Genomic DNA, 144,179 nt, shown 5'->3' with positions numbered 1-144,179 from the left:
TTCATTTTTTGACGTTCCAGTAAATAATCGTTGTTCTATTGATTATATATAATTCTGTAAAAAAAAAAAAAAAAAAAAAAAAAAAAAAAAAAAAATCAAAATTAAAGAACCTATATATATTACATCATATATACATATAATATATATATATTTATATATTTTATTTTTGTTTTCATATTGTTTAGCCGCTCAGATATATTAATAATAAGATGAAAATATGTAATATTTTATGTTTACAAAAAAATAAAAAAAAAAAGGATTAAGTTCATATTTCATTTTGTGTATGCTTTATAAGGTGGAAAATAATAAAGTTGAACTAATGTATTGCCATAAGGATTTCATTATTTTTTTTTATTAAATAAAACAAAAAAAATAAGATTTTGTCTGAATTATTAATATTATATAATGATAAAAATAATAATTTGGTATATTATAGTTTATATTTATTAAGAAAAGGGCACATTTTGTTTATTTATTTATATATTTATTATCAAAAAGGTTATTACATCAATAAAGAGTTTATACAATATATATATATATATATATATATATATATTTTGAATGTATATTATTTAAATAAGGTAAATAAAATATGTTTAAATATACTTATTTATTTTATATGTAATATATATATTTTTTTTAGTATCAATTGAAAAATAAAAAAGAAAAAAAATAGAAGAAATAAACTTTTGTTAGAATCATGAATATTGTAATATTATTGTTAGTACTAACATTTAGCATAAAACATAGCAATACATATAAATTAAAAAATACGTATATACCCACAAATTATATGTATCATAATAATAATAAAAATATATTAAGAAGCCAAAAGAGTAAATTATTTTTGAATTTCCTAAGTAATAACCAGCTAGGTAATTCTAATAAACAAATATGTTTTTTTAAGAACAAAATAAAAAGTAATATATCTAATATCAATAATTATGATTATTTAAGGAAACGTAATTTCAATACTTCTAATAAAAATAAATTATTTTATAATATAACATTAAGAACAAATGATGGAGAAAAACAAATCGAATGTAATGAAGATGAATATATATTAGATGCTAGTGAAAGACAAAATGTTGAATTACCATATAGTTGTAGGGGAGGTAGTTGTTCTACATGTGCAGCAAAACTAGTAGAAGGAGAAGTAGATAATGATGATCAAAGTTATTTAGATGAAGAACAAATAAAAAAAAAATATATTCTTTTATGTACATGCTATCCTAAATCGGATTGTGTAATTGAAACACACAAGGAAGACGAACTACACGATATGTAATTTGTCTTCAATTAAAAATATGTATAAATATATATATATATATATATATATATATATTTATTTATTTATTTATTTATTATTTTTTTTTGGTATGTGTATGATTGAAATGGGGAATGAGAAATCTTCCTAATACTTTTCTCAATTTAAAATTTTTTTATTTTTTTTTATATTATGTATATATTTAAATAGTTCAAAAAAAAAAAAAAAAAAAAAAAAAAAAATTCTTTAAAAATATTAATACATGTCTCTAGACATCTTATATATAAAAAAAAAAATATATATTATGTATTTTAATAATATACATATATATGTATTAAAACTTCGCTACCGTTTTTATATATCATTATTATATAAATTTAAAAAATATTTAGACCAACCCATTTATCTCATTTTTTTTTTTACTATACATTTATAAAGGTACTCCAGAATATTTTTGAAGATAATGCACTACAAGCGCACATTAATAATAAAAAAGTAAAAAATAATTTTTATTAAATATTATGTAGACTAATAAAATACACCCAACAAAAAGAAACAAGAAAAAAAAAAAAAAAAAAATATATATATATATATATATATTTGAGTTAATACTTTTTATATTTTTTAACTTATAAAATATTATATATATATATATATAATTTATTTTTTTGTTTGTTTTATTTTTTTGGATGGTGAATGATTCATTTGTTCAGGCAAAAATTTATTACGTTACTGAAATATTAAAGGAAATATAATAATAAAATAAGATAAAAGCAAATATAATATATACATAAATATATATATATATATATATATATATATATATATATATACACCTTGTCTTTGTTTATACACTCCTTTTTATTTGACCTGTTTTTCAAGAGAACAAAAAATTATCGTAGGTCAATAATAAACAGAATTCGTACTTTTAGAAATGAATAAAACAAATCAACATAAGGACAAAAAAAACGAGAAAGTTTTATAGGCAGGTAGGCTAATATTATAAAATATATATGTATATGTATATATTTTTTTGGGTTGCACATGTATATATAATTACATTTTCTTTCAATATAAAAAAAAAAATAATAATACACACATATATAGTAACTGTACATATATTATAAAGATGTTAATAGAATTATGCACTCCTACTAACTACATAAATATATGCATATATTTATATTTATTCTTATGTTGCTTTTTTTATTTATTGCATTAATGTACTAACAAATTTAAAACCTAGCCTATATATATTATTCGCATTTGGAAGGTTGAAATATATATATATATATATATATATATATTTATTTATTTATAATTCCATTTCAATATATATAATAACGTATTTTATAACATATTATTTGTTTTTTTGATATATATGTGTATATCTAAAAATAGAAGACTCATTATATTACATATAATGAAGTGTACTATTTTATACGAATAATTCTTGTTCTGTTATAGACAATTGAATATTTGACTTTTTTTCTCCTTTTAAATATATACATATAAATATATATATATATATATATATATATATAATGTTTCAATTTATTTTTCATTTTTTTTTTTTTTTTTTTTTTTTTTTTTATTATTCTTTTAAAGGAATTATAAAGAGTATCATATTAATGTATTCTGCTTAATAAATAGATAATATTATGGCTTATTAGAAGCCATTAAATACATATATATTTTTTTTTCATGATGTATAAAATATATATGTAATTATACTTTATATATACTTCAATTTAAATAATAACATAATTTATGTTTCTCTTTTTTAATATATATATATATATATATATGTATATATGTATTTACAAATTTATTTTTCATATTTTTGTTTTATTTGATTTATAAATATTTTAGAAAATGACATCTATAAAATGTTTATCAACAAGAGTGGCAGCATTCATACTGTACTTGATTCCTATAATATATTCAGTTCTTGTATTAGTATTTGGGTTTATAGAATATAAACAGAAGACTACATGTAATCTATTAATAATATGTTCATTATATGCAGTAATAATTTTATTGATATGTTTAGTAGGTTGTCTTGGAGTTATAAAAGAAAACGCTACGTTCATACGATCAACAATAGTATTATTAATTGTTAATAATATAATTATGACAATGTTAATAACATTTTTATTAATAGATATATTACATTCTCCTCATGTTGTAACTATACATAGAGCATCAAAATTTTTACAGTTTATGGTGCAAGATAAAAAAGTTGGGCTTTTATTTTGTTCATCAATATATTCTTTAATATTTTTTTCTTTTTCTTTTATGTGGACTATTGGAGATTATTTAGCTCAGCTAGACGCACGTTTATGCTTGGAAGATTTAAGACAATCACATGATTCACTGCAAAACAAAAAAAAAAAAAGTAGGCACTTAAATCTTGGAACAAGCGAAGAAAAAGAGTATCTAATTAAAGTATAATTAAAAGTATATACATATATATATATAATACATACATGACAAGAATGAGAATATATTCCATCTTCTTAACGGAGAAAGAAAAGCTGCATATAGAAACAACATATATATATATATATATATATATTTATGTATTGTCTATATTTTTATGGTCACATTTAATTAAGAAGAAAAAAAAAATTCCCTTTTTATTTATTTTTTTTTTTTTTATATACTACAAATTTATTATATTATATATTTTATATATGATTGCTATAAAATGCTAATCATATGATTTTATTTTATTATATACAATTTTTAAAAAAGTTGTTATTTATTTCGGTATTATTATTGAACATTTTTAAAATTTATTTTTTATTTTTTTATTGTTTTTATTTTTTTTTTTTTTTATATTTTCTAATTTGTTTTATTTTTTAAACTTTGTTTTTTTTTTCTTTTTTTTTTTTTTAATAACGCATTTTTAATAATATTTAAAAAAAAATATTTATATAAATATTTTTGAACAATTAAATGTTTTACAATTTTTTTTAGTATTCCATATTATTATTTTCTATATCATTTAATGATAACACTCTTTTCTTTTTGTTCCTTAAAATTATATATGAATAAAAAAAAAAAAAATGTATACATATATATATATAATATATATATTAGGCATATTTTATATATGTTTTATTTTTTAATATTAATATATTATATACATATATAATATATTACATATATATATAATATAACAGTTTGACGTTGTTTTTTTTTTCTCTTTTTAGTCAATATTTTTTTAAAAAAATAAAATAATATACATAAATATTATATATTATTTATGTTGTTATGATTTTATAATATTTTTATGAATATATAAAATATTTAATGAGGGCAAATCAAAAAAATAAAACAAAATAAAATAATAACAATAAATTAGCCCCTCTTTTTATTTTGTTTTATTTTATTTTTTATTATTGTTATATTTTCTTTATTTATGTTTCAATTTAAAATATGGAAACAAAAAAGAAACACTCTTCAGTTGTTTCCTCATCAACATCATCATCTGCGACAAACGAGATATGCTTGTTATTTAAGTTAATACAAGAATCTCATAATAGGAAATATATTATAAGTAATTTGACGAAGCTTTTTTTATTAATATATAAAGAAAGGTTGAAGAGAATGTTATTATATTCTTCAAACGCTGAAGAAGAAAATAATGATAATAATAATATTAATGGTCGTCACATAAATAATTTAGATGAAAAATTAAAATATTTTTTTAGAAAGGATTCAATAATATTTGATATTCCAAGAAATAAAAAAGGATATAACAAATATGATGAATGGTTAGATGATTGTTTTGAGAAATTTTTAAATTTATTATTTCAGTTATTAAAAAATGATGACGAAATATTTGTTAAGAAAAGTCTTTCCATTTTATTTGGATCCTTACAGTTTGAATTAAAGATATATGAAAAGTTAATGAAAAAAAATGAGGACGATAATAATAATAATAATAATAATAATAATAGTAATAGTAATAGTAATAGTAACTATTCTAATAATTTATATATGAGTGATAATATAAATGAATATGATAATAATTCAAATAAGGTAGTTGAGCATGAGGATAAAAAAAAATACTTTCCTATAAAATTATATAGACGAATTATTATTGAACTTTTAAATATAGAACACATAAGTATCCATACTATAAAACATATATGTAAAAGCTATATATGTTTTTACTATGACCTGGATTATTTTTTCTTATGTATATATAATGGCTTATGTATTGAAAATAAATATGTAGATTCGAATAAAAAAAAAAAGGATGGCATCCATAATAATGATGATGATATGCACAAGAAAAATAACAACAATAATAATAACAATAATAATAATAATAATAATAAAAATAATAATAATGATAATATTAATAATGTAGTAGACGTACAAAAAGATTATAATTTAAAATTTCGAAAGGATAACCATAATATCAATCTGTTTATTTTTATAATCCTAATAAATTCAATTAAACCATATAAAAAAGTACAACGTCTTAATACAAATGAAAAAAAAAAAAAAAAAAAAAAATATATGAAAAGATTTAAAAAACACGATTTGTTCTTAGATGATCAAGAGGATGTATCAAGAAAAAGAAAAAAAACACATAATCATAATAATAATAATAATAATAATAATAATTCACGTGTAAATATCAATAATAGGTATTATTTTTGTGAATTAAATAATTCCTATGGTATTAAAAAAAATGAAGTAGAAAAAAAAAAAAATATATTTGAAAATTATAATAGTGATGATAGTGGTAGTATTAAACATTTATCTTCAAGTTCAGATGATGAAAATAAATCAGATGAAGAAGATTTTTTAAAAGATGTAAATTTAATAAATAATATTAATAGTGATATGGATTTTTCTGATGATATGTTATTAAAAAATACGAAAGAAAAAATTACGAATAAAATAAAAGAAAGAAAAAATAATTTATTTATAAATATACATATAGATGATAAATTATATTGTAATATATATTCAAGTTGTTGGTTTTATTTTATAACAACACATATACATAAATATATCATGATATTACAATTATTACATTATATACCAGTATATGTATTTCCATATACAAATAATCCATATTATTTAATTGACTTTTTTAATATTTCATTTTATAAGTCATCAAATTTATATATTTCGCTAGCTGCATTACCAGGTATATTCCACATCCTAACAGAATTAAATGTAGGAAATGTTATAAATGAAAATAATTATACTAATATATATATAACAAAATTAGAAAATCGAAAATCTGATAGTTTAATAAATGATGTCATGATAAAAGAGGAACCCATATCTGATGAAGAGCAAAAGGAGAAATTAAATGTATCATCAAATAATATTAATAATGAAAATTTAAAAGAAGAAGATAATAATATGGATGATGATGATGATAATAAAAGTGAAAAAAGTAATAATAATACTATAAGTGATGATAATACCACTAATGATAGTAATATTTTTAATGATAAAAACAAATTAAATAATAATATGTATACAGATTATTATAAAAGATTATATGAATTAATAACTCCTGCTAGTTTTTATTATGATGATACACACTTTTTAAAAATTATTCATTTATCTATAAAAAATAAAATGATACCTATATATTATATTCTTTCCTTTTTGAAAAAATTATTACGTATTGGATGTCTAACTTCATATAATATATCTATTAATATTTTAAGTGTTGTATATGATATATTAAATTATTTTAAAAATGAATTATATGAAGCCATGTTTATTTCGTCTTCTCTATTTATGATTATGGATTTTAAAAAAGATTTCTTTTGTTATGATAATTTGTTAGATAATTTTGATAAAGAAAAAATTATGGATATGCTAAAAATGAATTCTATATTTTTAAACGATACATATGAACAAGACGAAGAATATTCGATTATTAAAAAAACAAAAAAAAGAAGTCTACATGAATTTGATAATAATATTATTATTAATCCTATTGAAGATAATAAAAAAGGCGATATAATTATAAAGGATGATGATGTTGAAAAAAAAAAAAAAACTTTATTTAATATAAAGGAGTGTATCCCTAATAAGTATAAAATAAATATGAATAAATTAAACAAGAAACAACTCTATATGATAAATCATATATTTTATGAAATAATTTTAATAAATAATCATATATGTGATAATTTAAAATTTTATTCAAATATTTATTATTATAATTTTGATAAAAATAATTCTTATAAATCACATGACTTTTATAATGACCCAAGTAAAATGAATTGGTTGAAGGAAACGTCTCTTTTTTCATCTTTAAAAAATTTTTTGAGTTTTAAAAAAAAACGTGAAACGGAAACAACACCCACAATGAGGAAGAACAAAATTTGCACCTTATTCGTGTAATGTAATAAATAAAAATATATATATATATATATATTTATTTATTTATTTATTTATAAATATTTTTTTTTTTTTTTTTTAATTGTTTATTATAATTCAAAGCATTGAATTCATTTATATATAAAATGTTTTTTTTATAAACTTATAGTTATTTTTGAAAACGTTATGAAAAAATATTAAAAAAAAAAAAAAAAAAAAAAAAAAATAATAAATAAATAAAAATGTAAATATAAAAATATATATATATATATATCTTTGAAACATTCCTTGTTATATAATTCCAACTTTATATATTACTATTAAATATGTTGATCATATATATATATATATATATATATATATATATGTGTGTGGGTGTTAATATATATATATTTTTATTTTTATTTAATTTTTTTCTTTATTTCAATGGAATGAAACGAGATGAATGTGTAGCTCCAATACCTGGTTTTCCATGTCTTGTGTGTTTATATGTAATTGAAAATTCTCCAAGATAATAACCAATCATTTCTGGTTTTATTTCAACATTTGTGTATTGTTTACCATTATGTACAGCAACAATAGATCCTACCATTTCTGGTATGATTGTCATATTTCTTAAATGTGTAGGAACAGGATTTGGTTTTTCTCCTGGTTCACAATTTTTTTTTGATTTTCTAATTTTTTTTAAAAGTGATTTTGCTTTCTTACTTATTCCTCTTTGAAACTTTCTTCTTTGTCTTGCTTTAAATAATTTTATAAGTTCATCTTGACTTAAATCTAATAACTTATCTAAATCAACACCTCTATATTGAAAGGTACGAAAGGTTCTCTTCTTGGGCTTATTAGCATCCTCCTGAAAAAAAATAAAAAAAAAAAAAAATAAAATAAAATAAAATAAAATAAAATAAATGAGTAAATAAAAAAGCACATTATAATATATTATACATATAAACATATGTATATATATATATTTTTAAAATATATGACGTAACAATAATATAATAAAATATAATATAGGTATTATTATATATATATATATATAATATAATACTATTTGTATATATACGTAACACAATTTTAATACTCAATATATATTATAGTTATACAAATATATATTTTCCAATCACATATAATATATATATATTTTAATATAACAATTTATTTTAATCCTATATTTTTTTGTTTATAAATATTAACATAAACATATATATAATATATATATATATATTTTTTCTCTTAATAATAAAATAAACATATACATATTTTCATATATTTTTATAGATTTATTTAGTTTTTATTATTATTTGTTAAATTACCATTTTTTTCTTTTTAGAGATTTAAAAATGTTTAAAATACAAAAAGTTTCCTTTTATATATTTTTAATATAAAAATAAGAAAAGAAACAAGGGTTTCTAAAATATTAATATATTATAATTTTATAAAAAATTATTTTCGTTTAATTTTTTTTATTTTATTTTATCTTATTTATAATTTTTTTTTTTTTTTTTAATAAAAAAATTACTTAATATATTTTATATATAATAATATATTATATATATAAACTTAAATTTTACATATATATATTTTATATAAAAAAAATTAGTATAATATTGTTATATAATTTTTATATACATATTTATTTATTGTTACAATATTTTTATTATTATTATTATTATATATTATGTATATATATATATAATTATTTTTATAGTACAATATTTTAATGTTTTTATTTTTTTGGGATATTAAATATAAATAAAATATATAAGCTTATTTTTTTTTATGCTAAATTATAATATATACATAAATAATATATATTTATTATATTATAATAATATATATATATATGTGGAATATAAAATTAAATATTATATATTATAATATATTGTTATAATATATATCTGTTTTTTATAATATTTAAATATATTTATATTATTGTATATATATATATATATTCCTTTTTAATATATATAAATAAATATTTACTTGTATTATTTTATATATACAAATATATAATATATAAATTAAATTCATATATATATATCATTTTATTTTTTCTTATAGTAGTAGTTCTTTTTTTATAAACTCTTATCTCTATACAAATTTAATACACTTTAAGCCCTTTTCATAAATAAATATTATATATATATATATATATATTATTAAAGAGCTATTATATATTATATTATATTATAAAAATAAATTGATACCCCAATAAATATATTTAAATAAGTGTACAATATATTATTATTATATATAATTATAATATACATATATTTATATACATATTATATAATTTTATTCTATATATTTACAATTATATTGAAGAAAAATATAAAGTATAATAATAATATATTGTATATATATATAATATATTAAATATACCACCCATTTTTTTATAAAAAAAAAAAAAAAATTGTATATTCATAAAATATGTTATCATAAAATTGATGTATTTTTTTTTATATATTTAATATAATATAGTATAATTTTTAGAACAATTTTCTTTTTTCTTTTTTCTTTTTTCTTTTTTTTTTTTTTTTTTTTTTTTCATTTGGATTTCTATATATAAAAATATATATATATATATTATATATATATATATTTTATTAATATAAAAAAAAGAGAAAATAATTAAGACTTAATATTCGTACCATTTTATTTTTGTGAGTATACTTTATATTAAAAAATTATTAAAGATAAAAAAATTAATATATATATATATTAAATATTGTGTGATATATTTTTATATTTTTTTTCATAAAATGAAGGAGAACGTATTAAATAATGAAAATGTAAATGCATATGAAGAGAAAGGAAATTTGAACAATGATACAAGAGACGAACATATGATATCATTAAGAGGATTAAATATTTATTACAAAGATAAATTAGAAAATTTAAATACTATAAAAAATATTGATAATAATAAGAAATTTATAAAATTGGTTTTAGAAGATGTAGATTTAAAACCTGAAGAAATTATGAAACATGTTCTACATCTTTTAAAAGAAAAAACAAGTTTACATACTATATTAGAAATTAATAAACAAAAATATAAAATAAAATATAAAGAAATAATACCAGATGATCATATTTTATTTACACAGAATATTCAAAATATTACTAATTGTAAGTATGCATTCTTAGGTATTTTAAAAGTTTCGAAATACACAAAAAAAAATACATTCAATGAAAAATTACTTCAGTCATGGCAAGACGAGCCAATGGATTTTTAAAATAAAAAAATATAAAATAAATTAAAAATGAGTAATATGACTAATATGGATTATATATATATATTTTTTTTTTTAATATCATTTTTTTTAATCCTTACTTTTTTTTGTCAGTAATATTTGAATTAATTAAAAAATATATATATTATATATTTAATATACATATATATTATTTTATTATTATTATTTTTTTTGTTAATCGTTATGTGTATATGTTATTTGTTTATAAATATATCATTTTATTATTATTATTATTATTATTTTTTTTTTGTTATAAAATTAATTAAAACATTATATATTTCATAATTAAACATTATTAGGAATTAAAAAAAAAAAAAAAAAAAATTCAAGAATTAATATAATATTTATATTTAATTTTCAATCAATAACATAAGAATCTGGTAAAAATAGAATATATGAATCATCACTAAGATTTGATTCGTCAACAGTACAAGGAATATCCTACAAAAAAATAAAAAATAAATAAATAAATATAAAATGAAAAATATAATAAATAATAAATAATTTAAATATGTATATCATTACGTCAGTTAAGGGGAATTTTACATCAATTTGATAACCATCTTCTAATCCAAGTTCGTTATTATCTATATAATAAATATATAAATAAATAAATAAATATATATATATATATATATATATATATATATATATTATAAATATTTGTTATAAATTAAAACTTACCAAAAGACATATTTTTATCACATAAATCTCCGTCAAAAAACATTTTTATATTTTCAATTTTATCATCAGACAATTTAAACGTATGTCCTAATTTAAGTGCCAAATCACCAAATGTTTTATTCTATAAAAATATAAACATGAATATTCACATATATATATATATATATATATATATATATATATATATATTTATTTATGTATAATAATATATAACCTTATTTATAACAACATTATCGAGACTTCTGTTTTTTATTATTTTTCCATCGGTTCCTATAATTTTTACTTTCAGCCTATAAAATTATAAATAAAAAAATTTGCCAGTAAAATGTATATATGTATATAGATACACAATATGTTAATTCAAAGTATGTATGATTATTTATTATTTTATATTATATATAATATATAATATATGTTGTATATTTTTATTTTTATTTTTGTCCTACTTTATTTTGTCTGTTTCACACAACTTTTTAAAAGCAAAATTGCTAAAAGAAAAATAAAAAATAAAAATAACATATATATATATATATATATATATATATATATATATATATATATATATATATATATATTTATATATATACATATTATAAAATATCCACATATTTTATATTTCTGAAATATAATTAAATTTTTACTTTTCCTTTTTAAGATACTCCTTATTTTTCTTAATAAAATTCATAAAATGCTCGTTGTAATTTGTTTTTTTTTTGTCTGATTTTTCAGTGTTATGTATTTGTTCTATTTGATGAACAATTTTATCTATAGAACTGGAAATTATTGAGAAGAAAAATAAAAAAGGAGAAATATGTTACATGTACATAAATAAATATAAAATGAAATTACACAATCATATATATATGTATATATATATATATATATATATATTTATTTATTTATATATTATTTTATTTTATTTTATTTTTACTAGTTCATTTCGTCTACGTCAAAACGGTACTTCTTGAGGCTATCTATATTTTGAGTATTCTTTGAAGATAATTTTTTTTTTTTTTTTTTAGAATTGTCATCCACTGAAGAAAGATATTTATGAGATTTATAACTAAATAGTTGTGTATCTAATTCATACTTGTTATTTGATTCACTTGTATCTACATGTTGATATTTGTTTAGACTTTTTAGGTTCCATATTTTTTTTTTTCCATTTTTATTATTAATAAATACAGGATAGAAGTTATTTTTATCCTTATTTATATATTTAAAATATATATATTTAAAAAATGGAGATGCATTATGATTTTGTTGTTTATTCTTGAATAATTCCAAGTTACAATCGCCATCATTATGATAATTATGGTTATCACTAATATGTTTCTTATTATTATCATTGGTATGATTTTTCTTTTTATTTGTATTTATTTTATTTTTTAAGTTTTTATCCTCTTTCAATAAATTAGAATAATAAAAAAGGTCATCATATTCTTGGTTATGCCAACTTAAAGAGGATGAGGAGCAATCACTACAATAATTTAACTTATGAGAAATAAATGAATTATCATCATATTTATGTTTTACATATGCTTCTTTATTTTTATAAATTCTCTCATTCTTTTCTTTTTTAATAAAACTATTTAATGATATTACACTAGAGGTAGAACATGACATATCACTTAAATAATTATTATCCACATTTGCATTTAATTTGTCTTGGTTTAATTTATCTTCATTTATATTTTTGCTTATATTAAACATATTTGTTGTATTACTTTTATTAAATGAATTATTTATTATATCTGAATTTTTAAATAGTTTAAGAAAATTATCATTGTTTATAACAATAGAATTCCCTTCTGTTGTATGACCAACTATAACTTTTTTATTTAATTTATATTTATTAAATGTAATTTTTTCATTTTCTTTATAATCTTCAAAAAAATCACGTATCTTATATTGTTCTACATCTTCATTAGATATATTATTATTATTATTATCATCAAAGAGATTATTATATTTCCTATTATCATTATTAATATTATCATCAGTTTTATTATTTAACTGATTTTTATCTAGTAATTTCTCATAATGATCAATTTGTTTTATAACACAATCTAAGATGGATTCATAATCAATCTTTTTGTCATCTTTTTTAAAATTATTTGATTTGTTAAAAATATCATCATAAGTTTGGTTTTCTTCCTTTTCATTATTTTGTTCTCTCTTATTTGTTAATTCATTTTTTATGTATTCTTTAGATTTTTCAAGTTCCTCAAGGGTATGTTTAATCAACTGGTACGTCAGTTCGGCATCCATTACAAATTGAGGAAATGTTATATTTTATATAATAAACATGTAATATATTATGAAGCATTAAAAAAAAAAAAATTAAAATAAATTATATATATATATAAATATATGCATATATATATTAAATGAATAACTGTCTTGAATACACAAAAAAAAAAAATATATATATATATATTTTTGTAATATATAATATGTGATCTTTCGAATATATAATATATATTTACTTTAAGATATTTCTTTTTTTTTTTTTTTTTTTTTTTTTTTTTTGTTGGAGGTGGCGGAATACAAACTGTTTCAAGTATAAATTACACCTCTTAAAAAAAATGAAATAATAATATAAATATGATAATATATATATTATATATATATATTATTTTTAATTTTTTGCCTTTGCAATATTTTCGAATAGGTAGTACACATTAATATATATATATATATATATATATATATATATATACATATTCATTTGTAAGAAAAAGAAATAATTTAAAATATGAAATTATATTTTTCCTTTTATTATTTTATTTTATTTTATATATATATATATTTTTATATTTATAATTTAATTTGTTTTTGTTTTATTTTTAAAAAAATGGGTTTCTTTTATAGCGGTTTTCATAAACCCAATAAGAAAAATATGAATGATAAAAGAGCTAAAATAATTTATGTACTTGGTTTATTTTTATTACCATCTTTAGTATCATACGTAGGAAGTAATTATTATATATTGAATTTTTTTATTGACACATTTAAGCCTATAGAAGTACCAAGAGAATCCAACTTTCAAATTATAAAAAATATTTACCATAATAAAAAACCCCCTTCCAAAAGTTCAGACTATGATGATAATACAAATATATGAAAAACAGGACGAACACAAAAAGGAATTGCATATATTAAAACAAATGAAAATAACTACAAAAATATACATACATATATATATATATATATATATATATATATATTTATTTATTTATTCATATTGTATTTGTTACTATTAATTATTTTCATCAATTTTATTTTATTAAATCATATGATGGAATAATATATTTAATATTATGACAACCCCAACATGTTATTTATAATATGTAAATGTATTTATTGAAATAAAATTAATGCATTGACAATTAAAAAAATAAAATAAAATAAATTAAAAAACATATTCAAGAACAACCATTATTAAATTCATAAGGTTTTATGAACACCTTCATTTTTTCATTTGTATAATAAAAAAGAGAGTTATATTTTTAACAAATACACAAAAAGGTCATTATATATATATATTATAATATATACATAACAAATAAATAAAAGGATCAAATAATTCGTGTACTAAATTTATAATATATTATTTAAAAAAAAAAAAAAAAAAAAAAAAACAGAAAAAGCGTCTTTAATTTGGTATACACAAGTATACACATATATATATATATATTTATATTTATTATTTTCATGTGCATATAATTAAAAAAAAAAAAAAAAAATTGACATATATTTCATTTTCATTTCATGTTATTTTTTTTTTTTAAATCATGTTTTGTAATTAATTTTTTTTTTTGTACACTTTCGGGTTGGTTGTACCCTTTTTGATATACCTTTATCATTTTTATCATATTTTTTTTTTTTTTTAGATTTAAGACTAACATTTTTATTAGATGAATCTAAACTATGCTTACTTTCCTTTTGTTCTTTATCAGAAAAATTATTTTTTTTTGAATTGATATGTAAATTATTATCATCATTAGTCATGGTAGTTGTTTCAGTTTCATTACTATTTGAAACATTATTTAAAAAAATACTTCTAGATTTATTATTTGTATTATTAGTTGCTTTAATTGAAGGAATAAAACCACCTCCTCCTATAATATCAATTCTAGAAGTATTTTCCTTATCTTCATTTATTTTATTTTCAGCAACTGTCTCATCTTCATTTTTTTTATTTGAATCTATATTTATTAACAACCCATCATTATTTGTATTTCCATTAATATTCACGTCACCATTTTTTTCATCATTAATTATGCTTCTTTTCTGCATGCAACAAACACATTCTAATGCATCGTCTGAATTTTCGACTAAGCATCCATCACATCTCCAAGTATTAGCCATATTAAAATAAAACAAAAAAAAAAAAAAAAAAAATATATATATATATATAATAAATATATATTGGGAAGTTATAATGTCGAACTATTACAAAAGTTCCAATTTTTAAAATGGAAATTCGTATTATAAAAGGAGAATAAAGAACTATAAATAAATATAAATATATATATATGTATACATATATTTATGTATATATTACTATGAATTTTAATATATACTATAAAATATTTTATTTTATAAAATTATTTTTATATGTATTAAATTTATCCATTAATAAAATAAAATATATGCGTAGGAAATATATTTATTATATAGTAAATTTATTTATACCATTTAAAAAAAAAATCAAATTTTATAAAATAATGCCATAATATTATATATATATATTATATATTTATTTATTTATTAGTTTAACGATTTATTCATTTCATGATATATATATTAAAAAACTTCCACATATATATATATAATATATATATGTAAATATATTTATATATATATTCATTTATTTTTTTAATCGTGAATAATATGGATAAAAGCCTACTTAGAAAATAGGTATCATTATTATATTGTAAACATTTGGAGAAATGTACATATAAAATATTATTATAGATCATATTATATATTTTTATATACGTACATTATTATTACCTTTTATGTATTAATAAAAGAGAAACAAAAATATTTTTTTATTTAGAAAAAAAAAAAAAAAAAAAAAATTAAAAATAATAATTCAAAAATAAAAAAAATATATAATATATATATTATTATATATATATATATTATTTCATTTTCTTTTTTTTTTTTTTTTTTTTAAAAAACATTGCAATTTTTATGTTTTCATACAAATTCCACATAATATATTCTTATTTGTAATCATAAGATATGTATTTATATTAGATTATAATTTTAAATAAATTGTAAATGAGTTCATAAGGATATTTCTAATTCCCTTTCCAAATGAATTATTCAGAGGTATATTTAGAAAATAATTAAATGATAATCAAATAAATGAACATATATATTATATATATATATATATATATATATTATGCAATATTGATCTTTTGTTTATAATATTGTCCATTCGTTTATATATATATATATATATATATATTTTTCTTTTTTTTTTTTTTTTTAAAGATCGATGAAGATGATGAAGATTTATATGAGGGTTTAGAAGGAGATAATTTGGTAACCTAATTTGTCCATATAATATAGCATATAAAAGAAATATTTATATAATGAAAATATATGGGTATAACAGTTTGTATACATTTATATATTATATATTTATTAATTTTTTGTAGGACACTTTTGAGAAAAAAATTGAAGAAAAAAAGAAGGAAGTCGAAAAGCCTATAAAGCCAAAAGAAGTAAAAAAAAAAAAAAAAATTTTAAATGACATAAATCCATTGTCTATAATATTTTACATGATATAATAATTATATTATGTGTATTTCGTTTTTATTTTATTAGCAATCGTTTGATAAATCTCGAAGAAATTTATACAAAAAATTATGTGGAGGAAAAGCTACTTATACAAAAAAGGGTAATTCATTTTATTATTATTATTTTTTTTTCCTTATTCATAAATTGAATATTTTAAGAACACATAAAAATATATATATATATATAAAACAATGTTTTAATCCATATCTGATAATATATATATATATATACATATATATTTATGTATGTATGTATGTATGTATTTTTTTTTTTTTTTTATTTTTGTAGAACCCTGTTTATTGTTTGGAGCCCCTCAAGCAACTGAAGAAGCAACAGATATATGTTCGGATGATGAAAAGGTAGAGTTTCTTTTACTTTTAAATTTAGTATATTATATAAATGATATAGTAATAAGAAAACATTGTGAGAAATTTGGAAAAGTTAAAAGGGTTTTAATATTAGAAGATAATGTATATTGTAAATCTTTAGGAATTTGTTTAGTTGAATTTTCTTATTTAGATAATACACAGAATTATTCTTTATATTTAAAAGAGAATTTAAAAGTTACTGTTAAAAAATTAGATGGATTTCTTGAAGAACAAATAAAAAATGATGAGTTATATAATTATGGTGGTTATTTAGATTATAATATTATTGAGAAAATAAAAAATGAACATATGGATATATTAAAAAATAAAGATAATGTTTATGATACATTATTTAATAAGTCATTAAATTTAAATAAACATCCTTTATTTCCATGGTTTAATACTAACTTAAAGGATGTTCTGAATACATATATTAAATCAGAATTAAAAAAAAAAAAAAAAAATCAATCAAATAACAATAATAACGAATATTTAGATAAACAATATGAAAGTAATTCTTCAGATTCAGATAGTGATATTTCTACACATGTTCTTAATTATATTCAAAAAAAAAATAAATACATTAATTATAATAATAAAACATGACAAAATATAAATCATTAATATGAAAAAAAAAAAAAATTTTAGGATATATCAATATTATTACATAAGTAAAAAATGTTATAATAATAAACGCACTGACAGATAGAAGACAAGACACCATACTCATGTGAATATCTACACTTGATAAAATTAATTGGAAACACAAAATGATTAATAGTGAAACTATATGATACATATTTATAATATGTATTTTATTATATATTTTTATGTATATATTTTTATGTATATATTGTTATTTATATATTTTTATGTATATATTTTTATGTATATATTTTTATGTATATATTGTTATTTATATATTTTTATGTATATATTTTTATGTTTATGTGTGAATTAATTTGTAACCTTCTAAAAATTCATATTTTTAAACACGTATTTTTTAAAAGCTGAATTATTTTATATTACACAAGTTGTTTATTAGTATAATATATTGTATATAAATATTTTAAAAAAATGATAATAATAAAAGATGATTTTTTAAAAATTTAGAAAAATTAAAGGTTAAAGTTTTTTTTATAAGCAAAGGAAAAAAAAAAAAAAAAAAATTATAAATAATAAAATACCAAAAATAATTGGAAAAATTTCTATAAACTTTTAAAAGATTAAAATAATAATATAAATATAGATATAAAATATTGCTAAAAAAAAATTTTATTTTTAATTAATTTTTTTTTTTTTTATTTATTTATTATCTTATATTTTGCATACAATATGATACTTTTATCAAAAAAGTAAAAAAAAAATTTGATGAAAGCATTTTTTATAACGTATATTTATAAACATACACTATACAAAAAAATAGGCAAAAATATATTTTCACATAATATATTCCTCTTTGTAATAACTTGTTTTATTTTATTTTATTTTTTTATGTTTACATATAGATAGGTTTGTATATATTATTATTTACATTATTTGTATTATAATTTTGTCTTAAATTATTTCTCTGTTGATTTTCTTCTTTATTATTATAACAATCATTATATGAACTATAATTATCCATATTTCTCATTTTATCAACTACTCCATTATTTTGTATAAGGTTCATATGTAATATCTCGTTATTATAATCACTGTGATGGTTATGTGTGAAAGAATTTGAATATATATTATTAAAATTGTTTTTATAATTATTTGTAAAATTATTATTACATTCATTTGAATAATTATTAGAATATGTATTAACACAATTATTTATATATTCGTTTGAATAAATATTGTTTAATTCGTTATTGTTTGATGATGTTAATTCGGTTTGTATGTTTTCCATATTTATAAGGTTTATATTTTCATCACTTATGTTATTCATATGATTGACATGATTGACATGATTGATATGATTCATTTGATTCATATTATTCATATTATCTGTATCATTCATATTATCCATATTATTCATATTATACATATTATCTATATCATTCATATCATCATTTTTTATATATTCACACATTACATTATTATTAACCATATCATTATAAGATAAATTGTTTGTCATAGGAGAAGAAATATATTCCTCATTATTAGATAATATATCCATAGAATTGTTGTTTCTGATATCAATTATGTTATTATTTATATTATCTATATTATCCATATTATCTATATTATCTATATTTTCCATATTTGTTTGTAAAACAAAATTACTACTATTCCTTGCTCTTTCGTTATTCATAATAGTTATATCTTTCCTTATATTATTAAGTACACAACTATTATTTGAATTATTCATATTATGGTTGCCAATAATAATATTTTTATCGCAGTTCTTATTATGCATTATATTCTTATGGTTATCATAGGTCATTTTATCCATATGAAATGTGGAATTATAATTATTATCATTTGTAGAATATATATATGAGGATGTAGTTTTTTCACTATTATTTGATATATTTGATATATTTGGATCATGTGGTTTATATTCAATACTATTATTATAATTTATATTTTCTTCTTCGTTAATTGGGTTCATATTATGATTAAGTATATTGCAATTATTATTATTATTATTATTATTATCATTAACATTATTGTTATATTCATTTATAAAGTTTTGTTCATAATCCTTGTTTATTATATTTTTTATAAAAGGGTTGACAAAATTATTTCTTTTCCCTTCAAATAAATTCATCTCATTTTGATTAGTAAGTGTAAACTGTAAGTTACCACTGTTATTATTATTATTATTATTATTGTTATTATTATAAAATATTGTACTATTAATTTGTTCCACATTTGTTTCATCAACATTTGTAAAATAATTTTGATCTGTATCTATCATTTCATTTTGTTGAACAGATACTACTTTATATTCATCTTCAATTAGATTCTTATGATTTTTCTCATTTTCATTAGAACCTATTTTCTTACTAAATATTGTTTTCATTTTATTTTTATTAGCATTTTTATTTTTTATCAAATCATTTTTATGGAACCTATCTAAACCACACAATTTTATATTATTTTCTCCGTTTAATATATCTACATTATTTTTTTTATTATGTTCACTAGAATTATATTTCATAAAATTATTTCCTGTCTCATTTTCGTCTTCATTATTTATATTAAAAATGGATGATTTCTTATTAAGATATCCATCAATCATATTATTTTGAATAAATTTTTCGATTTTATTGCTATTCACCAAATAACTTTTCATGCAGGTTTTTTTCTCTCCAGTAAGATTTCCCTTCAAATTTGTATTATTACAACTACTACTACTACTATTATTATTATTATTATTATTTATGTTGCTACTTCCTTTTAATTCATCATTTTCTTTTTTCTTATTATTTCCTTGTTTTAAAAAGGAAGAACCTTTTTTTGAGACCCCATTTGTATCTTCCATATTTAATAAATTGGAATTATTAAGGATTGAATTATTCGCCCCTGAATCTACTATCCTCTTGATATCATTTAATAATAACATACTATTTTTAATATTATTTATACTATTCTTATTATATAAAAAGGATAATTTATTTTTAGCCCCTTTAAAAGGGTATGACTTTTTATCCTTATCAGAAAAATTCATATTTAATGATAAATCATTATCTATCATATTGTTATTTGATACATCTGATGGACATAAATTATTATTTGTATCATCATCATTATCATCATTTATAACTCTACTTTTAATAGGATTTAATGCATTTTTTAAAACTTTTTTTTTTTTATTTACTTTACTATTATTAATATGATAATTTTGTACATGTCTCATGATATCTAAATTATTTTGTCTTTTCTTCATATTATCTAGTTTTTTCATATATTCAAATCTTCTACGATTTTTTTGCATAGCATTATTTGAATTATAACTACCTTTATCACCATCATTATTTTTATTATTATTATTATTATTATTACTATTATTTGTAATATTCTTTTTTCGATCGTCTTTTTTATTATTTTCTAAATTATTTACATTTAAAGAATCCTCAGTACCATACGAATTGGTTATTTCAATATTTTGTGTTATAGAAACTTCTTCTACATTATTCTCAGTACTTTTTTCAATAGAATAATGTTCCTTTACTAAGAATTCATTATTTTCTTTATCTTCTATTTCTTCCTTTTTTTTTAGGTTATCTTTTGTAAATAATTTGTTCCCTTCCTTTTTATCATCCTCATTGATATCCAATTCAATAGAATGAAATAATTCATTATGTATCATAGTTTCATTTAATTCATCTTTATTTACATTATCACAAATAGTTTGTTTTTTAGAATTTTTTATTTCTTCATCTATTATTATATCTTTTGCATCATGTTCTGTAATTTTTTCATTCACATTTCTATTATTATAATCATCTTGGCAATCATAAAAATCTATAATATCATCTTCCTTAATGCTTTTTGTATCTTCATCATTAATTTGAGACATGGTAAATTCATTATATTCTTGTTCTATTAAAAATGTATGATTATTATAATAATCCTTTAATTTATCAAGTAATAAATTTTTTTTATGAACGTCTAGTTTTTTTATTGTATCAATATCATTCTTATAATTAATTTCATCCTTTTCATCAAAATGCAATCTTATTTTATTTTCTTCACTTAATAAAATTAATTTTATTTCTTTATTTTTTCTTTTTCTACATGCATTTTGTACTCGTAATATTTCATCTAATAAAACATTATCTATATTGTCCACATTATATATATTATTATTATTTAAAGATAAATCTTTTAGGTTTTCATTCTGTTTAGTACTTTCTAAATTTATAAATATTATTTCACATTTGTTTGTATCATGTTCAAGAACTTTGCTTTCATGCTTATCACCATTTTGATCGTTTTCTTCTTCACATTTATATTTTAAAGAATTTATTTGAGACATCTCCTTTTCTTCATCAGATGATTTATTTAATTGTTGATTATAATCAACTGACGTTCTTTTAAAACTGTTATCATAAGGGTTGTTATCATTATTGTGCATTCTTTTGTTTTTTCGTTCCCTTAAAAATTCATTGCTCTGATTCTTTTTTTGATCGATGTTATTTATTGTAACATTTTTTTCATCGTCTGTAATATTTTTCAAATGATTACTAGACACTACATGACATGCATTATCATTTACAATATGGTTACTATGAGTTACATTATTTGTGTTTATTATATTTGTAGCCTCATTTGATATATCTTGGTGTTTTGTTTGTGTATTATTATTTGTTATACTTTTCATATATTCATCTTTTATATCTGTGCATATCTTCTTCTTTATATTTTGAGTCTCATTATTTAAAATTTCTACATATTCATTATCACAACGCTGTTGATTGATGTTTTTATAATTATCATTATTAATATCATTATTAGTAATATCGTAATGTTCATCATCATTATTATCAATATGAACATAATTTCCCTCATCTTCACAATTTTCATAATCGTTATAAGTATCTTCAATATTGTCATCTGCATCGTCATCTACATCGTTATCTACATCGTCATCTACATCATCATCTTCACCACCTTCATCTTCTTCACCATTCTGACTAATATAATTATTTTCATTATTATTAGACTCATTATTATCAAGTTCATTTTTTTCTTTTCCTTCCATATTTAATAATCCTTTTCTTTTTTCATTTAATCTTTTGGGCATCCTAGGTTTATGTGGTTTCCTTTGTAAGCAATTAACAGCTTGTATTCTTGCATAAATAGCTAAATATTTGGCTTGTGCCTGACCAAATTTCTTAACAGGGAAATATTGTCTCTTTTGATTTCCGTTTTGGCTCCAGCTAGCTACCCATCTTCTTCCAGATTTATCAAAACGAACTCCTTTAATTTTTGGTAGGATGAGCATATTCAAGCTGTTCATAGCAGTATCCATATTATTATCATTACTATTGTTATTATTATTGTTATTATTATTATTATTGTTGTTGTCTTCCGACATGAAATTTATAGCAGACGGTTTATTATTATTATTATTATTATTATTATTATGATCTCTTATATTATCATTTTTATTAAAATTAAAACGTTGATTTAATAAAAAATTATTAATATAATAATTATGATTAGCATTAATAGGTAACTCGTCATTTTCGTCTTCATTATCTGAGGAGGCACCAAAATTTTTTAATTTTCTTATCCAATCATTATTAAAATTGTTATTTATTTTGTTATTCTTGTTATGATGATTCATATTATTATTATTACCACAATCATCATTATTATTATCATTACTATTAATATTATGGTCTCTTTTATGTTCATCATTATTATTATTATTATTATTACCTATGATATTATCTTCTTTATTAAAAGATAGATGTTCATCATTTTTATTCATATATTTATTCATATTTCCTAAATAACTCATATTATTCATATGTTGAGATGGTGTTTTTATATTTGCCAAGACATTTCCTAGGGATGACGTTACAGTATTAGTAACACCATTTGTTACAACACTCATTGTTTTATGCATATTTTGAAGATTAACATTTCCTTCTCTATCAATTTTTCTAATATCATTATTAACATAATTATTATTTACTAATTGATGATCCACTTGATTATTATTTAATAAATTTCTCATAACAGACGAATCATCAGTTATATTATTTCTAGTAATATTTTTTATGTTAGGTATAACATTATCTGATTCAAAATTATTACTATTATTATTATTATTTAATATGTTATTAAATATATGTGGTGGATTTGGTTGTGTATCAATCATAGGAAAATTTATATGCTCATGATTATTATCTATATTTAAAGATTTCATATTATTATTTAAATGAATATTCATATTTTGTGTTTCAATGTGTTTATTCATATAAGTATTATTTATATATTCCTTATTATTATTATTATTATTTAATACCTCGTTAAAATAATTTTCTAATTTTATATTCACATTAATATCTTTTATATTTATATTATGTATATTATAATTATTATTATTATTATTATTAGTAGTAGTAGTATTAGTATGATTAAAATCATTATTAGGATTATTATTATTGCATGTGCTTACATTATATGATTCGTTATTCACATTACTATTATAGTTATTTGTTAAAAGATCATAATTATTATTATTGGATAAATCACAATTAAAATGATTTTGGTCAGGAAAATTATAACTGGGATTATTAAAATTGCATACTTGTTTGTTATTATTATTATTATTATTATCATTGGGATTATTATAATTTTCTTTTTTATTTTTGTGTGGATATATAGTAGTATGATTTTCATTATCGAAAGAGGATATATTTTCTACCACTGAATTATTATGATTCATATTATTACTACTACCACAATTATTATTATTATTATTATTATATGGATTAGATACCATTTCGTGTGTATGATTAAATAGGGATACGTCATTTTTTACAACATTAATATCATTTGAATCATTTAATAAATTTTCAGAATATTTCATATTTGTTACAGTTTTAAAATTTGCATTTTTCATATTTTGATAATTCTCATTATTATTATTATTATTATTATCATCATTATTAACCATATTTACATAATTATTATATTTAAAGTTATTTGTATTGTTTACATTATTTATTGAATTTATTCTCTCACCATATATATTATTATGTTCATTTATATTGAATATATTTTCCATATTAGATATTTTACCATTTCCTATTTTCCCTTGTTTTTGGTCTTCTTGTACTTTTACATTATTATAATAATTATTACTATAATCATTATTATTATTATTATTATAATAGTTACAATTATTATTATTATTATGATCATTACTATTGTTGCTCATACAAGAATGATCAAGTGTAATGTTGTCAACCATGTTATTATTAACATTATTAGACATGTTACTACATATACTATCACACATACTTGTATTAACATAACAATTGTTTAAATTGTTATTAGCGTCCTTTAAATACATATTTTGTGTTTGAATAAAAGGTTCTTGATTACTGGTTGAATAATTTGTTAACTCTGAAAAATTACTCGTGTTCATAATATTATTGTTCATCATATTATTGTTCATCATATTACTGTTCATCATATCATTATTTATCATATCATTATTCATCATATCATTATTCATCATATCATTATTCATCATATCATTATTCATCATATCATTGTTCATCATATCATTATTCATCATTTCATTATTCATCATATCATTATTCATCATATTATTATTCATCATATTATTCACAGGACCATTATTTAAAACATTATTATTATAAATAATCTGATCATAATTAGGAAAATTATTACACCTATTATTATTATTATTATTATGGTTATTATTCAATATCGTATTTTCATACTTATTCATATTATTCATCATGTTATTATAGTCTACTTCTACTAAACAATCGTTATTCCTAGAAGTAAATATTATCTCTCTCTCTTCTTTTTCTTCTTCCAAATTTTTGTTATTATCATTTGACCCATATAAATTATTCATATTATTATTTAAACAAAAATTATCATTTTCAATTAGGCTGTTCTTACTTCCTTTCAATTTTGAAAACTTCTTCCTCTCTTTCATTTTATATCAAAAGAATATATGTATATATATATATATATATATGTATATATCTGAGTGTGTGTGTGTATAATACATATATATATATATCTATGTATTTATCTCTCTATATATGTGATAAATACTATTACCATAACGGCATTTGAAAATATATATTATTGACTAATATATATTTAAAGCAAAAAAAAAAAAAAAAAAAAATAATAAAAGAAACTTATATAAATACTTCTGAAACTTCCTAGGTACCACCATAAATTGATATTATAATATTATTATAAGATATTTATATATATATTTTTGCTCTAATAAATAAATAAATATACATATATATATATATATATATATGTGTACTATCTGGAAATACTGTTAAGGTTCTTCTTTTTTTCTCTTTATTATATTTTTTTTCTTTTTTAAATATAGTGTATTATATAAATATATAAAAAAAATTATACTTCTGAATTTAGTTTACACCCAAAAATAGATATGCTCTTGAAGAAGCATATATGGTAATCTATGATTACTTGATTAAATAATATATATATATATAAATATATAAAAGAATTTTTATTTTATATATTATCTATAATATGATATATAAAACAATTTTATAGGTTAATATAAATACATACATACATAAGGTTAAAACGGATAATATATATTTTTTATATATTATTATGCCTTGTGTATCATTCTACATATGCATATATGTGATTTTTTTTTTTTTTTTTCTTCTCATATATAATACATGTACACAGATTTTTCAAATGCCTATAAATTAATTATGAATTAATAAAATATATAGTTTATATGTACATACATTTATGTATATATATTCGTAGAAAGAAAAAATTCTATATATCAATAAACATGCAGATATACATGTAACACATAAATATATATTTTAGATTTATTCTAAATATAATCTGTATTTTAATTTCTTTAATATAAAAAATAATTATAATATATATAAGAAAAAATTAATGAACTTTTTAATAGATAATTATAGTTTCTTCTTATATATATATATATTCAATTTACCTTAGGATAAAAAAAATCTTCCATATGGACAGAAATATGTGTACATATTAAATATATATTTTTCTTTTTCTTAATCTATTTTATATTTTTTTTTTTTTAATTTTGATTTATATTATTCTGTATCATATATATATATTCAGTGTATTAATGTTTTAATGAATAAGCTTATCAATTATTATATATATATATATATATATATATATATATATTTGTTATATTATTTTTATTGTGTAAGTGCATTATATTATGATGCAACAAACATTCCTTATATTCTGTATATTTTAATTTTCTTTTTTTGAGGATACATAAATAAATATAAAATAAAATAAAAAAAAAAAATTATTATGAATTTATATGTAATATTACTACATAAAAAAAAAAAAAAAAATGTATAAGCTTATAATAAAAAAAACACTAAAAAAAAAGAGAAAAACTATAAATGTAAAGAAACATTAATGTATCTTATTGTATAATATATATATATATATATATATATGTATATGTGTATAGGTAAAAATAAAAGTTTTTTTATTCATATAATAATAATACTTAAAACTATGAAATTATTATTACTATGTATGAATATATGTATAGATAATAGGAAATAATAAATTAGACAAATATAAATATGTGTATGTAATAATAAAAAAATAATAAAAATAATTTATATAATATATTGCATTAAAATATTTGTTCATATTAAAATGACAAAAAAATATATATATATGTATCATATAATTTATATATATTTATAGAAAATATTATATTTTCTTCAACGTTCTACATTGGATACTAATTATAAAAAATATAAATGAAAAAATACATATTCTTAAACATATATTATGATATTATAAAAGAATATATAATTATAAGAAATATAGGTGTAGGTATATTCATAAGAATAAATCTAATATTCAAAAAAAAGAAAAAAGAAAGTATGTATAATATGTGAAATGTATCCAATTCACATTATTGTTGTATTATAAATTACATATAATAAATAAAATATATGTCTAATATATATTTATATATATGTATAAATTAATACGAATATTAATAAAAATTCATATATTACTAAATATATAGAAATCTACTTGTTGTATTTTCAAATATATATATATATATATGATTTATATTCCTTTATTTATTATGTATATATAAAAAAAAAAATTATTATATAGTTTTTCTTACTGCCACTATCATAATATAGATACATAAAATTAAAATATAACTACTTTTATTTTAATTTTATTTTCTATAGACTCATATAAATAAGTATATAACATATAATTATTAAGTATATTATATAAAATAATAAAAATTTTTTATTATGAAGTAAAAAAAAAATTAAAGTATATGAAAGGAATGCAAATTTTTTATTATATTTTTATCAGTATATATTCTTATAAACATAAACATATATATATATATATATATATATATATATATAATTATATGTATACATACACATATATCTACATAACTCATAATGTTTAAATGCATTAATATATATAACAGATATGCTTATTTTATTTTTATATTTTTTTTGTGTAATAGAATGAATAAAAACTATATAAAAAAAAAAAAAAATTATACTTATGTATATGTATATCCATATGTTGTTGGTGTTCTCATATAATCAATTAATCTTTAAAACATAAAAAAAAAAATACAATTATATGAAAATGTTCATACACACATGAAAAAAAAAATATATATATTAATTATGATCAAAATGAAAAAATATAAAAAAAAAAAAAAAACCAAGGTAACTTCATAAAAAATAAAAAATATTATTAAAATAACAAACTCTTATATACATATAAAATTTTAATATATAAATGTATATATAATTACACTTAATGTTATATATATATTTATATATATTATGGATATTTATTTATTTTTTTTTTATATTCCTATATTGATCATATATGTGTGTATACATATTTACACATGATACAACAAAAAAAAAAAAAAAAAAAAGAAAATACAAAAAAAAAAAAAAAAAAGGAGTGAATATATATATATATTACACATATGGTAGAGAGATAACTCAACAAACAGAAAAAAAAAATTAGAGATAACAAAAAAATAAAAAAATTAGGGTTATAAAAATAAAATAATTTAAAGCATAAAAATAAAAAAAAATTAAGGACAAATAAAAAAAAAAAACTTATATCTAAAATATTTTATAAAATATAATAAAGTTCAACATAATTATTTATGATATTGTTAATTTTCTTTTTCTACATAATATGTATACACACACAAATACATATATAAAATGGTTAAGAAAAAGGTATATTAAAAATACATAAATAAATGTAGACTTATATTTTTGATCTAGTATATTTTAATATGAATAATTATAAAAAAAAAAAAAAAATAACAATAATAACATAATATATATATATGAATACACATATACATATATTTATATAACTTCAAATTAAAAAAAAAAAAAAAAAAAAAAAAAAACTCAAATCACAAAACTTAATATAATAATATTCACAATTTGCTCAATTTGAAAAGGGGATATATATTACATATAAAAAAAAAAAAAAAAAAAAAAAAAAAACATACATTACAAAATATATAGATAATAATACCTTATTTTAATTATTCATGAAAATATTAAAATGTCAAAATTATATTAAAATAAAATATATATATATATATATATATATATATACACATATGAACTTACTATTCATGAGACTATTTAATATAAAAAAAATATTACATATTCTCTTACAAAAGATAAAATAAATATCCCCTTATATATTACAAATAAAAAAATAAAAGGAATTAAAAATTAAAACTAACAATTCAGCACACACACAAATACATACATATTACTCATGTATTCTTCATCTCATAAGCTCACCAAAATTTAAAAATCGATATAAAGAAAAAATAAAATTAAAAATCTTCATGTAGCATGCAATAATAAAAATATACACATATATATATAATAAATAGAAAAAGAATTAATCAGAAAACAATATATTTTATAAAAAAATTAAAATTTTATTGTTGTTCTTTTAATAATGTTTCTATTTAATAAATAAAACAAAAATAAGAGAGCGAAAGAAAAAAAAAAATTGGTATATATATATATATATATATTATTTATGATTTGTAATATAAATTTTTTTTTTTTTTTTTCTATTTTTTTTAAACACCAATATATATATACATTACATAATAAAGTATATAAAGCTATTAGTGTAACATATTATTATAGTAGTGTATTTTTTTTTTTTTTTTAATGTGTGTACAAATATATATATATGTATGTATGACATTACTATATATATCTTTATATATAAAAACTTATATTTATTTATGTATAAGTTTATGTATAATGTATATATATATGTAAAATATTATACTATATTCTATATATATATATATATATATATATATATATATATATATATCCAAATATATTATTCCTATATTATATTCAAATATATTATTCCTATATTATATTCACATATATTATTTATATATTATATTCATATATATTATTATATATATATATATATATATTTAATAATATGAATACATATATTTTTACAAAAAATTAAAGGTAGGGTGTAGAAAAATTAGCACTAATAAAAAGATTATATCGAAAACATTTCGTTGATAAATAGAATTTTAAGTATAACGAAATTTCGATAATAAAAAAAAAACAAAAAAGAAAAAACAATATACTGTGTAACTTATAAATATATATTTTTTAATATATATAACAAATAGTTTCTATTTTTTTTTTCCCTTTTTCTATAATTATATAAAAGAAAAAAAAAAAAAAAAGGTTGTTAATATAAATATTATTTATACATATATTTACATATACATATATATATATATATTATTATATACATATATTTTTCATTACATATAATATTAATATGTAAAGTTCGTTTTTTTTTGTTTTTTTTTTTTAATTGTGATTTTATTATATATATATATATATGTATATAATGATATAACTTGTATATGTATTATATATTAATGTTGTTAGTATATATTATTTGTAAAATGAGGAAAATAAGGGGGTAATTTTTTTATCTATACCTTTTCCATTTTTTATTTGTTTTCCTCTATTCTTTTCTTATTTTTTTATATATACTATAATATGTTAACTGTTTCTTATATCATTTTACAAAAAAAAATATATATATATATATACATTTTTTTTTTATTATGTTTCATGTAATAATAATTATATAACTATATTATATTATTATTATAATATATATATTTTATGTTTTTATATTATTAATTTCTTGTTTTCCTTTTTTTTTTTTTTTTTTTATACTTGAATTTTTATTGTAAACTTATATAAAAGTGTAAAGAAATGGATAAACACGGGGGTATTTAGAATATACATTTGCCTTACAAAAAAATTACTAGAAACATATATTTTCCATACATTAGTACAAATTTTTTTTTTTAATTAATAAATAGGGATTAATATTAATATATTTTTTAATAAAATATAAAATAATAATATTAATAAGAAAAAGCTACTCCATGTTTATAAAATAAAAAAGAAAATAATTTTTTTTTCCCCTATAAATTTATATATTTTCCTATATAATGTTAAGTTAATTTACTTTTTTTCTTTCTATAAACAAATATGGGAAATACTATGAGTTAAGGAATTTGTTTTTAATAAATTATATACACAAAAAAATAAAAAATAAAAATATGACAACAAAAAAATAATTATATTATATATATATATATATATATATAATAATTATTAAATAGTAAAAGTATAGAACTATAATTTATATTATTTATGAAGGGAGTACCTGGAAATTTTGAAAATTATAAGAAAAAAAAAAAAAAAAAATATAATATAATATATTATAAAATTTATTATGACAACATATATATATATATATATATATATTTATCTATATATTCAATTATTAAATTTTCTATGTCTTTGGAAAAAAAAAAAAAAAAATCTCTTTTGTGCTTTGTTAATGTAATATGAGGTATATATTTATTTTTATTATCTAATTTTCAGCGTTAAATATTAAAATAAATATTACAATTTTGTATAATCTCATATATTTATATAATATAATAAATATTATTATGTTAATTTTTATTTTACACCTAATATATATATATATATATATATATATATATAATCTTTTAAAAGTAATTTTATATATACAGAGAGAACTTTATTTTAATACATATTTTGGATGTGTTTTTTTTTTTTTTTTTTTATTTTAGTAATACAATAAATGAAAATGTAAAAGAAAAAATATTCACTCTATTATATATATATATATATATATATATATATATGTGCATATATTTTAAAAATAAAAGTAATTACGTAATAATACAATGTACGTTTGAAAAAAAAAGATATACATATATAGCATTTTTAAAAAAATTATCATGATATATATTGAAATAATTTGTATATATGTATTCGTTGTAATTATGTATATAATACAAAAATATTAAGAAAATAATTAAAAAAAAAAAAAGAAGAATAAAATAACACACGCTTAAATATATATTTATTTATCCATTTCTTATGTTTATTACTTCGTGTTCAGTTTTTTTTTTTTTTTTTTTTTTTTTACTTTTTCTTATATAATCCTGAACACAATCGTGTGATTTCTTGTGATTTTTCAAGATCGTAAAAAGCTTCTTCAAATGATTTTCTATCCATAGATGTTGTATGTTCTGGATCGTTCATTATAGTTTCATTACAATGTGTTAATAATTCATCTTTTGTCATGTTTTTTAAAACTAAAGCATTCATAATAATATCTTTTATAAGATCTGATTTTTTCTTATGTTGAGAAGTTTGTCCTAAGTTTACTTGATCAAAATCTATTCTACCACTTAATGGATCAATTAAACTTTGGAAGGTAGCTATATTCATTAATCGTACAGCTTCATTTGCTTCATCTGGTGATACTACACGTTTTAATTTCATTTTTGCTAAGCTTTGACTTAATCTTACTAATCCTTCTAGTTGTCTTGGACTAGCTGTTGGAGATTTGGTACCTTCTTTACATCTCATTTTTATATATTCATCAATAATAATTTTTTTACTTTCAAGTGAGATGATAGGATTACATGTTATACGACAATAAGCTATGTATAACGCTAATGTATTTGAATCAATTAAATAATTCTTAGCTGTTTTTTTATTAGAACTATTATTATATTCATCATATGATATATTTACATTAGCCCAACTGCCTCTTTTATTTTCTACATCATTACTTTCATTAAGGTAATTACTTATATCTTCATCATTATCATCATCATTATAATTATTTTGATCTTCATTTTTTCTACTTGGTCCTTTTGATTTTCTATTCCTTTGTTGTGTAAAATAGTCAGGTTCATCTTCCTCTTGGTCTTCCTGATCATCGTCCTCTGGATTGTAAGAAAAATTTTTACAAAGTACTGTAGCTAGCTTTCTGTCCTCCTCTTCGTTGGCTTGATCTATAACTAAATAAATTAAATCAAAACGCGAAAATAAGGAAGGTGGTAAATTAATATTTTCAACAACTGCTTTATTTTTATCATATCTACTATTAATAGGATTTGCAGATGCCAAAATAGATGTACGTGCATTAAGTGTAGCAACAATACCGGCTTTGGCAATAGTTACTGTTTGTTGTTCCATAACTTCATGTAGAATAGCTCTAGCTGAGTCATCCATTTTATCAAATTCATCAATACAGCAAATACCTTTATCTGATAATACGACTGCTCCTGATTCTAAAATATATTCTTTTGTTTCTGAATCTTTTGAAATGAATGCTGTAAGACCAACACTACTACTACCTTTTCCACTTGTATATATACCTCTTGGTGATAATTTATGAACATAGTGTAAAAGTTGTGATTTAGCTGTAGATGGATCACCACATAATAAGATATGTATTTCAGATCTATATTTATTATTATATTTATCTGTTATTTTACTACCACCAAATAATTGACATAAGAGACCTTTCTTAATATCATCTCTTCCATAAATTGATGGAGCAATTGAATCTACTAATCTTTTATATATATTTGGATCTTTACTTAATTGTTCCATTTTTTGAATAACTTCAGTTGTAAATAATAAATTTCCTTGTTCATTTAATTTTTCAAAATTTTCCTCTACTGTACCATCTTCATTTCTTTTTAATATAATATTAGCAGTATCATTTTGTTCAGTTAATTTCATTTTTTGTTTATTTTCTTTTTTTATATGAATAACATTTATGTATGTTCTATGTACACTATTATAACATCTAGATCTTGGATTTAATCTTACAGGTGAAGCTTTTAATATACCTGTTAGTTCAACTGTATCTCCAGGTTTAGTATAATCTATTAAATCATCATATGCATAAATAGAAATTGATTGTGGTGTTTCTCCTTGTTTTAGATGTTCTGTAACTTCACTTAATTTAATTAATTGTTTTGATGAAAAGCAACAATTATTATGCCATAGTTCAAAAGTGTTCTTATTATTACAATTAGAGCAAGTGACGGGTTCTTGTACTTCTCCTTGTATGACATGTTCATAAACTTCTTCATTACACTTTTCATAATTATTAACACCGATTCTTTTTTTAGATGTACATTTGAAAGCTGCCATGGTCATTTCTGGAATAATATTAGAACATCTAATAATAACACCTTTAACACAAACTAAGGTTTCAATTTGGTTGGGTCCTAATTTTCTAGGGGTATCTTTATGTTTCTTATTAAAAAATCGAACTCTACAATAATCTTGCTTAGTACTACTTAATGGATATTTATCAGATGAACTTGATCTTGTATCTCCTTCTAAAACTAAAGCTAAAAGAGAATTATATTTTGTACTAATAATTTTATCAATTTCACTTATACAATCAGATGGATATTCAATAATTAACTTATATAATTTTTTATTAAAAAAAAATATATGTGTCAAATCAATTTCAAATGATTTAATATGTTCTAAGTTTCGTATGCCTTCAGAATTCTCATTATTTTCATCATCATCTTCATAATTAGTATTATTTAATCTACATTCATTTTGCCTTCCTGTTTCAATAAATTTTATCATCTTCCATCCATAATAAGCTAAATATACTTTTAAATTATCACGATGTAATAAAATATATTCACTTATACTACGATCTTCATCCGTAAAATCTAAAACATCACTATAATTTGTTATATTAAATTCATCAAAAAATTGATTAAATAATTCTTTTATTTGTTCTAAATTACTATCAATAAAATGAGGTAAACGACCCGATTCAACATCCTCCATAAAAGCTTCTCTACCAACATCTCCAATATCAGCTCTTGCACATTTTATTCTTCTAATAGCTAAAGGAGTATGTCCATATTTTATAAATTGAGAACCAGCATTACTCTGATTTAAATATCTTGATTCATTCAACATACTATTTAAAAAACTTTTACTGTTCTTTGTTCTCCTACTCGACATAGGAGTATGCATGAAATTGCTTCCAAATATCTCATTGTTCGAACCAAATATATTAGAAGAACTTAATGCAAAGGGACTATTATTATTATTGTTGTTATTTTGTTGTCCTAATCTTCTTCTTGGTGTACCCATTTTGTATATATTTTATAAATACATAAATTATTAATGACCTTTAAAAATATATATATATGAACAAGTTATCACAATATAAAAGAGGTACTACACGAAGGAAGGAAAATAAAAATAAAAATATATATATATATAAATTATGTGTATAAATATTTTATATATATATATAGTTTATATGTACATATTTATATTACATTAAATCATTTAATAATCCTAATATAATTTTATGTCACTAAATTCAATAAACTATATCTTATTAATACTAGTAAGGATGTCAAAAAGAAAAAAAAAAAAAAATTAAGAATATATATTATGTATATATATATATATATATATATAAAATTAATTATATATATATATATATAATATTTCATTCATATTACACACATATAAACCCTTTTAAAAATTTCATCTTTTGTCGAACAATATGTGTATCAATTACAATATTAATATATACTTTGTTCAAAGATAGAAACATTCATAATATGATAATATATATATGTGTTTATATGAAAAAAGTTATTATATGTTCCCAAATTTTAAAATATAAATATAAAAATATATATTTATATGTACATATAAATAATGAAAAAAAAAAAAAATAAAATAATAAAAAATAATATCAAATATACTATACATATAATATATATATATATATATAATATTATATATAATATTTTTTATTTATATGTAATTCTTGTATTTTATTTTGCACATATATATAATATAATATATAAAATATATAATATTGATTATAAAATATTCCTTTCTTTTTTATTATACACTAAATATAGTATGGAGAAAAAAATATATCGCAAGTTCATTTTTGTCTTTAAAAACAAAATTATAAATATATATGAGTCCTAAAAAAAAAAAAAATTAATTATAATTATAAATATATATAATATTTTAAAAAATTTCAGTGAGTTTTGAATTTTATTAAATAAAATAATAGTAAGATATAAAGAATTACACTCATGGTATATATATATATAATACATATGTAATATAATATAATAATATATAATATTACATATTTTTTAATAATGACCTTACAAAAAAAAAATATACATATATTATATATATATATATTTTTTTTTTTATGGTAATTTTTTTGCATATAATATATTCTTTTTTGTGATGATTATATTAATCTTTAATTTGTTTTAAAATAGTAATATATAATATATATTATATTTTAATATGTAATTTTTTTTCTAGTTACCAATGAGACAAAAAAAGAAAAAAAAAAAAAAATGTTCAAAATTATTAAAAATATAAAAAATATAAAACATTATTAAAAAAATTATAAAATAAAATAAAATAAAATAAAAAATGTGTCGTGTGTGTAACAAAAAAATAATAATAATAATAAAATAAAAATAAAACAATGTGAATATATAAACCATAATTAATACACAAAATAAGTTACATATTAAGATTTATATATATATATATATATATATATATATATTTATATTTATATTTTATATGTCCCCATTTAGTTTAACATCCTGTCGCTGATATAACTGAATACACGATTCAGGCAATAAAACTAATTGAGGCAAAATAGATATAACATGTAAGTCTTCAATTTCATACCATTCATTAGTTGGTTGATTTAATACATGAATTTTATAAGAACCTTGGTTTACTGTACCTGTATGAAAAATATTTGCAATTAAATTATATTTAGTTACAGGATTTAGACTTAGGAAATCTTCATGTACATAATCTTTCATATCAAGGTTTTTAATAACAAAATTTACTATTGTTCCATTTTTTTCTATAAAAAAATTATTTTTTGAAAAACGTTCAATAGTAAAAATAAGATATTTGGGTAATTTAGATATTATTAATGTACTAGGTATTTTTGAATTTTCTTGTAAAAAAGTTTCTGTTTCTCCATCAAATTTTGATAATAGTTCAAAAATAGATACTTGTGGTATTATATTACTTTCTGTTGTACTTTTAAATACTGGAGCACTTGGTAGTTTTAATGAGAGTGTACGGAAAGGAATTTTTTTAATTATATAATTTTTATTTTCTTTTATAAGATTTAAAAATGTATTATTATATATATGTTTATAATCATTTTTTTGTTTATTTTTTTCTTCTACTTCTTCTTCGTTTATATTTTTTAAATAATCTTTTGAATCATTATCTGATTCGTTAAATTTTAATCCCATGTTTTCTTGTTCTTGTGATTCGTCATTTCCTTCTTCTTTTATTGTTTTGATAATTAATTCCCCATCAAAACAATAATCGACTATATTAATATTACTATATGTCCATTTATTTTGTTCATTTTTTTTAGTACTTGTATTATCTAATTTGTTCATTTCATTATATATTTCCTTATCATGTATATATATTTTTTTTTCTTTTGAAACATCTTCATTGTCTTCTAGTTTTCTTTTCAAATATCCTGTTTTTTTTTTAAGAGTCGATAATTTTCTTTTTTTTAATATTTTCTGTGAATGTTTATAAATTTTATTAAGTAACCATAAAAAAAAGTCAAGAGGATATTTTTTCGTACCAATTTTAAAATTTTTATTTGATTCAATACCTACTGCTTGTAAAAATTCATGAGGAGACACAACCCCTTTAAAATTTCTGGGGTTATATATTTTTTTTATTAATTCAGAGAGTACAACTATTATATTTTTTGCTATATTTTCTTTATATTCATATAATAATAAAGTATTACGTATTGGTATAATAGAACATATTAATTGTATAATAACATTACAATAATCTGTATTTTTTAAATTATTTAAACCTACTAATCCTGGTAAGAAATCACCACCATCTAACGATTTCCCTAGTACAGAATTAAAACATAAATGTTCTACTTGTTCCTTGTTATATGTAGGTTTTAAAAAATATTTTATGTCATTTAATGAAGCATCCACAATTTCATAACCTTCAGGAATGCAACAAGTTTTACATGTTTCTAAATTTATAAATACATAATGATTTTTTTCCAATGAATGAGTATAAGCATGAGTCCCTTTACCTATCCCTTGAAAATATAAACCACACACTAAACATGCATATACATGTAAATTTGATAAACTGATGCTACACAATTTTTCAAAGTCAAAATCCAAAAGATTTCTATTAATCGTACGTAGGTATGGGCACACTCTATCTCTCTTTTTATACAATAGATTATTCACTTGTTTATCATAATAGGTATTATTATTATTATTATTTACTTCATTTACATTACTTTTTGTTGTATTACTTTCACGTAATAAAGAACCTTCTTCTACCTCATTTATTGTTTTTTCATCTTCTTCTGTGTCACTCATGTCATCATTCTTTTTCTTTTTCTTTTTTGAAGCAGATTCTGCTTTTTCACTTTTTGAATTCTTCTTAGATTTCCTTTCCATAATTTTTTTTTTTTTTTTATTTATTTTTTTTTTTTACTTGTTTATATATTTTAACTTATTTAATTAGCGCATATATTTATTGTAATATAATTAATATATCAATATTTTTACATATATTTTTCCCAATAATATGTATATAATACAGTGTAAAAATTAATAAATATTAAATATATATATTATATATATTTAATATATATTTTTTTTTTATTATGGTGATACAATTCCATAGGGTAAACATTATAATATACATATATATATATATATATATCATATATTTAATATATATTAATTTATAGATTTTATTTTTTTATTTTTTCAGTAGGCATTATTTTATATATATAATATAATATTTCAATATTATGCACTTATATATATATATATTAATATATATGTATTATTACTAAGCTTATAATTTTATTGCCCCGATAATACAATTTTGTTAAGAAAAAAAAGGTAACATATTTTATATGAATGTATACATATATAACTTAAATATATTTATATATATGCAAAGAGGACGCGTTCTTATTATTTTTATTTTATCATTAGAATTAGAAAATATAATTAAACAAATTAAAATGCAAATTATAAAAAAAAAAAAAAAAAAAAAAAAAAAAAGAAATATATATTTATTTATATGTTTATATATTATAAAGTTAGAAATAAATATATACATATTTTAATAACCATAACATCGTTTCAAGTATTTATAATTAAAACATATTTTATTTTATATAAATTGTTTAATGAAAAGAAGAAAAAATATATTTAATATGTAGATGGATTTAAATATATAAAAATAAATAAAAAAGAATGAAAAAAATATATATATTGTATATCAATATTGATGTGCAAAAATATAAAATATATATAAATATATATATATATATATATAAATTAAATAAATATACATAATACATAATATTTTATTTAGTTCTATTATTTAAAAATTATATCACGAACAAATATCTTTTTTATTAATTTTTCTTTTTATTTATTCTATATTATGAAGTTGTAAAAATATATATTTATGTATTCTATAAATTTGTAATTATTATTATATATAAATATAAATAATATATATATATATATATTTCATTTTTATGTTCAAGATTTATATTAGCTGAAGTCTTTTTATTATACATATAAATAACTTTTTAATATTAATGTGATTTTATATTTTAATATTTGGAAAACATGTATAATTTTTGTCATATTTTATAAACCATATACAGGTATCATAAAAAGAAAAAATAAAATAAAATAAATAAAACTATAATATACAGAAATACTTATTGAAAAAAAAAATGTGATATCTTAAAAAATGTTACTATCAAAAAAAAAAAAAAAAAAAAAAAAGGGGGGTGGGGAAGATGTAATAAATTAACATTATAATAAATTGAAATGATAAATAAATAAATATATATATATAATATATTAATTGACACATCCAAAAACTTGAAGACCTTTTTTTTTTTTTTTTTATACTTATTTAGGAAAATATAATTTATAATAATGATATAAGGATTTTACTTATATTTAATCAGAATATATATATATCTTGTAGTATATTTTGTGTAAGGAATAAATAAATAAATATATATATATATATTCTTAAATTCAGTATTTTAATAAAGGAAAATATTTTTTAAAAAAGAAATAATTTTGTATTTAAAATATATATATAAATTTATAACAAAATGAGGACAATATCAGAATTATGTGTTTCCTTTTAAGAAATATTTAGGGAAAGGAAATTAAACGAGGAACCATTTTATTAAACATAATATAAATATATATATATATAATTATACAAAAGTAAAAATATTATATATCTTAAAGCTTACTACTCAAAATAATTAAAAAGTTTAAAACTCCCCTTTTATAAGTTGTTTTTTTATTTTTCTTTTTTTGGTACTTTTTTTTGATAAAAGTACATTATGCAATATTATAAAGAAAAATAAATAAATAATAAATAAATAAATAATAAAATAATATAAAAATAAAATACTGGAGAATTTAATTATAACAATAAAAACATCCTTATAATTATTAATATTATATATATTTTTTTTTTTTGAGCACGTTAAAATGAATAAAAAAAATATAATTATTAAGGTAAAAATAAAAAAAAAGGAAAAATGTCAATATATATTTTTCATATTAAAATATGTTTAAAAAATATATTTTATATATTTATGGTTTGTTTTATATATTTACTGATTTAAAGAAATTAAAAATACTAGTTTGCCTGTTTACTATATCATAAATATATAATTTTATTAAATATATATATATATTTATTTTGTGGACCTTTAAAATGCAAAAAAAAAAAAAAAAAAAATTCATATTATATATATATATATTATATAATTGAAAAAATACATATTAATTTATTATATTAAATATGTTTTAAATATAATATAAATATATATATATAATATATATATCTTCATTATATAATTCATATAATATATTATATATATATATATAATGCTTTTATAATATTATTTGAAATAAATATATAGGAAAAAAAATAAAAAAAATTAAAGATCTTATTATATTAAAACCCATATTTTTTACGTATATATTTATTATATATATATTTATTTAAACTATATACTATACGATATATATATATATATATATATATATATATATATATATTATATAATACTTATTGATATAAATATATAATATAAAAATTATATGGTATTTATATCTTAATAATTTATAATAAAATATATATTTATAATAATTTAATAAAATATGAATTTGTATATAATAATAAATATATATATTAAGAAATTTTGTAAAAATAGTATTATTAGAAATTTTAATTTGAACAAAATTTATATATGTTAATATATATATTTTTTTAATAAGAATATAATATTATATACTATATATATAATAAATATTATTAGATATATATACATATAATATATATATATATATAAAGTTAAATAAAATTAAATATATATATTAAATTAAGAAAGCCACAGTATATTATTAATAATATAATTACTATATTATATATATAAATATATATCTAATTTAATAATATAAAGATTCCGATACATTATATATATATATATATTTATATAGTAGTATAATACTTTTCATATTTTTATTTCATTTTTTTTCTTTTTCTATGATTTCTAATGAGATTATGGAAATGCATATTTTTTATTGATATATACATACATACATATATATATATATATATTACTTTATGTTAATAAAAATATAGGGAGACAAAGAAGTAAAGTTGTTAACCCTATAGGATTATCTAACATTATAAAGAAAATAATAGACCAATATATAAATATATATATATATATTGTAATATACATTCTCTATATATAACACATATATGTCTATATTTTTCAATAAAAGTATATATATCATAAATTTTTTTTTATTTTTATCTCAGTGATAAAGATAATTAATTTATATATATATACTTACGTTTATCTATATATATTATTATATATTACAAGTTAAAATGTTATATGTTATATGAAAGAAATTATTATATATTTATAATTGATAATATACATATATAGTAAATTTATTATACTTATGTTTCATTATATATATATATATAAAATATAAACATATATAAATATGTATATTACCATCTCATATATGGAAGTACTAAAAAAGGATATAAATAAATAAACATATATATATATATATATATATATATATATATATATATATTTTTCATTAATTTGTTTATATATTTATATAAGAAAACATTCGAAAAAGTGAATATTATTTTTATTTTTTTTTCTTATATACAAGTGCAACATAATGAGAGAAGTGGAAGTTTTGTTTTTGTAGTTTGTGTATATTTTTATTTAAAAAAAAACATAATAATAAAATAAATAAATAAATATAAATATATATATATATATATATATATATATATATATATATATATATATATATATTTATACATATTTATAGACAAGTGTAACATATTTTTATGCGTTAAAATTTTTTTTTTTGTAATGATATAATTTTTATTCTATCCATTTTGAAATGACAAAAGGAGGAAGTAATCATAAGAATAACAAAGTCAAACCAATAGATATTAACAAAAAATTACTTATAATAAAATGTAATGATGATTTAAGAAAATTAATAAATAAAGAAAATCCATCAGTGGATGAAATTAATGATATAAAAAGTTTATTAGAAAATAATGAAGTACAGGTTGAAAAGAAAAAAAGGAATATTGTTATTCCACGATTTAAAATATGTGAAGATAGTGAAGAAGAAAAAAAAATAAAAAATAAAAATAATATAAATGTTAATGAAAAAAGAAATGATAATATAAATGATGATGCAGCAAAAAATAAAACTTTATCTGATAATAATGATAATTATGATTATGATGATGAAAAAAAATATAGTGTTACAAAATTTGAGAAACCATCACATTATATAAGATATGAATTATATAAAGATCAAGTGACAGGAATTAAATTAAGCGATGGTAGTATTATACATTATGATTTATTAAAAGAAGATGAAATATTTTTAGAAGGATTAAACTCCTATTTAAATATACAAGTGAATGATGAAAGCTTCTGTAAATTAATAGATAAATTTGAGAAATTAACAGGAAATTCAGATAATAAGGAAGAAATTAATTTTAAAGAAGCATTAAAGGCAGCGAGTGATTTAAAAATAAATTATAAAAGTAATGTTATAAAAGATATTTATACATATTGGAAAAATAAAAGAAAAAAATTAGGAAGACCATTATTACGTATGTTTTGGAATAATTCACAAAACAGTTTACCACATTATTCTGTGTTTAGACCTAGAGTTAAAGAAAAAATGACTTTAAGAAAGCATAAGAAAAAAAATAGTGAAATCATTATAAAAATGCAAGAATTAATTCAAGATTTTAGAAGATTAGATCGAATCTTAAGAAAAATCAAACAAAGAGATGAAAAGAAACTGTTATTATTACAATTAAATGCTATTCTATTTGATCAAAGAATTAATGAAATTCAAGATAAAACATATGTATGTCCTATGTGGAATTATTTTAAAGATTATAAAATTGAAAAAATTTATAAAAAATTTAAAAAAGATAAATATTATAAAAATTCATATCACCATCAATATAATAATAATAATAATAATAATATTAATAAATATTATTATGATGAAAATGAATATGAAAATTACAATATTGATGCTAATGAAGATGGTTATGTGAATCATAATAATATTGACGAATATATGAATGATAATATGGATGAATATATGAATAATAATATCGATGGACAATCACATTATAATTATAAAGATTCAATTTGTAATAGAAAAATAAATAAAAAATTGAAACATTATATTATGCATCCAGAACAAAAGAATTTACTAAAAATTAATCCTAATGAATATAAAAACGTTGTCTTAATTAAAAGAAGAGGAAGAAGTAATCGTATGTGGGTAGATAGAAAGTATGTAGACGAAAATAATATAAATAATCATGAAATCAATTATTGTGATCTTTCATATGCATTTAATGATTTTGTTGAAGCATCCTTAACATTGAAAAAAAATTACGAAGAGGATGTTTCAAATTATTTAGCAGGAAAAACACGTATACCTATAAAACTGGACATAAGAAAAAGAGATTTAAAAAATGTTGATGATTTTAATACATCCTTATTTTGTAATAACCAAATTAATGATGATTCTCTTTTTAATGGAATGTATGATGAATTGAATGGGGAGAGGAAAAGAAAGAGAAGGAAAAAAAAAGAGCAAGAAAATGTAAATGTCGATGAAAATTATATAAATTCACATATATTACTAGAAAATATGGGAGATCAATTTGCTCTTCAAGCGAATAATAATATAACTTGTGATAAAACAAAAATGATATTAAATGACTGCAGTAACAATAACATCAACAATAATAATAACAATATTATTTGTAATAATAATTTAGATATAATACAAAAAAATAGTACAACGAATGCAAATAATGAGATATCTAATTTGAATAGTACTAATATTGTGACATGTGATAATACGTCTATTGCCATTAATAATGATGCAAATAATAGTGATATTAAACTCAATTGTTTTATAAATAAAGGGAATAAAATAAATATGAATGGACTAGATTATAATAGTAGCTTATTATTTCATAAAAATAACACTGACGAAAAAATGTTAAATCAATATATATATAATAAAAGCAATTTATATAATATGAACAATATAAATGGCAACATAAAAAATAATGAAGACAATACAAAAATGGTACCACATAATATACTATCCTTAGAACAACAAAATTTAAAATATCAAGATTTATATGAAAAATATGTTAACCCAAATATAACTAACAACAATAATAATAATAATATTAGTAATAATAATAATAATAATAATATGCCTTTTCCTATGGTTAGTAGGAATGGTAAATATGCTCCTTGCATATTCCCAAAAGAACAAAATAATAAAACAATATTTCATTTTGAAGATATGATTGACCCTTTAATGAATAAAGACAATTATTTATTTTGCCTGAGTAAATATGTGTACGTACAAAAGAAAATATTATTTTATTTGGAACACTTATTAAATTTCGATAATTATAATTTTAAAAGTAAAAAAAAAGAGCTACCCAACAATAAGGATATGAATATAAAAATGAACACTAATGATAATATAAATAATGATAATTTAAATAAGAACAATATAAATTATGATGCTATTAATAATAAAAAGAATGATGATTTTATTAATAATACATTACCTGAGCTTAACGGAACATGTCTTAAAAGTAAGACCTCAAATAAGAGCATAAAACATAAAACACCAAAGGAAAACAATATCAAGTGATACATAAAAAATTTACATATATATATAATATATATATATATTGAAGCTACAAATTTTTTTTTTATTTGGATAATACTTTTAAAAAAAGTACGTAAAATAAATTCAAAGAAGAAAACTAAGAAAAATGTGTATACTTTATAAAAAGGAATATACGCATGTGAACATAACATACCATTTAATGGACACAACACATTATTATATATTTGTTTATCATTTTGTTAGTATTATTTAATTATTATATACATATATTTTTTTTTTCTTTTATATTTCTATTTATATTCACACAATAATTATATTCCTCTTTATTTATTTACAATATATATTATATAAAATGTATTTATTTTATAATTATTCATAGGTAAATATATTATTATATATTTACCTTTATTTTTTTATTTTTTTATTTTTTTTATTTTTTTAATTTTTTTTATTCATTTCTTTTTTTTATTTTTTTTTAGTTTAATGAAAATAAAATATAAAACTTTTACAATAATCCAATTTTAAATAAGATTGACAATGTAAATTGTTTATATAAGAAAAAATAAATATTATGAAATATATTTATTGTAAATTTTTTTTCTTTTCTTATTCTTGTTTCTAAGTAATATATAAACATTTTTAAAGTTTCATTCTAATTTATTATACATTCTTTAATTTTTATTTACCGGAATATTATCATATATATATATATATATATTCACATTGTTATAAGAAAAAAAGAATTATTAATATAATATTTTTAAAATAAATCATTTTTATATTTTAAAATATAAGTAAATTAATTTATATATATATTATATATTTTAAAGATATATATGTTTTAAATATATAAAAAAGTAATATACATACAATAATACATTTAGGGAACGTATTTTATTTTTTGATCTAAATAAAGTTAATCAATATTTATTTTTTTCAAAAAAGAATATATATGTATAATTAAATATATATAGGTATATAATATATTTTTTATATTATTTTAATTTTAAAAATATGAAAAAGTAAAAAGTAATTTTATTTTTGTAAGGATATATACATATATTTTTTTTTTCTTTTTGTATACCATGAATATAAAAAATATTACTTTATAAAAAAAAAGAAAAAAATGAATCATAACTTTAAAACAAGTTTAGATATTAATAATAAAAATGTAGATGGTAATATAAATAAAATAAATTCTATAATAAACCAAATGAGATTGGTGGATGAAAATTTGAAAAACTTATTTTCATTTGAAGAAACACTGAATGACCATGATGCCCTTTTATTAGTAATAATATTTAATGAAATAATAATATATATATTTTATGAATCCGATTATATTAATTCTATTATATGTATATTAATTTTAGAGAATATTCAATTTTTGATGTTACATTTTATATTAATATATTAACCTGTTAAAATATATATTATTATAAAATGTAATGATATATATATATATATATATTTATTTATTTATTTATGAACCTTTAAATATTATATCGAACTCATTATAATTAAAATTTTTAGTTTCGAGGAAGAGTATCAAAACGAATTGTAGATTATTCAAATTTAATTACTGAATGTGATAATAACTTGACATGTTCAGAATATATTTCTCCAAATTTGAAAGAGCAATATGAATATCACTTAAAAAATGTAGACAAGTAATATAGCATTCATAAAATAAGTATATATATATATATGTATATATATTATATATATTTTTTTTTATTATGTGTAGTTATAAAAGAGAATTGAGTGTATGGTGGAATGAAAGAGCAAATGATTATCATCGTTTATGTATGGAAAATTTTTTAAATAGAAAAATTAGGTAATGAAAAAAATAAAGTAAAATGAAATGTTATAAATAATATATATATATATATATATATATATATATATATATACTGATATGTTTATATATTTTATAGTGATATTAATGTTACTAGTAATGATGATGATAACAATAAAATTACGGATATAAATTTGAAAGACACTAAGAAATTAATGATAGATGAAATTAATAGAATGAAAAATGTAAAATCCGAGTTAATAGAATCATCCCAGAAATTGAAGAAACAGGATGAAATATTTAACAGTAAGAAAATATAAATATAAATATATATTTATATTTATGATTATATATATATATATATATATATATATATATATATTTATGTATTTTTTTCTTTTGCTAGTTTTTGAAATGAAGATAAGGTCTAGTGCTAAGCTTATATATTCCTTAAAAAAAAAGTACTTTGTTTTTCATAATGCATAAAATTATAGACAAAATAATTTATTTTATTGTAATTATGTTAATGGTTAAAATTAACAATTGTTTTCATATTGGATATAAATATATATATATATATTTTTTTTTATTTTAGAGCTGAAAGTGATACAAGATATGTATGGTATTCATTCTTTTTTTTTGTAAGTATTTGTGTGTATATTACAATGAGAAGGTTGGGTCTCCTGAGAGCACTATTTACGGTATAAATAATATATATATGTATATATATTTGAAAGATACATATATAATAATATTATTATTATAATATATATATATATATATATATATATATATACATTATTTTACAGCTAATTAAATTCATTGTGTCCATATTATTTTATGTGAGCAAATTATGTTTTAAAATATTTCAGCTGTTCAAAAAAACAAACGAGACAAAATATACGCCAACCGTAGACAATTCGAAAAGTTTGGTTCTTGTTCCAAATAACAACGAATTATAAAATGATAATAAAATAATAATAAAATAAATAAATGAATATTTTAACAAATACGTTGAAAAATAAAATGAATTTATAAATAACACATTGATATTAAAAAGTGATATAATTTGTCCATTTGTATATATATTTTTAAAGGATAGGACCTACAGGTAGGAAGAAAATCTGAAATTATTAAATGTATATATTTCCATCACAAATATGAATATATATATATATATATATATATATATTTATTTATATTTATTCCATTTTAATTTTTTTTGTGTGCTTCAATTTGGAATGTATCAAACGCTGCGTACCCAGATTGAACATATAAACCATAAAAACTTGATTTATAATAATTTTCATTACTAATTGAAAATATTTTTATGTTATTTAAAAAGATTGATATATGACCATTTTCTCCGTGATCATTAATTAATAAATGATGTCTTTGATATGTATTAATATTTTGAATATATTTACTTTTTACGATAGTGGGTATATCATTTATAATTTTTTTCAAAAGAATTTCTTTATTATTTGTAGAAATTATTAAGATATACATATTATTAATATTTTCATATCTAAATATCAATCCAGCTTCACTATTATATTCTAATTTGATATAGGAAGAAATTGTAACTGAATTACATGTACTATGTTTATAAACTAAAGATGCATTAAAAATATTTTTTTTATAGTCATTTTTAAAATGAATACGTTGTATTCCAAATTCATTGGTAATTTTCCAATTAAGTGCAGAACTATTATTTATTATAAATTCAGTTAAATAAAAAATATTATTACTACTATTATAATTAGTACATGAACTAGGTATATTGTTAATATTCTTATTTGACATATAATTATTTTCGAATTCATTATTATTTATGTTCTTATTTTTTACCCATCCTGTTATATTTTCATCATCATAATAAGAATCCGAATCAGGTACTGCATATACATTATCAATAATATTATCTTCAAAATTATCATAATCCTTCATATTATAATTATATGGTATTTCATATACACCTAAATTATCTATATTCATTTTATTTAGAAAACGATACGAATTTACCATATTTACCTTTGATATATTCTCTTCATTAGATTCAACAAGTTTACGACTTAGCAACTTCTCTATGTCTATATTTCCGCTTAATATATTTTTAAATTCAGCTTTTCCAATCTTGCTAAATAATCCTACATTAATATCTATCATCTGATTTGTTATTTTTATTTCAATAATCATTTTATAATTTAAAAAAACATTTATTTTGTTGAAGAGAAATTCTGCAGTTATGGTTGTGAATGTGTTTGGGTCGGCCTCAACCTGTTTCGAAACAATCCTATAAAATAACATATATATTTATGTATGTATGTATTTATGTATGTATTTATGTATGTATTTATGTATGTATGTTCATATAAAAAATTTCTTTATTTTCTTACTTGGTTCCAAGTCCGTTTACAACCTGATAAACACTGATAATGCCATCACTATTTATAAAAGCTAATTCTATATATCTATAATTTGAATAGTCTACAAAATCGAAAATTATACCTGAGGATGATTGTTTGAAATCTTTTATATCGTCAAATAAGGGTTTTATGTCCACATTTATATATCCATTTATTAACTTATGATGTCTTAGCAACAAAATAGTAGCAGGAATATTTATATTGGATAAATTATTTGCTTGAATTATTGAAAAGTCATTTTTATTATTCTCATATTTCCAATAGGATCTTAAATTATTAAAATCTATTTTTAACCAATATTTTGAAATAGGATATATAAATTTTTCAATAAATGGATCATATATTTTTTTTTCCATTATATTATATTCTAACTGATCAATTCTATTTTCATATTCACTTAACATTTTAAAAAGTGATAATTTGCTTTGTTCTAAAAAATGTGAAAAATTAAATAATTCTTTCATCTGACTTTCTTGGCTCTCACTTACGATATTTACTAAATCCCATAATTCCTTTAATTCAAAATCCATCTCATTTGGTAATTCATAATATTTTTTGAAGTTCTTTATCTGTGCAAAATGATGGGGACATATAAATAAATATATATATATATATTTTTTGACTATATAGGAATAAAAAGATATAGATAATGTTAATAATTTATATAATAATTATATAATATTGTATTATATGTGAATGTAAAAACATAGAGTTTTTGATTAAAATAAATGTATACTTATATTTTATTCACATAAATTATATGGATGACAACACACATTAACCCTGAAATATATATAAATATAGATATATTTTTATATACTTGCGAATCAATTTCTTCTTTGTAACTTATCAAGCTATTAACTATAGAGGATTTTTCAGACACCGGCTCTGATTTCACTTTAACATTTCTTAAGGCGTATAATTTATTACTACAACCAAATAACAAACAGATCAAGGAAATAAACAAAACTAAATCCATATTCATCCCTTTATTATAACAACAACAAAAAAAAAAAAAATCAAATCTTGACAATACTGTAAAAAATAGGTAAACAAATTTAAAAGTATTAAAAATCAAAAATGTGGTTTTATTCGTAATATTTTATAGAATGAACAGAATATAACAATAAATATAACAAGGAGGGAATTTACGCATATATACACATATTTATGTGTTAAATACATTTATGTATGTTCATATATATCTACTTTACCATCTATAGTAAATTTTTTTTTTTTTTTCTACATTAAATAAAAATGTATGATTATTTCTATACAAAACGCATATTTTAAAGGTACATATTGTACATACACCCCTATTTAAACATCCTCAAATATATATATTATATATATATATATATATTTTTTATATTTTTTATATATTTCTTAATAAAAATTATTTTGTTCAACTAATGGATTCAAACAAAATAACAAAAATAATTTGTCTTTTTTAAAAAGTACTTTTTTATTATGTTCAATATAAGACAATTTCAGAAATTTATAATAAGTTATATTAGGTTTATATAAAAACACAAAAACAAAAAAAAAAAAATAAAATAAAATGAAATGAATTTCATGATAGACAAATATATAATATTCTACATTTGAAATATATATATATCAATGTATGCTGCACAATGTTTTATTAATTATTGTGAATATTATAGTAATATGTCCATATATTTACACATAAAGGATCCAAATAAATATTTTGGATAATTAAGAAAGTATATTTTAAAAATTATGCACATTTTGATAAATTATTAATAATTTACAAGGCATGTATTAAAATAAAAATTAATAAATCATAATAAAACACATAGATAAATAAATTATAATATATATATATATATATTATATCATATATAATTATATTATATAAAACATTTTGTAAATTTTAAATAGCTTTTCTTCATTTTCTTTACTTTTTTTTTATAATTTGCTCAATATCAAAAAGGTGAAAACAATATATATAGAATACACATATATATATAATAATATATGAGTACAAATTTAATAATTATCTAATTCATCCTTTTTTCATAATATACACACAAAAAAAAAAAAAAAAATAAAAAAAATGAGAAATAAAAAATTCAAAATACAAAATACAAAAATTTACATAAAAATTTATAAAACCTTAGATAAAAAAAAAAAAAAAAAAAAGATTTACCTTTAAAAAAGAAGAATATTTAATTATTTACATAAACATAAAAACCAAACATAAAAAAGAAGTAATAAAAGAAAAAATCGAAATGAAATGAAGGGGATAAGATAAAGAAGAAAAAAGGCTTCATAAAAATTTATAAATTGAGAAATTTAGATAGATATAATTAAAACAAAAAATTTTTTTATATAAATTAATATATTAAAAACTATGACAAGATAAAACAATATTCTATACATATTATATGTATATGATATGTTTATAATTTATATGTATTTTTTTTTTTATATTTTCCTTCTTATTATATTATATTTTATTTTATCATATCAATATAAATAAAAGACAAAATACATTTTAACTACTCGTTTCATCATCAAGATTACTACTTGCATAATAATCATTTTCTATTTCATAATCTATGATATTTTGAATAGATGTCAAATAAGATGTTGCTTCAAGTTTTCTTGTAAAATCAGTTATCAATTTATTTGATGCATTTTTCCATATTTTAAAAAGTTCTTTAAATTTGACTTGAAGATTTTCAATTCCTTGATCAAAATCAGTACCTAATGGTTTGTCTGTTAAAGTAACCTTAGTTAATTCATCTGTAACTTTTTCTCCCCATCGTATTAAATTTTTTTTCATTTTTATTGACTGAGCTTTGGTTACACCAATATTTAATTCATTAGGATGTATACCACGTTGTAAGGATCTTTCAATATAATCTTCATAATTTTTTAATATCCTTACAATTAAATCTGTGGTTGATACACCATCTGTTCTTTGTGTTGCTTTAAATTTCCCTGCTCTTTTTAACCAAGCATATATATCTTCATTTTCTTCATCAATACTAAATGATTTCCCTTTAGACTTTTTTTTTTTTTTCTTTTTTTGATTACTTGCATATGGTATATCATCATGTGCTACATAATCTATTTTATATTTTTCCAAAAACTCTGGAGTTACAACCCATGGGCATGGAGAAACTATTTCATCTACCCAACGAATATGTTTCAAGGTTTCTGTTCTTTCTTCTAGAGTTTGAACGATTTGACCCTTAAATAATTTAGTTTCATTATCGCTAGTTACACCTACTATTAAAGTAGTATTTTCAAAAAGTTTTTTGGCTTGCTCCAATTGTTTCATATGCCCTAAATGAAGCATATCATATACTCCATCAGCATATATAACAACTCTTTTTGAATTTTTTGTTGATCCCTTATTTTTTTCATTATCCATTTGACTACTTTCATATTCACTTTCATCAATACTATTATCATCATTATCATCATCATCATCTACATCTTGATTCTCAGAATTTTCTTTTTTGATGTATTCCTTTTGCCTTCCATTTATATCATTATTACTCGATTCAATAGATTCATTGTGTTCACTTAACATGGTTTTACAGTCATGAAAATAACTTGAACTATCCATATTAGAATATTGTCCTTTATCAATTGATGATTTTTTTTCAATTGAAGATTCTTTATCCAAACTATTATCATACGTACTATCACTTTTTTTCTTTGTAATTATTATATGATTATATTTATTATCAAATTGATGATCGTCACGATTTTTATCTTCATCTGTCTTAAGAATACTTTTTTTTTTCTTTTCATCTTTATTAATACTTTTTTCTTTATTTAATAAATTCTTATCTTCATCAATTATATCATGATAAGATGTTTTGATATAAGATGATTCCTTATCATAACTTTTTTTTTTTATTCCGTTTAAATTAAAAGTTACGTTATTTAATTTATCATATGTACTATTATAATAATAATTAGGATCATTTTTTGTATTCATTGGATTAGTAACATGTAATAAATCATCAGGTGATAATTTCATATTTTTATCTTTATATATTAAATTTTTTTTTTTATCTTTTAAAGAATGTTCTAATTCAAAACAGGTTTCATAATTTTCTTTTTCACTATAATAAGCATGATTAGCAATTTTATTTATAACTCTGTAAAAACTATTATCTCTCGTATCTTCTTCATCAGCTGAATAATAATATTCATCTATATTATTAAATGTACTACTTAAACTTTTCTTTTTTTTTAATTCATCTTTCATAGAACCAGAAAAATAATTTGAATCAGATAAGTACATAGCTGATAAATTATCTTTCCTATATCTTTTTCTAATTATAATAAACATTGGATCAAATGATTTTGCAAAATCTTTTAAAAGTTTTTTTGAATGATATCTCCATAATTTAAATAAATCATGTACCTTATCTCTTATTATATCAATACCCTGATCAAAATCAGTACCTAATGGTTTGTCTGTTAAAGTAACCTTAGTTAATTCATCTGTAACTTTTTCTCCCCATCGTATTAAATTTTTTTTCATTTTTATTGACTGAGCTTTGGTTACACCAATATTTAATTCATTAGGATGTATACCACGTTGTAAGGATCTTTCAATATAATCTTCATAATTTTTTAATATCCTTACAATTAAATCAGTGGTTGATACACCTTCTGTTCTTTGTGTTGCTTTAAATTTCCCTGCTCTTTTTAACCAAGCATATATATCTTCATTTTCTTCATCAATACTAAATGATTTCCCTTTAGACTTTTTTTTTTTTTTCTTTTTTTGATTACTTGAATATGGTATATCATCATGTGCTACATAATCTATCTTATGTTCCTCCATAAATTCAGGAGTAATTACCCATGGGCATGGAGAAATTATTTCATCTACCCAACGAATATGTTTCAAGGTTTCTGTTCTTTCTTCTAGAGTTTGAACAATTTGACCTTTAAACTTTCTAGTCTCATTATCTCCTGTAACACCCACAATTAGGGTAACATTCTTATCTACATGTTTGGCTTGCTCAAGCTGTTTCATATGACCCAAATGTAGTAGGTCATAAACACCTAAATAGAAGGAAAATTGAACAAAAAAATAAGAAAACATATATAATATATATATATATATATATAATATCTTTTTTCATATATGTGTCATGTTTCAAATATTCTTTATTTTTTTTAACCATCTGCATATATCCTTATGCTTTTCTCCTCATTATTCATATCATTTTGACTATTATCAACTTTGTCCCCATCTTGGCTCTAAAATTAAATTGTTCAAAGTAAAATAAATAAATAAATACATACATACATACATACATACATACATATATATATATATATATATATGTTTAATTAATTAGATAGCTATATTCATATTAGGGATCTTTGGATATTTTTTATTCATTATAATATTATACCCCTTTTTTTTTTTAATTAATTTATTTATAATATTTCTACTTTATTTTATGTATGCGCACAATATAATCCTACTTAATATTATATATATTATATATATATATATATGTATAATTTCCAGTATTAATATTTATCTTAATATTTTTAATTTTTACCTCCCGTGTTTGAACCGAATTAACCTTAATTATCATTTTATATTATCTCATGATTTTAATAATTAAAAAAAAGGGAAACGCTTTATTATACATTTATAATATGAAGTTAATATAAAAAATATATATTAAAATAATTAGTTAATAATTAGATATATACATAATATATATATTTATAATATTATATATAATGAATATGGTATTATATATATATATATATATATAATATATTAATCTATTTTATGACTAATGTGTTATAAAACACAAAATGTACAAAAAATTATAATTAATATTTATTACAATTAATAATAATATTCAAAAAAAATTTTAGTGCATATTTTAGTCAAAACAAAATAAAAAAAAAAAAAAAAAAAAAAATTCAAAATAATAATATTATACACATAGTTATTTATATATAAAATTACATTTCTATTATATATTATTATATAAATTATTCATATAATTGTATATATTAATATATTATTTATATTATATATATTATATATGTATACTATTTATATATTTCTACCATTATGTATATTATATATATATAATATTTATAATATATATACTATTCATTAATTTTATTTTATGTTTATATTTTAATGAAAAAAAAATTCTATGTATATATTTAAAAAAAAAAAAAAAAAAAAAAAAAAATTATAAAAATTTAATGAAAAAATTTTGGTCAAAATTAAACGTGTAATTTTATTTAAATTATCTATAGAACAAATATTATGCAGTAAAATATTATAATTAGTTTCATAATAACATTTATATATTTATTCAATACTATGTATGATATATAAAAGAAGAAAAGGATATTTTCCTTTTTTAACATAATATTGTTTATATTTAATAATATCGAATTTTTTCAAATATTTAAAAAAAAAAAAAGAAAAAAAAAAATTATTAAAAATATATTATATTATATATATATATTAATATTTATACTATTATTATCAAAATTTCGGACAAATATATTAATTATATTAAGAATAGATTAAAAATAATTTTTAGGAAAAATATTATTATATTATATACAAAATCAAAATAGTTTAAAAAGAAAAAAAAAAAAAAAAAAAAAGTAAAAATAAAAATAAAAATAAAAATTTCTAAAGGTTTTTTGGTGTATATAATTTTTTTTTTTTTTTCAACAAAATTTTCAAGGGAAATTATACAAAGAGAAATATTTATAAAATATGAAACTATCAAAAATTCATGTTATATATTATATATATATATATATATATAATATAATATATTTTACATATGATAAAAAAAAAATTTAAATAACAACATAAAAAAAATCATGTGCATATATATATATATATATATTATATGTGTAGTAACATATTTTTTTAATTCTATATGAAAAAAAAAAATAAGTAAAATAATAAATATATATATATATATATATATATATAATAAGATAACCCTTTTTTAATTATAAAATAAAATAATGTTTTATGTATGTAAATTATAAAACGTAAATGTGTAAGGTATAGAAATAAAAATCTACATACATATATATATATATATATATGTATTAATGTTTATATTATATTCTTACAAAAACATTATTAATAATTTCCAAAAAAAAAAAAAAAAAAAACAAACAAGCATATATACATATATATTACAAATGTTTAATTTTTAAAGATAAAAAATAATATGTATATATTTATATACGTATTAATTATTTATTTTAATTATATGAATATATGTCCAAATGTAATATTCTATTACATATTACAATTTATAATTAAAAAAAAAAAATTAACAGTAAATTTTCATATTAATGTTAATGATAATACATTTTATATGTATATATTTATATTCTATATAATATGCATATATACAATTTATAAGATTCGTCTCTATATAAGAATAACGAATTATATGATTTAAAAGTCTTGTTTTTGTTTTAATTTTTTTTTTTTTTTTTAATAACCTGTCAATACTAGAAATAAATGATAACTAAAAAAAAAAAGAAAAAAAAGAAATAGATATATATAATATATATATATACAAATGTATAAATTCAATATTAATAATTATCAAATTAAAAAGGTATAAAAAAAAAAATAAATCATACAGAATTGATAATTTTTTTTTTTCTTTGGCTATTTATTTTGTATAAATGATTATATAATAAAAAAAAGACAATATAAATATATATATATTGTATATATATTTATATTTATAATTTTTCCTCTTTTTTTTTTTTTTTTTTTACATTTAAAAATATCAAAATTAAAAATGAATATATTTTCCTGTTGAACTAAATATACATTTTTTTTTTTTCTTTTTATTTTTTTTGGAATTTATATATGGCTAGCTTGAAGCATTTTCAATAGTACGCAACGATTCAATAGTTTGGGCACTTGAATCAGAATCGTCATCTCTTAAATACTTATTGTTTCTAGAAGTTGTTTTATCTTCTTCATCATAATATTCGTGTTCTTTTGAATTTGAGATATCTTTTTTTCTTGAATTTTTATTATACATTTTATTAGAATATGATGAATCAGAGGAATTCTCTAAATCTTGAGAATTTATAAATGTTTTCCACATATTATAAGCAGCTAACTTTTGTTCTTCTTTGGGACATAAGGTACAAACTACGGACCATTTACTTGTGTTTTTCATAATACTAATTACTTTGTTATATGACATGGTTGGTTTAAGATCTGTAAATTTAGAAAAATATTTGGCTACCTTGTTAATATGTTTGATTTCTTTATTTTTTTTTTGTTTTAATTTTTTTTGCAAAGATAAATATATAAAATTCATATTAGCATCAGGAATATTATATTTGTTTTGTACATTAGAAAATGTTTTTAAAAAATCTTCAAGAGTGATATTTTCATCTATAGTAAAATCCATTTCTTTATATGCTTTTTTAATATACGTTTTATGTATTAAATATTGTTCTTGTAAAGAATCAATAAATTCATCAAATAATACTCTTGGTGAGGATCCTTGATGTCCTAATATATCTGTGTATCGTGTATCCTTATATATTTTAGAAACAAAAAATATCCACTGCGTTTTCATATTTAAAATATTATTTTCATGATATTCATTTAATAATTCAATAAAAGCTTCTCTTTTTTTTCTTAAAATACGATAAATTTTTTTTTTAAGTTGCATTTTTTCGACATTATGATATTTTTCATAAAAATCTTCCCAAGCAGCCAAAGCATCAATTTTATGTAATGAATGAAAATCTTCATCATCTCTAAAATATTTTTGAACATCATTCCATTTTAATGGATTTATATTATCTGATGCATATTCTTGAAATTTTTGTTTTAAAATTTCCATCTTCTGTTTTCTTTTTTTTCTTCTTGTTTCCTTAAATTTAGATTTATAATCATCCATAAAATCTTGAAATACTTCATCTCTTTCTTTTTCAGTAATCCAGTCCCACCATTCTTCTTTATAAAATTGGGAAGCAAATTGAACATATGTTGTTGATTCATTTAATTTGTCCCAATTTAATAAGGTTTGAAAAATGATTTCTCTTGATTTTTGTCTTTTACGTCTTTCATTTTCATTATTTCTTTTAATAACATGACTAATATATTCACAGAAAAGTTGCTTCTTTTCACCTTTAGTAAGTATCACTAAACTTGACCATCTATTATCAGTTTCTAAAATTTTTAGAGCACTATCCCATGTCATTTTTGGATTCACTTTTTTTTCTTCGAATAAAAATTTCAAATGTTCTCTTGCATCATTTTTATTATCAAATTTTTCCCATGTCATACTTGATTTATCATTATTATTATTATTGTTGTCTACTTTTTTATTTATTTGTTCTATATTATTAACATTTACATAATTTGTACTATTATTATTAAATGGAATATTCTTATTTCTTTCATTCATTTTATATTCTCCATTACTATTATATATATCATCACATATATTATTACTATCATTTGATTTATCATTCGTTTCAGCTTCATGTTCTTCTTCATCTTTTATATTTTCTTTTTTATTATCATCTTTATTTTCTAATTCTTTCTCTTCTAAAGCACACTCTAATTTTATTTTTTTAATTTCTTCTGGTTCATCCCATACACTAATATTTTTTTCTTCATGATACCAATATTTTCTTCCATCACTACAAGAATATTCTTTCCATTTTGTTTTTTCAGAAATTCTTATTTCTTCTTTTGTTTTTAATTCATTTGGTTTTTCCCATTTGGAACATTTAGTTATGGAATTATAATAAAACTTCCTTCCATTTTTTGCTACCATTTCAACCCATCCATGTTTTTCTATATTAAAATTATTCATATAGTTAGTATTCATACTGTTATGTAAATTCATTAAATGTGTATTCATCATTTTTTGAGAATTATTTGGTATCCCATCTTTATTGTATATTTTCATCATGTTAGGATTATTCGTGACCATGTCATTTATATTTTCCATATTATTTGGTGGTATGGGCATTCCTAAATTATTTGGTTGTCCATACATTATATTATTATAATTATCGTAACCATGATGCATGTGCATTAAATTTTTATGATAGTAGTCAGATGTATTCATATTGGGTAATAAACCAGGCATAAAAGGCATGCCTATTGGGTTCATTGGATTAGCGCCCATGAAGTGGCTATTATTTATATTGTGTGGTACTATACCTGGAAGGTTTGGTATATTTGGTAAACCAGGGAAATTGGGAAAATTTGACAAATTAGGTAAATTGGATAAATTCAGTATATTTGGCATACCTGGAATAGTTGGTAAATTGGGTATTTGAGGGATGCTTGGTGGAGACGGTCCTGCAGGTATATTTGGCCCACCAGGTATATTTGGCCCACCAGGTATATTTGGCCCACCAGGTATATTTGGCCCACCAGGTATATTTGGCCCACCAGGTATATTTGGCCCACCAGGTATATTTGGCCCACCAGGTATATTTGGCCCACTAGGCATATTTGGCCCATCCGATACATTTGGACCACTTGTTACATATTCACCATTAGTTATATTTGTTTCATTTATTATATTTTGTTCATTGGGTACATTTTCTATATCTGATGAAATGGGTATATTAGGCATATTAGGAATCATATTGCTACAACTACCATAATGAATAATATAATGTTTAATATATATATATATATATTATTTATATTTTAATTTTTTTTCTTTTCTTTGATAATATAATATTTTAATATAATATAAATTTTGTCTCAATAATAAAAGAAAAAAATCACCAAAAAAATATTTATATATTATTTTATTCGAAATCAACAATAATATTTTATAGAAAAAAAAGAAATAATGTATAAAGGGTTACCAAATATAATTACATAAACTTATATAAAATATATATATATTTTTTTTATTTATTCATTTACGTGAAACATTAATTATAATAATATTCTGTGTGTTAGAAATTGTATTTTTTCAAATTACATTATGCCCATATTTATTTTAAACAATTCGTAAATATTATATTATATATATACTTTTTTTTTTTTAATGTATATTACATATATTATAACTTATAATTTTATTTTTCTCTTTATTAATGTTTACAGAAAAACTAATAAAAGGAACATTATATAATTTTTACTTCTTCGAAAATATAATATCATATTTTTATTGTAACAATAATTAAATTTTTTTTTTCTTTTTTTTCTATATGATTGCCTACATATATATAATTATATATATATATTATAAATATATATTTATATATGTATATCTAATGGGTACTTATATTTTAATATATATATTTATATATTTACATATATATATTTTTATATTATAAATTAAAAAAATATATATTTTTAAAAAATATCAATAAATTTTATAAAACATATATTTTTTATTATTTCTTTTTTCTACAATTATTATAGATAAAAAAAACTATAAACAAAATAGATATATTTTTAAAAAATATATAAATATTATATATATACATTTTTTTTATATATTTAATTTTTAATTAATATATTATACTTCAGGATGGTTTTGTTGTCATATAAAAGTAAATATATAAATATATATATTTATTTATTTACTTAATCTTAATTTTATATTTATATTTTTATATATAGAAAGAAATATTAAAGTGTTTGAACACTTTATTTTATATAAGTGTTAAGTAATGTAAAAAAGAAATAAGAATTATGTATAATAAAAATAGTACATGATCCATATGGTGTCATGAAAAATAAAAATAAAACATTAAATCTTTGTATAAATAAAAATGTTTTTAATAAGGAAAATACAAAATATGTAAATATTTATCATATATATATTTGAGATGTAAAAGTTTTTTTTTTTTTTTTTTTTTTTTTTTTCATATTAATTGTTAATTATGATAGTAGATAAATCGTATTCCTCAAACTAAGAATATATTTTCTAATGGCACATATTCTATAATGAGCAAGAACCATTTATATATGTATGTATACAATTTATTGTATATTATTTTTTGTATTCCTTGTATATTATATTTTTATATCTAACATTTTTTATTTCTAAATATTTCCATTTGTTTACTAGCTGTTTTTTGAAGTTGCATTAAGAGTGATGGGTTTTTTGTTTTGATTAATATACTAATGTCCTATATATTATAATAACGATATTACCATATATATGAAAATTTATTAATAATAAAATAAAGATATATAAAAAGAAATTATATATAATTAATATTTTATAATGTCTATTTTTAACTATGTGTCTTTTTTTTTTTTTTTTTTTTAGTATACCTTTAGCCTATTATACATTATACCATTTTTTGATTTAATTACATTGTATCTGTATGTTATATTCTCCTTTGTAACTTCGTCAGATGATTTAATAAATTGACACATCAATAATTCGATAAATTTGTATTCCATATTCTTATAAAAGCAAGGAAGTTATGAAAATGCAACATAGTTCAATTTATAGAATTAAATAATGAAAATATAATTCATGTATATTTTTTTTATTTTTACTTTTATGAATTCAAGTTGAGCTATTCCATTCTGCTTAATTGTAAAAATAGCTAGAAAGCTATATATATATATATATATATATAAAGAAATTGCGAGTTATTTATTAGAGTAATAATACCATATATAATTTTAATATAATTAAAAAAAAAGAAAAGAAAAAACATTAAAAATTTCCTTTTTTTACCTTTGTGGATCTTTAATACAAGAATTAAACATTTTTATTAAAACTTGTAAATATTCAGAAAAATTGATCATAAGTTTTTGATTATTTTGCATATATTCAAAGTCGTTTTCATTTACTCTAAAGAATAGAAAATATATATATATATATAAATATTTTTTTGATAAATATTTATATAATAGGTACATAAGTGTTATTAATGCATGTTATATGTTACATCTGTGTGAAGTGGAAGAATAAGTCTGTTTCGCTAGTCAACACAATTTTAATACTTTGAGCATTTAATTCATCACCCTAAGGGAAAAACATACATACGTATGTATGTATGTATGTATATATATTTAATATATATATATATATTTTTATTTCCTCTTCTTCCAATATTACTAGAACAAATATATTTACACTGATAACATCTAAGGAACCTACTTCCTGAGGTGTGTCTTCATATTGCTGCATTCTTATTTCAAAAGGAACATCTTTGCTGTAAGATAAATTATATCCATCAACTGAAGGAGAATAAACATTTTATAGAAAAAATATATTATAATAAATTAATTATGATATATATTTATTTTGTTTATATTACATTGTGGCTTTTTTTTTTTTTTTTCTTTTCTTTTACTTTTCCTTATTTTAACCTAAACATGGATCTAACTGTTGCAATGATGAAAAATCAAATTGGCATAAAAAATTATTCATATCCGGTTTGTTCATTTTTTTTTTTTTTCTTAAAATTTTAGTAGATCTATATTTTATCTCACTTAATATATATAATAGGTATAACAAAATAAATCTAAATTAAAGTTAATTAGTAAAAAAAAAATATATATATGAATTTATAAATAAGACTGGAATATTTGTTTTTTCTTTGTTTAATATTATATATTAGATTAATTTATGCATTAATATACATTACAATTAATTATTATAATAATTAATTTTTTATAATAAGAAGGGTATTTAGCTTATACTTAATTTTATTTTAATTATTTATTCTTGTATAATATTAAAAAGATTATAAATGCGTGCATACAATGTTTAGAATAAATCATATTTAAAATATAAGAAAAAAATATATAAATATAATGATAAAATAATAAAATGTCTTTTAAATATATGTTTTTAAGAATTATAAAAAATAAAAATATGTAGGAGAGAAATGGAATGAGAAAATTATACAAATATATAATCTATAATATTGTATTTGAATAATATTTCAATGGAAATATACGTGTCCACAATATAAATCATATATTAATCAATTTTGAATAATATCTGTTTTATTTTACAAAGGGAAAATAATTCTCTCATTTTTTTATATCTTTTTTAATAACAATCGTATTAATAATACTATTTAATAAATCCTGTATTTCTTATTATACATAAATATGTTATGTATAACTGTAGTTGTATTTACACACAAGCATAATAATAAACCATAACAGATTAAATATAATATATATATATATATATATATATATAAGTTCATAAATGAATATATTATAATTTACTTTTTATATATTTATAAGCTATAAAGATTTATAAAATTAATACATTATCTAATTATATGTAATATTTTTTTTTTTTTTTTTTTTTTATAAATTTGCCCACTCAAAATGAGGAATATCTTATTTATCCTCTTCTTTTTTTTGTGTGTTGTCTATGCACAAATTCCATATGATGTTCAAAGGATATATAAGGTTCTTATTTTGTTATAAAGAAAGAAAAATAATAATAACAAAATAAAACATGAGCAAGTATATATATATATATATATATATATATATATAATATTGTTATATGTATCTTTTTTTTATATAGCCAACAAATCCTCAATCTGTACATGCCCTTCCGGGAGACAAAGTTGCTTCAGGTTATAATAAAAAGAATCTATTATTTCTTCTTTCATTTTATTGTTTTGTTAATTTTATTATTTTTTTTAAGATTACAAATATAAGGATACTAAAATGGAAGTGGAAAAAGAGAATAGCAAGAATACTTTAAAGGTAAAATTTTCATTGTAGTAACTATGTTATAGCAACTCACTTGATAATGTTACTAGATATAATGTGTACAATTAACATGTATAAAATTTATATGATGAATGTAAAATATATGTATATATATAAATTTATTTATATATATAAGTACATATATTATTTCCACCTTTTAGTGGTTAGCACAGAAGTATTACAAGGATGTGGATGAAACGAATAAAAATATTTTAGAAGAATTAGATCAAGTAAATATTTTAATAATATATATATATATATATGTGAATACACCATTTGCTTTTATTTATTATTTTTTTTTAGCTTAGTGATATAATTGGGGAGAGAACATTATACTTCACTATATTTTAAATAAATATACAGTTTTTATAAAAATTGTATGTTATATAAAAATTTATGGTATTAATTAATTATAGTATGTTTCTTTTGTTATTTAAATAATTATAAAAAAAAAAAAAAAAATTTATTTTTTTATTTTATTTGTATTACTGATACATGGTTAATTATATAAAATTGTTTAACAAAAAAATAAAATAAATAATTTTATAATAATATAATGCAAATAAAATATAATATACAAAAACAAGTTAACAGTAATATAAAAAATTAAAAAAAAAAATAAAGTGTTATACGTATAGTATTCTTATGTTATAAAGATGTATAGATACGAAATATAGAAAGTATGGTGCTTTAAATGTATTAATATTTATATAGACAGGATTCTTTAAAATAAAAAAGAGTGTGACAAATTTATATATATATATATATATATATTTCATACTTGTATGATATACATTAAAAAAATATTATCCCTGATGTTCTCATACAAAAATAAAAATATTACAGTTGCAAATATTTAGTAGCAGTTCTTCTATCAATACTATTTAATTCGTTATTATAAAAAGGTAGATTATAATAGAGTAACCATTCTAAGCCTTCTTTCAATCCTTGACCCGATAAAGTACTACAAGATATAAAATTACATCTTATTGACAAATCTTTTGGTAAAGCAAAAAAGTTAATAATTTCTTGAGATGACATACATCCATTAGAATCTTGCTTATTCATAAAAATTAGAAATTTACATTTTCTATAAATAAATCTAAATTCATAAAGAATACGTATAAATTCATCTCTTGCTTCACTTAAGTTTGCTTTTTGTACACTATCAACAATATATATAACATCATTAGATATATCTGAATATTCTTTTATTAAATTATAAGAACAATTCTTTCCAACTTCATAAAATGTAATATCATAATTTTGTTCCTTCGTGTCGTCTTTTTCAATTTTTAAATTTATCTTGAAATTCTCTTCATTAATAAAAAGTGTACTCACCTAAAAAAAAAAGAAAAAAAAAAAAAAAAAAAAAAAAAAAAAAAAAAAAATATATATTTATATATACATATGTGTATATTTTTATAATTTTTTTCATATATATATATATATATATATATATAAATAATTATAAAATTTTTTGTTTATTTATTACAGTCGTTATTAAATATCCAAGCTTGAAAAAATATATTATGGATGTTTTTCCAGATGAAGGCAACCCAAAAATAATAAAACTTTTTTTGGTTATTTTTGATTTAATTTCAAAAAAACGTTGTAACATAAAAAAAACAAGAATAAACCATCTTTTTATAACATCTAAAACATTCATATTTCCTGCACTACTATCTTCAAAATGAAAAATAAACAAATAAAAATTAATAAAATATAAAATAATATAATATATATGAAATTTATATATGTATATTATATTTATTTTCAAATCATTTCACAAATCTACCTTTTTCAGGTTAACACAAATTTCTTTTCAAAATGTGACCATCCTTTATTACAACATTCAATTCAAATAAATACTATTATTCTATATATTTCATAAATTTTAAGGGGCAAAAAAATAAAAAGTAAAATATAGAATAAAATAAAATAATATACAAATAAAATTATATTCTAATTAATATATATATTTATATGTTTATATTATAACATCAACAAATGTATATATCTTCTTTTAATTTTTATTAACTGCTATAATTAGACTATTATTACATAATTTAGTATCAATCTGGTATATATATATGAACAAATGTGTGTACAAAAATATATATATATATATATATATTATTTTATTCCTGTTGTTTTTATATATAATTATTTTTGATTTTCTTGTAAATTATATCTATTAAACATAAAAATTAATATATTCTATTATTATTCATGAAATATCTTATTCTTTATGTTATAGAACAAATAAAAAAAACAATTTATTTCATAATTAAATATTTAAGCAACTTAAATAGAAGCAAAAAAAAAAATAATAAAATAAAATAAATTATATGTTAATTTTAAAAATATATATTTATATAAATCAAATGTTATAATAACACATACAAATATAACAATTAAAATATATCATTTATAATTGTAGAGGTAAAAAAAAATAAATATATATATATATAATATAATATAATAAAATAAATAAAAATATATGGAAATCTTAAGTATAATTAAATTTATTTTAAAAAATAAAACACTATAAAAAAAAATAAAATAAACATAAATTTAATAAGAATAAATAAAGTGAACATAAAAATATATAAAAATTGGATTAAATTGAATGTATTAATATTCCAAATAAAGATTAAAAGAAGAAAAAAAAAAAAAAAAAGAAATTAAACATAAAACTCAAAAATAAGTAAAAGTCGAAAAAAATTGAAAAAAAAAAAAAAAAAAAACTTTAATGTTTATACTTTTGACAAGAAAAATTAATATATATATATATATATATATATATATATATATATTTATATATTTATAATGTTATATACACACATGTATATAAAAAATATATATATTTTAATATATATTTGTAATTTTGATGTGCAACTTGTAGATCCAATGTTCCCTTTAATATTTAATCTATTAAAATATTTTTTATTATATATAGTATATAATATATGACATTATATATATATATATATATATATATATATATTTTTATTTATAAATTTTATAATAATCATGCCATTTTAATACTCCATCAACTTTTTAATTTTAATTTTAATTATCCAAATCAAAAAAAAAAAAAAAAAAAAAAAAAAAAAATTAAACTCATATCAAATAATTTCATTATATTTAAAAATTTTTTTTTACATATCAAGGGAACTTTCTGAAGAATAGGTGTTACTAGAATTGGAGGTGAAACCATATATTTGATTATATATGGGAACTTTTGTTAACTTATCCAATCTATTTTTGATTAGATTATTATAATTTATTTTATTAACATATGAATCTTTTTGTGTACCCATAAACCGATTGTACTTATATATATTAGGTTCTGATAAAGATCTACGTAAGTATTTATAATTTTCATTTGTTTCTGTTAATGGTAGTATTAAATTTTTATATGTTTCCAAATCATTATTTTCATATATATTATTAATATAATTTAAATTTTCATTTGTATATTTTATATTATTAAATGTATAAATATTTTTTTCATAATTCATATTGAATATATTAAATTCTTCCTTATTTTGTGGATATTCCTTGTTATATATATATTTCTTCTTATGTAAAGGTAATATATTTAATTGATTATATTTTGAATATTTTTTTTTCTTTTTTTTTTCTTTTAAATTATATTTACTATAAGGAAAAGGATTCTTATTAATTGCATTAATATACTTATCATCACATATATTATCACATATATCATGATATATATTATTATATGTATCATTATATTGAATATTATATTTATTATCATATTTATTATAATACTTTTCATTATATTTATTAATATATTCTTCATTTTCTGCTTTATTACTATTCTCAGGATCAACCTTATAATAAACATTGTCATGATATTTTTTCTTATTATTTTTCATATTTGATAACATACTTAATTTTTTTAAAAACAGCTTGCGTATTTTTTTTTTGTTTTGTTTTTCCTTCTTTTCTTTTATTTTATTGTCATTCTTCAAATATGAAATGATATCATCATTACATGACATGCATCTTTTATACATATAACAATCATGAGTAAATGAATTTTTCTTATTCATTTTTAAATGATAATTTTTAAAATCCTTATGTATTAATATAGTATCTGAGTTATAATTTAATTGTTCGTATACATTATTTTTATTACTTTTATAGAGAGTATCTTTTTCTAACTTATATATCATTTTATTTAACATATTTTCTTTTATATCCATTTGTTTTATTTTATTTCGTACCTCTAATATATTTACATTCATATCAGACAAATCGTTCGTTTCAATATTTGTATGTTTTAAAAATTTTTGTTTACTTATTTGTTTACATATTTGTTTATTTTTCAATAACAATTGTTCTTTTTCTAATTTCCATTTTTCAATTTCCATTTTAATCATTTGATTTATTAAAACTTTTAAGTTTATATTCCTTTTTAACACATTAAAATTTTTTATTATTTTAATATGCTTGGTATTATTTTTTTCTACAATGTTATCATATATTTTATTTGTTTTTAATACTTGTGTATCTTTATTTTTTTTTTCATGTATGATATTTTCTTCCTCCTCAGGAGAAAGGTTCATATTTTCCATTTCTTCCTTTTCGAAATAATAATTACTTATTTCTTTTTTATAATTTGTTTTTGTTCTTTTTATATTATCATCTTTATTCTTCCTTTGAAAATTTACATTTTCTTTATATGTTTCAATAGATATATCTTTTTGATTTTCATCACAATTAAATGAATAAAAATCTTTTTTATTATCTTCACAAAGATTATTATTAATGGGCTCATTACTTACATTATAATATGACAACGAATAATCTTCTTTTTTTTTTATCTTTTCATCTCCTTGTTGTACATTTTCCTTATTATAATCATCATTACTTGAATGTGTTAATTTTTCTTTTTCCTTTACTTGTTGATCAGTATTAATATGTTCTTTAATTTTTTGATAAAAATTGGATGCTATTTTTAATGTTTTAATGATTGTCTCTTGTATTATTTCATCATATTTATTATTGCTCTTTGTATGTATATTATTATCTAAAATAGATTTATTTTTTCTTTTATTATGATATGTTAATAATAATATATTATTATTAATATTATTATTTATATTTTTATCATAACATATGTTATCCATATTATTATTCATATATTTTATTACATCCTTATGATCATTTAAAATATTATTTTTTTTTTTTTCCTGTATATTTTCCAGAGAATCTTTATTTAAATGAATTTTATTTTGAAGAGTATCTTCTTTGTATTTATCATCAATAGAATTTAGAGTATTATCATTATAAATATCTTTTCCATCTTTTGTTTTCTTGTTATTACATTCAAGTATCTGGTATGGTAAATGTTTATTTTGTATAGACATATTGTACGATTTTTTTAATAATATATTTTTTTTTCTTTCGTCACTGTGCATATAAATATTATTACTTCTTGAAACATTTTTGTTACCATACAAAATTTCCTCATTATTTATATTTATTCTATCATTTGACGTATGACATGTTTTTATTTTATTCATATATTCTTTATCATTATTATAATTTTGAATATAAAATGAATTGTTCATTGTATTATTTAAGCTTTTATCCATAGTGTTTTCCAAACTTTTATATATATTTTCTTTTTCTTTTAAACAAGTGTTGTACATTATCTTATTATTTTCATCATATAAATGAGTATCTACTAAAGGATCTATATCATTTTGAGAAGAGCCAATATTTTTATCATATGAATCATTATATTCATAATATTTACATTTATTAAAAGTTTCTTCATTATCTGGATTGTCTTCCACCCTTGATGTACTAACAGAATTATTATTAAGAAGACAATGAATTCCCAAATTATTCATATAAGATGTGTTTTTTATATTATATGGATTATTTGATAAACTATTATGTAATTTATTTGCAAAAGAAAATAAAGGAGTACTATAAACATCTTCTCTTATTGCATAGTCAGAAAAGCTTTGGTATTTATTTTCATTTATATATAATTTTTTTTTTTTTTTTTTTTTAATTTTATTTATATTGCCATTTCTGTTTTTTGTTTTTTTATTTTTAGGGATTTCTTCCTTTTCATTTTGTGACAAAAATTTATTTATATATTCTGTACTTAATAAATCCGAATTATTTATATTTTTCGTTTTTGTATCATTCTTTTTTATATTTAAATTTTTATTACTGTTCACATTTTTATTATTATTTACAAATTTGTTATTATCCAATTGTTTATTATTACTTACATATTTTCCCTTTGCCTTTTTAAAAAATTCCATATTAATATACACCGTTTTTTTTTTCTTCTTTTTGTTGTCTTCATAAACAACAGATCTTGACTTTTTTAAAACCTTGCGATCTTTAATTTCTTTCATATTATAATTTTCTGAATAAAAACAAGTAGTAATTTCATATGGTAAGAAATAAATATTATGTATAGAATTATTTAAAATCTGAATCGACTCTATTAAATTTCTTAAACCAAAAATATATTCTTCATCCGCTGAAGGATTATCTTGTAAATATATGGTATTAGCAAAATCAATCATTCTAATATCTAAAGAATTAGATCTAGCTTTTTTATCACTTAATCCACCATCAAAAACCCATAATAAAGAAGAAGACCAAAAACGATAATGTCTCAATTCGACTATACAATTAAAAAAACTGTGTAACTTTTCAAGTAATAAGGGTATTAATTCTTCGTATAATAATGACCCATTCCAAAACCAATTTCGAATTGCCCATGGAATATGTTCTTTCCTTAGATTTCTTCCCCAGTATTTATCTTTATAAAATAATGTATCACTTACTTTATTATAATGTTGACATCCACATAATCTAAAACCTAACGAATGACTAGTTGTCTTAAAACTCTTTTCAACTTGTCTTTTCTTTTTTTCTATTGATGCTCCAATCTTCCTTTGTCTCTTTCCCATTTTTATATCTAATACACAAGGTCTTTTAAATCCATACACTAAATCTTCAAGAATTATATGAGGTACACATTCTTTTCTTCTTTTGAATTTTTTTGGTGTTGTATTTAGGCTACTTTCATTAAATCGTTTTTTTACACTGTCATCGTTATTTTGTTTTGTATGTTGTTCATCGATTTTTTTATTGTTAAGGTCATCATTATTTTTATTTATAATTTCATCGATTTTTTTATTGTTAAGATCATCATTACTTTTATTTATACGTTCATCTTTTTTTTTATTGTTAAGATCAACATTACTTTTATTTATAAGTTCATCGTTATTTTTATTTATTTCATCATTCTCAATTCCGTATTTATCTCCATATATATTTGACACATTATTTTTATCAATACTTTTCATGTGATTCACTTTATGTTCCATTAATTCACCACCTGACATATTTTCATGTGAATTCTCATGTATATCTGCGTTTGAAATATTTGTCCTCATTCGTATGAGTTCAGAATATTTTTCTTCTTCAATAAAGTACCTTTCATCAGTGTTTACAAAATTATCCTTTTCGCCTTTATCCATTTTGATATATTTTTTATATCTACTTTTTTTTTTCTTTTTCTTTTCATCTTGTCCTTTTATTAGATTAGATGAATCATTTTGCTTTTCCTCATCATCAGAACATGATTCAACCAAAATTTCCGTTACGCCATAAAATTTTGGTATGAATTTTTTTAAAAGATGTAAAGGTCCTGACTCAGTTGATGAAGAACCAAAATTTGTCAACTTTTTATAAAAAATATATTCATTTTCTATTAATGGTTTATATACCTTTGATGAATCCTTTGGTTTTATTAATTTGCAATGTCCTCCTACTTGATGTCTATATTCTTCAACATTCATTTTGAAAACACATTTATAAGAAAATATAGAATAAATTATTTTGGTATAGTATACTGAACAACAACACAAAAAAAAATAAAAGAGACAACAAATTTTACAGAAAATGATGATAACTTGTTCCCCTCGTGATATTTATATATTCTAATTGGGTCATATGTGATCCAGAGGTCTTAAAATTATTTTGGCTTATCAGTATTATATATATATATATAAATATATATATATAAGTATATATTTAAAATATTTATACTTAATTTATATATTTAATATTTAATATATTTTTATTTTATTATTTTTTTTTTTTTTTATATGTTTATGCTTAATTTTTTTTTTATTTTTTATTATTTTTTTTTTTCATAGTTATTTAAGAATTTCCCTCTTTAGCATATTTGAACAGATATCCATATTTTTCTCACATTTTTGAAATAGCACAACTTGCAATTAACAAATTACAGAAAATGGAAAGAAGAAGAAACAGATATAAAAGAAAGAAGAAAAAAAAAAAAAAAAAAAAAAAGAAAGAAAAAAAAAAAAACCACTAAAATAGTCTCACATTCTAATTACATCCTACTAAATAATTTAGGTCTTCTTTTTTTCTTATTATTAATTTTTTTTTTTTTTCCAACTCCTCATATATCAGTAATTCCATATTTCTTTTTTTCTTTCTTTTTTTTTTTTTTTTCTTTTTTAGTGATATATATAAAATGAACAAATAGGAATGAATAAAAAAATAAAAATATGTATCAATTAATAATATTATATATATATATATATATAATAATAATAATAATTTATCTTATACAAATATTGATGAAATTACTTATAAATTATTATTTTTATTGTTTTGTTCTATATTTATAAGATATAATATAATACATAAAATTTATTTATCTTTTATTTTAAGTGTAATTATCAATAATTAAGACATATATAAATCAAATTTATATATAAATATATTACTTTATCTTTTAAATTCATTAAAAGCATATAAAAACAAGGAATATAAAAAATAAAGTATATACAAATAATATATATGAAAATATTATATATATATAAAATATATATATAGTATTATAATACTATGAAATGTTTTGAATATAAAAACAATTAGATTTACAAAAAAAAAAAAAAATAAAAAAATAATAAAAATAAAAAGATATAAAAATGAATATTTTATAATTATTTAATGAAAAAAGGTAAAAATGAAAACTATAATATATAATATATATATATATATATATATATAAATGGAAAACTTTATATGTATTTAAGAAAAAAAGAATATATATTTTTTTTATTAATATTCATTTATTCTTTTTCATTTGTTATATGATAAAAATCATTTTATTTATTCATTATAAATTCATAAAATTATAAAATAATTTTTTTAATTTTTCATTTTTTTCTGTATATTGTATTAATAACAATATATTTGTTCTTTTATTCATTTATAAAAATAAATAAAAAAAAAAAAAAAAAAGCATTCGCTGTTTTATGAATATATTTATATATTTCAATTAATTTTTTATTTTTGTATATATTTAATGTTAAGATCGTCCTGTTATGCTTTACAAATATAAGATGAACTTTAAATGGTATTCGGGTAAAGAATACAATAATAAAAAAAAAAAAAAACATATATATATATATATATATGAAGGATATATTTACATGTAATAAAAATAAATAATTATTATGTTAAATAAAATAAATGAAAAATATATTAAAATTATTTTACATATTGAATTTCTTTACACATTTTTATATTTTATTGTTAAAGTATTGTAATTAAATATATATATATATATATATATATATATATATATATATATTAAAAGGAACATTCTATACTGTTCTTATTATTTATTATTTAATATTTTTTGTTTTTTAAAAAACATATATATATATATATATATATATATATATATATATATATATACCCTTACAAAATAATAGTTAATATTATATACATATATACAGAATGTATCACTTTTTAATCTAATATAAAAATATGAAATTTTTAATATAACAAGGAAAATAATTAATATGAAAATATATAATATAAAGAAAAATGTATAATTTTTTTTTTTCTTTTTCTTAGTAACTTATATATATTATTTAATTAAAGAATATTTCTGTTTTAATATTCATATATTTTTCATAATAATATATAATTTTAAAAAAAAATAAATAACATTAAATATAAAATTATGCGTAAATAAATATATAAATAAATAAATAAATATATATATATATATATATATATATATATATATATGTGTAGATAAAATTTTTTGATTACGATAAAAATATGTTTCAACATAAAAATGATAACTAGGAAATCACTAATAATATAGAACATATTTTATATTTACTTAAAGGTTTAATACTTATTTCATTCTCTTAAAAAAAAAAAAAAAAAATTGAAGCTTATGCACACGTTCATTTTTTTTATTAAAAGGTCTACATATATAATACAAATTAATATATGTAAGTATTATTTCTTATTGTATCAATTATATGATTTTATTGAGTAAAAAAAAAAAAAAAAGTTTCATCTATTTTATGTAGATACATAAAATGTCTATTCCTTTTTTCCGCATTCATATTATTTTCAAAATAATAATATATTTATATTTTATATAATGAACTACAATTTATATTATTTTAATAAGATAACATATATGTATTTATATATATCTATTTTTTTTTTTTTTTTTTTTTGTGTGTCTTGTTGTTCATGTTCATTTTGTTTTTCTACATAATTAAAGTATTAAGAGAAAAGTATAATCTGTAAGATTATTGTTTTATGGTACACATATTTAAAATATTATGAACATCCAATAGTTTAATCATAAATATTAATCAATAATAATATATATATATATATATATATATATATTTATATGTATATTCCCCATTTTTTGTATACAACATTACAATAAGAATGAATAAAATGAAAAGTACTAAAATTGAAAACCCAAAATATAAATTAATGAAATTGATTGGAAAGGGGACATTCGGAAAAGTATATTCTGCTATTGATATGTCTACTCAAGAAGCAGTTGCAATTAAAAGATCTCCAAAATGGTTTATATAAATATATATATTATATTAATATGAAAAATATAAAAAATTCATCTATCTGTATGTACGTGTGATAAAATATCTATTTGTATTTATTACTTCTTAAAGGAGAAATAAAGTTTCAAGGGAAGTTGATTTGTTAAAAAAAATGAATGGTAGTAAAAATATAGTTAAAATAAAGTCTGTATTTTACACCACTACCAAAAAAGGATATAGAATTCAGAACATTGTTTTTAAATATATGACATATAGTTTGGGAAGATATATAAGAATGAAAAAACAAGAAAAACGAGAAAATAAGTAAAAAATAAAATACATATATATATATATATATTAAATGAGGACATATTATTTTATCATATAAAGTGAATATATATAAATTATTTGAACAATTATCTTACCTTTGTAAAACATACAATATACCATCTTTAAGAACATATATTTTATTAATTACACAATTATGCTTTTTATTTCTAGATATGATAGAATAAAACCAGATGACTTAAAAAATATTATTTAGTAAATATAATAAAGAAGAAAAATATAATAATATAAAATAAATGTATAACACATATTTTTATAAATATATATATATAATTATATTTATATGTATATATCTATATACCCTTCAGTCAAATATGTATAGGGATAAAAGATCTACACAAAAATGACTTTGCCCATAGAGATTTAAAACCAGATAATATTTTAGTAATATATTATATATATATATATATTATAAATATTCATTACTTATATATATAATATATATGTATTATATTTTCTTTTCTATAGATTGATTTAGACTCTTCTAATATTAAAATTGAAATATGTGATTTAGGTATTCAAAGGAAAAAAATAAAATAAAATAAAATAAAATAAAAGAATGCCTCCATTTTTAAATGATTCATAATATTTATTTATTAATACCTTAAAGGTTCAGCAAAAAAGGTTCAGAAAAATATTATTTCTATTCCTTATATTTGCTCACGTTGGTACAGAGCACCCGAATTATTATGTGGATCAATGTTTTATACGGTTATAATTTTATTATATAACTTCTATATGATATTTGCATATTTATATTATTAATCATTATATCATTTTATTGTTCAGACGGAGGTTGACTTGTGGTGTGAGTAAAATGTTCAACGGATAAAGAAAATAATTTATTAATTCCTTTATTATATCTATTAATTTATATTTTATTATTTTGTCTTTTTTTTAGCCCTCGGATGTATTATTTTTGAATTAATAAATCTATGTCCGTTATTCCCTGGGAAGTTTAAGAAGGAGGAGTTAGAAAAGGGGAAATAAAATAAAATGAAATATTATTTCTTAATCATATATATATATATATATATATATTTGTATATTTTAACTTATATATTTCTCACCCTTTTTACAGATATTCAGAAGAATGTTCTCAAATTATAAATTTAATTGAGGTCATTGGTTCCCCACAAATGTAAAGAATAAAATATCCTTTATATTTATGACTACTGTGTTCATTAGACAAGGGGATCATTAGAAAAAAAAGAAAAAATTGAAACAACTCAATATCATATAGTATTTATTATATATATATATATATTTATATATTTTTATTGCAAGGAGTTTTTTTGAAAATATTAAAGATCACACCAGTAAAAAAAATGTAAAAACACCTAAATATATTATAAGCACCAATTTTTTTTAAAAAAATATATATATATATATACATTGTAATAACATTTTTTTGTTTATTTTCGAAGACATTACTTATAAAGGAATTATGTGAATTGGACATAAAACCCTTATGCTGGGACAAAATTCTTGGAAGCATATTAGAAATAGAGTAAAACACGAAAAAAAAAAAAAAAGAAACAAAAAATAAAAAATTGTACATATTTATTATTAATAAGATAAAATATATTTTGTCCTTATATAAAAATTAAAAAAAAAAATTCATTTATAGGGAAAAGGAATTAATTAATATAATAGATGGGCTTTTAAAATGGTTATTTTAAAAAGATAATTATATATTTAATTGTTCATTTATATTTAATATTATATTTATTTCCTTATTATTTTATAAAACATTTAAAAGATAAAAGCTTTACATACTAACTATAAATTAAAAAAAAATAAATATTTCATTTTTTCATGTTTGTTTTTAAGGAATCCAAATGAAAGATTAAAAATAGATGCCGTATTAAGTAATCCTTACTTTTCTACGTTAAACAAATAGAAAAATTATAAATATAATTAATAAGTATAAAAAAATTGATAAATTTTAGTAAAGTTATTATTATTTTTTTTTTTTTAATATTATATATATATATATATATATATATAATTAAAACAATAATAAAAAAAATATATATAAACAAATATTATTGATTTAAAAAAAAGAATTTCATAAATTATTCATAAATATATATCATAAAAATTTCCACAAAATTTTCCATGAAATTTTTTTTTTAAATGCTCATAATTTTTTTTTTTTTTTATAAATTCTTTTTTGGCTAGTTCCAACAAAAAAAAAAAAAAAAAAAAAAAAAGAAAAAATTTATATATACATATATATATTTTTTTGTTAAATATTTTTATATTGTTTTTCATATTGATTTATTATTTTTTTTTTTTCTACATATTTATATTCTTTTTTTACTTAAGCAACTATATTTGATAAAATTTGTCTAAATTGTTGTTGGTTGTTTGCATTTATAGCCTACAAAGAAAAAAAAATAGTAATAATAATGTTCACAAGTAAATTAAAAATTTTTTAATATTTTATGAATTAATAAAAATGATAACGAATATAAAACTACATATATATATATATATATATATACTTATTTATTATTTTTTTTTTTTTTTATCATCTTACTTGTATCAAAATTGCTATGTCATTTGGATTATTTTTAAAGACTGATAAGAGCGAATTTTGTAAACATATTTGCGAGCTTTCAATAATTTTGTTTGGTAGGCAATTAGCACTAACTTTAAATCCACAGAACAAACGAAATATGTTCATTACTTCTTGCATTATCTGCGAAATGTATATAAAAAAATAAATTAATTTATAAAAAATATATATATATATATATATATATATATATGTACAGAGAACTATGACAGATATAAAATACATACACATATATATAAATTTTTTTATTTATGCATTTTTTTGCTAATTACCCTTTTATTTTTTGGGTCTGCGTAATCTAGAGATTTTAATGTTAAACATAATGTATCGATAATTTGCATTATGGGATATTTACTCAACACCTGAAAATAGGATAAAAATGAATAAGATGTGAAAAACAAGTTAAACATATAAATAAAAAATATGAAGACTATACGTACATAATATATATATATATATATATATATATTATATGCATATTTCATTTTATTTTATTTTTCATTACCTCGCTTGGGTTTGTCATACATGTGGCGTTATTTAACATATTCGATAAGGTTTGAGCTGAATACAAACATATATTTATATCACTAGTATTCTTATAATTCAATGAAATAAGAAGGATACTTGTAATTGCGTCGGCAATTTTTGATTTAATTATATCGTCATTAGAAAAAATATCACAGAATTGCTTATGATTTAATGCTATATGTTCAAAAGACATGAAACTGTGTATAGTTGCTGGAATATTGACTGATATATTATACAATATTAATAGAAGTGGTGATAATACAGAATTTTGTTCTCTTTGCATTTCTAATGATTGGACATTAATAAATTTCCATATATTCATATGTATTTGTGTTATATTATATATATATGGATTAACAAAAGTATCAAACGATTTTTCTTTATGTGTTGAAATTAGATGACATACTAATATACTAAGTTCATTTAATTCATTATATAAATATTTTAATTCTTCATGATGTGTATTTGATGTTTTCATTAGATTATTTGTAGCACCATCTACCATTTGATATGATGTAGGAGTTGTCATATTAAATGTGTTTGCATTCTGGTTATCTACATTAGTTTTCTGTAGTTTATTCATTATCATACTATAAGATATGTTATAAAAATATGGTAATAATTTTACAGTATAATTAAGTGATAAATCTTTAAACAAATTAGAAAGTATTCTGTAAGTAAATAACACAGAATCTCTAACAATGTAATTATTATAAAACAATTCTAAAGATTCACTTATTATAATACCCAAAGTATTATCTAAATCGTTTAATAAAATATCAGTAATATTAATATTAACATTTTTACATAAAGCCCCTATACATTTAATTATAACACTAGATATAAAACTAGCGCAAATATTATCATGTTGTGTTTTGGTAGAATTTAAATACAAATTTTTAACAGCTGACAAATTTTCTAATAACTTATTTAATATACCTTTAAAGAAAAAAATTCGATCTTTATAATTAGCAACCATTTCTTCACTTATATTTTGATCAAGTCCATCATTACTATTATTATTATTGTTGTTGATATTAATTCTATTATCATTATTATTTGTCATTAAATTGTTTGATAAATTATTATTTGATTGTATGGAGACACCACTATCCGTTTTTGATAATTTCTTGAATTTATTAAAATCATAATTTAAAAGTAATAATCCGATTATTTCATAAATATCTATCTGATACTCATGGTTATAATTTTTACTAGAATATAAAAAGCTATAAATATATTTAATGGTATTTTCATCTAATATCATATTGTTATTATTTAATATATTATTATTAATGTCCATTTTTGGATATATATAAGGTATATCTAAAGACGATTCTAATAATTGCAATATATCTTTTATATAGTTTGAAATTACAGATGAATTTGTTTTTAAAAATTTCTTAAAAATATGTACAGATTTCTTAGCAATTTTATTATTATTACTTCTAATACCATTCGTAAGAAATATATGTAATGAATATTCTATATAATTTGGATTTTTAATAAAAAACAAATTTAATCTTTGAAATATTTCCATTAAATTTATATTAATATGATAATTTGTAGAGTTTAAAATTTTTCTGTTTTTTAATAATTCTATTAAACAATCAAAAAGTAAATTATTATAATCTATATTTACTTCATTCGATTCTTTTATATTTTTAAAATATTCTAAAGAATTATTCATAATAATACTATTTTTATTTTGATTATTAATAATCGTATTATTATTCATATTACTTGATGTATTTGTTGATCCTTGTTTATATTCACAATAAATGGATGTAGTAACATAAAATGCATATAATTTAGATTCTATATTATTCCATTTTAAATTATCATAATTTTCATTTAAATATATAATAGCATTCTTAATAATTTCAATAGCTTTTAATTTATCAAAAAGTATTAAACGTTGATATAATTTTTCAATGTTTTCTCTAAAATTAAAAAATGTAGAAAATTCATCATCATCTTCTTCTTCTTGATCATAATCATCTGGTATATATTCTGGGTATTCAAATTTATTAACAATTGTACAAATTAAAGTATTAATAAATACATTAAGTTTATCTATTGATATTTTATACCCACTATTGTTATTAATATTATTATTATTATTATTATTAGTTATGTTATTATTTATGTTATTACTTATATTATTTGTTATATTATTTTTAGCACCCTCATAATCATTTGAAGCACTCTTCATTATAGAGTTGGGACATGAACCTGCATCTATAACATTCTTAAATTTTGTAAAGAATAAACTAAAAAACTTTTCCACAGTACTAGCAATATAAAAATCATTCACAGAAAAAATATCTAAAGCATGAGGTAATACTAAAAATAACATATCAGCCGCTTTTGTACATATTTCATTATATTTTAACATATTCATTTGGTAATCCTTCAATTTATTTATTTCAAAAATTGATTCAACTAATTCTAAACATATATAATTAATTAATTCTCCTCTTTTGCTCATAATATTTTTATTTACATCAAATGTAAGATCTGTTATTTTGGGTGTATTTTGTAAAATACATATAATGTTTATACTTTCAATAAACTGTATTTTGTTTGCTGGGTTCATACCTTTACGTATTAAAGATGTTAGAAATGTATAACTAGCTTCTGTAATATTATTTGTTGTATTTAATGTTTGGTATATGTAGGTTAAAATCTTATCATTAACAACATAATTAATATCAATCCATGGTACATATTTTGATAAGGTAAATATGGATAAAGAGGTTGGTTCAGGCATACTCAAATTCATAATATAATAAAAACATTCAATAATTATTGGTAAATCATTTTCTTTTATAGCTTCTTTTATATTGGTTGTAGTTTGTATAGATTTATTTGAGCACACATTATCTATATATTCAGAATCAAACATATTCATTAATTTTAAAAAAAAATTTATATGTATGGTTTTAATATTTATGTCATTATTTATCATAATTAAATTAATCAGATATTTAAAAGCATCATTCATATTATGAGGATATAAAAATTCTATTAAATATAAATAAAGTTGAATAATTTTATTTAATACACATGAATCTTCATTTGCATTCACATATTTTTTTTCTATATAATCATACAAGGAATTCTTAATTAAAATCATATCTTCTATTTTTAAGCTACCTATCTTTTCAACAATTACATGAATACAAAAAAACTTAACTTCTAATTTGTTACTTTCTAAAAATTTACTCATACAATATTTCCAACAATCTGCACTATTCTGGAAATTCTCACAATATTTTTGAGCATCATTTTTGTTAATATTACTGTGTTCATTACCATACAGGCATAAAATGGCAACCTCGAGTTCATCCATTTTCTTTTTTTTGATATAAAAAATTTTAATTCTGTTAAATATGGTTATGTGTATGTATATATATATATATATATATATATATAAATATATATTTTTGTATTTCTTCTCTATATTACAATAATTAAATATGTTTACAAATGTGAATAAATAAATGTTTATATATATATATTTTTTTTTTTTCAATCCAAGCTTTTTACATATACTCTTCTATAATAATAAAACACATATGTATATAATTATATAGTTAAATATACCAATTGAATATATATAATTATGATACAGTAATTTTCTTTAAAAATAAAAAAAAAAGAAAACAAGAGCCTCTCTATATATTTATATAACCCCCCACTTCATTTATTATTCATATTTAAAAAATAAAAATATATAAATTATGAAATATTTATAGTAAAATTATTTATAAACTTTTCTAATTTTAAAAAAATTTATATATATATATATATATATTTATATTTATATTATTAATATATTTTATTATATATATATTATATTATTATTTTATATATACTTTTCCTTTTTTTTTTTTTCTTTTAAATTATACTATTTTTATATATTAATGGATTTTATATAATATACTCTTTTTTATCATTTTAAAAATAAAGGAATTTTAATAATGGAGTAACTTTTCCTTATTTTTTATTTTATTTTATTTTACTATTTTATTTTATTATTTTTTTTTTTATTTAATTTATATATAATACATAATATAATTAATAAAAGTATATTTTTTATTTACATATATAAAATATATTATATGTATATATAATAATATATTTATTACAAATATATTAATGTATATATATATATATATATATATATACATTATTTTTTATGAGATTCAAAACCTTATATATGAATATATGATTGAATAGTATTTTATATAAAAATAATATAATTACATATAAATCCTATGAACATTATATTATATTTATTATATTATATATATAAATATATTATAAATATAAAATAAATTATTTATTTATATATCATATTTTATATATTATCCTACAAGTTATATATAAAATATTTATTAGTATACAGAAATTAAGTAATATTTTAAATACATATATAATATTATATGTATATATAATATTAAAATTAAGAAAGTTTGACCAACAAAATTTTATCTCATTCAATGATCCACTTTATTATATTAATAATATATATAACAATAAAAAATATATTATACCTAGATTTTCATTTTTATTTTTATTTTTATATTTGTTTTATTAAATATTTTAAAAGTATATGATTAAATAAATTTATATATAAACTTTTTTTTTTTTTTTTTTTTTTTTTCACAAATTTTTTCTTTGGATTGTCACATTACATGATAAAAAAGGAATTTTTTTTATTGTATGTATTTTAAACTATTATATAACTCTAACTAAATATAGATTATATATATATATATTTTAATATTTATGTGTTAATGGACATAGATTATATATTTGTGTAATTTTATTAATATAAAAAAAAAAAAAAAAAAAAATTATATCCTTTTAAAAAGAATATACACAATATTATGATGAGTCCCACAACCTCTCATATATATAAATAAATATATAATATTATTTATGTTTTGTCAATATTTTATTTTAATATTTTTCTTTTTTGATTATGTTTTTTAAAAGACATTAAATTAAGAAGGGTTATAAAATTATACATACATACATATAATATATATATATATATATATATATATATATATATATATATATATATATAATAAAAATTAAAGATATATTCTATTTATAAAAAGAAAAATATATATACATAATTTTTTTTTTTTTTTCTTTCTTTTTTTTTGGTGACAGGGAGTTGAAATAAATGACATTTGTTATTTATTAATATTTCAAAAAAATTTAATTAACTATTTTTTCCGAACATGAATATATTTCATTATTTTTAATTCTTATATATAAATATTAAAGATATTATATATATATATATATATATATATTTATATATTATTACGAATATATTTAATATTATTATATTTTTAGTTTGATTGTATACAAATTGGTAGTTTGCTTTTGTCTATTAATTATATATATATTTATTATTATTTTTTTTATTTTTTTTTTTTATGTTAATTATATATGGGTAACGTGCCCATTTGAAAAATAAATAAATAAGCATATTTCATTATGTAAACCTTCATTTCTTATCATTCATTTTATGCTATATTCTTGTTGTCATAATATTATGATATTATTACCACTGCAAATAAAAATATTTTCTTATCGTTAATTTGATATTTAATAAAATATTAAAGGAATAATAATAATAATAATAAAATGTTTAATGATAATAATGAATATGAATGTTTATGTATTTTAGAAGAAAAGTTGTTAAGGCATTTAGATGTTATCGACAAATTGATAGAAAATACTTATAATAATATAAATAATTTGAATGAATATATAAATAAAAAATATAATGAAATAAAAATATTAGCCAGTAAAAAACCAACTAGAATAAACTGGATGAAATGTGATGATAAAACACATATGTCTTTATTTTTTGATAAAAAAATAGGATTCATACCATCAAATGAAGATGCTTTAAAAATATTAGATTCACAATTAATGTTATCAAATTATAGAAAAAAATATGAATATAAAAAAAATTCATGGACCAAAAAAGATATAGATAAATTATTTGAAACCGTTGATATTATATTAAAGAAGTATGCATGTTATTATTTAATAGATGAAAATTTATCATGTGACGAAAAAATTAATAAGAAGAAAATAATTGAACAAAGTGAGGCAAAACAAATTTTTAGTCAAATAAAATTATTTTTTGATAAATATAATCAGGAGAATATACCCAATAAAGAGAATGATGATAAAATAAGTGATAATATAAATAAAAATATATATGATAATGTAAATGATAATATAAATAAAAATATATATGATAATGAAAATGATAATATAAATAAAAATATATATGATAATGTAAATGATAATATAAATAAAAATATATATAATAGTATTAATAATAAGGGTGAAAAAAAAAACATCATTACACACGTACCAAATGATGATGAATCTATTGACAAAGAACATGATGAGTCAAATAAAATTTTTTCATATATAAAAAATGATAAAAAAATAGAACACAATTTCCTTTATTTTTCTGAAACATTTTGGAATGAAGTTTCAGAAAAACTATCGAATAATCAAAATGCAAAGGAATGTCAAAAGATGTGGTTATATTATGGTTGTTTTGAAGATGATAAACAGAAAAAATGGACAAAAGATGAAATAGATAAATTATTATGTTTAAGTAAAAAATATGAACAAAGAAACTGGAAATGTATTGCAAGAGAATTAAATACGAATAGAAGTCCTTTATCATGTTTTGAACAATATATTAAAATAAAGAAATTATATGAAAATAAAGAAAAAGTTAAATTAGAAAGAATTGCTTTTAACGTTCTTGAAGATATACAATTACAAATATTGGTATCCATAATTGGGGATAAAAATTGGGCAGAAATTAAAAAACATATGGAAAGTCTTAACTCAAATACTAGTAGAATAAAAAAGAGAAAAACTAATCTTAATTTCTTTGAAAAAGAAAAACAAAAAAAATTTCTTAATGATGAAATATCTTACAAAAGGAGATATTTGCGATTAATCAGTTCGACAAATAATATGGAACAATAATATGAAATTTTTAATTTTTTTGTACAATACACAAATAGCAAATACATACATACATATATATATATATTTATATATATGAGTAATATTCAAAATGTCATTTTTTTTTTTTTTTTTGTTTTTTTTTTTTTTGTTTTTTTATATTAATAAGCTAACATATTGAATATTATGTATAAAAATAATTAAATATAAGTAAAAAAAAGTAAAATAAATAAATATATTTAATTACTATATAACTAATAAGATTGTATGGTTTATAAAATGTATAGTGTTTTTAATTAAATATCTCACAAAAAAAAAAAATAAAATATACATATATATATATTATGTAAACATTAATTTGTATTGATATCCTCTTATTTTTTTTATTAAAATGCATTTTCAAATTTAATTTCTGGTTGTTCGTCTTCATCTTTAAGAGACCTTTTTGCTATGGTTAAATATCCAGTATGTGTTTTATTTTCTTTCTGACATAATCTATAATTTGTATAAAAATTATTGAGTGTATCTATATTGTCTACCTTTTTGTCATCATTATTAACACTATTAAAACATACAGTATTATCAATATGATAATCATCATCATTGTTTTTATTTTTTTTTTTTTTATTAATAATAATTTTCCATGATTTATTTATTAATTCATATGTTACGATATCACAAAAGGAATTTTTTTCTAAGGCTTCTAGAATTTTATATACTTGTTCAATACATGGTAAAAAAATAACAAAGACACCTCTTTCTTTTAAAACCTTTTTTATATTATCAACACATAACCATGGATTGGGCATGTCAAGAAAAATAGAATCAAAATATTCTAACGGAAAATCATCAAAATTATAATTTAATATATCTTTATGATGAAATGTTATATTTTTTCTTATATTTTCGAAATCATCAAATTCTTGTTGTACTTGTTTATATCTTTCTTCATTATATTCAAATGTATGTATCATACCATTTGGTAAAACAGAATTTGCAAGAGCATATGTTAAACAACCTGTTCCTGTACCCGCTTCTAAAATATTTTTATTTGGTAATGCATTACAAACTAAACATATAAAAGATATATCATGTTCATATAATGTTTGCGTTTTCTTTTTTAAACAATTTGCTATTAATTCAGGAGATCTTTTTAATACATATATATAATTCTTATTTAATGTATCATATATTTTCGAACCATATTCTTTCCCTATTATATCCTTATGTAAAAATCTACCCTTCTTATTATTTATTATTCCATCATTTGTTAATTTTAATAAATCAATATTTTCTTCGTCAGAATATATAACAACACAATTCCCTTCCTTTATCATACTTGATTTTTAAATGGACATCTAGTATTAAATATAACCCATAACATATATAAATATAAACACATATATATATATATATATATATATATATATATTATAATATATTAAAAATTTTAACGAAACAATTAAAAAATTAAATACTAAAAAATTAAAAATATTCAAGAAATATATATATAAATATATTGTAAAAATGTATTAACATTAACAAAAAAAAAAAAAAAACTCATTAATTATACATAATATTTTTAATTATTTAAATTTTCTATTTTTTATATATACAGTCATTTATTTGTAAATGTTGTAGAAAATAATTTTTTTTTTCTTTCGACCCTGTACAACTTAAAATGAGGATAAATTAAAAAAAAAAAAAAAAATTAAATTATTTTAAGAAAAAACGATAAATAAATAAAACAAATATTAATTATTCTTTATATAATATAATATATTATATACAAATTATATTTATTTAATTTTTTTTTTTTATAAAAAAAAGAAAACCTAGAATAAGTATGTAACAGATATAACTATGTATTATGTATATTTTGAAGTAGAAATATAATTAATATATAACATATTAAATAAATAAATATATTATATAATTTATTTATAGTATCATAATATGAACGCTTCATATATATTATATATATATATAATATTTACTTATACCTTTTTTTTTTTTTTTTTTTATGTATGTTTTATATAATATATATATATATATATATATATATATATATATATATATATATATTGTTACATTTATAATAATATTTCATCATATGGATCTCTTAAAAAGAAAATACACGCTTTAAGTTTGATATACATATAATATATATTATTAAATATATATATGTATGCATTACAATATACTTATGGTTTTTAAAAAGCATTTTCTTTATAATTTATTTTATTTATTTTTTTTTTTTTCAATGTTTATATATACATATATTAACCTCATTTCAGTAATTTTTTTTTTTTTTATTTATTATTAATCTTATTAATTTTTATTAAAATTTAAAATTTTATTGTTTCTTCTTATATTACTTTTATTATTTTTTTATTATTTTTTTTTTTTTTTTTTGGTAGTACATAAATATTTTATGGATAATATATATGTATATATATAATATAATATGTATGTATATTCTTAAATGTGTATACATAATTTATGAATAAAATGTTTTCACCTTTTATTTTTATTATGTAAGTATAATATACCATATTAATTTGTTAGAACATAAAAGTTAATCAAATTAAATATATATATATAATACATTAAAGTTATAATCAAAGTCACGAATAAATACAATATTTATGAAGATGAAAAAAAAAAATGTTTATCTGTATATACCCAATATAATAGGTTACAAGGAAAAAAAAAATATATATATATATACTTTTTTTTTTATATATATAACATATATTAATATATTTTTAGTATATATGCTAATGTTTTTATTATGGAAAAAAAAAAAAAAAATTAAGTCTATGTAAACATATTACTATAATTAATATACATATATAATTTTTATGTTCTTTAGGTTATATAAGAGTAATATTGGCCTTGTTAGGATTTATTATATCCAGAAAAAATATATTACTTTTCGTGTGTTTTTACGGTGCTAGCCAAGTTTTAGACGCTTTAGATGGATGGACTGCTAGAAAATTCAATCAAAGTAAATAAAAGAAAATAAAATGATTTATATTTATGAAATATTATTAATGTATAAAATGTGAAAGTGAAATAAAATTTAAATAAATAAATATATATATATATATATTTTCTTTTTTAGCTTCTGTGTTTGGTCAAATATTAGATCAAATTACCGACAGGTTATATATTGTCGAAGATTAATTCGTTTTTATTTTATGTGTCTTTTTAATTTTTTTCTTTTTGTGGAATGAATTGATCATATAATTAAAATAAATATAATATATAACAAAATATAAATATATTTGTATATATTTTATTTTAGATTATCAACAAGTTTGTTATACCTTCTTAATAGCAGTGTATACGAAGAATATATTACATGTAAAAAAAAAAAAAAAAAAAAAAAAAAAAATTATCTATATATATATATATACATATGCATATTATTAATACATAAGACATATTATCATTTCTATATTTTATTTTTACTTTTTATTTTCTTTTAAGTAATTGGATTAATTATGATTGCTGATATAGCAGGACACTATTTCCATTCAACATCGTAAGATAAAAAAAAATTAGATTATTTATATATTATATAATATATACCTATAATAACATGTATAGTGATTTCTTCTTTCTTTATTTTTTTTTTAATTAGTTTTTAATATATATATATATATATATATATATTTTTTATTATTTCGCAGATGCGCAATAGCAGGAAATAAGACTCATAAAAAAATAGAAAAGGGAAATAAGTTACTTAAACTATATTATGAGAAACCATGTATTAACATAAAAAGAAAATAAAATGTTCATATATTTTTACTCAATAAATATTAATATATATATATGTGACCATATAGAGAGAGTTATAAATACATATATGTTATGAGTGCAAAAATGAAATATATTTGTGAATATAATTTTTCGTGTGTATAATATTATAATTAAATAATTTTATTTGTTCTTATCTTTTTTAGGGGTTATGGTTATTTGTATAATTGCCTATGAATCATTTTTAATATGTGCTTATTCGTTAAGAGTTACTGTGAAGAAATCCTTAATTTATAAATTAAGTAAATATAAGAGAATATATGTATAGACATAATATTTTAATATTCATATTTTTATTTTATTTTATTTCATTCATTCTTTTTTTTTTTGTAGGTTATTATGCATTAATATTTTCCTTTCCATTAGCCGCCTTTAAAATGGTATGTCATAGAAACGAAACAAAATAAAACGTACATATGTATATATTTTATTCTTTTTTTAATATAACCTTTAATGATGTTATAAAAATTTATACATATGTGTGTGAAATGTGGAAAGCTCTACATATATATATATATATATATATATATATATATATATATTTTACTTTTAATAGTTCACAAACGTATCCCAAGGTGTATATGGTGTAAAATGTCTAGTTGATATGGATTGTAAAAAAAAATGAATTCATGTTATTATGAATATTTTAAAGACATGTGCAATATTATTATTAATTTTTTTGAATATATAAATAAATATAAATATATATATTATATATTTTGATTTTTTTTTTCTTTTTTTTTAAACATTAATATATTTATGTTATTATATTAAATATATATTTTTTTTTTCTTTCATTATATAATCATAATAATCCATTTTATATTTACTTCTTTCTTTTTTTTTATTTTTTTTTTTTCTAATTTTTGTTTGTACATTATTAAAAGGTATTTTTTTTTAAATTTGACTAAAAAAACTTGCCATTGAATATTAAAAAAAAAAAAAAAAATGATAATAAAATATAACATCAATGTAAAAGGATTATACCACTGTAATTATATATATTCTTGCAAGATAACATTTGTTATAATATTGTTAATATGTGGAATAATTTGTAAATTTTTTATTTTAAATATAATAAAAATTATATATATTTATTTACTTCATTTTTATAACATTTTGTAAATATCCTTTTTTTGTGTCATTTTATATTATATATATAATAAATTACTATTTTCTTCTATAAAGAAAATTATTAATTTTTTTTTTTTTTTTTTTTTTTTTTATTTTGTTGTTCTATTAAACTTATTATATTTATATATATATATAATATATATTATATATATTTAAATATATATATATCCTTATTTTATTTCTCTTCTGCAAACATTTGCAAAGTTCTAAGCATTTATAATAATAAATTTATATATACAAAATATATATATATTATATATATATATATTATATATATATATATATTATAATATTATTTCACCTTTCTTTTTTTTTTTTTTTTTTTTTTTTTAATATTTATAAATTAAGGTTAATTTTTTTTTTAATATATAATTTAAATAATTTAATTATATATATTATATATTTATATATAATTATGAAAAGATGAATAATTTTTTATTATACCATTTTATTGTTATAAAGTATTAAATCCAATCGAAAAAAAAAAAAAAAAATATATATAAATAATATATAATATTTATATCTATAAATATTTATTTATTTTATTTTTTTTTTTTATAAATTGTGTTGATATACAAAAAAGTCATATGTATCAAATAGGATATCATCCAAGAAGGAATATATTATTTTGTATAAGAAAGAAATAATTTTTTTTTTTTTTTTTTTTTTTTTTTTTTTGTAATAATATTATCAACCACTTTTTGTTGTGTTTAATTTTATGACTAAGGTATTGTTTATATTTATATCTTAACTCATATATAAATATTAAAACTTATATATAAAGACAAAATGGGAAGTTTTACAGAAGATAAGAAAGAAATTATAAAATTAGAGGATGCTTATAAGTTATATAATTTCAATAGAGATAACACATTATCAGTATTACAAGAAAATGACGACTGTATGCCTCATTCTATAATTCTTGATAATAAGAGTCTAAATATATTTAATATGGACTCTGCAAAGGTACAAAAAGAAATATACTATATATATATGTATTTATAGAATTTATAAAATGTAGAAATATATGTAAATGGGGCTATTGTTATTATTAAATTAGAAAATAATATACGATATCTTGCATATATTTACATATGTATATATATTTATATATATTTTTTTTTTTATTTTTTTTTTTTCAATATTATGTAGTATCAAAAAAGCGAGTATAAAAGAATATTTAATTTAAACTCAAGAAAATTTACAGACGAACCAAATTTTGCTTCAGCACTTTCATATGAAGATGTATCATCGGTATGAATAAGAATATAAAATGTTACTGTTTTTTTTCAAAATTATTTAAATATATATTATATATATATATAATAATTAAATTTTTTTATTTTTAGGATTCTGAAGAAACTAAAAAGAATGAAGAAGAGAATGATATAACTCAACCACGTATACACACAATTCTAAGTTTTTTTATTCCTTTTATAGGTATGAAAAGAATATGATATCCTTACATATATATAAATATATATATATATATATATTACTCTTATAATATATATTTTTTTCATCTTTTACTCTTGATAGGTTGCCTTTCCTATTTAATAAATTTAAAATACCCTGAACCATCGTTAAGACGTCAATACGCCAAAAAAGCCTTATGTGTAGGAAGCGCTTTAAGTGTTATTTATTCTTTCATTCTTTGTTCCTTGTTAGGACAATATATTTATCAATACGATAATAAGGAAATGCATGGATATACATATTGATTTATTTTTAATAACATCCGAAGGATATTATTTTATATAATTATATGATGTTTGTAAAAGATAATACACCATAAATATATAAAAAGATCTATCTATCTTTATATATTATTATTATTATTTATTTATTTATTTATTTTATTATTTATGTATTTATTTTATTATTTATGTATTTTTTTTTAATTTTTCATATTTAATTGCCTATTTTAGTAAAGCATATCATCATTTTAAATTTTTAATAGAATTCATTTTTTAAATACATATATATATATGTATATATTTTTGCTTAAAATATGTGTTATATATTTTATTTATGTGTCAATAAATTATTATTGATTTTTTTTTTTTTTTTTTTTTTTTAAGTAACAACTATATATTATAAAAACAATCAGGAGATATTCTCAAGCTTTTAATGTTATTATGAAAATGATGAAAAAAAGAAAAAAAAAAAAAAAAAGGAAGAAAAATAAAACTCCAATGCGGAACATATATATATATATAATGATAATTTTTATAAATGCGTGATTATATTTTACATATTAATTACCAATGTTGTAGAGTTTTTCCGTTTATTTTTGGAAAGAGAATATTTTTATGCATGTGCTTACACATTACATATATAATATAACATAAATATATAAAATACCTATGAAGGCAAATAAAAGTAGGAGTTTTAATATATATATATTTTTTTTTCTTTGTTCTTTACTTAATAAAATATGTATATAATACTCTTTAAATTTTAAATTTCAAATAAATTCTTCCCTTTTCTAACATGAAAAGGTATATTACACAATAAAACACTTTTTTTTTTTTTTTTTTTTTTTTTTTTATTTATCTTTTCTATGTTTATTCAATTTTTATTTTATGATGGATGTTTTTATAAAAATCATCGAAATAAATAGTATTATATAATAAAATGAACAGAATTTATGATATTTATTAATATATATATTTATATATATATATTTTTTTTTTATGTAGAAATGAAAATATGATTTTATAATATATCTATATAAATATATAAATGTATATCCGTATATTTATTTTTCCCTTATATACATAAATATATTAATATATATTATATATAATATATTTATTGTATAAATTTCGTAAAATCATATATAATCATTATTTTATTTTTTGTTTTTTTTTAATATCTTACACCAAAATTAATATAATTTTTTTTGTATATATACTTTTATATATAAATATATATATTTGCGCAAAAAAGTACTATTATATATATAATATAATATAATATAATATAATTCATATATTATGTATAATTATATATATATATATATTAATATTTTATATACGTATAAATATATTATATATATATATATATATAAATCCATAAATTTTAATCATCCGTTAATTAATATATTTTTATAATATAATATATATATATATATAAAAGAAAAAAAAATTCATATAAATTATATTAATATATAACATTATATTATTATTATATATAATACATATAATTATTATTTTATAAATATGTATGATAATAAAAAAATATATATTTTTATTATAAAACAAATATTTCATGTTTTTCCATATTTAATACATATATAAAATAATATCTATTATAATTATTATTTATATAAATAGAAAAAAAAAAAAAAAATTAAAATAAAATAAAAATAAAATCCTTTAAAAATTAAATGTAACAATTTATAAATAAAAAAATAAAAGTTTTATATATATATGAATAAATAAAAGAACTTTTATATTTATATATACATTTGAATATTTGTAAAAATAGAACATATATTTATATAATAAACTGTACATAATCATATAATTATATATATTTTATTATATATGATATAATTTGTTTTTATTTATGTTAAAAAAGAAAACAAAAACTATTATAAAATAATATTATATACGTATAATATATAATTAGAATAAAGGAATATATTAATATATAAAATTATATATAGCAATTTATAATGTAAGAATTAAAAAAAAATACAGAAGAAATTAAATTTATAATTATGTACATATCTTAATAATAATAATATATATATATATTTTGTAATATCCATATGTAATATATGAAATCTTTATGAATTGTACAAATAATGTTGTAATATTAATATAAGCATATTATAATCAACCCCCAAAAAAGCAAAGAACAAAATTTTTTAATTTTTTAATCATATGTTATTATTATTATAGGTCAAAAATATGAGAGGTAATTATGTTAGAGATGGGTATAAATCTCAGTACAGATATGCAAATGGTAAGGATAATACACAAATGTATAATATATAATTGTAGTACCTATAATATAAACATATAAATATATATATATATATATATATTTATATTTATAATGTCATTATTTAAACTGTAATATATTTACAACATTCATATAGGATCTGACAGTAATAGTAAAACACAGAATAACAATAATCGGAGATCTTACTACCCCAAAAAAGGACCTAATAAAGATAAGTCCATAATTTTTTGTCCACATTATACATTAAGAGGTTAAAAGTTTATATCGTTACATTTATGAGAGAAGAAAACGAATTATAATATGTTCATTATATATATATATATATATATTTATTTATTTATTTATATATATTTTTTATTTTATTTTGTAATTTATTATAAAAATTTCTTTTTTTTTTCTACTTCAGGAGCATGCCGTTTTATAAATGATTGCAAGTAAATTATATGAATACATTTAAAATAAAAAAATAATACATTTACATATATATATATATATATTAGACATATACATTTTTATATACATATATAGTTATACATACATAACAAATGTCGTGTGCATATGTATATATATTTGTGAAGTGAAAAATAATAGAAAAAATTAAAGGAAAAAGAGAAAAAAAAAAAAAAAAAAAATTAATGAAAAAGAAAAAAGATCAGAAAAAAAATGAAATAATATAAAATAAAATAAAATAATAAAAAAAAAAAAAAAAAAGAAAAAAATTAACCATATAAAATTAAAAAAGGAAAATGGAAAAATTTGTTGAAAAAAAAAAAAAATAATAATAAAATAAGTAAAAACTAAAGAGTAAAAAGAATATGGAATGGTTATAGAGAAAATATATGTAATTTTTTTTTTTTATTATTTTATTTTATTTTATTTATTATTTTTTTTTTTTTCTTCAATTATGGGAATTCGATCCTATAAAATATAAACATATATTATATTACACATTTAATATATGTATATGAGAATAATGTTTATTTTCGGATTGAATTTTTTTTTTTCCCACATATTATTTTTTTTTCGTTTCACTTGAATCATAAATAAAATGAATATATATTGTATAAAAATATATATTTTTATTTATTTATATATTTATATTAATTTTTTTTTTTTGTTGTTTTGTTTTCGTTTTTCTGTACCATTCATTTTTAATGTGTATGTTTTTAAAAATATATAATTTTTTTTTTTTTTTTTATTCCTTTTTCCAATTTTTTATAAAACGTACATTTTTTTTTAGAAATTTACACCATTTAAAATTAGTCGACACATTTTTTTTACAAAGATCATACATCGATAGTGCAATAATAGTTCATGGACCAAATAATGAAATATATTTATTTACTGCTATAGCACCTTATACAATTAATGTGTGGATTTTCGTACCAGGGGAGGGTACTAAAGAGATAGATATAAAACATTTAAAGAAAATTGAATTTGAATTAACCCCAGAAGAGGAAAGTTATGGTGATGAGAAACAAAAATATAATAATAAATCTAAACAGAAAAAAAAAAAGAAGAGAGTATTATCATTATTATATGCAGAAGAATGTATATTTGCGGGGTTAGATAATGGTTTAATAAAAATTATGCATCTACCTTCTTCAGATGCATCTACACTTTATGCCCATACAGATTCTATATATAGTATTGTTTGTATTGATGGTATTATTATATCATCATGTATAAATGGTGAAGTAAAATTTTGGAAATATGATGAAACATGTTCAAGCTTTGTAGCTATTAAAACTATAGAAACAAAAACAAAAATTTATAAAATGATTGAAGTTATTTCCCCTAAAGCTGCTACAAATATAAATAATAACAATACTGAAGATAATAAATATAATAGAAATTTATGGGTATGTGGAGATAGTATTACTATCATTAATTTATTAAATTTAGAAATTGTCAATAATTTTAAATGTAAATATGGTAATGTTGTTTCAGTTATACAATATGAAGCAAATATTATTACAGCAATGAGTGAAGGGAAAATTCTAGCTTATAGTCTTATGGGAGAAGGACACTTTGAAATGAATACCTTACCTATATATTGTATGGCTGGATTAACCAATCATCAAAATGTACCCATACTAATTTATGGATCTAATAAAGCCTTATATACTTTTTCATTACCCGAATTTAATCCATTTGGTTATTTAAAGGACAGAGATTCTGCATCCTTGAAATTTAATTTGAATGATCCAGATTTTATTATATCTTTATCTGGACCATATTTCATTGTCATCTTTTCCAATGGTAAATAAATATAAATAAATAAATAAATAAATAAATAAATATATATATATATATATATATATATATATATATATATATACATATTTGTATGTTTGCATATATTGCAAGTGCTCCTTTATATATAGTTATATATATTTGAAAGTTTTATATGTTTATATGTGTCAATTATTATATAGGCATACATATAAATATCCATTTATATATATATATATATTTTTTTTTTTTTTTTTTTTTTTTAGCTGGTAATGCAAAAGTTTGGAAATGGGAAACCAAAGAATAATTCTTGTTTTCCTCTCCCCCACCCCTTTTTTTTTTTTAAGTACAATTATTTATATTTATTTATATATATACTTAATATTTTATATATTTTTTTTTTCTTTTACTTTTTTTTTTCCAAAATCTCTAATTAATATATTATTTCGAAATATATATATATATATAATATGTTAAATATATTAAATATTATTATTTTAAAAATTTTGGTCACCAGTATACCCAATTTCAAACCTACACCAGCATAATTGTTATTATATAAATGTTGTATATTAAATTCATATATTTTGTTTTGAATTAGGAAAAAAAAAAAAAGAAATAGTATATATACATAATTATACATATATATAAATTTATTTACATAAATATATTAGTGATGAGATAAGGATTATTTAGAAGTTAATTCTTACCAAAACATATTACATTATATTATATTATATATACTTATATTTAAGGCTTATTATTACAATTTTAATTCAATAGTATTTTTATATGAAATAGTTATACATATTATTTTATATATTTTTTTTTTTTAATAATGTCATTTTTAATGAAGAAATAAAAAATAAATTTATTTTCAACATTAAAAAAATATAACATATTTAAACTTTTATAATAACAACAAATTCAATCTTATGAATTTTTATATTAATTAATTATTATTTTTGAAATATTAGTAATTTAAGATTAATACATATATATATATTATATAGATACTATAAAAAAAAAATATTACCATTCCTTGTAATATATAATTATACATTTATTTTAGTTTCTCGAAATGTGAAATACAGAACACCTACCTGAAGGATACATTTTTTTTTTTTTTTTTTTTTTTTTTTTTTCGTATTTATTTATTTACAATTTATATTTATAATTTAATTATTTTTTAATAAAATAATTTTAAATGCCTGATTGTCGATAATGCAAATATGACAAATTAAGAAAAAAAAAAAAAAAATATATATATATATATAATAAATAAATTATAACTCAAAAGTATACATTAATAATATAAATATAAAACATAATATAAGAATAACAATATAACATTGGTTTAACATAATATAAGAATAACAATACAACGTGAGTTTATCACAATATATCCTTCTACTTTAAATTTTATTTTAAAATTTTATATATATCTTCTTTTTTTTTTTTTAAACATATGTTACACACATGATGCATATATTCCAATTATATATTATCATGTAGTAACATAGTAATACAAACAATTAAAGAATATAATAATTTATATATGCATCCATTTATGTGTTCTTCTTTTATTCATTTATAATATTGTGAATTATTCATATATATATATATATATATATAATATCAATTTGATATATCTATCACATTTATACTCATTTCATGAGACATTATATTTTTAATCCTTAATTTAAATTATGATCCGATATTTCACAACACCATTTGGTAAAATTTTCAAAAAAATGAAATCCTTGATTTCTTCTTCTTAGTCTTGCTGATTTAGTTTTATTTTGTAATGTTGGGTTATCTGTTAATATATCATTTTTTAGATTATAATAAGATGAAGTTATAAAAAAGTTCATTATAAGAAATCCTTTGGAATTTCCATCATCTCCAATAATTGGAATGCGTAAAGGATATTCCTGAGATAAGGATTTAACTTTTAATTGTAATCTTCCTATTACTTCCGTTTTATATATAGATGATTCGATAACTTTTAAATAAATAAATTCTTCATTATTGAATGGTAAACTAATGATTTCATTTTGTAAATCACAATCAGCATAAGATGATATTGATTGATTTAATTTACAATTATAAAATTTGGATTGATATTTTTCTATTATATCATCATAAGAGTTAAAATAAGCACTGACCGAATATTTTATTTCACTAATATTTAAAAAAGGACTTGGAATTTCTTCAAGTTTTTGTAAACATACAATAGCTTGAAGTTGATCTATATTAGGTAAATTATTTTTGTTCATATTTATTTGTTTCAGTTTAGAAAATTTTTTTTCTCTATTATCTAATTCATGTGAATTTTTATCAAATGATTCATTAGGGTATATATCTAATGGTACATTATTATTATTATTATTTTCATTATTATGAAAATTATTCATATACATTTGTGGATTGAATGGAACATTATGTAAATTGTTATATAAATCAGAATGATAATTTTCCATCATATATTGTGGGTTTATTAAATTAATATTATTATTATTATTATTTATATATTCATACATATTATGTAAATTATTTATTTCTTTATAATTGTTCATTTCCTTTTTAATATATTCATCATTTACATGTAGATATGGTTTATTTAAATTATCATCCATATTGTACATCATATTATACATATTATCATTCATACCATTTATTACATTATCATTCTTAGGAATAGATAAATTATTATTCATTGGAAATTTATTATAATAATACCCTTCTTCATTGGGATTTATTGGTCCATTTACATATTCATAATATTCAAAATCACTTGTTGGTATAGATGCAAGATTAAGGGAACCATGTGGTTTACTCATTAAATCATTATTAGCATTCATATAGCCTTCTCCATTATATAAGTTAATGGAAGGTGTATTTATTTCTCCATTTCTAAAATTATTTAAATTGGCCCCGTAGTTATTTGGGTCTATTAAATTCATATTCTCTGGTTGTTCATACATATTATAATCCACATATTTATTTTGTTCATGGATGTTTTTATTATCTCCTTGATTATTTACGTTTTCTTTCATCTAAAGAAATATATATATAAGGAATACATTAATGTATAAATAAAATACACCAGAAAAGACAATAATACATTAATTAATAAAATAAAAATTATATAATCATGTAACACATTAGACTATCACATGCATAAAATAGGCACCTTTTAATATTATATATATATATATATATATATATAATGATTTATTTTATTTTACATACTCTTACTGTGGTGTTAATATTTTGTTCTGATAAAATCGCTGTTCTTGGATCAGAACTGTTTGAATATTTTTCCATAAATTAACAACAAAACAATAAATTATAAATATTTATAACTTTAAAATGATATTTACAATTTTTATATGTTTAAAATTTATTTATCATTTGAAAAATATACTTTATATAGTGTTCATAATTATTATAAAAAAAATAAAAGGAAAAGTGAAAATATAAATCTTCACGAAAAAAAAATGTTAAAAACAAATTGAGCTAATAGGTAAACAAAAAAAAAAAAAAAAAAAAAAAAAAAAAAAAAAAAAAAAAAAAAAAATTCTAAACAGCCATTTAAAATAATATTAAATATTATGAAGGGTTAATAAAAAAAAAAAAAAAAAATTAAGATATATTGAGAGAAAGAGAAATAACTAAAAAAAGAAAATAACAAATAACAGATAACAAATGACAAAGAACAAAAATCAAATAACAAATAAGAAAAAAAAATAAAATAAAGAAAAATAAAGAAAAATAAAGAAAAATAAAGAAAAATAAAGAAAAATAAAGAAAAATAAAGAAAAATAAAGAAAAATAAAGAAAAATAAAGAAAAATAAAGAAAAATAAAGAAAAATTATATTAAATGGACATTTCATATTTATATAAAAATATATTATATACATTAAATACATTTTTTTTTTGTTTTTCTTTTATTTATATTATATTGTATAATTTTGTACCATATTGATTATATATGTGCACATATATGTGTAATACCAAAAAAAAAAAATAAAATAATAATAATAAAATAAAATACCGTATGTATTTTTTTAAGGTGTGAAGGTGCAAAAAGGTAAATAGGAAAATATGAATACAAAATAAAAATAATCTATTTGAAAATATTTATTTACATTATTCATTTGAATATATATATGAATTAATCTTATTTTCTTTTTACTTTTTAGTTATTTCCTTTAAAATCATAACTATGTTATATTATAATATATTATTTTATAATATATACATAATTTTTATTTACTAAATAAATTATATGAAAAATTTTAAATGGAAAAAAAACGTAATAATATTCAAGTTACTAATATTTCTTGTTGAAAATATCTATTCATTAATATGAATTTTTATAAGAACCAACTAATATAAAAGTATACCTTTATATTGTAAATTTTTATATAAAATAATCAATCAATCAATCAATCAATCAATTAATCGTTTTTTAAATGATTTATTGTTTTCCTTTATTTCTATTTTTTTGGCACGTTCAATCTTTGGAATATTCTTATTAAAAAAAATAATAATAAATATGTATTTCTAATAAATAATATAATGTTGATTTATATATTTATATAATAATACCATGATTCATTACACATTGATTAATGAATCTATAAAAATAATATTATTAGTAAAATACACGTTTTAAAAATGAAGAGAAATATATATATTTTTATTCATAATATATAATATATCATACATTTTGAAATAAAATGTAATATGGAAGGATTATAATATCAACATATATAAAATAATATATCTATATTTATTTCATATACGTATCTATTTCCTTGGTTTTTTTTTTTTTTTTTTTTTTTTTTTTCTTCTTTAAATAAATTGCTTTTTCTAGTTGTTAATATAATGCAATTAAAAAAAAAAAAAAAAATAGAAAATATCTTTTTTCAATATCACGTATAATGTAAAAAATATATATTTTATGGATTATGTGTAGAAGGCATCGAATATATATAAAAAAAAAAAAAAATTCCACTAATTTATTATATAAAAAAAAAGTATAGTTTTCATTTAAACATTTGTTATATTATAATTAAATCATACATAATAATAATAATAATAATAATAATAATAATAAATTATATATTTTATAATTATAGATAAATGTAAATGTTTTTATTAATTTTGTTCATTTCTTCTTCATTTTAAAATAAGATACCAACACAAACATATATAATTTAATATAATATATTACATTATATATGTTTAAATATTATTATGTATTTATTTTTAGCGAAACGGTGTTTTTTAGTTCATAATAATATTTATAGGAAAATATTTTTATCAAGTGATTTTTTAAAAAAGTTAATTAGTATAAAATGTCGTAGCTATTCAACTTTAAAAAGTATCTATGAATATGATTATACAATTGAGGAAAATTTTCCTTACGATGGTTTAAATAAAAATGTAAGTGATAAAGAACAATCATTGTTATTAAGTGATTACATTAAATTTGATAATGACAAGAAATTAAAACACATACTTTTTACAAACAATATAGAGGACCTCATACACCATTTTGAGAAAAACTTGAATGAACTAAAAAGTCATGAATATATATTTTTATTATTCAAAATATATGAAATAATATTTTATAACTTTGTTCGTTATTATGAACACTCAGAAATTTTGAAACTTGAAAATCCAAATTTTATATATTATACTTTTACACAATATATGAATAAAAATTTAAAAGATTATTCAGACAAAATAAAAAGTTTGGATCATGAATGTAATGATGAGATATTTTTTGAGAATATTCAATGTTTTAATAATGATATGGGCGAACAAGCAAATGAAATGAATCTCGAAAGGAATGATATATATAATATAAATAATAATAAAAATGATGCAAAAGAAAATAACAATATGAATAGTCCTTGTATTACCAATAATACAAAATGTAATGAGGATATGATTATTAATACATCTTATCATGGTGATAAAAATATTTTGGAAAACATATACACCAATATGGTTAATAAAGGAGAAAGAAAAAATGACACGATATATAAATTTATTAATGAAAATAAAGTTATTAACAGTATAAATGATAAAGAAAATAATAATCCTAACACTTATGTGACAAGTGAAAATTATCCTGACACCAAAGAAAATAACACAAAAGAAGATAACCATATTTTTAATATTGATATAAATAAGTTCAATATAAAAATATTAATAAAAATATATTATGATTATATAATATATATAGAAGACTTAAATATTAAAGAAAAATGTTGGAAAGAATATGTTTCTTCTTTTTTCCTTAAGAATAAGAAATATGAAAAATTATATTGTTCTATATTAAATACAGTGTATAAGAAGATATATTTTTTTCCATGTATTGATATTATTAATTTTTGGTATATCATAAAAAGAATAAATATATATCCTATTAAAGATTTATCTTCATTAGTTATAAATAAACTTATGGAGAATTTGAAATATCTTGATGAAAAATATTTAGTCAGATTAGGATATATATATCTAAACAATTCAAATAAAAAAAGGAATCACCATTTTATATCATCCAACCATAATAATTGTAGTAATAAAGAATTTATAGACATGTATATACATATGATACAAAATAAGGTGAAAAATATGAACAATAATAATTTTATAAAAATTTTAGAATATGTAAGCAATAATAATTATAAACATATACAATTTTTTAAAGAATGTAAAAATGAAATATATAAAAGATATAATAATTTTACTCAAGTACAAATTTTTAAATTATTTTACTTGTATTCACAAAATATTAATGCATCTGATAAATTATTAATGAATGATCTTTTAAAGTCAATTTTACAAATATTTTCAAAACAAAATGGTTATAAACATATTCATTCGGATGGAGAAATAAGATGTGATAAAAAGCACACAAATGATAAGAATGAATTACCTTATGAATTACAAGACAACAGCATAATAACGGTTCCTTTATCCATTTTATTAAATGCCTTATGGACAAATGCAAAATATTTTAAAGATTTTCCTTTATTATTAAAATATAGTGAACAAGTAATTTTAAAAAACATAAAGAATTTTAGTAGTTCAACTATTAGTATGCTAATATGGGCTTATAGTACTGTAGAGAATAAAAGAAGAGAACAAATAGAATTCGATCAAAATATATATGTAGAATTAAAAAATAAAGCATTAGAAGTTTTTCAAAACATGACACCTAAACAATTATCGAATAGTTTGCTGGGAATATCAACTACTATTGGTAGAACAATAGATAATGAAGGAAATGTAAATACTGATTTTCATGATGCAGTTGAAAAGTATTTATTAGATTGGGAAGAAAAGGATGAAAATAGGAAGAATAGAAAGAGACATAAAAATAATAATAAAAGTGATAATAAAAATTATAACGAATACGATAATAATAAGAAGGATTATCAAAATGGAGAAAATAGTACATCATTTCGAAATCGTAACTTTTTAAATTTTTTTACATCAGAAGATTTAGCTAATATATGTTATTCATATGCCTTAGTTAGATGTGGTAGTAAAGAATTACATTTTCTATTACAATCATGTTTATTAAACAAATTGTATGATCTTTCACCACAACATATATCAAAAATAGCTTATACATATGGAACATTTTATTTTTATTCCTCTTATTCACTTTTAAGTTCCTTACAATATGAAATATTACAGAGAATACATCAATTTTGTCACTTAGAACTTTCTGACATCTTATGGTGTTATTGTGTGAATAAATTTTTTGATAGTAAATTTTGGAAATTTGTATTACAAATAATAAATTTTGACAAAATATATGACCCTAGATGTGCTCTTTTATATTCTTCTCTTTCATATATGAATATAGTTGATTCCTCTATTTTGGAATCTCATAATGTTCTAAAGATTTTTAATAATTTAAGGGAATATTACTGGGATTTGCAAATATGTGAATATCCTCACGCATTTGCAAATGAAATTGTAAATACATTGAATAAAGAAAATGAAGAATTATTATCTAAAGGAGTTCATAATAATATGAAAGTATCAAAAGGTAATGACATGGATATAGATGAAAAATTGTTAAATGAGAATTTACAAGCTGTTTATTTGCCATCCCAAAAATTATCATCTGATAACAACCATATACAAAATGAAAATATTCCTACATTTGAATATGTTAAAAAATTAATTGATTTTGAAGGGTTTCTAGTTGATATATATTTCGAATATAAGAATGAAAAATATGCGGTTTTTTTGTATACACCACTTAATACTACAAGAGATCAATATCCTCTTGGAGAAAATATATTAAAAACAAGATATATGAAGAAAAGAAAGTTTAAAATAATACATTTGTTGTATGATGTGTGGAGAGAATATAACCACAAGAAAATTAATTTGATATATTCTCAACTATAAAAAGAGAAACATATATATAAAGATATATTTATTTTTAATGTAAAAATTGTAGTTATTATGTATGGGAAGGTAATAAAAATGGCAATATTTAAATGGAATTATTTTTTTAAATATTATATATGTATATTGTTTTTTTCTTTTTCTGTATCATATTTTTTTTTTTTTTTTTTTTTTTTTTTTTAGTATAAATAAATCATTTTAATATATACTATATGCTATTTATTTTATTTTATTTTATTTTATTCATTTTATTTATAACATATTAGTTATTAATTTTTTTTTTTTTTCTTTTTTTAAGGTTTACATTATGATTCCTTATAATTTTCAAACCACCTATGATTTAGTATCTCTACTATGATTGGTCTTTTATTAGGATCAACATTCAACATTAATGATATTAAATCTTTCAAATCATCTGATATATCATTTGCATAATTAAGTGTATTACTTTCAAAATTTTTGAGTTCTTTTTCCATATATTGAAAAGGTGCAAATCCTTGTGTCATAATAAATAATAAAATTCCTAAACTCCATATATCTAATTTAAAAACTGAATAATTAATTGTTTGATTAAAAATTATTTCTGGTGCTATATATGCTTTTGTTCCTGCTTCTGTTTTAATATTTTGATCTACATTAACAAAATCTGATAATCCAAAATCAGCTATTTTACATGTCATTTTTTCATCTAATAATATATTTTCTAATTTTAAATCTCGATGTACTATATGTTTAGAATGACAATAATATACGCCTTTAACAATTTGAAGAAATAAATCATGAGCTTCTTTTTCAGATAAAAATCCATTAAACTTATTTTTAATATAATTTTTTAAATCACCATTTATTGCATATTCCATTATTAAACATACATAATTCTGAAAATGATTTACATCATACATCTTAATAATATTATTATGTATTAATCCTCTCAATGTTTGAATTTCAATAAATACTCTATGTACATCTGTTACATCTAAAAAATTACTCTTTGGAATAAATTTTAATGCAACCTTTTGTTTTGTTTGTATATGTACACCTTGAAATACAATACCAAATCCACCAGAACCTATTCTCTTTTCTACTATATAATCATTTACAATAAAATTATTTTTTATTTTTGAAAAGAAATTCATATCGTCTTTCTTTTCTTTCAAATATAAGGTATCACCATCTATTATATCTTTTATCGAATGTATTACATTACCACAACTATCAATAATATATTCACCATATATACCATATTTTTCTCTACAAAATTGAAGAATATCATAAATATTATTATCACAACATATATCTATTTCTATAGCCTCATTGTTCTCATTTTGTTCTAGGGATAAATAGACCTGTTTATATTCCCCTTTACATAAAAATTCGTCTTCGAAATTTTTTACGCTTCCCAAATACATTTTTTTTAAAAATCTAATATTATAATATCAAATTATTATAATGATAGTTTTTTCTTTAAAGATATTAAGAATTCTTTTTTTTTGTCATAACAAGAAGAAAGTGTATATATTATATAATTTGTACTGGATATTCATTCCAGTACATTATAAATATATATATATATATATATATATATATATTACGTATAAGTTATGATATATTAAGATATATTAAATTATTTTTACATATTCTTATAATTATTTATATTTTTCGATATCTTTTTCTAATTTATTTTTTTTTAATTCATACATATATTTAAACACTTGAATTCATTCTATATGTTTAATTTATGTGTCCAAAGTTTTCTTTAGACAAGGAAAATATAAGCAGCATATAATGCTTAACATAATAATGTTTCTTTATATATATATATATTTTTCTTGTCTTATATTTCGGGGGTATATTATATAAATTTTTGTATAATTTTTATTTTTTATATACCAAAAAGTAGTTATTTCAAAATGATAAATAAATAAATAAATAAATAAATAAATATATATATATATATATATATATATATATATATATATATATACAAATTTAGGTATATATATTTATAAAAACAAAATAAAATTAAAATATAATATATATATTAAAAATAACATATTAAATAAAATATAGATTAACATATTTGTATTAATTTTTTTTTTTTTTTTTTCTTTTATGGAGGAATAACACATGATTGAGGCATAACATAAAAATTAATTTTGAGATGTAAATAAAAAATAAAAAATTGTATTATGGAAATGAAAGCACTACTAAAACAATTAATTGTTAAAACAGATAATATAAAAAAAAATAAACTTAATGATGTATATATATCAAATAAATAAGATTTACATTTTTTAAATTTTGACATTATAACTAAAAAATGAGATACACACATCAAAGTATAAATTACTTTTTGTCCTAAATTTATTTCTCCACTAGTAATATAATTTATATTATCTACAAAAATAAAATACAAGCATATAATATATATATATATATATGTATATATTCATATGTGAATATATTGTATATGATATACTTCCATATACAATTCAAACAAAATACATTATTTTTTTCATTTTTTCGCTCTCTTTTTTGATTGGTTAATTTATATTATTATTACCTTTAAAATATAGGGTAACAAAGATTTCCAAAAATATTAATAAGTATAGTAAACCATAAAATATCCTAACTTTCTTAGGATATAAATATTTAGATTCTGATGCGTATGTAATTAATGGTTCTTCATTAAATCTATTATTATTATTATCATCTTCATTCATAACATTTTCATTTTTATTTATATTCTTTATAGAATATATTGGAAAACCAACTTTTATAGTTTCATTCGGATATATAACACATAATGGTATTTCCTTTTTATTTTCATCACTAGAATTTGAAAAAACATAACTTAAAGCATTTTCATAATATAATATAGCTTCATCTTTTAAATCATTTAAATTTAAGGTTCCTGCCATTTTTATTTTTAATTATAATATTATATGTTATTTATTTATTGATATTATTAAATCATTTGTTCTCAGCTTCTTCGGTTTTTCTTCTTTTTTTTTTTTTTTTTTTATATATCCATTTAAAAATAGTATATAATCTATTTTATTTTTATAAGTCAAAATATATGTTTAAAAAATAATAATAAAAGATAACAATTTTTTAAGATCTTTGTTAACTGAACATTAAAAATATATCTATATATATATTATATATATGTATGTATAATATTAATTTTCCCTTTTCTTCTATATGTGTAAGAACAATTCTACAAATAATGTTATTTATTTATTTTTCATATCTTAATTTTTATATAGTTTATTAAATATTTATATATATATAAATGAAACATCAAAAAAAAAAAAAAAAAAAAAAAAAAAAAGTATTTTCAATACATTTATATTGATATGTAAAATACAAAAAAATATAACAATAAGTTAAATACCAAGGTTCTTGGTCTTATTACATAAAAAATTAAATAAATATTATATATATAAATATATGATATACTTTAAATTTATTTATAATTCAATATTTATCATACACAGGCTTGGTTATGCAAATAATTATAATTACATAAAAGATAAACTTATATAATTATTATTAATAATATGAATTTTATGTAATAAAACAAAAAAAAGGAAAAAAAAAAAAGAACTCTATATTAATTTTCTATATCTACATATAATATATATTTTTTAGAATCAAGAGATATAAAATAAAAAAATATATATTATATAATAAATATATAATTATTTATATATATATATATATAATATTTTGTTATTTGTTCTAAAAGTCCCTTTTTTTTTTTTTTTTTTTTTTTTTTTTGTTTTATTATATATTTTAATATATACTATAATATGAATAATAAAACAAATTTTTATAATATATTTTTTTTAAAATAATATTATTTTTAAATTCAGTTTTTTTTCTTAAAGTAAAAAAGATTTTTTTAGTCATCCCCCGTATTTAATATTTTTTTTTATTATATATATTGTATAAAATTAAAATTTTTTTTTTTTTTTTTTTTTTTTTTTTTATTCTTATTTTTTTTTAAGGCGCAATTAAAAAAAAAAAAAAAATTAAGGCATGCTCATATTAAAATATATATATTTACTTATATATAATATAATATCTCTGTATATATTATTTAATAATACCCATATAAAAATTTCTATACTTTTTTAATAATAAAATTAATTTACATATATTTTTTTATATATAACTTTACTGTTATATTATATTTATTATTATTTTTTTTAATATTTTTAATCTATTTTAAGAAATAAAAAAAACAAAAAAAAAAAAAAAAAAAAAAAATGAAAAGAAAAGTTAATTATATTTAATAATGTATATTAGTTTTTAAAATATTTAATTGAAAATGTTTCTTTTTCTTTTTTATTTTTTTCTTTCTTTCTGTGTAACCTATAAAATATTTATAATTGAATGAAAAGGAATTATAAAAGATATATTTTTCTGTTCTATATTATATACATTTTTAAAATATTTATATTATAGGAAATTTTATGAATCACCTAATTAGTAATAGTATTATAACTTTGAAGATATTTCTGTATTTTCAACATTTCTTTTCTTATAATATGAACTATATAAAAATAATTGAGAAATATTTTCATAACATTTGTTTTTATATGATTCATAAATTATATGCTCATTATATTTCTTTTATATAATTTAAGTATATATAAAAAAAAATTTATAATATTTTAATTATTATATTTTGTGTCGATTTTTGGTTTTTATATTATTTGTGAAAATATAAAAGAAAATAAATCTTAACAATTACCACAGACAATGGAGACTTAAAAAATTTGTATTATATATCACTTATAAATGTGTATATAAAAATAAAAACATCAAATGAATAAAAAAAAAAATATATATATATATAATATATATGGTACAGAAAATGCGATGAATATATATTCTACATATATATATATTATAATATACATGTTTCCTCTATGTTTTATTATTTTTATTTTTATAATAAAATCTAAATTTCACAAATATATATATTATTAGTAATAATAATATAGTATAAACAATATAACATTATTAATTATTATATTGATGAAGTATATATAAATCATAATGACTTATTCATATATATGTTTATAGAATATTATTATACCGTTGTTATGTATTAGTCCATATATTATTATACTATCATATATTTTCATATTTATATTATTATATTAATATAATATATATATATATATTATGTATCATTAATTAAACAGAAGGGACATTGATTTAATTCTTCATGTATAAAAATATCACATTCAAGACAAAAAATATATTGACATTTTGTACATTGGTATATTTTGTTATACAATTGTTGATTACATGATGAACATACTTTATATATTCCTTGTTCATTTTTTATTTCTATGAATAAAGGGGAACCTTGAAGATTATTTGTAATATGTGAAAGATCGTGCATTGATATTAAATGTATACCACATACTTTACATTTGGATGGTATTTTGCATGTATAACTATTACAAAAATTACATACATATGTATCAGTATTTAATTTCCCATGACATGAACACATTATTTGTGTACTGATTTTTTTCTTTGTTGGAAAACATATATGAATTAATTGAGGTTCCATACCTTGCATCCATAAAGGTGTTTCAGCATTATTATTTATTTCATTCATTAAAGAATTTTTACTTGTACATATTTTATAAAAACCATTAGATTTTTCACAAATATGCTTTAATATATACATTTCTGGAGCTATTGAAATGCAATTTACATATATATTACTTTTTACTAATAATTCTAATACATTTAAAATGTTTTTCTTATCACATGTTCTTATAGATCCATACATTATTAAAACCTCTTTTGTACCATATAATGGCATATCGATTAATAAATCATGTGCTATCTGTAATCCTTCTTCCAATGAAGGTGAACCTTGAAGACCTGCTGTTCTTTCCTTTAATATGGAATTTAATATATCATCTACATTTGATGTAAATGGTTGTATTAATTTAGCTGAACTATTCTTTAAAGCTACTACACCAACATGTCCAACAGGATTCTTGAAGAAAAAGTTTTTTAGAAATGACTTCAAAAAAAATAAAAATAAAAAGAGATAAAATATATATATATATATATATATATATATATATATATATATAACATGTAATACAAATGTATTTTCATTTTTTTTTTTTTTTTAATTTTATTAATCTTATTACTTCCACACATTCTAAAGCTACATTTATCCTATCTGGTTTTAAATCCCTTTCTTTCATACTACTAGACATGTCAAATAGTATGATTATGTGTCTATAAATATAAAAAATATATATATATATACATAATACAAAGAAAAAACAGCTATTTGTTTTTCCTTTTTTATACACGTTGTAATTAAAAAAATATAATGGCATATTTAGAATAAATTGTATTATGTGTAAATAATATCAGTTAATAACATATCCATATATTTTATGGGTTATTTTTAGATACCTAAATATTCCTTTCCTTAAAGAAGATCCTTGGTTCTTTTTATATTTCTCTTTATTTTCATTTTCGTCATTCTCTTGGCTAACATGTTGTAGCACACCATTATTTTCTACCAGCAAATTCCATGATCGTTCAACATCTGAAGTGTTCAGAAAAGAAAAAGTGTACAAATAATGTTATATATATATATATATATATATATATGGATGAGATAATATAAATATTTAATCCTTTTAATATCAGTAATAATATGTAGGTTGAATAAGTGATATTCATATATTATATATGACGGAAATAAATATATATATTATTATGAGAAATATGGATAAGTTAACAATATTTTTATCCAATTGAAATATTATAATTATAAAAAAAAAATTATGTACACTTAAAATTAATACAATAAGAAATATAATATAAAATTCATTATATATATATTTATAATATCTCTTGTTTTTTTTCTTTTTTCTTGACTATATGTCCTTATATATATATATATATATATACATACCTTGTTCCCATGTAAATTTCCCAGTTATCTCTTCAAAAATTTCATTTTCGTCAAAATCTCTTACAACATCTTCAACAAAAATGACCTATATATATTAATAAAAGAGATGGAACATATTATATAAAAGGAGTATTCAACATATTTAAACATTTTAAAACACCACATAATATAACAAAATAATATATATATAAATATATATATATATGTAAATATTATACTATATAGTTATATTATATTATGTTTATTATTTTATTTTTATTTTTTTCCAACTTTATTTTCACTATTTTGAGGATTTTGCATTATAATTAAGATACCACGGAAATATTCATTTTTACTCTTATGAATATTTAAAAGTTTTTTTTCTCCTCTTTGTTCTTTATATTTTCATATTAAATGTTATTCAACATATTATTGTCATTAAATTTTTTTTTCAGGGCATGACAAAAAATGTTTTTAATTAATAAAAAATCTATAATAATAATATATAATTATATCTAATTTTGTAAAGCTTCAAATATGAAAAAATATATATATATATATATATATATATTATAATTTTTTGTTAATTATATATTTTGTCATAAAAAATTATGGAAATAATACAAATGAAAATGTTCATTTATGTATTCATTATAATATATAATTATTTTTTTTATTATAAGAAATAATTATTTATTTGTGTTATTTATACATGCACAGAATATGTATTTATTTAAATGTTTTTATAATTCTTACGTTCTCTATATATTATTTATGTATTTTAATTATTATTCTGATTCATAAAAAGAGAAAAAAAAAAAAAAGTAAAAGAAGAAACAAATTTTTTTTATAACATATTAGATGTAATTTTCATTTTATAGTATTAATTTAATTTTAAGGTTTAGAAAATATTATATATTATTATTTTATTTTTTTTATATCATTAAAATGTAGTGATGTTAAAAGTATTACATCATATATTATATGTAAAGGAATGAAATAAAAAATATTATATCAATCCAAAAGAAAAAACAATAATACATTTTGCTGGTAATAAAAATGTTATAGTATTTTAATACATCCTAAAAACATTTTTGAATTTATATTTTTCAGGGTTTAATAAGACATATACCTAATATGAAAAAAGATGTTTAAAAAGAACACTTTTTTTTTTTTTTTTTTTTTTTTTATTATTAGCACATAAGAAAATATTTTTATGATAAAAGTAATATTTATTAATTTGTTCTTGATGTTATTTTATAAATATTCTTTTTTTCTTTTTTTTTATTTTGAGATAAAAGTATTATAAAAAATAAAAAATTATATGTATATTATAAATATATATATATATATAATTTTTATAAGTGTATGAAATAAATTTTATTTGTCATTAATGTGTAAAATATCGTTAATTCTTATAAAAAAAAATTCATACAATTTTTCTGAATAAAAATAAAGAAACGTTTCAAAATTATTGGGTCCTCAATTTATGTAATATAATTGTATCTTAGAATAATCGTAGTTCATATTTTTGGTTAAAAATATTATTATAAATATTTTAATTAGAAAATAATATATATATTAGGCTATAACATTTACATATATATATTTTTTGTTTAAGAAATACAAATAATATTTGTTATTATGATGATAATTATATTTTTTAAAAGGTCTTTTAATAATTAAGAAATAAGTATAAATTTTTTATTATATCAATAGATGATGTGTAAAATATAATTATATACAATTAAATAATTAAAATAATAAATATAATGCGAATTTCCTCTTCACTATTTCTACAATTAGTATTTTCTTTTCTTTTTTTTTTTAATATATGGAATATATTTTTATATATTATTATTCAATATCTCAAATTTTTTATTGTTATAAGGATTTCCAAAAAAGACATTATCTATATAGAGAATAATATATATATATGTGTAATTAAAATTTAAACATATATATGTAACTGCATAATAGGTAAATGCTATTTTTAGTTTATTACTATTTAAGGTAATAATTACTTCTACGTTATATTTCATGTTTCTTTAAAAGATCTAATATATAAATAAAGTAAAAAAAAGAAATACATGTAAATACTTTCATTACCATATTGTATATACACACATCTTTATTTCAACACAAATTATAAATTCCTCATATATATATTGAAAATGGATGAGTTAACATATATGTATAAATTTAAAAAGAAGAATGAACAAAAAGTAATTTATGTTAATAGTATTGGAAATTTTTTAAAAGAAATAGAATATCATGATGATAATAAAATTTATGAAGTATTAAAAAAGAATAATTTATTGAATGAAGATAATAAATATTTATATCAAGGGAAAAATGGACTTTTAAATTTAGATAAAACCTTTTCATATTATGAAATAAAAACAGGTGATACTATTTATATTTTGCCTGAACCGGATCCTTTGCCTTACTTGATTTATCTGTTTCATCAAGAATCGGGAAAAGTATATGTAAGGAAAAATAAAAAAATTAAACAAAATGATGTTATATATATATATATGTATTTATTTATATGTATTTATTTATATGTATTTATTTATATGTATATATTTGATTATACGCTCTTTTTTGATACATTTCTATCCTTAGAGCATTGAATTAAATCATATGGATTCGATAGATATGTTACACAAACAAGTGGAGAGAGTCTTAAAAATTGAAGAAGAAAATCAAATATTAATATACAATGGAAAATGCTTACACAAAAAAAAAACATTGAAGGAAGAAATGCTAACAAGAGAAAGTTTAGTTACCATATTAGATAAAAGGGACATACCTGATATACAAAATGGAAATGAAGAGTTATAGTGAATTATAATATACTAATTATTCATATAAATAATAATAATAAGAGAACAATGGTATATATATATATATATATATATATATATTTATTTATTTATTTATCTTAATAACACCCTTGTTTAATAGATTAGGAATATATTTTTTTTCTTCACACACATGAACTATATATAAGTATTTATTATTTTACTCCCATTATATATTTTTAAAATACATACTATAATTAATTTATCTATTTGATTTTCCCAAGCCATATGGCACTTAAATAGTATAATTAAAAATGTGTATTCATATTGTATATGTATGTTCTTATTTCTCTGTTTGTTTTCTTTTATTATATATAGTTAATTTAAAATACATCCATGTTAATGACAAATATATCTATAACTCAAATATTTAAAATAAATTATTATATATTTGTACACATAATAAGATAAAAGATAGGATTTTGAAATATAATAAAATTAATAATATTATATAGGTAAAGAAAATCTTTATAAATATAATAAAAAAAAAAAAATATATATATATTATATTTACACGTATGGATATTTAGTTTCCTAATTAGCAGTTTTTTGTGATTTTTTTTTTTTTTTTTTTTTTTCTTTTACCATTGAACATTATTATTTTGTAAACCTTATATTCTATTATTATTTTTATATTTATATCGACATTTAAGGAAATATAATATTAAGTAGAAATTAATCCATAAAAAAAAAAAAAAAAAAAATAGTTCATGTGAATTTTAGAGAGTTAAATATTTTATAATACATTAAAATAATTTTGATTGAGAACAAATATTTATATTATTATTTGTCATTAATGTATAAAAAATTATAAATATCCATAAAGATATTTTATTGAAAAAAAATAAAATATAATTATATTTGATAATTTACAAATGCAATAATTCATATATTGAAAGCATTAAAGAAGAAAAATAAAAGAAAAAAAACGTTATTTTTATATGACAAATTTCAAATGATAATATAATTTATATAAAAATATCATATGTTTTATAACAATGAAAGAATATTTATCAGAACAGGAACGACTAAAATTAAAAATAAGAAATAATTATTTTGAGAAAAATGCTATAAGATCAAAAATAGTAAATTATTTGAATAGATTAACTGACCTCTCTATAGGTAATATAAAAAAATATCCAATTGTATGTTCAAATTTACATTTGTTTTGTTGTGTCATTTGTTTGTTCATTTTCCTTTTTTTTTACTTGAAAATTTATATATATGTGTATATTTGTGCATTTACAAATTAATAATGAATATTTATTTAATATATATATATATTATTTTTAGATCATAAGGAAGAAGATATTAAAAAACTAAAGCAAAAGCGAATATCATCCAATGAAAATTTGGTAATACATATGCTTAATTTTAAATGATATTTGGATGAATAGACAAATTATCAACATATGAATAGTACATATTTATATAATTGCTTATATATATATATATATATATATATATATATATATATATATTTATTTATTTATATATGTTTATTTTTTTAGGATAAATTACCTGAATTTAAAATAGAAAAACGGGTAAAATTATATATATTATAATTTATATATTAATAAGGATTATATACTTTTATTTTTGTGTGTAAAATATTTGTTCACATCATATATATGTATATATTAATTACAGCTAGTGGTTTTTAATTTTAACTCAAATATATATATATATATATTTATTTATTTAAATTTTTTTTTTTTTTTTTTTCTTTTGTCTAGCCGAAATTAGAAGAAGACGAAACAACTGTAAATAGGAATAAGCGACTGTTACAAATTGGTTTATTCGATCATTTGAGAAAAGCCAAAGATGCTTTAGAACAAGAAAAAACGGATGAAAAAGTTATAATGCATAATCTTCAAAACAAGAGAGTGGAAGAAAAGATACATGAAGTGAAAAGAAGCTTTGAAAAAATTGAACTGGACGATATTGAAATAAAAATAATCGCATATGTTAAGGATATAAAAATGATAGAAGAATGTATAAAGCAAGATGAAGATAAATTAATGAAATTAAATTTAATAAGTCATTATGAAAAGATGAAAAATTTTATTAGTACTAATACTTACCCAACTATTTTTTGGTGTCCTTTAAAATTTAATGATAAGACAAGAATTCTTCAAAAAAATACAGAAGAATTTATTAATAAAAAAATTGATGCTATCAAATCAACAAATTATCAAGTAGAATTTAAAGATGAAAATTGGTTGGAAGAATTTGACAAATTAAAAAGAATAATCAAAAATAAAAATAAAGAATATTTTAAAAATAAATCAGATGATGATCAAAATAATATTTATGAAAATGAGCCCGTGGATAAATCAGGAAGCCATCATGATCATGATTTAGAAGAGAAAAAATGCATATCACTACATAGTCAAAAAAGTGATAAAAGAAGCATGTCAGTGTATAGTTCAAAAAGTGATGAATTAAATAAGGATGATAAAATAAATAATTCTCCTAACAGTGAAAACGAGAAAGTATTGGAAGATAAAACTTATAGTTGTGATGAAAAATATAAGAATGAAAGTGATTATAAAAATGATGATAATAAATTAATGGTTTGTAAAAATGAAGAAAATGTTTTAGAAAATGATACAAATGAGAACAATTCTGTGGATGATACTTTAAAAGAAAAACATGATATTAAAAAAGGTTCAAGGGAAAGAAAAGAAAGAAATTCAAAAAGCCCCGAAAGAATAAAGACGGAAAATTCAGATGATAGTATAAAATATGTTGGAGATGAAAATGAAAAAGTAGTTTTAAAAAATAATACCGTTCAAGAGGAGGAGGAAAAATTTATGGATAAGGTTTTTGAAGGTGAAGAAAATACAGGAAAATCACATGAAGATGAAGAAAATACAGGGAAATCATATGAAGGTAATGAAAATACAGGAAAATCTTATGAAGGTGAAGAAAATACAGGGAAATCATATGAAGGTAATGAAAATACAGGAAAATCGAATGAAGGTGAAGAAAATACTGGGAAATCATATGAAGGCGATGAAAATACAGGAAAATCACATGAAGGTGAAGAAAATACAGGAAAATCATATGAAGGGGAAGAAAATACAGGAAAATCATATGAAGGGGAAGAAAATACAGGAAAATCATATGAAGTAAATGAGGAACAGAAAGGTAAAGCAAAAAGAGGCAGACCTAAAGGAAAATCTAAACGAAAAGGGAAAATTAAATAAATGAGTATTTTAAATTCTTAATTAGATTTTTTTTTGTTTTATCTTATTATTTGTTTTTAAAATTGTTACATGAAAATGTATATGAAAGAGGATTTACATATATATATATATATATATATATATATATATATATATATATATGTCTATATATTCTTGTCTATGATTTTGTATTTATATTAAATTTTTTTTTTTTTTTTTTGTTATATTCGTGAATTTCTATATAAACCTAAAAATTCAAACCAATTAAAAATATGTTATATTCAAATTCAAAGTTGTAATTTAATTAGGAAAAAGGAAAAGGTATACCTTTTACAACAATTTAAAAAATTTATACATATATATATATATATATATATATATATTAAACATATATATAACAATTAAACCAAACACAATAATAGTATTAAAAAGACAAAGTAGATATTATGAATGAAAAATATAATAAATATATATATTTTTTTATTTATTTATAATTAAAATATTGAATAATTTTCTAAAGTTCTTGTAATATCCATGAACTAACTTCATTTAAATAATTTTTATTTTCAACATTTAATTTTTTTAAAAAAATATTTATATCTTCTTTTGAATATTTAATATCATTGTTAAAAATTGATTTGAGATGATCAATAAGATTAATATCTAAACAATCTGAGAAAATATTTCCATCTTTTATAAAACCATTAGATACATTAAAAAATAATTCTAATTTTCCAAAAGTGAATTGTTTACAAAGATGATTTTGAAATTTGGGAGTTTTTCCATAACACCAATCCCAATCTTTTAATAAATTATAATATTTAAGGAATTCAGGATTTTTAGTAATATTATTATTTTGATCAATATAATGAACAGTAATATCATTAGGTATTATATTGGTGTTATGTATTAAATTGTTTTCATTTGTATTGTTTATATTAATTTGTTTTTTCTTCTGAAAATTAGAATTATTTATATTATTTTCTAAATTTTTTACATTATTTATATTTTGTTTATAATTTTGTTCATAAAATTTTATGAATTCTTTAATTAAAGCTATGCATAAATTTTCACAAGTAATATTTTTATTTATTTCACTTAAATTAATTGTTCTTGCATTAACACTAGAAACACCATGTTTTATATATTTTATTTTGTCTGGTGTTAAATATTTATTTAATATATTTTTTTCCAAATTAATTAATATAGTACCATGATGTAAGAATACATCTCTAATTTTTTTAAAAGCAGAACCTGAACATTTTTGATCATTTACTGTAATATCGTTTCTTCCCTGTGTCTTAGCTTCAATATTAAAATGATTTTTTAAGGTATTTAAAATGATAGAGAAATTAGATGAAGTATTAACATTACTGTTTAAAAATGTAAAACATACATTACCTAAATCATGATAAACGGCACCTCCACCAGTAAATCGACGAGCTACTAGAACTCCATCTTCTTTTATATTTTTTAAATCACATTCACTCCATATATTTTGATTTTTTCCTATAATTATAGATCTGTTATTTCTCCATAGAAATAAAATTGGTTCATTAAATTTCTCAATAGTGTTTATATTTAAATATTTTAGTAAATCATTATAATTGTTTAAAAGAAAATTTTCTAAGGATAAATTAAAATGAATATTCTGATTATTAGATACTAATACCAAAGGCCCATTTGTCCTTTTTTCAGTTGAATAATAGCATCTTCTTACCAACCTAAAAATTCGTTTCATTATTTATGAATTTATAAATTATATTTTTTTACATGAACACTAAATTAATCTATACATATAAATATACATTTTTACCAATATATCTTTGTATACTTTTAAAATATAACCGTAACATAATCATTTTATATATATTGTTATTAATGAGCATATGAAATATTAAATATGAATGTAGGAGTATATATATATTTTACCCTTAAAAAAAAAAAAAAAACAATATTTGTAAATAATACAAAATGGGCCATGAAAAGGAAAATATTATATTTATGTAATAAAAATAAGAAAAAAGATAAATTACATATATATTTATATGTATATATAACAAAATGAATGATTATATATATATTAAATTTTTTTATTCATTTAGTGTGCTATACTAGAAAATGGTATATATGTAAATAAAATGATATATATATTATATATATATATAATACATATAATATATTAAAAGTATATAAAAATATTTTATATTATTGTATATATTTATTCATATAATTTATATAAAAATATAATACGAATCTATTTTTTTTTTTTTTTTTTTTTTTTTTTTTAATCATTTTTTAACATATAATATAATTTGTTATAAAAATAAGAAGATATATATACATTATTATAATTCATACGGATGTTATTATATGATAAAACTTTAGATATTTTATTATTATAAATTAAGGGTTCACAAGTTTATGAATCACAAGGTGAAGAACGTGTTAAAATATTTTTATCAATTTACTGTTTTCATTTGAAAGTGGTACAAGTTCAAGAAAAGGATTAGTTCTTTGATCGTTGTTAATTTTTTTTGTTTTTTTTTTTTTTGAAATTGTTATTACATATGATACGATTAAATATATATGACAACTTAAAATAAAAGAAGAGAAATATTTACATAATATATATATATATATATATATATATATATATATTTATGTATTTTTACATGGAATAATGATTTTTGTGAATAATAGTATACAAAAGTATTACAAAGTTTTGTAATATATATATATTTGTATTAACTTTAAAATGATTTATTTTAAAAACATTATTTTGCTATCCTTTTTATTACTATTTTTCCTATTTGGAATAATACAATGTACACATTTTACTATAGGACCATATGAAAAAGATTGTATTCAAGTAAAGGCAGAAAAGAATAACATGATTGTCGGGTAATATTAGAAAGAATATAAATAGGATTTGTATATATGTTTACATTGATATACATGATATATATATATATATATATATATATATAATATCTTCCTAATTTGTCCTTTTTAGCTCTTATGAGTTTATGGATAGAAAAGCATCATGTATTATATCTATTTTTAATCGAAGTGACAAAAAAAAAGAACCTGTTTTTAAATCAACAAAAATACAAGACAAATTTGATATTCAGGTACAAAAATAAAATAAAAAAATATATAAATAAATTAATAAGGAACAGCTAGCCAAAAAAAAAAAAAAAAAAAAAAAAAAAAAAAAAAAAAGAGTAATTTATTATATGTATAAAATTTTGGAAAAATTAAACCTATATATGTATTTACCATGAATGAAAAATATATGTATATATACATTTATAAATTTATTTTTTCTTTTAAATAGGTTCCAGCAGCAGCTGTTTATTCCTTCTGTTACGATAATAGAAAAAATTCTGATGTGACAATTATGTTTACACTAAGAGTAAAAGAAAGTCATAACATGAATGACGCAGAATTAAGTACTATAGACGATGTGAAACAGATAAATGAGAAAACATCTGAATTATTTGATCAAGTAAGAACATATATAATGTTGTGTATATATAGAACTATATGAAATTTACTCTTAAGATGAATATGTATCTATATATATATGTATATATTTATTGTGCATTATTTTTTTATGTCTGTTTTACAGTTCTTGGAAGTGTTTGATGAACAAGAAAGAATGATGGAGAAGTCCGATTTATATAAACAATTTAATGAAAAAATGAATTCCAAATTAATTTTGTGGTTAGAAATACAAATCATTTTATTGGTTATTCTAACACTAGTTCACATATATTATATAAAATCCTTTTTTGAAATAAAAACCATAGTTTAAAAGTTATGTAATATAATTTTATTAAACATAAAAGTTATAAAATATATTAACAATATTTATATATATGATATGTATATATATATATTTTTTTATTATTTTTTATTATTTTGAATTTTTTTTCTTTTTATCATAATATATAAGATTGATAAAAAGTAAAAAAGAAAGAAAAAAAAAAAAAAAGAAACATTGTTTTTGTCTCTCTTACATTTTTATTTTTTCATATTTTTGTTGATAAAAATAAAACTTTTTTCACGTATTTTTTAAAAACATATTTTTTACTTTTTATTATAAACTATATAAAAGAAAAAATAAAAACACATATAAAAATATCCTTAAAGTATCTTCTTATGTGATGTATCGATATATGCATATATAAAATATATATATATATATTTATATTTACAGTTCTATGTGTAACATATATAAATAAGAATGTTATAATTTTATGATACATATATTGTGTATAATAATTTTTCTTTTTTGTTTTTATTTTATTTATATATATATATATATATATATTAGTAGCAAAAATTATATTTTTTTTTTTCTATATTATTTATATAATTTCAGTGGAAATATAATAATTCACATGGATATTTTTTTGAATTAAAATAAAATATTATAATTAAAATAATATCTATAAGATATATATATATTTTTTATTATTTTGTATTCTTGTATCGTATTGACAGTAAATTAGTTATATATATATATATATATATATTGTTTATTATTATATAAAAGCATTTATACATACATATCTATAGAAAACATGGTACCAACTATTACAAGAAAGATATTTGTTAAGAACAAATTAAGTGATAATGTAACAATTAAGATAAAATTTATGTGTAATAAAAATTTTGGAGGTGTAAAATTCTTGGATAATAACAGGAAGACAGACGAAAGTATATATTTTAAAAAAGAAGGTAAGAATAAAAAAAAATAAAATAAAATAAAATAAAAATAAAAAAATAAAAAAATAATAAAATAAATAAATAAATAAAACAAATATGACTTAATAAAAACAATTTTAATTATATATTCTTATAGAATTCTGAGGAGTTTATGTATAATTTATATATATTTTTATTTTTTATAGATGAAGCTTTATTAAGAAATTTATTAAAAAATAATCCAGACATTAACCCTGAATATAATATGACAGATATTGAAGGAGGAATGGAAAATTTATCAATTGATCTATCGCTTGTTTTTTCAAAACATGGAGTAAAAGATTTAGATAATAATTTTGTAAAAGATATAATAAAAGTGTTTGAATTAAATGGATATAGGAAAATGTTAGATAATTAAAAGTAATATAAATATATAAGGGTAAAGAATTTTATATATGTATAATATAGATATATTTATATTATGGTAAACGTCCCAAAATATTATAGTATAAATATATTACTAATGTATAATGTAATCTGTGATACTATATAATAACCCTTTTTTGTATAACTGAACATTTTATTTTATTTTTTTTTTTTTATCATATGTTATTTTAATACACTAATTTTATTTGAATATAATATGTATTCCCATTTTAGTAGTACATATATATATATATATATATATATATATATATATAATATATTTACATATGCTTTTCGGAATAAAACATCTAAAAAGATACCATCTTTATATATCATGCACATAATAAATTAAGCACTACACATATATAAATTGTATATTTCTTTTGGATTAATATCAAAAGAAAAATAAATATAAAAAAAAAAAAATAAAATAAAAAAAAAAATAAATAAATAAATAAACCAATAAACGTATTAAAAATATATTACAAATATATAATATATATATATATATAATATGAATTTTTTTTTTTTTTTTTTTTTAATTTTTATTTTTAACCTTATTTTGGAGGTTACAAAAAAACAAATAATAAGTAATATATGCTAAAATATAATATATAAGTAAAATATTTTAATTTTATTTATTACTAGTAGATAAAATGTACCTACATAATAATGTCCTGTCATGTTAGATCAAAATAATATATATTAATGTGTTAATAATAATATATAAATATATTTTATATATATTTTTCTATAATTAGCCCCATGTAATATTGACTTATACATATATATGTATATAATGATTTATTTATTTTTATATTATTATGGGCATATATAAAAATGTTAAGATTTTTTTTTATGGGGAAACGTTATTTTGGTAGTTCCTATTTAACGAAGAGGTTAAAAACAATAAACGAAAGAGCATTAAAATATCATATAGATTATACGAAATCTCTAGATATATTAGAAGGGAAGAACAGAAGTGTAATGAAAGAAATATTTCCTAACATGAAAAGTGAGATAAATGATATGTTTTTTTTAAATAATAAGGATAATGGTGAGAAAGGATTATTAGAAGAAGATATGGAAATATTAGATATAAATAAAATTAAGGATAAATATGAATATGAAATGAAAAATATGACTTTAGAAGAATTTGGTAATATTAAAATAATACATAATGATATTATAGATGAAGAAGCAGATTGTATGTTAATACCAATGGTTTCTAATTTTATACCTATGAGCGGTTTTGGTTCATTTATATTAAATAAAGGGGGTCCAGAATTAGTTAAAGAGATAATAATGTCAATTAAAAATTTAATAAAAAGAAGAATTGATATATTGAATGAGCATAAGGATGAATATGTACAATCATCTTTAGAAATAAATGGAGAACAAAAATTTAAAGAATTATATGAAGGATCAAAAACATTACAAATTGGTGATATTATATTAAGTAAGCCACATAATGTTAGTAAAAAAGTGAAATTATTAGCATTTTTAATAATGCCATATGTATGGCAAGGTAATACATATATTTCATCAAATAAGTTAAGATATTGTTTTTCTAATGCTTTAAAACAATTAAATGAATTATGTATATCTTCTATTATATTACCTGATATCTCAGCAGGTATATATGGATATAATCCAAATCAATCTAGTAATATATTACTTGAAGAATGCGTTGAAACGTTATTACAATTAAAAAGTACAATTCCATTATATAATATAAATTCTATATCCTTTGTTGATAAGGATTATAATACTTGTAAAATATATAGTGAGGCTCTTGAAGAAGTTTCAAGAAATTATTTACCACATAAAAAGGTAATGCCTGCACCAAAATATTGGAATATGGTTAATAGGAGATTATTAGAAATACCATCTAATGTTATTTATTTTTGTAGAAGGCATAATAAAATTTCATTTAAAAAATATCATGGAATTATAAGAAGAAAATATAAAAATTATTATAGTAATATTAGACCATTCAAATGGAGAGCTTCAAGAGTTCTTGAACCATATCCATTTCTGCTTTATAAAAAATCAGGAGAACCAAGTTCTTATCAGTATGGTTTCAAGACAAATTATTACAAGGATATATCACATACACTTTATAATATTAATAAGAAAGGGCTGGTAAATATTAGAGTAGGTTCACGTGGAAAGTTGCAGGCTCTGAAAAAAATATCCAATTTATGTTTGGACACCAAGCCAAGATTATAAAAAAAAATAAAAAAAAACATACGTTACGTTAAAATCAGTACATATATAAAAACAAATAGAAATGTTAAATAATAATAAAATGTATAAAATTAATATTAAGTAAAATATGAACAAAATTAATAATTATATCACTTTATAAGTTCGACATATTAATATAAACAACATTTATATACTTATAATATATATATATATTTTAATTTTTTATTTTGAACATGTAAGGCCATGAATTATACAACTCCTTCTTGATAAAATTAAACAGATAAAAAAATTCTCGCAATAAATTTTTGTTATATCCAATTTTGTATTTGTGAATTAATCTTTTTTTGATTTTTTTAAAATGTTGGAGACACGGATAAAAGGAATCCTGCTGATTAAAAATTCTGGCATAACGGAATGCTTCGATTGCAGTTTGAATTAAAAACAATTTGACAAATTTGAGTTTCTTATTTTTTATTAACACTTTTTTCATATACGATATTAGAAATAATATAAATTTGGTGTTATATGTAGAATTTGTAAAGGCATTAAACATTTTTTTGAGTGTTTTAATACAACATATGAATTTTAATATAGATGATTTTAATAAGATAAAATTATTTTTATAACAGAAATATACATTTTGCTTATTTTTATATAAGGATTGACATTTTTTTTGTTTCGATATAATATTTCGTACAATTCTATTTTCAACTAGATATTTCATAAAATATGTTTTATTATTTTTATCTATTATAACATTATGTAAATGTAAATGATTTCTAATAGTAGCATCAGATTTATTTTTCCATGGATATGAAGTACTTTGTATAGAATTATTTATAAAATCAAATGTGTATGAATTATTTAACCATTCTATAGAACTAACAGGGGCAATGTTTATAGAATGATTTTTACGTTTTTTTAATTTATTCAATCTTCTAATATTTTTATTAATTTTATTAATTTTTAATTCAATAGAGGTATTTTGAAATTTTTCATATTTTTCAAATTTATTCATATACTTGAACTTTTTTACATGTTTTATATGTTTTTTCTTACATTTTAAGGTTTTTATAACTTTATCAATTTGTAAACATGTTAGAGTATTTATTTTTTTATTTTTTTTTGTTAAATTTCCATTGGAACATAACTTTTTGTTAATTTGTAAAATATTATTTTCGTTTTTATCATTTTGAATATATATATTGTTACTATTAAAGCATTGAAAACTTTGGTTTTGTTCTTGTTTTAAAATACTAACATTATTATTAAGACTATTTTGAGTCATATTCGCATTATTGTATAATTTATTACTACTATATGAATTATTATCACTGTTTTGATTATATTCTATATCGTCATTTACAACACTATTCGGGATATCTGTATATATTGAACTGTAACTTTTATTACTTCCTTTATTAGGTAAGGCTTCAAAATTCATAATAGAATTAGAAGACATGGTTGAATCATTTTTTTGTATTATTGTGTTTATGACATTTATATATTTATTTATTTTATCTTTTTGAACAGATCTGTTTTTTTTTTTTTGGTTAGTATTGACTAACTCATTATGTTTACATTTGATCCTTCTATTTTGTATGTTTATATTTTTTTTTATTTTATGTTTATTTTTTAGTTGGCATTTATTTCGAAAATTATATATTAGTAAATCATTTTTATATATAAGTGGTATTTTGAAGATTTTGGTTTTGGATGAATTAATATTACTTCCCCATATTTTTTTTTTTAAGAGCAAGTTTTTAAAAATTTTAATATTTTTTTTATTAAGAGTTATAAATAAAAAGTCATCAATAAATCGGAGCATGATAGAATCTAAATTGAAATAATTACATTTTCCATTTTCTGAGAAATATTTATTATTGTTTTGTTTTTCTGAATATAATAAATTTTGAAACTCTTCATTTTTATCTAAATATGCATAATATAAGGAGCACAATATATTAGATAAGCTAAAACCTTGTGGTAAGCCATATATATTACTAATAATTTTTTTATCCAAAAAATTTAGGAATTTATTTTTAAAGTAAGTATGGTTTTTACTATTATCTGTGTCGATAGTTTTATGGTATTTTATTATGTCATTATTTACATTTCTCGTAACACATTTATTATTATTATTATTATTATTATTGTTATTGTTATTGTTATTATTATTACATTTTATGTCATTTATATAATACCCATTCATATTAGTATTACCTTTATGTAATAGTACATCATTCTTATTATTCATACCCACATTGATATTATTCCATTTATTATTATTACTACTATCGCTAATTATTGTGCTGTCGCACGATTTATTATATATTGGTCCAATATAAATATCATTCTTCTCTTCATTTTGTGTATTTCCTTTTTCTTGCGTATCTTGCTCAAGATTCATACATATCATATTGTTTTTATTATTTACATTTACGGATGAATTTTTTAAACTTGTTAGTATTTCCTCATGATTTATTTTTTTCATGCTGTTTAAATACCAGTTTTTAATATTTTCAACTTTTTTCTTATCACGAACACTCAAATAAACACCCTTCATTTGATTTTCTTGAAATATTTGAAAATAGAAAATATTTTTCCTATTAAGTTTAAATTCTTTTATACTAAAATATATATTGAGGTAGTAATATCTAATAACAGTAATAATAGTCATGAAAATATCCCTTTTGTCAACTTGAAGACTTTTATACGAATCGGCAAAAATATATAAATCCGATTTTGATCTTGTTTTAAACATTTGATTTAATAAAAAGTGATGATTATCATTGATATTTGATTTAATTATAAGTTCTCGTAAGTTTCTTATATAATGTAGACCAAATGATTTTACATTAACTGGATAATAGGATAAAAAGGAATTATTTAAATTCTTATTATATAATCTAAATGATCTTTTAAATAAATAAATAAATTCAAAATTAGTTATATTATCAAAGAAATTTTTTAAAATTTTGAATAAATAATTATGATTTATATGTTCATAACAATTTGAAAAATCTCCAATACATATATATGCATATATCTTTTTATTGTTTTTTAATTTATTTTTAATATATTTTTTCATTCGTTTTTTTCTATAAAACCAATTCTTTAAATAATGTAACCATATTTTTAATTTTAATTCAATTTCTCCTGTTTTTGTTAATGTATTTTTAAATAAGGAATTATTATTATGTCTCATATTACCTAAGCATTTCAGGGAAAAATTACATATATTGTTTAATGATACAGGATTAAAATTCTTCTTATTATATTTTTTTCTTTTCTTTATATTTTTATCTTTCTTTTCTCTTTCTAAATTATTCAAAATATTATGGAAATAAAATTCACTGCTTTTTTTACTTTTCAAAATTTCAAAAATTCGTTGCTTCACAATATCTGGGACATTTAAAGTAGACAAATTAATTAATGGTCTTAATCCTTTTTTTTTCGGTATCCAATTAATTCTTAACTTTTTAGATATAAAATGATTGATTGAATTTAATTTTAACATAAAATTTCTTTTCTCTATAATATTTTTTATTTTATGTATATATATTTTTTTATTTTTTTTTTTTTTTTCTAAACTGGGATTATCATTTGTGTTGTTCTCACTATGTTTAATCTTATTATTATTATTATTATTATTATTATTGTTCTTCTTTTTCTTCTTATTATTATTGTTATACTTATTGTTGATGTTGTTATTTTTATTTTTGATTAGATGTGAAAATGTCTTATCCTTATTTTTAGTAATTCCACTGTTTTTCTTTATTATAATATTTTTTATTCTATGTATTAGTTTATTAAATCGTTTACTATAATTTATCTTCCTCTTTTGAAAAAGATGGGAACTAAAATATTTCAATATGTGCTCTTTTTCTTGAGCAAAAATAAAAAAATGTTTCAAATGTTTTTCAAATTTTATGTTACTTTTTTCAACTCTTGTCATTCTAATATGAATATACATTTTTTTTAGAGCAAAATATTTTTTTCTTATTTTATAGTAAAATTTTTTTATATATGGTCTAACATTTTTTTTATTAATTTCTTTTAATTTGTATAAATTATCTATACTTTTATTAATTAAAATGTTAGTTTTTGATTTTTGTTCCATATCCTTTTTAACAAATATATTATTATGACGTGTGATGTTATATAAATTTTTTTTTTTTGTGATACAATTTTTTGAAAATTTATTATTTACACATTTATTAGTACTGAATTTTTTCATTTTATTAATAGATGTATATTTCTTTGTTTTTATTTTTTCAGCTTTTTTCTTCAGATTTAATATATTTTGTACATTATCCATTTTGGGTTCATTTCTTTTTTTTAACTTTTTATTCGTAAATATTTGATGGTAAAGACAAAAATTGGAAATTTTTGTGAAGTGATTCCAAATTTTTCTATCAAAGAAAATTGTTTTATGTATGGTTTGCTCAGATTTGGTTAGAAAAAAAAATCTTCTAATTAGTGGCATAATAAAATAATTAAAAAGGAAATATATTAATCTATTCATAAGATGTCTTTTTTGTATACATATATTAATTTTTTTAATTTTATTGAAATATTTTTTCCTTATTTTATTGAATAATGTAGGTGTTTTAAATGAATTATTAAAATTATTATTTGTTTCATTATATATTTTTATATTATCATTTATATCTGTTATGATTTCCTTATTATTTTTAATTAAAATTCTTTTGTGATAGTTATTATGATAAGGTATTTCATTTAATACGACTGTATTTTTTATATTATTACATTTGCTTATTTTTTTTTGGAATATATTTTTTACCTTAATATTTTTCATTACTTGATTCAAAGAAAAACTTTCTTTATAATTAAATAACAAAAATCTTTTTACATTTTTTAAAAATATTTTGAAATTATGTTTACTACCTAATAATTTGATAGGTATACATTTTTTGGTTATATATACGATAAAATTAATAATCTTATATGTTTTGAATGAAAATGATAAGAAATCATAATTTTTAAAAAAGGTATCATATACTTTTTGTTTAATAAATTTTCTATTCTTTCGTATATTTATAATATGATATTTTTTTATTATTTGTAATCTTATAATTTTAAATATTTTATAAATTTTATTTAATATAAATTTTCGAGGGAAAAATTTTCTATATATTTTACCAAATTTGGTATTAATTACATTATTAATAAATTCTTTAAAATAATTATATACATATTTCAAAATTTTTGTCTTTCTTAATTGTTTATATATATTTGGACATTTATAATTATTTTCAAGTTTTTGTACATGAAATAAATTATTTTCTTTCCTAGATGTAATTATATGAGATATATCATTTTTTTTAGTTGAACATTTTATTTGTTTACATATTTTCTGCTTATATTCATCTATAAAATTATTATGATAAAAATATGTTTGATCTGATTTAAATATATAATTTAATAAATCATAAATAAATAAAGGAATATTGTTATTTTCTATTTTATCAAATATTATGTGTTTATTAAATAGAAATGTTTTACATTTATTAGTTGTATTGTGTTGTAAAATGTTGTTTCTATTGATTATTATTTTATTCCATTTTTTTTTTTTTTCATTCATTTTGTTTATTTTATTATGATATCTTTTAATATTACTAACATTCTTCTTTTTTATGTCATACCCAACTGATGAGCATTTCCCCTTTCTATCATCAGAAAAGAAATCTATTTGTGGTAACAATTTTTCTTTTTTTGAGAAATTTTCTGTTATAAGTAAGGAATTGTTCTTTATCTGTGTTAATTTATCATTACATTCTGTGTAATTATTACAGTTAGGGATGTTAGAAGATGGAAATATATTAGAGGAGGACAAATCGTTCACATGTCCCAACCTATGCACACTATTATTATGTTTATTATTATTATTACTATTATTATTACTATTATTATTATTATTGTTATTGTTATTATTATTGTTGTTGTTTATTATAATATTATTTGTATATTCATTGTTCATCTTAATATTTGATGTGTATTTCTTTCTTTCCTCTTGTATTTGTTTCATATCCTTAAAAAAGTCATTTTTTAAAATTCTTCCACTGCACTGAAGAAGATACAAATAATTTCCATATGAATGATCGTTATTTGTGTACATCTTATGGTATTTTTTTTTTAATAAGTATTTATATTTTTTATTAATATTATATTTTTGAGGGATCCTTTTAGTAATAATACATTTATCACTTATATTTTCGTTTGATATATTTTTATTCCCTGTACATACGTTATCTACATATTCATATTTATTACATTTTTGATTTTTTAATTCTTTATCTGAATTTTCATCTATTTCATGTTGTCTAGTCATATTAATACATGTTTGACTTTTATTTTGTGTATCTATATATGTTGTACGTTGTTTCAGATTATCATAATTAAAAACGTTCGAACTTCTTTCATAAGAAAAGCTGTTTATACTATGATAAAATATATTTTTCCTTGTTGGATCACTTATATGGTTATGTATATCTACACATTGGTTAGTACTAATAGCCGTTTTATTATCATTTGAATAAATATCCGTGTTTACATTATTCTTATTTGTTTTATAATATAAAAGTTGATCATCCAATAATTTATTATTGATAATAAAATTCTGCGACTCCTTTTGTTTGTTGATAGTATTTTTGTCCATATTGATATGATTAATATTATATTGTTCGATTTCATTATTTTGATTTGATATATTATATATATAACTATTTATATTCTGATTTGTATTTATATTTTTTTTATTTATTTTTTTTTTTTTCACCGTTAAATTTGGTGTTGCATTATCTTTTATGCTTTTTTTTTGATATGTTAATTTAACCAGTTTTGTATTTTTATAATATAAATTTTTTTTTTTTGAAATAATATTTCTTTCCACATTTTGAGCATCTTGATAATTTAATTGTATTTCTGCAATTTTAATAAAGTAAGATGACTTTATATATGTTTTAAAATGATTATTTGTATTGACAAAAAAGAAGTCTGATATAAATATAAGTGTATTAGACAATAAATAATTTAAAAATTCGAATGACACATAATTAAATAATATATCCCATACTTTTAAACCATAAAAAGAATCACAACAATTTATATCATCATATGAAAATTTAGTAGAATTAAATAATAAAATAGAATTATTATATATCTTACTTTTTTCATCCATACCTTTGATATTTAATTTTTTCTTAATATGACTATAACATTCTTTCCAATTATTTATAGATAATTTTTTATTTTCTTTAAATATAAAATCCTCATCATTTAATTTATTATCCAACTTTTTTAAAACTAAATCTTCTAATAATAAAACATTTTCTAAAAAATATTGAAAATCATAATTCTCTTCAAAAAATGATGTATCTATTATTATTTCATTTATTAAATATAATTTATTCTTATCCTTCTTACTTATTATTTGTTCTTTTAAAATATTCGACAACACACTTTTCTGGAATTTCTCATCATGTTTAAAACAATATTCACCTAAGGTAAAAGAATCAATATCTAATTTGTTTTTTAAGTAAGATTTAAATAATTTTATTTTCTTATCAGTACAATTAAAGATATTTCTTAAATAATTCTTATCATTATTTGTAGGTTCATTATTCATATTATATTAAATTATAATGAAGCGTAGTTAATAGAAAAGAATAAATAAAAAAAAAAAAACCAAAAAAGAAAACAAATTGAATTAAATGATATTATATCAAAAGTCATATAATAGTACACACATTAATGTATAAATATTATATATTTAATATTTTCTTATTATATTTTGTATATTTTTTCAAATGAATATTTTAATTACCCAATATACTAAATCTAATAGTATAATCTTATAACACATAAATATATATATATATATATAAACCATTACCGTTAATTTGTAAGTTACCATTCAACAATAATTTTAAGTATCCTTCTCCTTTCTTTTTTTTTATTTTTTACACATATTACGAAAAAAATATAATAATAATAATATAAAAAAAAAAAAAAAAATTTCAACTTAAAGGATAAAAAAGTAAGAATAGGTATACATGAACCGTTAAGGTATAAGAAAAAATATACACCTACAAATATAAAGGAGAAAAGAAAAAAAAAAAAAAAAAAAAATATATATATAATATATGTATATATCAAGAGGAAAGTTTCAATTTGTTATATTCTTATATATTTATTTTAATTATATATTTTTACATTTATAAAGGAACACATAAATCTTTCCTAAATAACATATTAATTATATATATATTTTTTTTTTCTTAATCAGATGGAAAAAAGAATTATCTAAAGATATTTCTATTTATTATAATAATAAATACTATTACATTAATAGAATATATATGTTACCATTAGGTAATATGTATTATATATTTTTAAAGAATAAAAAAAAAAATATGAAATTATTATTTGATTTTTTTACAAAAAGAATATATATAACATAATATAAAAATAAATAAGCAGAATGTGTCGGTGTCCATCATATATTTGTTTGAGTATACATATGAAGTATATATAAATGTATGTGCTTGAGAATGTTATGAGGAATAATTAAAAATATTGATATATTAAAAATATTTTTTTTCACAACATATGAAAGAGAAAATATATATATATATATTATATATTATATTTTTTAAAATTGTTCATAAAAGAAAATATTGTTAAAAAGTATATATGGTCATATCAAAAAAAATTAAAAAAAAAAAACATATACAAACAAATAAACATATATATAAATAAATAAACACGCATTTATATATATATATATATATATATATATATATATATTATTTATCCTTTTGTGTTTGTGTTTGTGTTTGTGTTTATATTTTGCTTCATTTCTGCTATGCTTTTTTCTATGTCCGATAAAAGCATAAGAACAATATCCAGTTTGTTCATGTTAATATTATTAAATGTAATATTTAAATTTTGCTCATTCTGTAAAATATCGTTATTATCATTTATTTGGGTTATGGAATTATTATTTTTTTGATTTTCATATGATAATACAGATTTTTCTATCTTTATTTGATCACAAAAATATTTCATTTTATTTTGTATGAAACATGTAGATGTTTCATCTAATTTTATTATATATTTATAAAATTGTGTAAACCTTTTATTTAACAAAATCATTTTTATTATATTTAATGCTACTGTGATGGAATCTATATATAGAAGAACAGATTCTTCTCCTATAAGTTGATGAACTATTTTTTTTATTTGGCATCCTATTTTATGTATTTCATTTTCTTTTGAATTTTTTGATTGTATGTTGGAAGTTATATTATAAGGGATATGTTCTTTATTAATATCATTATTATTATAATCATTTGTAGAAGAATATTGTTTATTATTTATTTCCTTCTCCTTAACAAAATTGTTACCATCTTCTCCTTTTAATATTTCTTGAGTCGTAGACTCACATGTTATCATATCAATCTGTTGAACACTATCAACAACATGGATCATTTTTTTAAAAAGCTCATCCTTTACATAAGATGATATAATACTTCTTACAGTGTCGGATGACGATTCAATTATCAATCTGTTATATATAGAAAAAAAAATGTCCCATTGGAAATTCCTCATAATATTACTTATAGAATAATAAATATGTTTAGTATAAAATTTCAAGTGATTATAATTATGTATGGTTTCATATATTAATTTAAGAAAATCATAAGGTCTCCATTTAAATTTATAAATATTAGTATAATATTCTTTATTTTTTTTATAAATACATTTAGATAAAAAGCAGCACACAATAATAAAATGATATGCTTTAATAAGTAAACTATCTCTTAAACTTTCCTTTGCTTTGGAGACACATAAAATTAAATTATAACTATTTCTAATCATTAAATTAAGTAAATATAGTTCTGAGAAAACAAGAGGAAACGAATTTATATTAACTCTTTCTATCAAAATTAAATAACAAAGTATAGATATTTCCATAGTAGAATTTTCAAGAGCACATGTTTTTGTATTAGGTATAAGAATATTTACTCTTTCTATTGTTCTAGGTAGGTTTGGATTAATAATAGAAAGTCTCCATATTAATGAAGATAAACAATTTTTTATTAAGAGATGTTTTTTTGATTTATATAAATTATATGTTAAATTACTATATTCTTTTAAACATTCATTATAATTAATATGATCATAATAAATATATTTACCTAATTTTTCAACATTTCTATTAATAGGTAAATATACACTATGATAACAAATAATTCTCATAATAAATGCAACTATAGAATATAATGCAACATCTTGTTTATCATCTTCTTGTGCTTTTATAGATTCATCACATAATATATTAATGAATTTACACATAGATAATAATATATCTATATTATTTATATTATCATTATAATAAGGTTCTCCATCTGTATTATAAAATTTTTCTAAAATTAGAGGAAGAATTTGTGCAATGTATTTAGCTCTATCTATATTAATTTTATTTGCAATATTTGCAAAATATTCTAATGATAATAATTTATATTGATAATTAATTTCATGTTTATGAAATATATTAATAAATAAAACATAACCATTTTTTGGTAATATTACATTACTAATAATATACATTAATTTTAAGTAATTTACATTTCTAGTACAATTTTGTATAAGATTTATACGATAATCACCTACATCATATTTTTTTAATTTCTCATCTTTTATTTTTATACGATATTCTTCATAAAATAAACTATTTGAATAATCACTTTCATCTAACTTTTCTTCTATAATATTATTTTCTTCACTTATTATTTTATTTATATCTTGTATATATATAATTACATCCGATAAATAATGACAAATATTTTTCTCTATATCATGGTTATTAATATTATCTAAAATATAATTAATTAATGTATTAATATTCTTTATTGGATCTAAATATATATAATCCTTTAATACGTTCAAATATTTTTGATAACTGAAATGTTCATCATGTAAAGAAATTAAGGCATCCTTAATTTCACTGGGCAAGTAATCTTGTTGATCCATCATATAAAAAATAAATAATTACACAAGTATAAAAATAAAAGCACACATATATGAAATATAAATAAATAAATATATATATATAGGATACAATTATTTATGACAAAATTTCCTAATTATACGTATACATATATATATGTTAAAATTATTATGTTTGACAAATAACAAATTTTATGTTGATTTGATAACAAAAATTTCACATCATTTATAAAAAATACTACATGAATAATTAACAAAAGGGTAAACATATTATATATATATATATATATATATATATATATATATGTTTATATAATATATTAAGTCAGAATTTGTTTTATTATATTTATATAGAACAATATAAAAATATTAGGTAAATATATACATACGAATTTTTGACAGTTATTTTTTTATTACAAATAAAATATTTTATTTTAAAAGAAGAAAAAATATATATATAAATTTAATTTATTAATTGTAAAATAAAATTGAACAGTAGATTAGGAAAATAAAAATAATATATATTATATTATATAGAAGGAAATAAATAATAATAATAATAAATTGAAGATTAAAGTACTTAAAAGTATATCAGTACAACAGAAGCAAACACTACAAATGAGGAGCTTATAAAGGATTAATAAATATGTAAATTATATATTATATATATATCTATAATATATATATATATATATATATATATATATATATATATATATGTGCTCTTTATGTTCATGATTCATTTATTTATTTATTTATTTATTTTTTTTTTTTCAATATAAATAAAAAATATATAGGATTCCTATAATATATATGTAAATATATATATATAATATAATTAATATTATAAATACCTTATAGTTTGTATAAATATTTGAATATATCTATTTTTTTTCAAGCCCATATAATGTTATATAATCATGGTGTACACAAAATAAAAAATAATAATAATAATAAATAAATAAAATAAAACAAAATAAAATTAAATTAAATAAAATAAAATTAAATAAAATAAAATTAAATATTTAAAATCAACTTTTATATTAGCTATATTGTTAAAAGTTTTTCTAATCTTCTATAAAATTAAATATATTTGGAATAATAATTAAAAAAATAATATAAACTACAAAAAAAAAAAAAAAAAAATATATATACTTTAATATGAATTTGCATCCAAGTGAAATGCAATTAATATAAATATATAATACATACAAGTATATATCTTTTTTTTTTTTTTTGTTTTGTAGGTTACTCCTTTTTGTTAATAATTTTCTTTTTCATTTTTAGATATTTTTTTTCATTTGTGTAATTATGCATATTATTGGTTTTATTTATTAAATACTTATTATTATTTGTTTCAGGGGGATTGTTTGATTTTTTGAATTTCAAATATTCGTGTGTATTAATAGTATTATTTTGTGTTGTTTTATTATTATTTGTTACGACATTATTGTTGCTATAATTTTTATTAATTTTAATTTTTATATGTGATTCGACATATGACTTAAAATGTTCAGCCAATAATTTTATATTATACGTATGCTCACCGTCTTTCTGATTATTTGGATTAATAAATTCATTCCACATTCCATCAAAAAATGATAAAACAACATAATTATCATTTTGAAAAACTTTATGTTTCAATTGTATTTCCCCCATAATATATCCACTAGATTTATGAATAGGTGTAGTTGGTAAAGGATCAATAATAACATTATAATCTTTTAGTAAATATGGTATAATATATAATTGTTTGAATTCTACATTTTTTTCATAATTTAATTTTAAATAAATAAAAATATCTTCATAAGGTACTTTAGAAACATATTGATTATTTAATAATTTCATTTTATAATGATAATAAGATGTATTTAATAAATAATGAAAACTTTTTAAGAAATTATTATTTTCTTTTTTATTATGATAATTTAGTTGTGATAAGGCTATCCCTTTTTTAGTATTGCTATCTGTTATATGTAAAACATTTTTATTAAAATTATTTAAATCTATATAATTAAATAAAACAGTACATTTCAATATTTCATATATAAGTTCACATTGTTTCTTATTAAATATTTTAACATCTTCTACAATTCTTCTAATAATAAAAAACCAGGATATCGGGCATACATAATTTGTTAACAAGAAGCTGTATGATAAATATAATAATAATTTCTTATTACATGTTAAAATAATTTTATCTACATCTATATAGTTCCAAAGTTTTAAATTATTTCTTCCACTAATACCTAAAGCTAATGATATATCAATCAAATAATTCGTATTATTTGTATGTATATATTTTTCATCAACATTGTTATTATGTATACTGTTGTTATCATTTTGAATAGTAGGTATATAATTTTTTCCTTGTATTAATTTTTCATTTATTAGATTTTCTAGATAATTCAACATTTGTGTATTATGATGAGGATATATACTTAACGATAATATAATATTTGAAATATCTTCTTGAGATAGTTTATTTTTATTTATCTTAATTTTTTTTTCAAACGTATTCATGGTTTTATATTGAACTGATTCGTTTTTTATATATATTAAATATAAATCAAGAATGGAAGAGAACTTGTTAATATTGTTACAATACTCATCACAAAAATTTATAAATTCTTTCATAAATAGGTTTTTATTCATATTAATATTAGAATTATTTTGAATATTTTGAGAATTCTGATCAATAGATGTGTTCATTGTTACATTATTAATATTGTTATTATTATTATTGTTTATATCATTATCTCCATTTAAAACTTTGTTGTCACCTTGTAAAATATTTTTATCAGTTATATTATTAGTTGATTCATAAACGTTTACACATGATTTTTCACTTAATTCTTTTTCCATATTACCGTTATTTTCCTCACAAATTTCATCATTACAATTTTTATAACTATCATCTGGTTCAATCATCATATTTTCATTTTTAACATTTTCTTGTGTTTTTATTATACCCTCACAGGTATTAAAAGTCCCTTTGTTTATTATTTCATGGAGATTGAGAAAAAGTAGTGCCAGATTGTTTGGAAGAATTAAATCCTTATCCTTTTTAATTTTATTCATAATTTTATTAAATATAGCTTCTTGTGTTATTTTATTTATATGTCCATTTTGACTTATAATAAAATTATTATTATTATTATTATTAATATGACTATCATTGTAATTATAATAATAAATACTATAATTATTACCATTATGATCATGATTATGATCATTATTTTCTATAGTAGTACTTGTCATTGGTGCTATTTTATTTTTTTTCTTCAGATATTCTGTAAATAATAATAAATTATCTTCTGTCATATCTTCTATATTATAGTATAATATGTCCAATATATTTTTGTTAAACAGTTCATCTATATTTTTTATATATATATTTAATATAAGTAATAATGTGTCAATCGAAAATTTTGTTCGATTTGTTTGTATAAAGTTAGTAATATATGTATTATAAAAAAAGTCCATATTATCGTGATAGTTTTGTATATATTTAAATATTAATATAATTTCATTATCTTCAACATTTATTTTATTATTATACATACCTTCTTCATTTTTCAAATTATTATCACACATATAATGTAATGAAGATATATTATCATTGATATATTTCTCTTTATTTTCATTCACCATACTATTATTATTAATATTATTGTTGTTTTCATTCGGATTAGTAAAATTAATATTATTATTGGACAAATAATTCATGAAATGCTTATTATTATGATCTGATATAAAAGATTTTGTATTATTTATATTATCTAGTAAATCATTTGAATTAAATAAATTATTAAACGTGTAATTTATATACTTCCCATTATTAAGAAAATCATTGTATATATGATTTCCATGATCATTTATTTTGTTATTCATACGATTTAATTGTTCATAATATTTTTGCAACTTTTCATTAACCACTAAGGTAAGAAAAGAATCAACTTGTTTTAAATAAAAGTGTTCATAAAATGAGCGTATAATATAATATATTTGAATAGTTTTTAAATTATCTAATTTATCGATATGTAAATATAATTTTTCCTGTAAAACTTCATGTGTATTTAAATTCAAAGGATAATTTAAATAATAAAAATATTTATATAATTCAAAAATATTATCTTCATTTATGAAACATATATAATTTGTTAAATAATTTTCTATATGTACAAAAGAATCTTGAAAATAATTTTTGAACCTTTTTAAAGAATTTTTATTTTTTACATAATTCATAACAATTAACTTATCCACATCAATAGAATTCTTTTTTAATAATATACTACACAAATTTTTTAATGAATTTAAAATAACATGAATGCTTAAGTTTTCTGTTTTCAATTTGTTTAGAAGTTTATTAATTTTTACTTTTTCGTTTTCCGATTTGTTAGAAATGTCTAAATAATCATGTAATTTATTTATATATACATTGGGATTATTAGAAATATTTATATTATTATTTGTATCACTTTTTTGTGATATATACTTCAAATTATATATCGTATTATTCTTGTTTCTACTGGAAGGTTTCATATTTTTCGTAGACACATTATTATTTTTTTGATCATTTAATTTATTTGTATTATTATTGAGTATCATATTTTTTTCCTTTATGCTTTTTACGTTTAATGTATTCGCCTTTAGATAATGCGTTCTTCTGTTTTTCTCATTGGAGTTATTAATAGGATCTATGATTTTCGCATCTTGGTTTTCCACAGTTTTTTTCTTGAGCCTTCTTATTTGTTGAAAGAAGGAATAGTTTGTTCTTATTGTATTTATCACATTTCTTGAAGACAACATATTGCAATATTCAAAATGAGGATGAATGTATATATAGTTAAATGGACTACATACACAAGCAAGTATAAATCAATATATATATATATATATATATATATATATATATATATTTAAAAATAGAAAAATATAATATTATAACAAATATTTATATGTGTATACGTCAAAATATTATACACATAAATATATACAGATTAGTTAATATATATATATATTAAAAAGATTTAAATATATTATTCATATATCATCAAAATATAACAGTATTGTTGTACTTATATAATGATATATATATATTTATATATATATGTACATATCAGTGTATTTTATTTTAAAACATTAAATGATATTTATAAAATTCTTAAAAGATAAAATGAAATAAAAAAAAAAAGAGTTCATATAACAAAGATTTAAATATTTAGTAACAAAAATGAGATCCATAATAAAATATCAGATCAAAAAGGGCTTAAATTTTATATGAAAAAAAACAAGAAATAAATAAAATAGAAAAATGTATAAATAATATATATAACAAATTATCTTTTATATTAATAAATATATATAATTATATGTATTTATATATATACAATATGTGTGTACTATTTATATGTAAAATATATTGTAAGGGTTAAAAAGAATATTACCTAACATATGCATAATATTTATAAAAATATATATATATGTATTTTTGTTTTTTTTTTTTTTTTTTTTTTGTTTTTTTTTTTGTGGGCCTATTTTACATATATTTTTCCCAATTATATATATTTTGATAAATAATTTTATTTTATATTTAAAAAAGTATTTATAAGTTTTTAATTATTACTATAGTAATATAAAATTATATATATATATACATATAATGTTTATTAGAACTTAAGAAGGGACTATTATAGATAACATTATATATATATTTATATTTATTTATTTTCTTATATTTTTAATTTTTGTTTATTTATGTTTATATTTATTTAAATATTTTTAGGATATCAATTTTATCAAATGAGTTCGAAAATTTTTAATATTATATTAAAGGATGATGTAAAGAAATTAGAAAATTATATAAACAATGAAAATAATATTGACCTTAATGAATATAATAAAGAAGGGTTAAATATTTTATTATATGGGATTGAAAGAGGCTGCTCAGAATGTTCTTATTATTTAATAAATGAAAAGAATGTAAATATATTTTTAAAAGATAAGAAGACTTTTGAAAATGCATTAATGAAAAGTATGATTATTGGAAATAGCATGATAAATGTAAGTAGATTATTAATATCGAAAAATATTGATATAAATTCAAAAAATAAAAATGGGAAAACAAGTTTGCATTTGGCTAGTGAAAATAATTATATAAAAGGTATTGAATTATTACTAAAAAATAATGCTAATATTAATATATTAGATAATGAAAAAAATACACCTTTAATGATATCTATTAAAAGAAATAATGAAGAAGCAGCTATGTTATTAATTGATTCTAATGCTGATGCAAATATAAAAGATAAGGAGAGAAACACTGTTTTACATATTTGTGCTAAGGAACATTCTTCAAATATTGCTCAATATATTTTAGCAACAAATAAAATAAATA

The 144,179-nt window shown here is 17.9% G+C and overlaps 43 protein-coding genes across 43 annotated transcripts in view; 21 read left to right on the top strand and 22 right to left on the bottom strand.

Moving 5' to 3' along the window:
- Positions 1-700: 700 nt before the first annotated feature.
- PADL01_1317000 (ferredoxin, putative) lies at positions 701-1,288 on the top strand (the record flags this gene model as incomplete). Its single annotated transcript, XM_028683708.1, has 1 exon — positions 701-1,288. The coding sequence occupies one exon, from the start codon at positions 701-703 to the stop codon at positions 1,286-1,288; it is 588 nt and encodes a 195-aa protein (XP_028539859.1).
- A 1,854-nt stretch (positions 1,289-3,142) lies between these two features.
- On the top strand, positions 3,143-3,721 carry PADL01_1316900 (conserved Plasmodium membrane protein, unknown function; the record flags this gene model as incomplete). The annotated part of the gene is made up of 1 exon (XM_028683707.1): positions 3,143-3,721. The coding sequence occupies one exon, from the start codon at positions 3,143-3,145 to the stop codon at positions 3,719-3,721; it is 579 nt and encodes a 192-aa protein (XP_028539858.1).
- Positions 3,722-4,711: 990 nt separating this feature from the next.
- PADL01_1316800 (small ribosomal subunit nuclear export protein, putative) lies at positions 4,712-7,663 on the top strand (the record flags this gene model as incomplete). The annotated part of the gene is made up of 1 exon (XM_028683706.1): positions 4,712-7,663. The coding sequence occupies one exon, from the start codon at positions 4,712-4,714 to the stop codon at positions 7,661-7,663; it is 2,952 nt and encodes a 983-aa protein (XP_028539857.1).
- A 394-nt stretch (positions 7,664-8,057) lies between these two features.
- PADL01_1316700 (40S ribosomal protein S19) lies at positions 8,058-8,958 on the bottom strand (the record flags this gene model as incomplete). The annotated part of the gene is made up of 2 exons (XM_028683705.1): positions 8,058-8,492; positions 8,956-8,958. The coding sequence occupies 2 exons, from the start codon at positions 8,956-8,958 to the stop codon at positions 8,058-8,060; spliced, it is 438 nt and encodes a 145-aa protein (XP_028539856.1).
- Positions 8,959-10,404: 1,446 nt separating this feature from the next.
- PADL01_1316600 (conserved Plasmodium protein, unknown function) lies at positions 10,405-10,878 on the top strand (the record flags this gene model as incomplete). The annotated part of the gene is made up of 1 exon (XM_028683704.1): positions 10,405-10,878. The coding sequence occupies one exon, from the start codon at positions 10,405-10,407 to the stop codon at positions 10,876-10,878; it is 474 nt and encodes a 157-aa protein (XP_028539855.1).
- Positions 10,879-11,253: 375 nt separating this feature from the next.
- Positions 11,254-13,851, bottom strand: PADL01_1316500 (conserved Plasmodium protein, unknown function; the record flags this gene model as incomplete). Its single annotated transcript, XM_028683702.1, has 7 exons — positions 11,254-11,337; positions 11,422-11,483; positions 11,581-11,701; positions 11,795-11,870; positions 12,027-12,068; positions 12,222-12,353; positions 12,512-13,851. 7 exons carry the CDS (start codon positions 13,849-13,851, stop codon positions 11,254-11,256), a joined length of 1,857 nt encoding a protein of 618 aa, XP_028539854.1.
- A 586-nt stretch (positions 13,852-14,437) lies between these two features.
- Positions 14,438-14,707, top strand: PADL01_1316400 (conserved Plasmodium protein, unknown function; the record flags this gene model as incomplete). Its single annotated transcript, XM_028683701.1, has 1 exon — positions 14,438-14,707. One exon carries the CDS (start codon positions 14,438-14,440, stop codon positions 14,705-14,707), a length of 270 nt encoding a protein of 89 aa, XP_028539853.1.
- Positions 14,708-15,375: 668 nt separating this feature from the next.
- Positions 15,376-15,954, bottom strand: PADL01_1316300 (conserved Plasmodium protein, unknown function; the record flags this gene model as incomplete). Its single annotated transcript, XM_028683700.1, has 1 exon — positions 15,376-15,954. The coding sequence occupies one exon, from the start codon at positions 15,952-15,954 to the stop codon at positions 15,376-15,378; it is 579 nt and encodes a 192-aa protein (XP_028539852.1).
- A 957-nt stretch (positions 15,955-16,911) lies between these two features.
- Positions 16,912-18,377, top strand: PADL01_1316200 (conserved Plasmodium protein, unknown function; the record flags this gene model as incomplete). Its single annotated transcript, XM_028683699.1, has 5 exons — positions 16,912-16,926; positions 17,095-17,145; positions 17,262-17,327; positions 17,431-17,503; positions 17,692-18,377. 5 exons carry the CDS (start codon positions 16,912-16,914, stop codon positions 18,375-18,377), a joined length of 891 nt encoding a protein of 296 aa, XP_028539851.1.
- Positions 18,378-19,269: 892 nt separating this feature from the next.
- PADL01_1316100 (transcription factor with AP2 domain(s)) lies at positions 19,270-26,418 on the bottom strand (the record flags this gene model as incomplete). Its single annotated transcript, XM_028683698.1, has 1 exon — positions 19,270-26,418. The coding sequence occupies one exon, from the start codon at positions 26,416-26,418 to the stop codon at positions 19,270-19,272; it is 7,149 nt and encodes a 2,382-aa protein (XP_028539850.1).
- Positions 26,419-33,079: 6,661 nt separating this feature from the next.
- PADL01_1316000 (DNA replication licensing factor MCM4) lies at positions 33,080-36,088 on the bottom strand (the record flags this gene model as incomplete). Its single annotated transcript, XM_028683697.1, has 1 exon — positions 33,080-36,088. One exon carries the CDS (start codon positions 36,086-36,088, stop codon positions 33,080-33,082), a length of 3,009 nt encoding a protein of 1,002 aa, XP_028539849.1.
- A 1,484-nt stretch (positions 36,089-37,572) lies between these two features.
- On the bottom strand, positions 37,573-39,483 carry PADL01_1315900 (U4/U6.U5 tri-snRNP-associated protein 2, putative; the record flags this gene model as incomplete). The annotated part of the gene is made up of 1 exon (XM_028683696.1): positions 37,573-39,483. One exon carries the CDS (start codon positions 39,481-39,483, stop codon positions 37,573-37,575), a length of 1,911 nt encoding a protein of 636 aa, XP_028539848.1.
- Positions 39,484-43,533: 4,050 nt separating this feature from the next.
- Positions 43,534-46,365, top strand: PADL01_1315800 (conserved Plasmodium protein, unknown function; the record flags this gene model as incomplete). Its single annotated transcript, XM_028683695.1, has 1 exon — positions 43,534-46,365. One exon carries the CDS (start codon positions 43,534-43,536, stop codon positions 46,363-46,365), a length of 2,832 nt encoding a protein of 943 aa, XP_028539847.1.
- A 1,105-nt stretch (positions 46,366-47,470) lies between these two features.
- PADL01_1315700 (protein transport protein SEC20, putative) lies at positions 47,471-49,104 on the top strand (the record flags this gene model as incomplete). Its single annotated transcript, XM_028683694.1, has 7 exons — positions 47,471-47,635; positions 47,878-48,014; positions 48,092-48,181; positions 48,282-48,448; positions 48,549-48,603; positions 48,738-48,843; positions 48,952-49,104. 7 exons carry the CDS (start codon positions 47,471-47,473, stop codon positions 49,102-49,104), a joined length of 873 nt encoding a protein of 290 aa, XP_028539846.1.
- A 250-nt stretch (positions 49,105-49,354) lies between these two features.
- Positions 49,355-51,556, bottom strand: PADL01_1315600 (conserved Plasmodium protein, unknown function; the record flags this gene model as incomplete). Its single annotated transcript, XM_028683693.1, has 3 exons — positions 49,355-50,438; positions 50,542-51,140; positions 51,392-51,556. 3 exons carry the CDS (start codon positions 51,554-51,556, stop codon positions 49,355-49,357), a joined length of 1,848 nt encoding a protein of 615 aa, XP_028539845.1.
- A 1,536-nt stretch (positions 51,557-53,092) lies between these two features.
- Positions 53,093-56,180, bottom strand: PADL01_1315500 (choline-phosphate cytidylyltransferase; the record flags this gene model as incomplete). Its single annotated transcript, XM_028683691.1, has 3 exons — positions 53,093-55,635; positions 55,755-55,833; positions 56,145-56,180. The coding sequence occupies 3 exons, from the start codon at positions 56,178-56,180 to the stop codon at positions 53,093-53,095; spliced, it is 2,658 nt and encodes an 885-aa protein (XP_028539844.1).
- A 2,298-nt stretch (positions 56,181-58,478) lies between these two features.
- Positions 58,479-61,238, bottom strand: PADL01_1315400 (pre-mRNA-processing factor 40, putative; the record flags this gene model as incomplete). The annotated part of the gene is made up of 1 exon (XM_028683690.1): positions 58,479-61,238. One exon carries the CDS (start codon positions 61,236-61,238, stop codon positions 58,479-58,481), a length of 2,760 nt encoding a protein of 919 aa, XP_028539843.1.
- A 1,405-nt stretch (positions 61,239-62,643) lies between these two features.
- On the bottom strand, positions 62,644-64,022 carry PADL01_1315300 (conserved Plasmodium protein, unknown function; the record flags this gene model as incomplete). Its single annotated transcript, XM_028683689.1, has 7 exons — positions 62,644-62,745; positions 62,894-63,028; positions 63,125-63,182; positions 63,309-63,425; positions 63,523-63,599; positions 63,693-63,814; positions 63,947-64,022. The coding sequence occupies 7 exons, from the start codon at positions 64,020-64,022 to the stop codon at positions 62,644-62,646; spliced, it is 687 nt and encodes a 228-aa protein (XP_028539842.1).
- Positions 64,023-64,924: 902 nt separating this feature from the next.
- On the top strand, positions 64,925-65,671 carry PADL01_1315200 (conserved Plasmodium protein, unknown function; the record flags this gene model as incomplete). Its single annotated transcript, XM_028683688.1, has 5 exons — positions 64,925-65,008; positions 65,130-65,181; positions 65,253-65,314; positions 65,482-65,550; positions 65,624-65,671. The coding sequence occupies 5 exons, from the start codon at positions 64,925-64,927 to the stop codon at positions 65,669-65,671; spliced, it is 315 nt and encodes a 104-aa protein (XP_028539841.1).
- A 489-nt stretch (positions 65,672-66,160) lies between these two features.
- Positions 66,161-66,989, bottom strand: PADL01_1315100 (ADP-ribosylation factor, putative; the record flags this gene model as incomplete). The annotated part of the gene is made up of 2 exons (XM_028683687.1): positions 66,161-66,661; positions 66,816-66,989. 2 exons carry the CDS (start codon positions 66,987-66,989, stop codon positions 66,161-66,163), a joined length of 675 nt encoding a protein of 224 aa, XP_028539840.1.
- A 1,495-nt stretch (positions 66,990-68,484) lies between these two features.
- PADL01_1315000 (inositol polyphosphate kinase, putative) lies at positions 68,485-73,194 on the bottom strand (the record flags this gene model as incomplete). Its single annotated transcript, XM_028683686.1, has 1 exon — positions 68,485-73,194. One exon carries the CDS (start codon positions 73,192-73,194, stop codon positions 68,485-68,487), a length of 4,710 nt encoding a protein of 1,569 aa, XP_028539839.1.
- Positions 73,195-76,141: 2,947 nt separating this feature from the next.
- PADL01_1314900 (protein kinase, putative) lies at positions 76,142-78,508 on the top strand (the record flags this gene model as incomplete). Its single annotated transcript, XM_028683685.1, has 13 exons — positions 76,142-76,284; positions 76,390-76,581; positions 76,759-76,800; positions 76,914-76,989; positions 77,074-77,119; positions 77,216-77,316; positions 77,395-77,413; positions 77,507-77,576; positions 77,687-77,746; positions 77,893-77,935; positions 78,033-78,115; positions 78,236-78,277; positions 78,439-78,508. The coding sequence occupies 13 exons, from the start codon at positions 76,142-76,144 to the stop codon at positions 78,506-78,508; spliced, it is 987 nt and encodes a 328-aa protein (XP_028539838.1).
- Positions 78,509-78,931: 423 nt separating this feature from the next.
- Positions 78,932-83,072, bottom strand: PADL01_1314800 (exportin-1, putative; the record flags this gene model as incomplete). The annotated part of the gene is made up of 4 exons (XM_028683684.1): positions 78,932-78,991; positions 79,151-79,312; positions 79,462-79,551; positions 79,695-83,072. 4 exons carry the CDS (start codon positions 83,070-83,072, stop codon positions 78,932-78,934), a joined length of 3,690 nt encoding a protein of 1,229 aa, XP_028539837.1.
- Positions 83,073-85,390: 2,318 nt separating this feature from the next.
- PADL01_1314700 (transcription factor MYB1) lies at positions 85,391-86,770 on the top strand (the record flags this gene model as incomplete). Its single annotated transcript, XM_028683683.1, has 1 exon — positions 85,391-86,770. The coding sequence occupies one exon, from the start codon at positions 85,391-85,393 to the stop codon at positions 86,768-86,770; it is 1,380 nt and encodes a 459-aa protein (XP_028539836.1).
- A 365-nt stretch (positions 86,771-87,135) lies between these two features.
- PADL01_1314600 (tRNA (adenine(58)-N(1))-methyltransferase catalytic subunit TRM61, putative) lies at positions 87,136-88,086 on the bottom strand (the record flags this gene model as incomplete). The annotated part of the gene is made up of 1 exon (XM_028683682.1): positions 87,136-88,086. The coding sequence occupies one exon, from the start codon at positions 88,084-88,086 to the stop codon at positions 87,136-87,138; it is 951 nt and encodes a 316-aa protein (XP_028539835.1).
- A 1,311-nt stretch (positions 88,087-89,397) lies between these two features.
- Positions 89,398-91,202, top strand: PADL01_1314500 (phosphatidylinositol synthase; the record flags this gene model as incomplete). Its single annotated transcript, XM_028683680.1, has 9 exons — positions 89,398-89,446; positions 89,625-89,759; positions 89,877-89,916; positions 90,060-90,118; positions 90,245-90,299; positions 90,448-90,527; positions 90,724-90,819; positions 90,911-90,957; positions 91,134-91,202. 9 exons carry the CDS (start codon positions 89,398-89,400, stop codon positions 91,200-91,202), a joined length of 630 nt encoding a protein of 209 aa, XP_028539834.1.
- A 1,298-nt stretch (positions 91,203-92,500) lies between these two features.
- Positions 92,501-93,432, top strand: PADL01_1314400 (conserved Plasmodium protein, unknown function; the record flags this gene model as incomplete). The annotated part of the gene is made up of 4 exons (XM_028683679.1): positions 92,501-92,677; positions 92,864-92,965; positions 93,061-93,151; positions 93,251-93,432. The coding sequence occupies 4 exons, from the start codon at positions 92,501-92,503 to the stop codon at positions 93,430-93,432; spliced, it is 552 nt and encodes a 183-aa protein (XP_028539833.1).
- A 2,199-nt stretch (positions 93,433-95,631) lies between these two features.
- Positions 95,632-98,228, top strand: PADL01_1314300 (zinc finger (CCCH type) protein, putative; the record flags this gene model as incomplete). The annotated part of the gene is made up of 5 exons (XM_028683678.1): positions 95,632-95,686; positions 95,823-95,936; positions 96,093-96,120; positions 96,927-97,948; positions 98,188-98,228. 5 exons carry the CDS (start codon positions 95,632-95,634, stop codon positions 98,226-98,228), a joined length of 1,260 nt encoding a protein of 419 aa, XP_028539832.1.
- A 1,390-nt stretch (positions 98,229-99,618) lies between these two features.
- Positions 99,619-101,251, bottom strand: PADL01_1314200 (conserved Plasmodium protein, unknown function; the record flags this gene model as incomplete). The annotated part of the gene is made up of 2 exons (XM_028683677.1): positions 99,619-100,980; positions 101,177-101,251. 2 exons carry the CDS (start codon positions 101,249-101,251, stop codon positions 99,619-99,621), a joined length of 1,437 nt encoding a protein of 478 aa, XP_028539831.1.
- A 1,939-nt stretch (positions 101,252-103,190) lies between these two features.
- PADL01_1314100 (conserved Plasmodium protein, unknown function) lies at positions 103,191-106,376 on the top strand (the record flags this gene model as incomplete). The annotated part of the gene is made up of 1 exon (XM_028683676.1): positions 103,191-106,376. One exon carries the CDS (start codon positions 103,191-103,193, stop codon positions 106,374-106,376), a length of 3,186 nt encoding a protein of 1,061 aa, XP_028539830.1.
- A 305-nt stretch (positions 106,377-106,681) lies between these two features.
- On the bottom strand, positions 106,682-107,785 carry PADL01_1314000 (serine/threonine protein kinase; the record flags this gene model as incomplete). The annotated part of the gene is made up of 1 exon (XM_028683675.1): positions 106,682-107,785. One exon carries the CDS (start codon positions 107,783-107,785, stop codon positions 106,682-106,684), a length of 1,104 nt encoding a protein of 367 aa, XP_028539829.1.
- A 701-nt stretch (positions 107,786-108,486) lies between these two features.
- Positions 108,487-109,297, bottom strand: PADL01_1313900 (conserved Plasmodium protein, unknown function; the record flags this gene model as incomplete). Its single annotated transcript, XM_028683674.1, has 2 exons — positions 108,487-108,773; positions 108,940-109,297. The coding sequence occupies 2 exons, from the start codon at positions 109,295-109,297 to the stop codon at positions 108,487-108,489; spliced, it is 645 nt and encodes a 214-aa protein (XP_028539828.1).
- A 2,276-nt stretch (positions 109,298-111,573) lies between these two features.
- Positions 111,574-113,652, bottom strand: PADL01_1313800 (TFIIH basal transcription factor subunit, putative; the record flags this gene model as incomplete). Its single annotated transcript, XM_028683673.1, has 5 exons — positions 111,574-112,437; positions 112,571-112,661; positions 112,845-112,980; positions 113,353-113,437; positions 113,623-113,652. The coding sequence occupies 5 exons, from the start codon at positions 113,650-113,652 to the stop codon at positions 111,574-111,576; spliced, it is 1,206 nt and encodes a 401-aa protein (XP_028539827.1).
- A 1,853-nt stretch (positions 113,653-115,505) lies between these two features.
- PADL01_1313700 (ubiquitin-like protein, putative) lies at positions 115,506-116,178 on the top strand (the record flags this gene model as incomplete). Its single annotated transcript, XM_028683672.1, has 2 exons — positions 115,506-115,820; positions 115,960-116,178. The coding sequence occupies 2 exons, from the start codon at positions 115,506-115,508 to the stop codon at positions 116,176-116,178; spliced, it is 534 nt and encodes a 177-aa protein (XP_028539826.1).
- Positions 116,179-117,196: 1,018 nt separating this feature from the next.
- Positions 117,197-119,410, top strand: PADL01_1313600 (conserved Plasmodium protein, unknown function; the record flags this gene model as incomplete). The annotated part of the gene is made up of 4 exons (XM_028683671.1): positions 117,197-117,320; positions 117,492-117,553; positions 117,710-117,742; positions 117,935-119,410. The coding sequence occupies 4 exons, from the start codon at positions 117,197-117,199 to the stop codon at positions 119,408-119,410; spliced, it is 1,695 nt and encodes a 564-aa protein (XP_028539825.1).
- Positions 119,411-119,903: 493 nt separating this feature from the next.
- Positions 119,904-121,130, bottom strand: PADL01_1313500 (lipoate-protein ligase 1; the record flags this gene model as incomplete). The annotated part of the gene is made up of 1 exon (XM_028683668.1): positions 119,904-121,130. The coding sequence occupies one exon, from the start codon at positions 121,128-121,130 to the stop codon at positions 119,904-119,906; it is 1,227 nt and encodes a 408-aa protein (XP_028539824.1).
- A 1,017-nt stretch (positions 121,131-122,147) lies between these two features.
- PADL01_1313400 (cop-coated vesicle membrane protein p24 precursor, putative) lies at positions 122,148-123,209 on the top strand (the record flags this gene model as incomplete). Its single annotated transcript, XM_028683667.1, has 4 exons — positions 122,148-122,293; positions 122,406-122,523; positions 122,730-122,900; positions 123,024-123,209. The coding sequence occupies 4 exons, from the start codon at positions 122,148-122,150 to the stop codon at positions 123,207-123,209; spliced, it is 621 nt and encodes a 206-aa protein (XP_028539823.1).
- A 772-nt stretch (positions 123,210-123,981) lies between these two features.
- Positions 123,982-124,523, top strand: PADL01_1313300 (conserved Plasmodium protein, unknown function; the record flags this gene model as incomplete). Its single annotated transcript, XM_028683666.1, has 2 exons — positions 123,982-124,138; positions 124,312-124,523. 2 exons carry the CDS (start codon positions 123,982-123,984, stop codon positions 124,521-124,523), a joined length of 369 nt encoding a protein of 122 aa, XP_028539822.1.
- An 848-nt stretch (positions 124,524-125,371) lies between these two features.
- On the top strand, positions 125,372-126,763 carry PADL01_1313200 (conserved Plasmodium protein, unknown function; the record flags this gene model as incomplete). Its single annotated transcript, XM_028683665.1, has 1 exon — positions 125,372-126,763. The coding sequence occupies one exon, from the start codon at positions 125,372-125,374 to the stop codon at positions 126,761-126,763; it is 1,392 nt and encodes a 463-aa protein (XP_028539821.1).
- A 193-nt stretch (positions 126,764-126,956) lies between these two features.
- PADL01_1313100 (telomerase reverse transcriptase) lies at positions 126,957-134,393 on the bottom strand (the record flags this gene model as incomplete). The annotated part of the gene is made up of 1 exon (XM_028683664.1): positions 126,957-134,393. The coding sequence occupies one exon, from the start codon at positions 134,391-134,393 to the stop codon at positions 126,957-126,959; it is 7,437 nt and encodes a 2,478-aa protein (XP_028539820.1).
- Positions 134,394-135,577: 1,184 nt separating this feature from the next.
- PADL01_1313000 (conserved Plasmodium protein, unknown function) lies at positions 135,578-137,803 on the bottom strand (the record flags this gene model as incomplete). Its single annotated transcript, XM_028683663.1, has 1 exon — positions 135,578-137,803. The coding sequence occupies one exon, from the start codon at positions 137,801-137,803 to the stop codon at positions 135,578-135,580; it is 2,226 nt and encodes a 741-aa protein (XP_028539819.1).
- A 1,224-nt stretch (positions 137,804-139,027) lies between these two features.
- Positions 139,028-142,591, bottom strand: PADL01_1312900 (conserved Plasmodium protein, unknown function; the record flags this gene model as incomplete). The annotated part of the gene is made up of 1 exon (XM_028683662.1): positions 139,028-142,591. One exon carries the CDS (start codon positions 142,589-142,591, stop codon positions 139,028-139,030), a length of 3,564 nt encoding a protein of 1,187 aa, XP_028539818.1.
- A 993-nt stretch (positions 142,592-143,584) lies between these two features.
- Positions 143,585-144,179, top strand: part of PADL01_1312800 (conserved Plasmodium protein, unknown function) — a gene marked incomplete at both ends in the record, with an annotated part of 1,203 nt that continues 608 nt past the window's right edge. Inside the window, one exon of the mRNA XM_028683661.1 lies at positions 143,585-144,179. This exon is cut by the window's right edge and continues 608 nt beyond it. Coding sequence (XP_028539817.1) covers positions 143,585-144,179 — 595 coding nt within the window.

Source organism: Plasmodium sp. gorilla clade G2 (assembly GCF_900097015.1).
Source record: "Plasmodium sp. gorilla clade G2 genome assembly, chromosome: 13".
Classification (NCBI taxonomy): domain Eukaryota; phylum Apicomplexa; class Aconoidasida; order Haemosporida; family Plasmodiidae; genus Plasmodium; species Plasmodium adleri (nom. inval.).
Note: the sequence above shows the minus strand (reverse complement) of the source record. Positions and strands in the feature narration are given on the sequence as shown.